Below are 122,453 nucleotides of genomic sequence, written 5' to 3'. Positions count from 1 at the left end.
GGACACACCTCTTTGCTAAACCCGGGCTGTGCTGCAGCCCCGACATGGCTGCAAGGGGCACTTCTGGCCCGAGCCGTGTCTTCTAGCTCTGCCTTCCTCTATCGTCACCAGCATAAGGCTACACCGAACAGGCAGGAGTTTATCAAGGCGGTGAACAAAATCTTCGAACTCATGTGGTAAAGAGGCGTCCCAAATGACGGTGCTAATGAGGGAACCGTCCCGGAGACCCTGGGCAGATACAAAGCTGGCTTGCCTATGAGCACCTTGGAACTCAGCCCTCCCTCAGCAGCGAAACAGTTGCTCAGCACTGCATGGAAAGCAGCTTTCTGGTCACCATTGGAGCACCACGACTGTACCCTGCAAGACCCCAAAGAGAGACACAGTGGCTGAAAGGTGCTTGGTGGAAAAGGACATAGGGGGTGTTGGATAACAGGCAGGAACATGACCTAACATGGTGCCCAGGTGACCGAGAAGGCATCCTAGCCTGGATCAGCAGTAGTATGGCAGAAGGACCAAGGCAGGGATTGTCCCTCTGTACTGGGCACCAGTGAGGCCACACCTTGAACACTGGGTTCCATTTTTGGCTCCTCAGAACAAGGAGGATGAGGTGCTGCAGGCAGTTCAAACAAGGCTAACAAAGCTGGTGAAGCATTGGGAGAGTGAGTCTTCTGAGAAGCAGCTGAGGGAGCTAGGTCTCTTTAGCCTGAGAAAAGGAGGCTAACAGGACCTTCCTGCTCTCTAACAACTCCCTGAAAGGAGATGAGTGAGGTGGGGGTCAGTGTCTGCTCCCAAGGAACAAGAGACAGAACATGAAGGCCTCAAGGTGCACCAGGAGAGGATTAGGTTGGACATTAGGAAATATATTCCCTGAAAGAGTTGCCAATGCCTGGCCCAGACTGCCCAGAGCAGTGGCGCAGTCCCCGGCCCTGGAGGGGTTTCAAAGCTGTGCAGATGTGGCACTGAGTGCCATAGTTTAGTGGAGACCTGGCAGCGCTGGGTTAAGGGTGATTTTAAAGCTCTTTTCTTCGCCTAAACCGCTCTTTCTGTGCGTGCGTCGGTGGTTGGGTCCCCTTGCAACAGGCTTCCCTTAGGCGACGGCTGCGGCTCTGGCGGCTCCTGCGGCCGCGCGTCCCGCAGCGCCTCCCGCCTGGGGGCGCCAGGTGGCGCTCGAGCCCAAGCGTGCGCCGCTGGCTGCGCGAGCCGCGCGAGGGCCCCCGCGCTACTCCCGCGTGCCGCCACCGTGGTGCTGGCAGCGCAGGGGCGCCGGGAGCCGTGGGCGTGTGCGCGGAGCGGGGCGCCGGGAGCCGTGGGCGTGTGCGCGGAGCGGGGCGCCGGGAGCCGTGGGCGTGTGCGCGGAGCGGGGCGCCGGGAGCCGTGGGCGTGTGCGCGGAGCGGGGCGCCGGGAGCCGTGGGCGTCTGCGCGGAGCGGGGCGCCGGGAGCCGTGGGCGTCTGCGCGGACCGCGCCAGGGCGTTCGTGCCCAGCAGTGCACGGAGAGGACAGGAGGAGGAGAGCCCTGCCTCCTCCACAGGCAGCTGTGCCATTCGGCAATTCTATTTGCTTTCAGGTGGTCCCATGGATGAAGGTTTCACCCCACGAATAACGTGGCAGATGCGCTCCGTGGAGGTGTGGAGCTCACCCTGGCAGCAAGGGCCCTGCAGCAGGGCAGCGAGACAGATGTTTTCAGAGGCACCCAGAAACATGATCTGCTGCCGTTTACTGTTAGGGTAGGCAGATGTCAATCACGCTGAAAGACACGCGTGAAAGCTCCCGAGGGGCCTACAGAATACAGGAGTTTCCTTCTCTTTGAATTGCCTTTTGTATTCTGAGTGTGTGTAAACATGAAACATTTAAAACGTTGCCTGTAGCACCCTTGTTTCTCGATGGGATTTGGAGACAGACGTTCCTGTCTCAGGGTCATGAGAAAGCTCTCAGGCTGAAGAGTTTTCCCTTCTCCGACCGGGCAGCTGAGACCTCCAGGAGCAGTGCCCTTCCGAAACAGGCTTAAATCGAAGCCTCGTTTAACATCAGGAAGAGCTGGAAAGGGACTTGCTCACGCCTGCGCTGTCACTCGCGGTCTGTGGGCTGCTGCTGCTTAGAATGTCTCCTGAGCCTCTCCTCGGCGTGGGGTGCAGCACCGAGCTCCCAGGCCAAAGGTCCACTTTATTACCCCGCAACACTTGCCCTAGCAATGCTTGCTGCAGTTCTCACCAGGTTTGGAGCCTCTGAGGCTTTACCTTGAACACCTGACCACATAATTTCTTTTTATTATTAAATGAAAGCCCCTCTGCTACTGAGTTCAGGTGCTGGTTACTCTTAGAAGCCACTGGTTTCACTTGTGAGACTCTTTACACAGCTTCTGAAGTAGTGATTATCTCTCCTGCTGGCAGCTGAAATCCAAAGAAATTGTAAGCCCACTTCGGGCATCTGCCCTGTTTTGGCTGTGGCCCTAGATGACTCCTCAGATCCCACTGAAATCTGTGACCATGTTGGGAGATGAAACCAGCTCTCCTGAGTTGTAGCCTACTGGTCTAATTACTCTTTCCCTAGTGTTATTTTCTGACATTTTAAAAAGTCAGAGCTGATCTACTTTTGTGACCAGCAGCAAGAGTATCTTGAGTCATTTAGGCTTAAAGATTTAAGGATATTAAGGGCAGGCTTGTTTTTCTATATCTAAATCTGTGCCATGGGGACAGAAAGGTGTTATTTACTTATGGTTTTAATGGAATAAGCCATGAGGGGGTTGCTGCACTTGTTTGCATGTGCCTGGGAGCCTGTCCCACAGCACTTTGTCATGAGGCACTAGCTCCTTTAAATGGAGCTATGAGGAGGGCATGGGAGGACAAATTTGTACTTACTCTCAAATTTTCCAGCACTGCCTCTTCTCCATGTGAAGGAAAACCTACTCATTTGAAGAGCAACAAAAGCTTGTCCTCATCCGACTGCATTTGGCTCATCTTCCTGCTGCCTCTGCACAGTAGTACATGGGTGGGCGACCTCATTTGAGAGTTGATTTCATTATAGATCGAGTGTGTTCCTCCCCTCACATATCTCAGTTATCTTCTTCCCTGATGGGGACTTCTTAATTAAAGCAGAACAATTTGTGACAGAACAGCCTCTTCCAAAGGTTTTCTTTCCCGGGTGTGCAAATGCAAGGTTCTCCAAAGGCCATCACTCAGGAAAGGTAATCTGTCAGTTTTAAATCAAGGGTTTGTTGCTGAGTCCAGTTGTTTGATGCACCAAACTGAGCCCAGGTATTACTCATATTAACAAGATTGCATATATAGGGCTAAGTGCCTACAGTTCCAAGTCATTGACATTTCTCACTTACTTCAGGGGCTCTAAAATTAGACCTTTTTGATTTGGTGCCCATTTTAGAAGAAATGGCTGTACTATGAGGGTTTTTTTCTCTCCAGTGGACATCTGTTTGCAGGTGTACAGCACCTGCATCATGGTAAAGGTGATACTGGCACAGAAAACTATACCTTTGAAGTGTAGGTGTGTTTGAGAGAGGCTGGGCTGGGGAAGCAGATGGCTGCAGTGGAAGACAAGACAGAGCTTGGCCTGTAGGAGAAATCATGTCAACAATCTAGATATGCTGAGTTTTAAAGGTGTTCTGCTTACAGAAAAGGTAAGATTAATGATCACTGCGTAGTGGGCCATCGAATTGATGCTACAGCCGTGTCCAGTGTTTCACAGAGCTAAGCCAACAGAGCCCAGTGAACGTCCTATTATGTGTGGATCTGGCTGCCATATTTTGGGGTGCAATTCAAAGTCAGCAAACACAGAAAGCTTGAGTCCTTTGCAGCTGGACCCAGGTTGTACAGTGAGCTGTGGCTGAGCATCTGCTAGTGGTGATAAGGTCAAGAGACCAGCCAAAGGTTTTCCAACTGAGCCAAAACATTTCAGTCCAAACAACTGATGTCTCCAACAATTTGAACCAAGACCTTTTGGAAACAATCACTGTTCTGCTGATGAAACAACATACTTAGAAATACCTGATGGACATTTTTTGTATGGATCCGAGCTGGTGTAGCAGGAAAGCTGGACTCTGGAAACTTGATTTTGCTGTCATTTATGTGACTGCAAATCTGGAGCAATTTCATGTGTGTCGGTGGGGTTCATATTAAGACAGCAGCAGCAGTATTTTCATGGGTTTGCAGTGCTGGTTGTTGGTGCCACACTGTCACTATCCAGGATTCATGTCTAGAGTCCCTGCAATAGCTGTGACAGCTGCACACTGTGGGGTGAGGGCTTTGAATCTGCCATTTTCAGAACATTTCACATGGGCAGGAGCACCACCTTTTAAGATTTTCATTGACCTCATCTACTACATGGGCACTAGAAAAAGACACAATTGTGCTTTGATTGCATAAAGACACAGGCAGAGTGCTTTCTAAGGTACTGGTTCTGCTTCTCCAATAACATTTGATTCAGTTTCAGTTCATGCACATTCAGATAAAGGCTGTTCACAGGCAGCTTTTCTCCTCCTGGTTTTATTCTGGGAACTGTAGGGATTTTTAAGTGTGACTTTCCACTGCAGGCAGGACTGTACTGTGTGCTGCTTGGGACCTCTCCAAGTATGGCATGATAATCACAAGTGGTGGCCAACAGTTGACCAGGTAGGGTGATGGGTTGGTAGCCCTGGTGCTGTTTGCCAGTTGGCACAGCATTTCCTCCAGATCTGGAGGGCATAGTGCAGCCATTGACATGTGGTGACCTCAGGGAGAAATAGATTAAAGGGCTCCATCTGAACATGAAATGTTGGAAAGAATCTGAGCACTTCCACAGCATCTGTCTACAGCAGGGACCACAGCTGACTCACCACACTCAGTTCTGATCTTGCAAATGTAAAGCAGAAACAAAAAGCAAAGTGGCTAAGCCCTGAAAAACATGCATAAGGCTTACCAGGAAAAATGTTACTGTCTTCGTGTGGTTCTAACAGGGCAGCTGTGAAGAACTTGGACCTTCTTCAGGTCCTGCATATGAAGGCAGGACAAACAGAGAGTCTCGCTCCAATCTCACCACACTTCCCAAAGCTAATATTGGATCATCAGGCCTTGCCAGGCCCTGGATTGCAAGAGTTCAGAGGGGGGGCAGATCATATTTGAATCCATGACTTTGACTGAAGTGCTGCTTGTGGGGAAGAGCTGCCCTTTCACCTGCACTGTATCTCCTGCAGCAGGACCAACACTGAGTTCATCCCTTTAGTCCAAAGGGTGAGTCTTGTATAGATTGGGCTGTTTCAGTCTGGCAGATGTGGGTCTGGATTAATTCAGGGCCATCAAATTTCCAGTCTTCTTTTCTGCATTTGGACAAGTGGGACTAATCTGGAAAAGCTGATGAATTTAAACGAACAAGCACCACTGTAATTCACAAGTCACTGTTAGCAGGCACTTGCCAAATAAAACAATCTAAAAGATTTTTATCAGCCTAAATATTGAAACCAAATTTTATTTTTTGAAAATGGCATTACACACATCTTGCAAATGTACATTTAGATGAGAAAACAATGAGTAACAAATATTGAGAGCAAAGCTATAAAGTGGACAGGTTCTCCGCTGCATGGCATTGCATTACAAGAATACTCAGACCTGGGATGGTTAGTACAAGTAGTAAAAACAGTTCACAACACCTCACAAAAATGGAATTTTTTAAGCTAGCAAGTCAAATCTTCTAACAAAAGGAAATTCTGCTAAGGGAGAAGAGGCATGGGGGGGGGGGGTAGATGTGGGAGTACATTTTGTGGGTTTGTAGCAGGGTTTTGTGGGGGTTTCAAAGTCCATTTCTTACAAAATCCATCTGTGTGAGTGACCCCCTATCTTGCAAGACTTCAGCTATTTTCTGTCCTCCGCTGCCACAGCTATTAAACAGTATGCCCTGCTTACTCAATTCAGGGCTTAGGAGTGTGGAGAAGGAGCTGTCTACAGAACCCCTATCAACGTAATTCCTATATACCATCCCTACCCCCTTCTGCTTCGTAGCCAGGAAAATCAAAGTGTGTGCAAACTCCGCAAGTCAGGGGCCGTGGGACTGCTCCCAGCCAGAACAACCAGGCGTGGGAGCCACAGCCAATACACCATGTGCCACGTGCCTCAGCTGCAACAGGTCAGCAAGATCTCATAGTTCCCAGTGACACAAACTTCCAAAGATTTAACTTGTTCCCCACTTCAAGCAGAAGCAACAAGTGACTGATATCTGCCTGGTTTACATTGAAAAGGTCTAATTGAAGTGCCAAGGCAAGGCACTGTGAGAAGTAAGTTCCCCAAGAGAACCTGTTGAGAACTGCTTTTCAAACCTCAGTGTAGGTCATTTTATTTATGCCCAAATCTGTACTTTACAACCATGAGAGAGACAAAGACAGAGTAAGAGAGAAGGGGAGAGAGAGAATCTTTCCAGGAGGAAAGGAAGAGCTAATTAAGAAGAGAGAGGTACAGGACCATGCATTTACTCTCAAAAGCTTGTTCACAAGCAAGCTAACATTTCTAACACTACAACCACTCATCTACATCTGTTTGCTAAGTAACTGAGTTCTACCTACAACTAGGGAGCAGAAGGGGCTTTTTTTTTTCTTTTCTTCCCCCTCCCTTTGAAACTTTAATAAAAATGTTTTCTGTACAAGGTGAATGGCACAAAAGGTGGTTAAAATGCTAAATAATTCACCACAAATGGAGAATGCAAAATTAGTTCAAAACGGCTGTGGACTGTGTACAGGTAAGCAAGGAATCATTGGCATAAAGCTGCAATATATTACAAGATGATACAGTTGGGATCTTTTGGAATAGCCTCTGCTTGTTCTGCCCCTTTAGGAGAACGTCACACAAAAATTCAGCGTAAAGGGAACTCCAGGTTGATACCCAAGCAGGAGGTTAATGATGGGCAACGTTATCTGTCTGAAGAGAAAAACATTTCCCCTCCCCTTCCACGCACTCCCCCAAGGTACAAAAATCAATCGGCATTGCTGCAGACTTGCCGAAAAGAAAGGTTAGACAGATCTGGTTTAGGAGAACAAAAGCACCACTTAAAACAATAGCTCTTTGTACAATGACGTTAATTACATACCTTCCTATTTAAACAAAAACAAGCAGATATTTACCAGTCCCTTACCACCCATGTGTCCTCCAGGGTTATGTACACAGAGTTTAAAGTATACCAGCTAAACTTTAAACCCGGCTGCCCCTCTAACACCTATCCATCGACTAGAAAATACATTGTGGCCTCTCAGTTATATTATATTGCAGCTTTGTCATTAATGATGAACTCATACGAATGCAATGAATGACCTCTGACAGTAATCCATGATCAGGTTCCAGTTCAGCTGCAGATCTCCCTCCCTCAGCACTTCGGGCAGACTTGCAGCTCAAAGCACAAAGCCACAAGTTGGGGGACCATGAGCAAAGGCAGTTGGTGCTCTTCAGAGAAGAGTGATGTAAAGAACTCAGGCTAACCCTACCATCTGTGATTAAGAAAATAGGCAAAGGCCAGTAACAGCAAACTCAGCAAGCTGGTACTCCTTTCCTGTGCTTCTACACTAGACAGTGTTAGCAAACAGAGTATCGTTGAGGAGAATGTGTCATTTCAGAGAATAGAAGGAGGCTTGGCTAAACAGGTTTCCTCTTTCTAAAAGACCCTATTTGTCTTCTGAGCTGACAAGTGCATCATTTAGGTAAGAAGCAAACTAACAACAATTTTACATGTCAGAATTCAGCATGTAATTATGACTCACAGGCTTTCCTGTTCTTACATTCAATGCCCTTATCTATAAACACTGATTAGCAGTACAAATAATTCCCTAGACATTCTTCTTTTTAAGGAGATGCCTCATTACACATCACACTAAATCTGGGAAAAGCTTTTCTGTTGTAAAGAGGTGGTGGTGGTAGGACAGGAAAAAAACCTCTCTTCTGTAACCCTTCAACCTCTCAGAGACTCTGTGGTCTGCATGAGAGTGAGACAGAATATCACTACATTTCAACTGTCACCTGCAAAGAGAAGTGAGTTAAAACCCACCCGTATCTGCTGTGCTGTGTTTGGAAGCAGGTGGAGATAAGCAGCCATGCTGGAATTAAAAGAAAATAAAACAGACCAAAAGAATGAAAAACTTACAAAATGTTTCACAGGGATTCTCTGAAGGTAAAATTCTTCAGTTCGAGAACTGGGTCTGGACCCCAACTTGAGTCCACTTCATCCAGGACAGACATTTCCCATATTTGATTCTGCACATCAGTTTCCCAGAAACTCAGAGGCTCAGAATCAGAGTTTGGGTCAGGTCCTTCCTGACCAAATGCCACCAACACATTTCACTCTGACTGTACAAGTGAGGTAAATCCCTTTGCTCTGCAACAGCCTCGCTGCTCAAATATGACTCAAATTAATCATTAATCTCTATTTCCTATATATAACTGTTGGAAATAGAGGTGGAAGAATCAGCATGGGTAACAATCAAAAGCAGACGTGAGTTGAGTCACCTAAAATGAACTGAACCTTCCTTTTTATGTTTAGAGACATTTGGTAACACTTTTTTCTAAGAACCATGCCAAACATAAATCTCAGCTCTTCTTAGGACCAGAGAAGAAACACTGGAGGAATAGAAAGTTCTGGAGTTCTGCTGGGCTCAGGGCACGTCTAGAGAAGATAAAGTGACATAAAACCAGCATTCCAGAACCAGAAAATATAGAGCAGATCCTGATCTGCTGAGATTCCTTTTGTAATTTTCAGTTCTAAAATTTTGAAGTATTTAAACAATGAAAAGTATTTCAGATTTATCTTGAACTATAGTAAAACTCTAAAAAGTATCTCCCATCCATAACTTGCTGTTTGAGGTTCATACAAGAGATCACTTTATAGCTGGGGTCAGTGAGGTTCTCTCTTCAAAGCCTGCAGCTGTCACACAGGAAACTGAATCTGCACTTAAGTAACCAGTCACACAAGAGTTATTGACAGCAATCGATCTTTGAAATAGGAGACCAGCCTTGGGCCAAATGGATTCAGCTGCCTTAATTGTAGGGGAGCTTCTGCCTGATTAAAGCAGGAGAGAATTAGGTGTACTGGGTTTTGCTCATGTTAGATTGAACATCTGAGAATCTATGGAAACAAAGAGGTGCAATCCTTATGCAAAAAAGAAAAAATACATCTGAGACTGAACAGCAAAAAGGCATTCAGGTAGTTGCCTTTTAGGATTAAGTCCACAACCACTGTTAGCCAACCGAATTTGGGAAGAAGATTTCTTGAGAAACCTGGTGTTAAACACAGACCTCCCTTGTTCACCATCAGCATGGCAAATGAAGCTGACCTCCACCAAGAGCCTGTCTTGGCAGTTAACCCTGGTGTGAGTGGTGGCTACATTTTCCACAGCTTGCTGCGCTTCGTGGGAAGGGACAGGACAGACAGAGGTGCCCTCATTATTCCCTTGCGTATGCTTTGCCATTCTCCAGTGTGCCAGGCCTGTCCTCCAGGCCAGGTCATGCTGATGAATTTCTGTTCCTGATCTGATAGGGAGGAATAGAAATAAAATTGCTCCATGTGTTGGTGCTGTCATTCAGCAAAGGGCTGGATCTTGTCTTCCCCTTCCAGGAATGACACATGCTGGCAGGAGAGTAAAACAGGAGCAGGGGAGAAACTTCAACTCATGTTCTTGTGCCTGCAGCCAAGCATGACCTTATTTCTGCCATTGGGAGCAGGAGACACACCATTGTGGCAGACGGCCTACAGCCTGGCTTAAATACCTGCAGAGCCAGGAACACCTGCAGCTCTTCTGTCCAGAACCAAGCTGTGGCTCCTCAGCTAGCCCTGGCCTCCCCTTTGGTTTGTCCCTTGGAGCTCTTGGCCTTCTGCCTTTTATTATTCTCAGACATCAATAGCACTGACATTTCCAGTCATGCTGGAAATCCTCCCCCTGCCTCATGCTTCTCCTTCCATTTCACTTTCTGTGAAGTTCAGGCTCATTCCATCATTCAGTGAATATCTCCTAACAAACGTTCCCTGCCATTCCTCTTAGAAACAAACCTTTTCCTTTGTTTCCCATGACACTGGCCATCATGGCATCTTTTTCTAATGATGCCAGCTTCCTTTTTTCAGTTGATAGACTCATTACTGCAAATATTTGTTAATTGCCTTTGGGCATCTCCTTCTTCAGTTCAGTGATAAACTGCCAGACCTAGGGAAGCTCTGAACTGGCTTGAGATTCTGGAGTTATGGTTCATTGAGGTCTAGAGCAAGAGCCAGACAAGCTTACTTCAACTAAGTGTACTAAGCAAGGAAACTGAAAGGCCACTCTGCTGTGAAGCCATTTGGTCATCAACAGTTTCTAAACAAGAAAGCTTTCAACAACAGGCCCACTGTTTTCATGGTAGAAGGCCACTGAAATCATTAGACTCATTCTTTGTTTACAAATGCAAGGGCCCACATTTTGAATGGTAGCACGAATTGTCCCTGATACATACACAAATGTGTAACAAAAAGGGGCAGAAGGGGCTTGTATTCAGGCCAGAGGTGGCACATGAACATGGCCTTGCTCTTCCTGGGTGTTGCTGGCTCCTCCATAGGTTTTGAGAGAACCAAAACAGACATGTTTTGTAAAATAATGAAGCATTTTTATAGCATAGTTTGAGAGTGTCAGAGGTCCTGAAAGGACTTGCTAAAGACAGTTAGGCCCCACTTTGTTTCTACAGGGTATTCAGACCCTCCCAAGTAAGGAATAAATCTTAAGAGCAAGCTCCTCCACAGCTCTTTTTTATCAGCTTCTCTCAAAGCACCTTACAGGTGGAGGAAGTGTTGTGATCAGCTCTTTATGCACTGGGACACCAAGACAAGAGGTGTCCCAGTGCATAAAGGCTGTCCACAGTTAGGTCAAAGACTCTAAAATCCCAATGGCCCTGAAATTCCACTGCTGAATCCACTAGGTTTGGTTTCATTTAATCAGAAGCTCATGTATTGGCCAAAAATTGGTGTCAGTGATTTTAGCCATCTCTAAACAGAGTTTCTTGAGGGGCAGACAGTGGTTTGTGACCCCAAAACTCTGCATTTTCACCTGCAGACTCATACCCTACCCTGCAACTGGGATTCTGTCAGAACATTGCTGAAAAAAGCTTTTCCGTTCAATCTCCAAACATCTCCTCTCTCCCTATTAACACATTGTGGTGACATCTTGCCCCAGAACTTCAGACAAACATTGAATGACCAAATCTGTTCCAGAGGAAACAAACCAGAACAAAGTGAGGAGTCTGTACAGATTGTTGGCCCCAGCCTTTCACCTGGAAGCAACTGGGATGAGATGCACCAGACCTCAAGCTAGAGGCAAAGAAGGAAGAATATCTGAATCAATAACTGCAGCAGAACTCAGCCCAGTTCACTCTGCAATTGCTGAGTGGTGGCTGTCCTGTGAGACAGAAGACTCAGCTTTAATGTTTCCTGAGATGTGTGTGGTTAAGTGCTCCTCTCTATAGCTTTTCTCTTGTGGTGGATTGTCTCAGCTTGAGGAGACACTTTATGGACTCATTTTATACCTACTTTATTTGACTATTTTTACTTCTAAAAATGATCCTGCCTCTACTGTAGTAAAAGACAACTCTGCATTTGTCTTGTCTAGAAGTCAGTGACAAAACACACTGGTGTGCTCTCAGTGCAATGAAAACTCTCCTACTGTGAAGTTCACACCATGCTTCTGCAAGGTGCTCCTTCCAGGGTGGCCACCTGCAGGGATTCAGCAGGGCGGTTTCACAAGGTGTTCAGTGAAGAGTCAAGAGCAGCAGCACTGACCCCAGAGGTGGGAAAAAGCAAAACCAAGGCATCCTAGAAAATGCCATCAGTATCCATATGGATAAGAACAAACTGACCCTTTTCATGCTATTATTTCCTCCCACAAAGCCCTGGATTTAACACTGGTTTGCTGTTTGCCACAATTTTTGGTCCTACTTCCCCTTTTTTTCCTTCACAGACATGGTTCAGGCAAATAAGAGAGAAACAGTGGCTAGACTGTGTACGTGATTTTTGTGTGCATGCATGAGTGTTAGCTACACAGGAGAGATGAGGAAGTTGTTTTCTAAGCAGATTTATTCTTCTGCTGTCAATGGAAATAACACATTAGTGTTTCTAGCTCCTGAGAAGATTGTGACTCGTGCAGATGTAGCAGACAATGGAGGGCAAAGCTATTTCCATCTCTCACTAAAATGGACCAAGGTAAAAATCTCATTACCAGACTCCTTCAAAATTTCTTCAAGGTATAGAGTCCTGGCTGGCTGATTAGCTGGTGGAACTGAGTGAGCTCCAAATCTTCTAACAGATAAGGCTTTAACTAGGAAATGTTAGGATTATAAATATTTTAGATGTGACAGAAATCCTAAGGCTGAAGATTTGGATACATTTCCCTGATCTCCTCCAGACAAGACCATCTCTGAAATGCAGAAACACTGAATACATCAGCCTGTGCTTGGAGGATCACACTAATTCCTTCCTAAGGACTGTCTCTGAAACAGGTATTTTTACTGTAAGGGCCACTTTGCTAAAATTGCTGGATACTGAATAAAGGCAGACTTTGAAGAAACAAAGCCCTACTACTTTAAGAGTGTCTCCAGTTTGTTTTTAAATACTGTATTGTTTTAAAACAATATAGTGTTGGTGATTCAATTAGTCCCTGAAAACACTAAAGGCAGTCTCCTGAGGCAAATTAGGGAAGAGTTTTATGGCAGAATTAATATGGCAAATACTCATATCCTGTGGAGTTTTATGTGCTTGTAAAGATAAAGGAAAAAATAGAAGAGGTAAAACTCTGGAGTATAAAGCAAAATTACTATCAACTGCTCTAGGATCTCACAGAGTCTGGAATTAACATCGTGTATTGAAAGTGACTACTAATTCATTCCAGATCAGGAACGCTTTCTGACTAAACCCAAGCTTCTATCTCATACACCATCAACAGGAGTAAAGCACATGCTAAACTTCAAGCATGGCTTTGAGAGTTCTTTCCTGAATCAAGGCTGTCCTTACATTTAAATGACTATGATCTGGTGCCTGTGCATTGTTTCTCTTTGTGTTCAAGTCTATGTTAGGGATCCTACAAAGCCAAAAGGTAATTAGTTTTGAATGGAGGTAACGTTCCACATGCATCTCTGTACAAGAACTCATGCAATACTGGCATTAATACAGACTTCATTCTATATTACAGCTGAAGTGCTTGCTGACTTCTCCTACTGCCCAGGCGTTTCTACCTAGAAAATTGCTTTCTAAAACTTGGGAGTTTGACCACATACCCTGTTTTCTTTGTGGCTTCTACTGGTTTGAATGGCTATTTTTCCCACTGAAGAATATTTCCATCCCCTGCCCCCTTTCTTTCAGGCCTTTTCAAGGTCCCTCTAGTTCCCTGAAGGAATTGGTGAGCTCAGCCCCACCCTAGGATGATCCTCAGGCAAACAAAAACTCCACTCTCAAGGGAGCACTTGTGGGATCATATTTTAGACCTGTCACAAGGTGCAGCTCAGGAAGAAGGCTTCAGTAATTCATTAGCATGTTCCACCAGGACAGGCATCTTCAAATAACAAACACAACTTGTGGCAGGAAGGAAAGAAGCCACTTTTCAACAGCCATCTCAACAACCATCCATACAAAGGTTCATTCAGCCCTTGGAATCCTGCTTTATCTTATACAAACTCACAGATACTGGATAAAAGCACATCTTGGACTCCTTTCCCACCATCAGCTCTAGCAGTTCAGTCTTCTTACAGACATCAAAGATTTAGGGTTTTCCTGGTGGCTCTATGGTGAGCGTCCCCTACTGCATAGCAAGAGAACCTAGATGTGATTTCATGGCTGGTCATTTGGTGTAGCAGTGACTCAGGGGAAAGTTGGCAGGACATGCTAATCCTGACTGTGACAGGAACAGCCTGTGTCACTGAAGTGACAGCACCTTTGACTGGACTACCAATCCATCATCTCTAACAGACAGGGCCAGGACTGCTAGTCATGGTCCCTGGAAAGGCAGAGACTTGGGCAGGGACTTGGTGATTGCCACCAACAGAACAGAGGAGAGGGTAAGAGCATGTTGAATTTTCTGTCACACTAATGCTTTTACTAAGGCAAAAGCTCTGATGAATAGTTCACATAACCACAGTCTTCGACAACCTTATGCTTAAAAGGTCACATTATCTCATGACCAGTGTCTACAGTAGCACTCACAGAAATAAACAGCCAAAAATTAGCACCCATAACCAAATCTGCACCCAGAATACTCCAGCACCTTCTGTTAGAGGATCTGAAAGCACTTTACAAATGTTAACTAACATTTGGCCTCACAACCCCCAGTGAGGTAGAACAGTGTTGTCCCTGCAGGGACAGACAGACAGATTGAGGCACAGGGTTACTAAGAGACCTGCTCCTGTTCTGACATTACAGTTAGCAAAGCCAAGGGCTGAATGAAGGTGTCCTGACCACTCCACATGACCATCCTTTCTCTCACAAACCTTCAACATGTGCCCTTAGCCTTTGAACTAAAGCCTGGGTTCTATATACAACAGGCGAAATGATCATTTAGCAGTCATGCAGTCAGAGAGTCAATTAAATGAAGTTATTTGTGGGAACAAATGATTTCTTGTGCAAAACTCTGGATATAAACGGTCATGCACTAGGACTACTGGGTGCAAATATGGTGCATAATAACTCTGACCCCTTGATAATTCCCAATCCTGGCCTCTCTCAGATAAATTTCTTAAGTTGCATTATATGTATCATCATGTGAACTTCCAGAGATGCAGCCTGCACAGATTGTTTCCTACCAGCAAGCAAAGAAAACATGGAGTGGCTTTGGGAACAACCCAGTGTTCATGTAGCATCAAACATCACAAGGTTATAATTCATTCTAATCACAAGGGATTGCAAGGCAGGAGGGAACAGATGAGTCTGTTGAAACAAAGGCAAATAGAGCAAGAAAGAAAGATTTGATTGCACAAATTTCATTTAGGTAAAGTTCTGTAATCACCAGTTTCAATGAGGAAGGGAGGCAATGCCAGTGAGCTTATGACAAAGCTTCACCAGCATCAAAACCACCAACCCTGCATGAATAGATGAAATTTGCATTCTGCAGGAGTCATTACTGACTAAAAGGTTTCTCTAAATACAGCAAGTTTGTTTTGTCAGAAGAGTTTCTTAAAATACAGGCTTCTGAACACCACAAAATTCCATTTGTAATAGAAGTAGAGAAGCTGGCCATAGTCAAGAATATTGAAGTGTAAAAAACCAAATATGTAGTCTTAAACATTACAAAAACTATCAAAACATTTAATATTTTGAATTGACCTTTTTTCCCCCGTACATGTGTCTGTTTTGGCAGTGACAAGATTTCTAAGCTGAGCTGTTGTTATTCCTGTTCTGCAATTGTCAGTTGCTGTAGGTTTTTTTGTACGTTTTTCTGAATGTGTTTTTTAAACAAAAGAAAAATCACCAGAGCTTATAAAAAAGGAGCTGGAATTCTTACTCCCAAAACACAGATACAAGGTTTTCTTTTATAAAAAATGTATTGATTTTTTTTTTTTTTTTGCTATAAAAAGTGACCTGTAGGGTGTCGAACCTGAAAACAAAAATTCACAGTGTTTTCAGTGTTGGCTGTTCAGAAGGCATTGCTGTTACAAAGAGAGATAGAGAGATACCATAGGGGAGGTGTAAAACCTGTCACCAGCTTAGCAGGATCACTGGATCACGTGGGAGACATGTTCCACTCCAGATAACTCAGCTGACTCACATTTCTTTGCTTAATCATTAAAATGTCATTAAAATACCATTTAAAAAATCCCAATATTTGAATTACTACTGTACTAACCTTACTTAGCACCTTCTGCAATCATTCTGAGTCTTGTCCGAGCTTCTGCTGGCACATCAAGCATCAAACGAGTGAATGCTTTCCCTTCCTATCCTGCAACAATGAACCCAACGCTAGTTAGGATGCAGGTGCTAAAATCAGGGCTGCAGGTGAGGAGCTGGCAAATGCTGGCAGTTTGGACAGGTGAAGATCGTTTGCTCTACTTGGGCTTGCAGACTGGTCAGAATGTGACACCTTTGCACACTTTTGGGGGAGCTACTTTACTATCACTAGGAAAATGAGAGTTGCAGCAGCAGGAGCAATAATGGAAGAAAATGGGAAATGCAGAGGATCATTGGCGTATTTGCCCCAGATTGCTCACCATGTCCATTTTGCATCCCTATAACTTAGAAGAATGGTATCCCTCTATCTCTGTAGACTGGTAGGAGTTGATTTGTGGCACGAAGGATAAATCACAGAAAAAAAAATGACATACAGCTGTGTGTCCTTGCTTTGAAAGCACCAGTCACCTATCTGCTTATTTGGGCAGAAGTACTCTACTGTATCCTAAACATAGCTTGCAATATGGACATTTAGCTTCGTGTTGCTTTACATGGAATCTCCAAGGGAATCAGAGTCATCCAAAGACAGGGGCAGATACAAGTCCTGTAGGAAGAAAGAAGAAAATGTTAACTCACTCAATCACTTTCCTCCATTGGTCATGCTTAAGGGAACAGTTCCACACATTTCAGAGGGACAGGGTAGGAGACTTGTGCCTTGGTTACTGGACGAGTGACCAGCTGCCCAGGTAGTTCAAGGCTAAATTCAAGGCAGGTCACTTGCACTGTGGAATATGGAAATCCTGATACCAGAACAAAGATGACACTTCAGTGAGAAGTTGAGAAGTACTTTGTTATCACTTCTGGATCAGTATGTCCATTATAGCACGTGTGGGACAGGTCTTGTTGAACCTAAGTCCACAATAAAGTCTGACCTTGATTTGACATCTGCCCTTAGGTAGTATCTGTAGGAGAATCACATTTTCTGTGATTTGTCCTTTGTTTTAAATAGTTTCTGCTTCATTAGATGGGTTAAGAAAAATAACCCAGTTACTATTTGGATCAAATGCTGAATGTAAAACTTTTCCAGGGTCTCTGTCTCGGGTAACCAACTTATCCCACTTCCTTAAAGTTCTGCATGGAATGAGGTGCACAGACTGGATAAAGGATTAAAGCACTCCTGGGACCTTCTAGACTTCTGACCCACACACAGATAATAACTGTGAACAAAATGAAGGAATCCCAAATACACAGAAAAGGAATTGACAATGATCTGGAGGATCAGAGGAAGTAAAGTAAGATTGTGGTGAACTCAACCTAAGCATTTACCACTTGAGCTTTAGGAGAAATAAAGAAAAGTGATTTCATCATTAGGAGGAAATTGCTCCTGGGAGAAAGACAATGATGCATGAATATTCTGGTAACCTGAAATGCTACATCCATGTTTGCTGATTGGCTTAAGTTAGTGAAGAGCTCAGAGATGGATGGGATTTGCCCTCAACAGTCACCATCTATTACAAATGTTCTGGGGGCTTCACTGGAAAGGTCATAAATCAGCCAGCTGAAAACATACATAAACCATTAAAGGTGAGTTTGACCTGTCTTTACTAGGAAGAAAGCCTGGAACACAGAGACACAATTGCTGAAGTCAGGCTATGGGCCAGATCCTGTTCTCAGTTATATACCAGTAGTAAATTTGTGCTAAAATTGGTGTTTCCTCACACACAGGCTAAGCAGCTGAGGCCAGAATGAAGTCCTGATTTCATCTGGATTCAGCTATGTCTTTAATAAAGAAAGTTTTTAAAAAAAGCTGACTGCAGCCTTTCCATACTTTGGGAATACTTTCTTATTTTTGAGAAGCCAGGAATCCGCCTCAGCTCCCCCAGTGCCATTCAACCTCACGATCCAAGGTCTGCAATCCAAAAATCTTACATGTCAGAGGTATAATCCAAAGCCCATTGGACTGTTGAGGATTCTTCCCATTGACCTCTCCATGCTCTGTTCTACCACCATAACAACTAAAGTCCAGCTACTGCTACCGCTGCTCATTTTGAGGAAGGGTATCATCCTCCAGGAAAACAACTCCAACCCACATGATGGAGACCACAGGGACTTTAATGTGGCTGGCTGACTGCAAAACCTCACCATTATGCTATCAGCACTTTTTAATTACTCTTCCAGAATTTCAAGCCAGTGCTTTCCCAGACATACTTGAGAGGGATCTTCTGATTACTAAAAAGAAATTCCACTGATCTCCTCTCACACTGATGTCCAAGTTCCCATTTCTCTATCAAGTAAGGGCACTGTGGCTGTTCCAGAAATGGGACAGCCCACAGTCATGACAGTCTGGACTCAGCACAGAATGGCACTGAGTCACAGAAACAGAAAAAGCTGTGACTGCTCCTAAAGCTTTTAAGCAAATCAATACCTGCATTACTTTTGAGCCAGCAGAGGTTTACTGATCTCTGTGAGGATACCATGCTACCTGTTAGACATCCTGTTTGTCACCAGTAATTGTACCAGAACACAATTACTGCACCAGCTGAAAAAAAATTATATCACTTGTTCCTGCAAAAGAGCATGGCCTCAATTAAGGGAAAAAACCTAACAAAACCCAACCCAAACAACAACAAAAACAAACAAACAAAGAACAAAGCAAAACGTTGAGAAGCATTATAAGTGGTGTCTTAGAGCTTCAGTAACATCTGCATGTTATTTACCAGACCAGACTTGCCATCACTTGAGGCTTTTCAGGTGAGGAGGATTTATATGCAGATCATACCCATCAATAACATGTGAGCTTTTTCAGATAGTGATACAAGCTCAGGGTTATCTCTTCTGATTCATATGGATGATTTCCAGCACACATTAATAACTCCAGTGGCAGAAACAGCCCAATGATTTGTTGCTCACCATCTTGTTAGAGCCCACAGTGGCAACCCTTTTAGATGATGGGCCAAATTCTCCCCTGTTTCAGCATAAGGAGTTGTGCTTCCAGAGAATATGGCCACATGTTAGGAGTAGGTGAAGGAAGAAACAGCTCTAGTAAGGTATAAGAAACATAATACCTTGTGCTTACGGAGGCTCCCTGGGCTGGTAGGTGTGGAGATCGGGGACTGCTTTGATTTGGGTGTAGACAGCTGACTGCTTGAGGTCCCATTTGCTGTCAGAAAACAAGACAGAAGCTAGCAATCGGACAAGCAAGAGGAAGCTTTTCTTTCTCCTTTGGAGAGATGGAAGGTATCAAATCATTTAGAACAAAACCAAGTGAACACCATGGTTATTCACCCCATTTGTTTTAGCTGTCCAGGGTAACAGACTGTAAAGCACAGTGAAATGCAAAATATACTGAAAGAGCAATTTTGCACTACAAATATTCACCCAATTGATCTAAGATATGCATCACTAGAAGAACAGAAAGACAATTTCTCTGTTCTCAAGCAGTTTAACACAGTTGAAAACAGATGGCATTTAGTGGAATCCAAAGGCTGCAGCTATCTTCGACCCTATGGAAGAAAAGTTAGATGTCAAATACGCACATTACAAATTTGACTAACAGCTGCCTGGAATATGCTGGATGTATTTAGCTGTAGCTGGAATTAAATGACCAAAAGAACCCTTCTGAAGCCCTGCAGTAAGCCCAAGGTGGCACATCCCTCTTCGCCTCTCAGGGGAGAGGCCAGAGCTGACTCTGCTGCTGCTCCACTGCCTGCACCACGTAAGTGAAGATGTTCCATCACAAGGAAGGAGAAGACAGCCATAGCAAGAAACAATCCTCTTGCAACTCAGATCTGGCCTTTTGGGTTGCTATGTTTGTTCCTGTTGCTTTGAAGAAAACAGAGTTAATCTCCGTGTTTTAAAACACGGCTTTTGGAAGGGTTGTTTCCGGAGGCCTTCACAGATCTGGCTTTTAGTTAAAGTGAAGAGCCTTAGGTCTACATCAGGCCAAGCTGTTATGTGTTTATTGGCCCAAAAAGGAAGCAAAGTACATAGCATATTTTGCAGAAAAATGAGGGGAAAGAAAATTAAATAAAGATGAATTACTTTTTTTCTACCACTGATGCTCTTTGATGTAAGCTACTGCCAGGTTGTCACTAGGTATTCCATAAGGACCTACACACAGTGAACTTGGCCATCCATAGGTTGTGTATCGCCTCCAGGGATACAGGCAGGACTGTACACACATAGCTTCATCAGCACCAGCAGCATTACTTGTGGGAAGGAAATTCCATCTCATGTTGGCTGTGTCCAAGTATATTTTCTGGCCTTTTCTTGTTGCTATCCAAGCAGCAACAGGCGGGGGGCCTTAGGAGCATTAAACAATATATCCATATCAAGTCTATAGGAAGTGACACATCCAAAACCTATTCCAGATGTGAACATGTTCAGCACAAGCCACAAACTAAATCTCAAATATTCGGATTGCCATTCATCCTTAAATGGCAATACTGCTGTCAGCCCTCCAGAAAACAACACAGACACCCACCCCTTTTAAAGACAGCATTTTTAATTGTCTCGCTTTTTCCCACAGAGACAGTGGAAAGACAATCATATAATGATCTAGGCTTGTTGTCCAGCTCTCTAAATGCCCAGTATCTCTCTATACCAAAACTCTAGCAAGTAGGTGAGTGGATGGCACCTAAGAAGTGTGGAAGGTATCACAGAGTAAGAAGTGTGCGGGTGTTGCATGTTTAGGAGCAAAACTGGCATAACTCTTGTGTTAAATTTGAGACAACCTCATTGCTTTTCTCTGTCTCCTCGTGAGGAATAGGGGATAGTTAAGTTTTTACTGGTATTGCTGTCCCAAATGTAGAGTTCACACATGTGAATTCAAGAAATTGCAAAGAAATATGCTCTAAGCCACAGGTCAAAGGAGGAGCTACCACCATGTTAAAGTAGCCAAGACCAAACAGATCCATGGTGATGTGGGTTTCCATATCTCTCATTCCCATGTAGAGAGCACTGCTTGGAGGAGGAGGCTGTTCATCACAGATGGCTTTTTTCCCATTGCAAATGCACCTTGCCAAAGAAATTGACACTTCTCAAAAGGTGCCAGAAATAATGATTTACAGATAATTGGGGAACAGTATGACCCATCACCTCCCCATTCTACTCAGACTGTTCTTTATTGGTGAAGGGGAAAAGCCTAGTTATGGAAAGCCAGGAATTGTTACACATGGTTCCCTGCACGGTGACATGACACTTGTCACTTTGCTCCAGTTCTACGAAGTGAGCTGCCCTCAGGGTTGGGGGGGGAGGTGGTGAAATCTAGAGCTTGCTTTACCATGTAGTGAAGGCAAGTCAAGAAAAAAGAACATGGATTTCTTTTGTGTTTTTCTCACCAAGTGACTTTGGGTTTTCTATTAAAAAATACATGGAGTACAATTATACTATTACCTGTATTAGCCAGAAACCATCTCTGATTTCTAAAATATCTTTCTTTATTTGTTTCCTGCTGTCACTGATCCTGAGGCAGGAAGGCATCCTTCCTAAGATGAAGAATACCACTTAGCAACTTCACAAAGAACTCAAATTTCCCTTCAACAAACAATAAGAATGCCTAACAGTCAGCGTGGAGCAAATAGATGTAATTGCTGCAGGGAAGGAGAGAAATTGCCTAATACAATGAGACTTTTAAGGGCTACAGCAGGGTTGTTAATATTTTATGAGCTTCAACAAAAAAGCAGCTGTGGCATCCAGATCAGAAATTGAATGAGACGGATGTATATCATCACAAATACAGAGAATTCTGCAGCAGGAGCAACAATTAAGAAGCCCAGTTTCATTTTCTCTATGCCTGCTAATGAAGAGTAGTGCTCGTAATCAAACTTGCACTCATTTATTTTGAACTCTAATTCAAGAAAACAACAAGAGGCCAAAAGCAGATCCCAAGTCGTGTATAACACTGCTGCTCCACTGAAACCTGCTGATGACTTAAGGATGCTAAGGATCTCATGGAAGCTCAGCTAATGGAAGCCCTCTTTACAACCAGCTTTCATGTGAATTAATTTGGTGGTTTTTTCCATCATGTTATTGCTTGTGTATTATTATGTCTTATTATTATTCATGGCATCGTGTTTGCTTTGCCTCAATTTACCTTAAAGCCCCTTTGTGCACATGACACATCCTTTAACTGCATGAACACACGCACTAATTTTTTTTCATAGGTCCTCACCTCCTTTGGTGTGCAAGACAGTTTGTCTCAGGTGATAAATCAGACTTGTCCAGCAACTGAGAGGGAGGATGGAGAACGTCATGTTTGAGGTGGCTATGAGCGAGACACATAAACTGCATTCTCTGCCTGCTTCTTCCACAGAACTTCTTATATGTGATTGTTCCATGATGGTTTCTCAGATTTGCTTCCTCAGCTGGGACTCTGGTCCTGAATTTCCAGCAATGATGAGCACCAAGACATGTATGTGAAATTAGTGAAGTCCATCTTTTGAGCTCACATTTCTCTCGAGCAGAACTGGAAAACCAGGGCCCAAGGATCACAGTGTGTGCTCAAAATGTGTGGAGAGATCTATCTGCTTGTAAAATAAGGTTAATATTCTTTGGTCCATTGAGGTTCCTGGGGTTTCTGCAGAAGAGTTCCTAGTCTGAGGAGCACATGCTTGTACCTTACAAAAGAGGAAGAACCATGAAATATGTGGATAGTTTTGTGTCCAGGTTGGAGTTTGAAACATCACCAAGAAAATAAAGAGAGGCGACTAACAGAAGAAGGACAGCATAAAGCAAATACAGGAACAACAGCTTATTTGGTAAGCACAAGCCATCCTGTCCTCTAGGACTGAGGAGCCTGTGGGAAAAATAAAGAGTCCCTTACAATATTTATTCAGGAGTGGAAGAATTGAGGTTGCACAGGCAGCCTTTGCTTAGGATCCTAACTTCCAAGCACTTGGCTCTGCAGCATTGGCACCCTTTTCCCATCACATTTTGTGAGGGGGACCTCCCTGCTGGCTGTGTGCTGTGGATTGTCAGATAGCAGAATGTAAGGAAGCACAAGAGGGCTAACAAGCTGCTCTATCTTGTGTGCAATCCAAAAGACATCTGCTGCCTTTTTAACACATTCATTTATAATGACCCTGAGCAGGCAGTTCTGTAGTCAGGACAGACTGACAGTCTGCATCTCTTTTGCTAATTGCTACTGCCTTCTGAATATGCTTTTGTCCCTCTGTCCAAGCCCTTCCATTAGAGGACTGAGAAATTCAAGTCCTGCAGCAGTGCCTCAGAGCCCTCTTCACAAGCTCCCTAAGCCAAATCAAGACAAAGCTGAGGAAAGACATTCTCACATTTTAGCTCAGGTGCTTGTGGCTCTGTGCTGCAAAGGACCAGGATCATGCTGGCTGTAAACCCCTTAAAGCCTCCTGTCATAACACAGGTATTTATACTACTGAGCCCCTCTGTTGTGTGAGTAACTGTAAGGTAAATTCATCTTTTTATAACAAAGAAGTAATGGCAAATGACATAATCATTTTCTTACTTGTATTTCAGCTTTAGGGCTGTCTTATGTTTGGTTTGATTTCTTATTGGAGTGGTCTGCTAAAGAAATTTTGCTGAACTTCATGCTGACCCTACTGCATTTAAATCTCAGAGACCATAGCAGCAGCACAGAGACATATCCTTAGGCCCAGTTTTCCTCTGTCATGTTAAGAGAAGGAATTGGATGATATACTGCAGGTGTAGTGTGGTCTGGATTCTATTGCTCTGAGCTTTGTCATTTAGCAAAGCCGATTTTACAGAAAGAAATAGTAGCTAGAAACAAGCACAGAAGTGTAGTAACTTTAGAAGTGGGATCAGATAGATTTGGGTCAATAGGGATTTTATTTGCTAAACGCACCAAGTCTGACAGGCACTCCCAGACTCCTTATGAGACCTGCCTCAGTGATTAAGATGCTTATCATTGAAAATAATAATTCCTAGACATTCCAAATATCTGATCTATACATCCTTGATTAAGGATTAAACCAGAGCACTATCCTATTCTTCACAAGCTGAATCAATCCACTGCCTTCAACCTTTCCTCCCAAAGCAGTTCCCTCATACACCTGATGTATGAGAAACTGGTTCAGCTCTGCCAGCTCATGTTTGGGAGACAGAGAAGAGAAATGCACTTGGATACTTTCTTGTAGAGGGAGAGGTAAAATCCTGCTGCACTTTACTAACCACATGTTGCTGGAAGTGGTTAGTCATGTTGGGACAGTTAGGTAGAGGATGTAGATGAAAGACTGCATCACAACTCCAGTACCAGAGATGGGAAATTAAAGGATATATTGAAAGCAGAATGGGAACTGCTGGCAAATCAGCCAGGGCCTACCTGGTAAACAGAAACAAGGGGTGCAAACAGCCCAGTGATGGAATGATCAGCACAGTCCCTGGAAGAAGAGCTGGATCAAAACAGAAATACACTGCTAGTGTTGAGAAGGTGTATATATGGATTGGAGGTTAATGTGAGAAGGAAGAAAGGATTCCCCTTGGGAATATAAAGACTGTGATCTGTTACCATCTGCTTATAGCAGGACGCTTCTTCATTCATTCATTTAATTCATTTAATTGTCCTTCATTCATTCATTTAACTGACTGTATGGTAAATGAAAAGATGAAAGCACTGTGGAAGAAAATAGTGTTTAACGTGTTTCTGTGGATAGCTGCCTCATTTTTTAAATACCCTTGGAGCTGAAGGGCTCTGGCTGCCTGGAGGGAATTGAGCTTTTCACAGTGAGGCCATGACACATCCAGGCAGGAGGCAGATTAACCTCCAGCAGACGGTAGCAGTTCAACCAGTGAACTCAGCTCACTGCAGCTGGGAGCTGGCACCCTGTGTGTGGTTGCACTTCTGTTCAAGGCCTTTTGTCCTGAGATATTTTTTAGAAAATATTTTGTGTGTGCTTTGTTGCTCCATTATAATCCTTGTTACTCTGGAATGGTAACTGACCACTTAGGTGGCTCACTGCTGCAGCTGCTTTAACAAGACAGTCGAAGAACATAATACTTTTCACGTCTTAGTGATGGGGACAGTTAAAGGGCTCAGAAGCTGCTTCCTTTTCAGTGCCAGATTTACAGGCTTCCTACATATATTTCCTTCTCTATCTTTCTGTCATTCTGACTCTGAAGTACTCCCAGAGATCACAGTCAGAGATGAAGCTTTGGGTGCCATCAGGGAAAACTAGATTTCAGTCAGCAGTACAGTCTCTCTAGCTCTCCCAGTAAGCAAGTTTCTCATAGAGGAGATCACTAAGTCCACAACTAAAGCCAGGAGGAGTAAAGAGTGGCAAAGATGAATGGAGATCATCTGTCAGAGAAAGCAGATCCCTACATAGGAGATGTCCAGGCTGACAAATCAGCTCAGATGGTGATGCACAGTCTCTGAGGATGGTTAACACAGTGTCAGGCCACACGGTTGTAGTCATTCATCTCACATAATCTGAGAGCTTACTGTGGCAGGGCTGACAGCACTAGAGTCTGCAGGCTGCTGGAGTGGTCTCAGATGTACTGTCCTTGCCTCTGTTGGAAGGTCTGGAGCACATGCTGCAGTCACTCTGCTGCTGGAGATGTCTCTTATTTCTAGGAACTTGAGAGATAATAGCTTTGGTTTCAGCAATATTATTGCCCACATAGGCCTTGAAGCTCTTCCCGGGGTAAGAATCCACAGATTGCAGAGTTCTCTATACAGAGTAGTTATCACTGGTTCGGATGATACATTGGGAAAGAAGGCATGAACAGCTTACTTAATGTACTCAGAGCCACAGAGTGAGTCAGTGGAAGAGACTGGAGGAAACCAGAAGTCCCCAGACACCCTGGTCTGTGTGGATAGCTGCTGCTGGGGCACACATTAGTTCCACAGTTTTGAATAAGAGGTGTTTTATTTGTGTTCACACATAAAAAGCAGAGGCCTACTCCCAGTGAGTGAAAGTGGATTCAGTGCTTGCATGTTTTCAGTGTTACATCCTCAGAACTAGCACTAGCAAGCTCTGTGAAGCAGGTTTTTTGTGCTCCTTCTGTGCTGTAACAGTGACATTACTTTTGGCCATGATCTGCTGGCAGCATTGAAGCTTTTGCCAAGGAGTAAGGCTCAGTTGTGCACACATAATCTGCTTTGAGCCTTAGCTGCCTCTGTGGGCAACACATGCAGACCACTGTCCACATGTCAACCCTGATAAAGCATATGGGGAAATGGTACATTATTTAACGGGGAAATGGAATAATTAGGATGAGAAATGGATAAAGGCAACGTCCTCTTCTGTAACTGTGGTGTGCTTGTAATGAGAAGGGTTCAGAGGGTTCTTTCACACAAGCAACATGGAGATTTACTTCAGAATCTGCATTTACATAAGGGCCAGATATGTCACAATGGCCTTAGAGACTGGGAGGATTGAAAAAAAGATACAGAAACCCACATGGAAAAGAACTAAAAAGAATAGAAGGTAGCAATGCAGAATCAAGGTAACTCCAAGTTCTGATAGAAGAAGCACAGCAGAGTAAAAGACAGGAATGGTGAAAGGTACAAATGTGTAAGAGGTCAAATACAATATTCAATATACTTGAAATAAAGCTTCTTTTAAATTATTTCACACGTCAAACATGAAATTTCTGGAAGAAAGTTAAAATAAGAGTCAGATAGTCTTTTATTAACCAGAGTTCATTCAAAATCCCTTGCTTTTTTAATCTGATAACTTCAAAATCCAGCTAAATACAAATCCTAGGCAATGGGTAAACCCACTTACTTTGCCACAAATTCAAAGGGTGAGAACTTAAGATGGCATTCCTTTTTTTCTCTCTGTCCTGAGAAAACAATGGTCTTTGATTACCTTTCCAGTGCTGAAAGGGCTCAGTCTTCTTCTGTTCTCATTAAGCTGCCAGTTTTTTTCTGTATTGCAATCAGAGGGAAGTATGAGAGACCCTTGTCTAGATGGATTAAAGAAACCTGATTTGGCCTTCATTACTGGCCTTAACTCCAGGAGCTGGCTATTGTTCAGCATTTCTGGTTATTTAAATCTCTTCCTGAAAGTCTCTACTAACTGTTCATTAAACTTCATCAGATGACTCACCATTTGGTTCCTATGAGTCACGCAATCAGTTTAAAATCAGGGACACAATAGTTGCCATTCTACATCAGACTATATGGCCATGCAGGGAAGTCCAGTTCTGGTGGCAATTAGCACCTGATACTTACAGAGAAGGTTTAAATGCTGTTTCATAGCTCATGTATGAGCTGACTCCCAGGTCACTGAATGGGAGTTGTTTGGGCTTTTAAAATCAACAACCTATTTTCCATCATGCCTTTCATGTACCTACACAACTTCACCATGCATTTGGCATTATAAAAGTTTTTTATATTAGAGCAGCCTGAGTTTAACCACATCCAAAACTAGAATCCCAAAGGAAAATTCTGAATGCAGAATCAGCTTAGAAGTAAATCATGTGCCAACCAATTTCATATTGTCTCTTTAAGAGGCTGAAGAACATCAAGAGACCCTCAACAGATAAACTGCTTCCCAGAGGAAGTCATTCTGAATACTGTCAGGAGCATTTTCTATCCAATAATCCATTATCTACTGTTGGGCAGATGGGGTGTGGTGTTCACTTGCAATACCATGAAGATGTAAAGCAATTTCAGTTTTCTATCATCTGCACCAGTACTGTGAGTCACTTAAATTTAAGCTATGAAGTTCTCCTTGAATCCTGAAGTGCTTATTTGGTCATTTGGCCATTTTAGTGAAAGGCCATGTCTGTCTCTTTTTTGGAAAGATACAGGCAGACAGATGACACACATAGAGATCTGCCTTCTCCATCATTACTGAAAATTATCAACTACCAGAAGTATGATATTCAGCCTGGCCTTCAATTTAGAGGTGCAGCAGCTCTCCAGGACCAACCCAGATACTACTGAAGAGGGAGGGAAGCATTTCAAATGGTGCAAGCTGCTGCAGTGAATTAGGATTCCTATTTTCCTTCTATTTCTGAAGAATAGGTTGCAGTATCATATCAATAAACCCATCACCATTTCTCCAATTGGAAGGTCACTGATCTTCTTTAAACAAGCATTAGAATAGGACATTTCTGGCCTGTCTAGTCATTAACATCTGCATTGCACAGGAGGTTATTCTAAGTCAGTCTGTATCTACAGGGAACATGCAGGTGCAATCCAGGCCTGGATTTCCTGCCTCTGAAATGGAAATTTCTTTTACAGTTTTATTAAGGCAGGAGGCTGTGAGTGTGATCCATTAGACCTCAGGGCCCCATCCAAGCTGGCCTTATAAGTGTCCCTGTACACTAGCACCAGCTTCTTGGTTTTAAGAAATACTGAAGTTTCATATGCAAACCCCCAAGGTCAGTGTATCCAAACACACACACAAAAGATGTTCAGACACCAGAAAACAATCACTCACCATCTTGATGGTTACCTGAATCGGCTGGAGACTTGCTTCGGCGCATGGGGGCTGGACTCTTTGCTGAGCTTTTCTGAGGAGTGGGAGATGACTTACTGCCCGTGGCAGTCGCAGGGCTCCCCTTCATCACCCGGCACTCTAAGGAAACAGAGAGTGATGGTGGTTATTTCCCTACTTACTCCCACTGCCTATGGACATCAGCTATCAAACACCCATGGGACACTTAGTGCTCTTTCTCCCAAGAGCTGTGGAAAACATAAAGCTGGTATCACCACATTTCCTCCAGAGTGGAAAGGAGACTTTTTAGGTGGAAGGCAAAAAGGGAACAGCTTTTCTGTTCTAGAGGACGTACTGTGAGGTTGTAAATCAAGGTTAGACTGGCTCCCTAATGAAGCCCATCTCTGTACTTGTGTCCTCCCAAAGACTTTCTGTCCTTCCCTGAGCCTTGGTTCTCACTAACTAGAGCACAATGAAAATGGCCAACAGTGACTGAGGGAAGAATCAGACCTAAAATACATCTGCTGTAATGTTCCTGCAAAGACCTAGCAGCAGGAATTATGAGTGCAATTTATGCAGGTGCAGAAAGGCAGCAAACGGCTCGTGACATGACATAAAGGTCTCCAACTGGCAGATGGGACATCTGCCCTAGGAGGCTTTCACCAAGCCTGAACCAGCCTCTTCTGTGGTTTCAACAAGCTGCAACTTCTCAGATGCAGAAAGCAGAGACGACAAAACGGTTTTACAAAACACATCCTCTGTCCTGGCTGCTCACCCCTTTCCAAAAGGTTTGCATAAACAACTCTGATAGATTTATGTACGTAAAGACTTGAGCAGATGAGAACCCCAACTGTGTTTTCTTGAAAAATAAATAGGCCAGGAAGAGTGGAAAGTGTAAACATGATCCACAGTGTCGTGCAGAAGGGAGGTGAAATGCTAACAAACCTGTGTGTCCCAGGTTTTCAGGCATGCCAGATCTTCAAACTCAGAGTTTGTTTACACTGAGAGTCAAGAGAAAAAGCACTTTCCATCCTTCAAGATATTAACTTAAACCAGTCAAGAAGGCAGCAATAAAAAGGGGATTTCCTTTTTGTCAAATGCTAACTGGTCTCACCTCATCTCCTACAACAGACTGTCACCAAGACTTGACAACCAGGCCTTTTACCAGATGTGAATTAGATGTTCCATATACAGACATTTATGGAACAGTTTGGCTCAGCATGCATGGACTGGACTGAGGACTCCCTTGACTGGATTCCTTAATGGGAATCAACTGAAGGCAGCACATAGTAGATAAAGAATTGGTCAACCAAAACCAAATGGTCTGACCTAAATGTATGTGTTACTTATTTATATATCAGCACATCTATGAAAATGTAATTGCCTTAATTTTTTCCCCAGGCTTCCCTTATTTTCAGACAGTCCATAGTCAGTCTCTTCTCTTTCCAGATGGATTGCAAGAGAGTTTGCTGCAGTATGAGAACATGAAGAGAGGCCGCCTTGTGCTCTGGGAACACTGCATGGCAATAATTAAACCTACAGTGAGTTTATTCTGTCTCCTGCTAAATGAATTTTGGAAAATGTAAATCAAGGGTAGAAAAAGTTATGTGGCTTATTTTCCAAAGGTATTTGATTTCTCCCAGATGATGCCATGGAAAGAATTGTGGGACTCCAGCACCACTATAGCCCTTTTTTTTTGTATGCAAAGAGCAGTAATGACTTTGGGGGAAGGTGCGGGAAGTAAATTGTCTACCTTGATGAAGAATCCTTTTCAATATCCCTCCTTGATAAAGAGATGATACACTGTGAGATAACCACTAGGGAGAGTGTGTAAATTGCTCCTGGTGATAACCAGCCAAGACAAAACATGGAGGCAGATCATCTCCAGTCACTGCAGAAGTAACATTTTCCAAGGCTCTTACATATAGCTGTTTAATAAAAACAGTGCAACATTTCAATCTTGGGACAGGTCACAGGCACCAAATGCTCTGTGGGATACAATAGAGTACAACCTCTTTGGAGCAGAGTGTCTCTTGCTGCTCCTATCAATCATATATCACGTGGGCATCTCAGAAGCCAAGGGAGTCTCAAGAGGTGCCACATATCTGTATTTAGTCACCTGGATTACCCTAAAAATAAACTGTGAAAGTGAAAATACATTATGCTGTGTGTTTTCAAGAGCTTTCACATTTATTTTCTTCCCAGGGGAGTAATTCCTTGAAAACAAACTCAGCTTTGCATTTTTGAGCACAGAAAGGCTGACTCTCAGCAATTCATCCAGCTCAGCCTTTGGCAAGTGTCTGTGTCCTAAAAGCAATCACTGAGCGTTTGCACATGTCAAAACAAGGTTCTGACAGTGCTGAAGGTAGTGTGAACAGGTCTCTGAACATCACAGGGGGCACAATATCACCTGGACTGATGCTGAAACCAGTGGGTAGGAATGAGATAAAGTAATCTCGTCTGGAAAGTGCTCAACAGTAGGGATTATAGGAAGGAAGCTGTGGTGGGCAGTCAGAAGGAAAAAGATGATGTAACCCTCTCGTATACTATTTCTCATTTTGTTTCCTGATGTCCTGCCAGAGTGAACATAATAACCAGCAATCCAAGTGCATGTCATCCAAACAGGCAAGAAAAAGTATCCCATGACAGAGGACATTTAAATAAGTGACATTCATCTGCTACATCTTAGGACTTAAGAGTTCTCCTTGCAGCATCTGACTCATAACAAGGAAGGATGATGGGTGTATAAAGGGAAAACACTGTTGGCTCACAACTTGTCTGTTTCTTGAGAGGTGCAGGGCATCCCTACTCTTCTCTGATACCACTGACAGCTGTGGTTATTCAGTGCCTTCCCAACAGAAGGTTGGGCTTATTTTTGTTAGAGAAATTCAAGTTGGAAAAGTAGTAGTAACCAGGAGTGTAGGCAGAGAGCTGAGCTTCCCATCAAGTTGTTCTAGGAGTGCATTCAAACTGTTCTACAGTGTAGAACTCCCCATGGAGCTGACTCAACTCCCAAGGTTACAGATTGCTTCCCCAGCCTGACACGAGCTTTATTCTCTGCCTGCAAAATTTCAGCTGAGCCTTAGAAACTTTGTTTGAATTACCCAAGACCATCAAATGGGTTCATCTGGAGTACGCAGGTCAGAAGTACCAGCATCAAATAAAATCAGGCTTGCAAAGGAGTTATAAAAATACAGTGCTAGAAGATTAGAGGCTGCTTGACTTCCTCATGTACAGCCAAAGTTTTCTATGGTCTTTGGTGCTGAGCCATTTTGTGGCATATGAGACAGCACAGGGCTCCTGTTCCTTATATAGGATACCTAGCGCTTTGGGAAATGAGCCTGAATATTAGGAGACCCCATTTGCTCTTCTGATCTGGTTGATTCTATGATTCTTCTAATTCAAATGTACATTCTTTTAACTGTGCTTGTTCTCATTTTTAATATTCACTTGTTTACATACAGACAAGAGTCCTTCTGCTGTGTAGTTCTTAAGAAAAATGTATCAATCTGACTACAACTGGATAAAACTATAAGGATACACTCCCAGATTGTGCAGGAAATGTCAAATGGTGTAGGAGTCAATTCTAACTTGGGCTATCTCAGTCAGTGTTTGCCCCACTATAATATTTGCTGACTGTACAACTATCACAAAAGGATGTTAAATTCCATGTACTGGGTCTTTAAAAAGAGAAGAAAAGCATGCAGCATTGTTATCTGATACAAGCAAGTGGAAGGAAATCAAACAAAACCACAGACTGGAGAGCAGTGTGTTTCCCTTACCGCTTTCATCCAGGGAAAAGTCATCCTGCGCATAGCGGAATTTTTCTGGACCACAGGCGATAAACACATCATCATCCCCAAAGAAATCGTGGAGACAGGTCACCTACAGAGAGAGCAAAGTCATTCAGTTTATTTTTAATTGGCAACACTCTGATGCGGCTTAGTTTTAATTTAAACAGGAGGGAGCTGACTATCTGCTCTTCCCCTGTCCCATGCTAATTCAGTCCTGCTTTCCATAAGCCTGGTGCATAATTCACAACTTCTGGGGGCAAATCAAGTGTAAAAGTGTAATTAAAAGAAGAGAAAAATCAAAATCCCAACTACCTTGCAAATTCTCTGAGGTCTGGCATTTCTGGTCCATTCAGGAGTTGACAGAATGCATCAGTCATCCTAAGGAACGGCACATGTGTTCTTGAGCTACTAAAGCAAGAAACCATGTAGCCCTCCGTGCCACATTGGAGGCAAAGCTGGGACAGCACTGCCCATGCTGATGAGTAACTTAATACCAACAGTCTAAAGGAAGATGATGCTCTTCTGTCCTCAGAAAACGTTTTGAAAACTCATATAAAGTAGAGAGTAACACTGTTATTTTGAAGAGGAGGAAAAAAAACTACAGGAAAAATGCTAGAAAGCCCAACTTTAAAGCTATTCAAGAGGCAGGTGTGCAGCACTGCACCTGCCCTCAAGGCCCAGCGGGTCACCAAAGTACCTCTCTCCAACTGACTTTGGCTAGTACTGAATTTATGGACAGTCTGAGCTCCTGACATCCATATACTGCATCAGAAGGATGAAAAAATGCTCATCTGCAAACACACCAATGTGGAACATCTCCACTATCAGCCAGCCTGGTGCAGCCCATCAGGCATACATGTGGGCACCTGGGTAAGCTCAGAATAAACACGGTTTATTTAAAGTTCTGTTTCTTCAGGACACCATCCCAAGCAACCTCAAAATTGGAACTACCACTTATAATGGAGGAATGAGGCTGACAGCTGATGCCCAGCTGATTGTCACATCTAGGCACTAGGGTCTTTACAGCAGGAAGATGCAATGCAAGGAACCAGAAAGTGCTGGCAGTATCCATGTGGAAATATACTATAGGCAGCTGAATTTTCATATCTGCTGATCTCTTTGAGCTGGACTGTGACAAGTTAATTTCAAGCTCTAATAAATCAACTATAAAGAAGGCTTTTGGCTATCTTAATAAGACTCAGCATTTCACACTGGTTAATATAATGTATAATTAAAGCACTCCCTAAGAGTGCCAGCTCTATTTATGGTGCCAAACAGTACAAAAAGCTTGCTTTTCACATTGGCATGGCTTTCAAAATGGAGCAAGCTGAAATCTGCTGTGGCTTTCAACAAAGGTAGAATTTCCTTTGCAAACGTCAATGAATTCCAATTTCTCTTTGCCTAAAATTAGGCTAAAAATAGCTGTTATCTGCAGAGAATTTTATGATGGAAGACGTGACATTTCAAACCAGCACTTGGTAATACAATCCTTCCCCTGAGGGCAGTAGCACTGATTCACAGAATCACAGAATATCAGCATGGTGGGGCTTGGAAGGGACTCCTTGCTAAACCAGGCTCACCCAGAGCAGATTTCCCAGGATCACAATGTCCAGGTGAGTCTGGAATCTCTTCAAAGAAGACTCAAGAGCCTCTCTGAGCAGCTTGCTCCAGGGCTCCAGCACCCTCACAGCAAAGTTTTTCCTCACATTCAGATGGAACCTCCTGTATTGCAGTTTGCGCCCGTTGTTCTTTGTCCTGTCACTGGGCACCACTGAGAAGCATCTGGCCCCATCCTCCTGATCCCACCTTTTAGACACTGATCAGTATTCATAAGATCCCCTCTCAGTCTGCCCTTCTCTAGGTTAAACAACCCCAGGTCTTTCAGCCTTTCCTTCTCAGAGAGATGTTTCAGTACCCTCAGCATTTCTAGCCTCTGTTTACTGTCTCCAGTAGTTCTCTGTCTCCCTTGAATTAGGTAACCCAGAACTGGAGCAAATACTCCAGATGTGGTCTCACTAGGGTGCCTGATTACATGCCAAGCAGAGATACTTGCAATTGACTTTACTGCATTCTTGTCCTTTCAGATAAAGGTTATTATGTGTATTTTATAGTTACAGACAACTGGCTGGATGAATACTAGAAGCTGGTAAAGAAATGAGATAATCTGTTTCTCAATCTTCTAATATTCAGGAAACAATAACTTCTGTATTGAATTTGTTCCTGTTTTGTTTCCTGCTGTAACTTCTAGCATTAAGAACTCACCACAACACAGTAGAGAGGAGCACCAAAACCCAACCCCACTAGCATTAAATAGCCCAACACTGCAAAGTTCAAGAAACAGCAAGTGGCACCTAGTATGCACTGCTAGCTTTGTTGCTTATGTTCACCACCTGTGTGGTATTTTTTTATTTACCTATTGTTTAGTAAACTTAAATCCTTGGTCATGACTGCATGTCCCTGAAACATGTTCCATATGTACTGCTGTCGACAGAAAGTCACTGGAATAAACTTTCTTTGGGCAAACACAAGATTTAAGAGCTGGATCTGCCAGCACAAAGACCCAGCTTGCCTAAGTGGTGCACACAAAAACACCAGGAAAAAGCCCTAGATGTGCTCATACCCTGAAGAACATGAAGCTCAGGAGGAAGCAAGCTGGGAAGTGGGACCATGAGTTGCTCTGCTGGGGAAGCTGGTTTGAGACTTTAGTAGCCAGTATGGAACACTTCAAAGTTGATCTTGACAAGCAAGGCCAAATCTCTACTCTGCATTAACTGGCTTAGGGGTTTTTAGAGACTCCTGAATAACATTCCAAGTATTCTTATCTCTATTCTTCAAAAATGTTTATTCCCTTGTTTTATCAGTAAAAAGAAAATAGTACAAGTCTCCCCCAAAGCAGTTTGGATTGTTTTGGAAGGATATATACTGCTTCAGCTTACTCTAATCTACTGATCTAATTACATTCAATAATTAGTCTGGAACACCATGAAAAGCCTGAAAGAAAGTTCACATCAACAAAACTTTACCCCAGATGATAACCTGAAAATCAATGGATTTGGTTTTAAATGCTGCATTGTGATCTTAGTTTAGAAATGTATTAAAGCACAAGACAAAGCCCAATAGCAGCCTGCTGGTACAAGGACCTGTGCTGGTGCAAGGACCTGTGCTGCTGCCTGAAAATGAGGGGGTTTGATGGTGTCCCTTATCATGCACCCTTAGCAATGACACTGGAAACCATCAAATCAGTAAGACTCTGTCTTTTTTCCACTTCTAAGTCTATGAGCTTTTTAATTTCTAATAAAAACTAAACTTGTTTATATAATGGCAGTAGAAAGGATAAACAGACTTGATTTCCAAGATACATGTGTGTGCCTTTGTTTAAAGGAGGATAATATTTAATTTGAAATTTGCAATTGAAAAAACAATATTGACTTAAAAAGGATTATACTGCACAAAATGTTTTCTCTATAGTTCCTGTAGCTTAAGCAATTCCAGTGAAGCATGTTCAGTCTTTACATCCTAGTCAATGGGTCTAATGTGATTGTTCCCCTGCACTTGGTACAGAGAAGACCACACTTTGAACACTGGCTTAAGTTTTGGGCTCCTAATGACTAGAAAGACACTGAGGTGCTGGAGCAGGTTCAGAGAAGGGCAGCAAAATTGGTGAAGCATCTAGAGAAAAAGTCCTGTGAAGAGTGGCTGAAGGAGCTGGGGTTGCTCAGCCTGGGAAGAGGAGGCTGATGGGACACCTGCTGGCCCTCTACACCTATCTGAAAGGAGGTTTGAGCAAGGTGGGGGTTGGTCCTTTCCCCCAGGCAGCAAGTTTCAGGATGAGAGGAAATAGCCTCAACTTATGCCAGGAGAGGTTTAGTTTGGACATTTGGAAAAAGTTCTTCACTGAAAAGGCTGCCAAGCCCTGGGCAGTGGTTGAATCATCATTCCTGAAGACATTTCAAAGCCATGTAGATATGGTGCCGAGGGACATGGTTTAGCACCAGACTTCGTAGTGTTGAGTTAATGGTTGGATGCAATGAACTTAAAGGTCTTTTCCAGCCTAAAGGATTTGCTGATTCTATGAGGCACAAGTTACTTTTTATAAAGTAATTATTTCTAATAGATTTGATAGTATCCATTTTCTTTGTCCTAAGGTTTGATGTTTAAAAACTTTCTCATACATATTATGGAAGAAACAGAAGTTGGTAGAGACTAGCAGAGATTTTAGGGAATACAAAACTGTGTATTTTCTTAGGTTTTCATTAATGCTAGTTTCTTTTCTGGTTAAATGAGATCCTTCTCTACTTATAGGAAAAACTCCCCCTCAGAGGACAATACAGCATGGATTTCCAAGAGGGGATTTCTGCAGTGACAGTCCATTAGTGCCTGTTGCAGCAATTTTAGTTGCAGAAAGGAAAGATAGAGCCTTCTGAGAGATGTTTTAATATGGTAATTGTAGAACTAAGCATTTTTCAGGACTTTTGACAAAATGAAGCTTGTCTCAAGCACCTCGCTGTGAACTCGGAAATATCTGTGGTGCTGTGGATTTTCTGAGATCTCCTGGGGAAGGAGCAGTAAATACACAGGATGTACCTCTCAGCTCTCAATAACTGGCTATGCCTCCCAACCTCCAGGAGGCAGCAGCAGCATTTAGAAACTATAGTTCATGAATAAATACAATAATTTTAAACAATTAAAATCAAACTCCTAAAGACTTAAGCCTTAGTCTGAATCACCTACCAGTGCAGAACCTCCTGTGCTTTAAAAAGGCTGGTATGATTAACCAGCTCCTTTTGCTCCCTTTCATAACCTGCAGAATGACAGTTTGCTGTGTCTGCGTGGCTCATGGCTTGCCCTCACTGTCACTCTCTGCAACTACAATATGAATGTTGTCACAGCAGGAACACAGCAGGCTCCAAACATTTGGGTTGCTTTTACTGCTGGATCAAGCTCTGCAGCTCCTTTGGCAGGAAGTCTCTGGCTTGGCCATCACTGTTTGCCAAGAAGATGAGAGAACACGTCTGTGAAGATGAACACATCACCAGGAGGGTTAATGGAACTGTCTTTCTCACCTTTCTGAGAAATGTCTTTATCAGAGGTTCCTATTTTTAGTGAGGCCGAATGATAAATGATCAGACTGTAGCTAGTGATTTTTCAGAACAGTGATTTATGCACACAGTCCTACTTCCAGGCATTTTGTCTCTTCCTTATGTCATGGAATGAGGAAAGACCTCTGCCTAAATGACCAGCAGAGTTCTGGCAAAGGAGATATGGAATAACACCACCACAGGTTCGACCTGGGGACCTAATGTCTTCCATATTGGAGGCTGTCATCTTTAACCAATGACTTGACTCTGCACAAATCTTGGGATAAGTGAGCACAGTGTGAGGCTTCATCCTCTGCTTGTATCTCCCTTGGTCATATGACTTTGTTAACCTTTCTCTTTGTAATAGCTCTTCTCCTTAAGAATTTAGGCAGCAGAACAGATAGTAGAAGCCACCATACTTGGAAACATCCAAGCTCAGATTGTCTTGGGCTCTGAGCAACATGCTCTAATTGTAGATGTCCCTACTTCAGCATGATTGAGCTTGACAACCTTTATAAGTCCCTCTCAACCCAGTCTAAAATACCACTGCACAGGTAGCTTCAAACTGTTCCCTATGTTTCTGCAAATCTAATTGTTATGCTCCCGCAATGTCTCAGATCATCATACTTCTTTAGCTTGTTGGCTTCCAGAGTGCAGAATAGGGGAATTTTTTTTCTTCAGAAATAGCTTCCTTTAAGGCCAAAAATATCGCAGAAGACAATTTGCATTCCATACACACATAAAGCCTAAAAAGAGCAGAACTGAATTAAGAATGTACCCTTATTTTCTAAGTTGCATTGATAAATGCTATGAAGAACAAGTCTGGCTATCTGTTAGCTAAAGACAATGTATTTCAGATGCCTCCTCATGCTCTTTCTCTTCCAGCACTAGATGCTAGATAGAGCTGAGGAAGTCAGACTAGCAGCTAGGCAAGCACTGAGAGTTAACTGAGCCAACAATGTAACGAAAGTCTGTTTAAACCCTGTTTTAACTCAAACCAGAAATCTGATGGGCTCATTTATACTCCAACACCTGTAGCTCAACTCAAACTGGCAGGGCTATGTTTATTTCAGGTCTGAGAAGCAAAAGGCCTAAATTGCAAAGGCAGTGGTGCATTACAATTCATCAGCTGGGTGTTTGCAATCAGTAAAGCATGGAACAGAAACCAACCCCACACAAAGACTCCTTAAGGTCCATGTGCCAGAGTGAGTATCAAGAATGAGTAAACATGTGGAGTAGACTTTAAGCCTTTTCTTCTCTGACAAGCTCTTCACCACATGCCCAGAAAGAACAAGATTTCAGAAGACATCAGGAGGATGGAAAATAAAGATGTTGATATTGGAATGCACAGCATTTAATGCATTATTTTTTAAGCCCAAAGTGGACACTGAATTGATTTACATTTTATTAGATTCTGGTTTCCTGCATTTAAAAAGAAGAGATGTGTGGATTCAGTTATTTCTTTAAAGCATGCACACACCCACTCAATAGATTCCACATTTGCATCACAGAAAGTGAATTACTTATCTGCCTTTATGGAAAAATACTGCTTAAAATTAATAAGCAATAGAAAGATGGGCAGAAAAAGCATGGACGTTGACACTCAAGGCTGGCTCAGGAGCACTCTTGCATGCCCCCCCTGCCCCATGCCATGGTGGTATGTGCAGTTGCACATTGGGGAGCCAGTCTCTGAGCTACTCAGTAGTAAGGGAAGGGGACTCTACCATTTGGTCTTCCATCTCTGCTCCCCTGTGCCACCAAATATCCATGTGGAAACCTGGCAAGACCAGGACCTAGCTACTATGTTTGTAGTGAGCCATCATGAAGGGTAGGAAAAAACATCTTTACCATGTAGGCTTCAGAGTTCATAACCTGACCTCTCAGCAGAAATATGGAGTAAGATTTCCATTCTTTAAAATGTTATTCAGAGATGTCAACTTTTTCTTGTATTCCTGGAGAGCCATGGCTTACTTTTAAGCCCAGATAGTTTGATTTCTCACCTTCAGAGGAGAAAAATCCAAGCAAGTCAGCATGTTTAAGAGTTTTCTGTGATGCAAGAAGGACATTTTACATTTTTTTATTGATGAAAATAGGTTGATTATGAGTGCTTTATGTGCACTTGGATTATTTTGTTATTTGACTAAACCAGAGTAGTGGCACCAGCTTCTGACCAATAATTGTTTTTTTCTGTAATAAGCATTTGTGGTGCTTATTTAAGTGGAATAAGAAATATTCATTCATGTATGTGCACAGCAGCTTGTAAGACTTCATGCATGAAGAAATGCTACTCTCACAAGGGCTGCAGCACAAGGTGCCTGTTTATTTAAGTATCTGAAATGGCTTAAGTTTGAAATAGAATAGTAAGCATGGAGGAGGAAGGTCAATAGCTAAGCTACCCAGCAGGAATGTTAATGCTGAATTTAATATATCTGATGAATCAGTGGTGCTTCCAAACTCTGTGAAATCCAATTAGCCTCTGGAATAAAGGTTAGTTTGTTATCCCCATTCTCTATACATATGGAGGGGACTATGAGACAGATATTCAGGCTGTTGATTCCTTTTACCTAGAAGAAAGCCTTGTTATTGCATTCATGAGGGTATCAGGCTGAAGATAAATGTGGTCTACAGTTTGGGGGGCATAAGGACCACAGCCATCAAAACCAATGTAGAAAAGATTAGCCTTTCTCTAGTCAGAAAAGCATAAGCCCAGAAATCCTAGATGGCTGGGTGGCAAATGGCTGGAAAGCAGCCCTGAGGAAAAGGACCTGGGGTTCTGAGTTGATGAAAAGCTCAACATGAGCTGGCAGTGTGTGTGCAGCCCAGACAGCAACTGTGTGCTGGGCTGCAGCAAGAGCAGTGTGGCCAGCAGGGCAAGGGAGGGGATTCTCACCCTTAACTCTGCTCTTGTCAGACTCCACCTGGAGTACTGTGTACAGTTCTGGAGCTCCCAACACAAGAAGGACATCAAACTGTTGGAGCAAGTCCAGAAAAGGGCTACAAAGATGATCAGAGGGCTGGAGCACCTCTGCTATGAGGACAGGCTATGAAAGTTTGGGCTCTTCAGCTTGGAGAAGAAAAGCTTTGAGGAGACTTTATAGTGGTGTTCCAGTATCTGAAGGGGGCTACAGGAAGGCTGGGGAGAGACTATTTAGGAGGTCTTGTAATGACAGGATGAGGAGTAATGGGTTTAAACTGGAACAGGGGAGATTTAGACTAGATATTAGGAAGAAGTTCTTTACAGTGAGGGTGGTGAGACACTGAAATGGGTTGCCCAGGGAGGTTGTGGATGCTCCTTCCCTGGAGGTGTTCAAGACCAGGTTGGATGAGGCCTTGAGCGACCTGTTCTAGTAGGAGGTGTCCCTTCCTATGGCAGGGTTTTGGAACTGGATGATATTTGAGGTCACTTCCAAGCTAAACCACTCTATGACACAGTCACGGACTTTGACCTACCACAGTGGTGGCTATAGATGAGCCCTCACGAGAGGACAAACCCAATTTATTAATGTATTTCCATTTCCCAGGGATGAGTCCACTACCTTACAATCTACCCTTTCTGCCTAACTACTGCCCAGTATGGAGCCATGAAGTAGAGGGCAGAATTTCTGTGCAATGCTTTTGGGCACAGTAAAGTTCTGGCCAATTGCAGATGATTGCCAATTGTACAGGATTTGTTCCTACAACTTATTTGTAATGTGTTGTGAATAGATCTAAGAGAGGAAATTCTGTCTTCGATAATCAGCCAGAGTGAGAAACAACATTACATTAAATAGGAACAGATCTGGTTTCCATGGAGCAAGTGGATATGTTTTACTCACTGAGGCAGCCTCTCTAAGAATTGCAATTATTTGACATTGTCATGAGTCCTGCTGACATCAGTGGCTTCCTTCCAAATGAAGTGCTAGGGAAAAATCAGTGTCAGGTTTGTTGTTATTATTAGTGCATCAGGAGAGCTTGAGGACACTTCAGGTTAAGTCAGGCATGGGTGCTGGCTTTGAAGGCAGCATGGTTGAAGTAGCTATGTCTTCCCTAGCATAGCAGCACACTAACACATGTCAGTATGGATAACCTTGTCTTCCCTGGTATTCGTGGTAGGCAGCATATGGTAATTAGGATCATTGCAATGTATTATCACATTTTTTCCTAAGAAAGATGCACTCTAAATCAGTTGTAATTAAAAACCTTTTCTGACCAGAAAAGGCTGGTCTGTCAATTCAGCTTACATATTTGTATCTCATCCTGGTTTTGTTCTCTAGGTTTCTACCTACCTAGACTTTCAAATGTCTCTGCCAGTTTTACAATATCTACAAATGCTTCTTCTATTAATTAATTTTTGGATGTGATTCAGGGAACTACTGGAGAGAGTAAACAGAGGCTTGAAAGATGCTGAGGGGACTGAAGCATGTCTCTAAGGAGGAAAGACTGAGAAACCTGGGGCTGTTTAGCCTGGAGAAGAGCAGCCTGAAAGGGGATATTCTTAATGCTTAGCAAGAACTAAAGGGTGGGGGGCAAGATGATGAAGCCAGACTCTTTTAAATAGTGCATAGTAACAAGACAAGGAGCATGGGTGCAAACTGGAACACAGAAGGTTCCTTCTGAACATGAGGAAGAATTTCACTGTGAGGGTCCTGAAGCCCTGGAGCTGGCTGCCCAGAGAGGCCATGTAGTCCCCTTTTCCAGGGAGACTGCAAAGTTACCTGGACATTTTGACCCTGGGCAAGCTGCTATGGGTGGTCCTGCTTTAGCCAGGATATTGGCCTAAGTGATCTCCAGAAATCCCTGCTAACCCCCACTATGCTGGGATTCTGTGTCACTGTGCTCATGTTTTGTACAGGTTCTCCTTTGTTTCATTCAATATCTGCAAAATCCAAGCCACTTTCTCATCAAATGGGATGGTGAAACACATTTCTACTTTGTGCCATCAGCTTCAGTGGAAAAAAGACACAAGTATGAAGTGCTAAACCTTCAAGTCATCCTTCCTAACACACACCATCCAACCTGATAATAAACAAGCCATTCTGTCTCTGAACAGTGCACCTCCATTTTCAGTCCATAGGTCCTAGGCAGCCTCATTCTTGAAGAAGATGCAACCATTTCTGTATCTAATTAGCACTGTCTTTGCATTTCACCCTACTCATGGCATCAAAGCTGTAAAGGCTCCTGGAGGCATTTTGGCTAGTTCACTTCCACTGTTTGCAAGGATCTTTATTACACTGTTAATTCTGGAGATTAATGGGAATTAAAAATGGTGTCATTTAAAAATTAAATTGTAACAGATGCTACATTAAACCTAAAGGAATGTAACAATTGCCATCAAGCTGTTCTTCCAGGGAGTGAAAATTTCTTCCTTAATTATAATTCTGAACACGTTCTTTGTGCTTTGGGAGATTTCTTGAATTTACAGCAAATGCATATCCCCTCCCTATCAGAACAATTTTGTTTTCACCCTAATTTCTGTTAATCTTTGAATAAAGCTATTAATTTTTTGTAATTAACAGGTCCTTTCAATTCAGCTGACAGCTAACAAAGCAATGGAAAATGCAGCATTATGTCCTGAGCTAAACCATATTAGGGTAGGAATTAACAATGGTAAGCCCTGGGAGATAAAAATACTTTGCACAGAAAATGCAGCGAGGCTGCAGAAATGAATGTACCAAATGTCCTTTTCTCCCCACCTTTATTTCATTTAGTTTAAAATCTATCCCATCCCTTCCATGTCCACAGGACCAATGGCAGGTTCTAGCTTAGTATGCAGTAATGTTAATGGAATAATTGATGCAGGAATACTGAAATAGATGATGTGTAAAATGGCAGGCTGCATAATTGTCTGGAGTGAGTTCAAGCATTTCTGCAGTGAAAAATAGTGCTGTTTTACAGTCCTATCACGTCTCCTCGATGCTGCGTAGCAAGCAAATTTCATTTGGAGATGATCCCGAGGTGCAGTTGATTTACTAGGGAGATTCCAAAAGGCAGAAGGTTAAAGCCTCCTTGCCTCAGCTAAATAGCACCTGGGAGAGGTATTAAAGGGCCCACACTAATTTTGGGAGTATCATTTAAATTATATCATTATAATAAATCTGTCAAGGTAGATCTTTGCTGCTGAGTAGTGGCAGGAGAGAACTTGATAGAAAAAAGGAAACATTCCTATTTAATATTTTATCTATTTTGAAATATAAAGTATTCTGTGATGGAAGAGGAGGGTAGAGAAAGAAGAGGTTTTAAAATTACGATGCAATTAATTTTTGCCTCTGTGAAACATGTACGAAGCATTATATTTGGATGGCTTTTCTTATAAAATGAGTAGATTACTGAAGTAATTAGAAGTTAATTGCTACAAGATTCCCCCAAGAGGTATAGGATAAGTGAAACATGACACAACCAGAGACTTACAAGAACTGCGTCTGTTTCTTTCCCAGTTTCTAAGAAACAGCAAATTCCACTTCTACAGGTGTAGAGCTGCCTAAATGAGCTCACCAGTCAGCCAGCTGCAGTGGCTGACACATTTACACCATTCCCTTTATTCACTGTCTCTGGGATATTTGTACCACAGAAATAACACAACCTGGATTTTCTCCCCCTTTCTCCAAAGCTGCATGAATTCATCAGCTCTTCACCTGCCCTTCACTCTCCATTTCTTCCTTATGTGTCACCTCTCTAGATTATGTCATTGCCATGATAAATGAATACTTCTTCTGGTGTGAAGAACACGAGCCTGGCACCTGCCCACACAAGGCTTCTCTCTGCTGCTGTTGACACTAACAGGAACTGGACCAGGCTGTTCATCTGCAGTGATATGCTGGTGTGAGAAAATAATGAGCACAGACAGCACATTACAATAGTCTCCACCTTTCCAGGGGTAGATATTGTAGATTCTTTCCTCCATTAACCCTTTCTACTGATCCTCACATCAGAAAAGGAAGTGTTTCTTGCAATTTTTGAGTCAGCTTCTGATCCCATTTATGCAGTCAACAGCCCTGGGTCAAAAAGACCACTGAGGAGTTCAGTAACTTTGCAACTACAGTTAAAACATAAATGTCAAAGAATCCTTGGTTGGGTTCAGCAAAGATGATACATGACTATCAGTTAAAAGATGCAGGTGTTTTTGGTTGGCTGGTTTGTTGTTGTGCTTGTGATTTTTTTAATATTGTTGTGGGTGCCAAGAAAGAGCAATGCTTGCTGTCTACTCAGGATGGAAATACTGCTTGCACTTAAATTCATATGTAGACACTGTATAAAGATTGAACATATTTATGAAAAGCAGTGTAAACCTATGGGCCACATCTGCCCTGGCATACAAGCCCCCAGTACACACCTACTGAAGTCACAAGAATTAGATAAAGCATCAATCCAACTTTGCTCCCTGATTATACTGACAGCACTCCTCAACTTTATATTTTTATTTTTTCCCCTCAGATATTTTCTAGCTTTCTGTTGCTCCCTTTCCCTTTCATCTCCAATCATTTTTGACAGCTAATCCAGCACTATCAGCCTCTCCTGTGGAGATCCTCTCTAGACCCACAGCAATGTGCTCCCAGTTTGCTCCAGCACTCATAAACTAGTGCAGACAGAGTGGGCTCAGTAACAACTTGAGAGACACAGCTCCTCTCAAGCATGGAGTAGTAGGAGGAAGTAGAGAGGGGTAATTGTAACAAAACCAGTGTCATATTTTCATTGATGTCTCTGAAGAAATACTTTTCAATCCAGAATATCTCTTTCCCCAGGGAGCATGGTGCTAGAATTCACTAAAATAGCGCTGTACTACAAAGAGTGTTGCTCCTACCGTTGTTTTTCTTTGTACCAAGAAAAATCTGTGTCCAAAAAAGACAACACATGAACACCTTTACAAATAAAATTAAAAATCATATCCTAGCAATTGGCCTGCTGCTGCAGTCAGTTTTTGGAATGTCAAATCTACCATGCTACAGGCACATTAGACCCTCTTAACAAGCATTTTGCTTTTGCTGTGCTGTCTTGAACTCCAACATACTGAAGTAATTTTAAAAAATGGACACTGTTTTTCCTTTGCAGACCAGGCCAAGTATTTTGTTTCTTTCCCGGGCTAAATACTTTGTTTCTTTCCTCCAGCGAATACCTGATCTACGCCATTGTACAGGGTTTGTTCCAAGCCATTTTGCCCATGTTTTCTTGGATAAAAATCTAGCTCTGGCTGCCTAGAAGAATAAAATTAACCTTAGCTAACAAATTATATATATTTGTCTGCAACTGCTTTTCACTTCTTGGTAATACCTAGGCAAGTATTAAACTCTTTTATCCAAGCTGACTCATATGCTAGAAGTTTCACTGAGAAGTACACTGTCCATTTTCCTAGTAACTGACCTGGTTCTACATATCCAGCCACTCTCCCCCTAGTGAGTTGCATTAAGTCACAGTTTTCATTTGGTTGAGTTCTGACCTGCTTTGGTACACACATGTGTTTCATATGGGGCTCTTGCTGAGCACAGGACCATGCCTCCCATGAGTCAGAGGAGAGCTTCTGGTTACTAGTAGTTTAGTGAGATTCTCCTTTGCATTCAAACTTGCTTCACTGGAAGCAAACCCAAACTGTTTCACTATATAATTACTTAAGGACTACCAGGTTACCATCTAATCAAGCACTGCATCACAATAAGACATTAACTTTTAAGGAGAAGATTTTATTGCTATTCTGGCTACTAAATGTAAAATTTAGGCCACTGCTTGTCAGATAGTTTCCAGTCTTCCTGAACAGATTTTTCTTCTCTACAGGATATAAATGGAAATCTGGGAAGTCTTATCTTACAGCTTGAGTCTTTGTTTTTGTCATCCTCTTTAAGATGCCCAACTCACCTATAATGACTTAAAGCATCTTTGCACTGTGCTCTAGGGGTACACTCCAATTCTACCTTAAACATACACATCTAAAGAGACCCTAGAAGTGTTTGCTCAGTCCTTGGCATTTCCTCTAACACTGATAAAGGACGTCTGATCCATTGTAAGACCAGAATTTGGTCTGTGAATTCACCCTGGTTATCAATATACCAGTGAGACACATGGGCAGGCTGGAGCCCTAGACGAGTGCTCAGTAGCTGCTCTGATAACTGCATGTGGTCCAGAACTCTAACAATATGAAATATGTAATTTTAAATGAATAAGACAACAAGCTACAAAGAGCAGTAATATTACATAATGTAGTGTCTGGGGTATAGTAGTAGTAAGCCACATGAAAAATAATGCCATTCAATATAGAATCTCCTTGTACTAGATTTAATTTTGCGTGTGCTGATGAGAACCTACTCATTCTTTTAGCCTCATACCAACACAGAAGGAAAGACAACTGGGTATGTATTCATGCTGCTGTCATCTCCCACTCACAGTTACAGGCACTAATAAGATGACTGTTTCTCCCTTGTTTGTGCACACAAACTGGCTTGTTTGGGGGTTAATGAATGATAGCAAGTGAAAGCATGAAAATAAAATTAGCAATGCCCAGAGCCACCTACTTTATCAAACTCACCAGTTTATAGGATTAGCAATGGATTCGGTGCAAATCTCTGCTATGGGTATTATGAGCAAGATTTATGCCAATTAGCAGGAACAGTGCAGATTATTTGGGAAGAGCAGTGACAACAGTTAAAAGTTCCTCCTACTTCTAAGCTGTGTTGTTAGGACATCCATGTCAATCATTCATGTCCACTTACGAGACTGTTTTTACCTGTCTCCCAAATGCTATATAATTTCTCACCTGCACTCAATGGCATTGTTTCTTGAGGTGGTGAAGAAGACTGCATCATTCCTGTTCTAAAGGCAAGTCTTGCATTAGCTACTCTCAATCTCATTGGATTCAGGTCAGGTTTATCTCTATAGAATCAAACATGTATTACATTCTTCACTCCATTATTCTGATCACACAGAGGGAAACTTCCCTGTTGACTGCAACATGCATTAGATTAGGGCTTAAACCCCTGAGCAATCAAGAGACCTGAAGGAAAGAATTACAGTAATCTGTGATGGTAGTTGCCATTTGACCAGTGAAAGACTTTGGCCTGTTTCCACCAGAGAAACATTGCAGACTGCATATTGTTTCAGGCTTCTGCAATGTGTAATTCTCCCATAGGTATCAGGACAGCTAGGTCCCCATATAAATTTACTTTTAATGTTATTAGAAAGTGACAACTTTATGGAAGGTCAACATGTCCCATGTAGGCTCATGCCTATAAGACAGAGACAAGGCTAAAGCCAGTGCTATTGCAGAGTAAAACATCCCTTAGAAATTCAAGTGTGACCCATTTTACAAGTACTTCAACTGTCCCAACTTTTTTCAGAAGCAGAGAGAATGTTGCTTATTTCAGTAGAAGCAAGTGGAGGACTACATATCTGTACAGTCTGCCTAAGTCCCTTCTTCTCTCTGTTAAATCAGGAGAAAAACAACTCTGGGAGCCCAGCTTACATATTAGATCCAAATTTGAAAACATTAATTCCAAAGGATCCTTAGAGGCAGCATCTTCATTATTCAGAAAATCTTGGCATGTAAACTCCACCTACCAGCATTCAAAAGGAATGAGTGATCAAAGCCAGATTACAAATTCATTAGTGATTAATCTGTCTGGAAAATCTTCCCTGATGCTTTGCAGGAATATGATAGTAATATGATTAATAGCAGTAGTTACAATAGCATTATGGCCAAACTCATAAACAGCTACTACAAATCATGACCATAGGTGCCTTGGACTTGCATTCTCAAAGAGATCTTGTTTGGTGGAGATATATTGAGGGCTCTGTGTCCTCTGAATCACTCTGGCCACTATGCTAGAAACTTTTGGAAGCCTTACTGCTGCAATTAAGAGTTAGAACTAAGAGGTCTTAGCTCTGGAGTTGCACTGCACTCCCAGAATTGCAGTGTCTTAAGTCCTAAGTTACTGTCTCTGTTATGCCCTGTACAATTCTAATATCTTTGGTAAAACTGAAGATAATATAAGGCAGTGTGGAACTGGGCCCAGGGCTTCTCCTTTGGGGTCTGCCTCACTCTTTCTGTGGTGTTCTCCCAATGTGTCAGAATGGGAATGAGTTACAGAAATGTTTCATCTCCCTTCTTTCTGTAACAGACTGCCCCAGAAAAGACTGTCACTGTGTATGTGCATGCAATGTACTTCACCTCCGGACTGAAGATCTCTGTGGCTTGAAGTCCAGCATTTTGTCCTTCCCTGGGAGGCTGTGGTAGCTCCCTGTCTGCCCTCCTCTTGAAAGGGAAGTAAAAAAGTGCTGATTTTGCCTTTCAAGTGTAGTCTCAACCTAGAGAAGGGCTGTTTTGTGCAGTAAGTCATATCATGGAGGCTCTCCAACATCTGCACTGGCCTAACATGCAATGGGGCTTCTCTGTAAGCCAGAGTTACAGCCTGCCAGATTTGTTTTGGTTGAGAGTCACGCTTATCCCACTTAGTAGTCATTCCAATATGTATTTCATCATGTTAATACCTATTTTATTGCACTTCTGGTACCAGTTCCTCTAGCATGTTACTTTTGCAATGGTGCCTAATAATGCATGATTGCATATAGCCCTGCATGCATGTTTGAGACTTCTGTGATTCTCTCCTGTCTCTAGGAGGGACTGGTCTTTCCTGACTCCTGGTTTTGCTTTTGTCCTGCTTCCAGTTTAGTTCTATCTTCTGGTGTTGCTCAGCCCATGTGTTCTCCATCAGAATAACAGTGTCTACACACAACATCTTCCCAGCTCCACTCAACTCTACAAACTTAGAAAATCCATGTCCACTCTACCTTTATAAACTAGGTCTTGAAACTTTACTTTCACCCACAGTCATCCTTGCTGGGATAAGTTTTATTCATATAAATATAGGTTATTTGGTAAAATATTAAGAAAAATGCACATCTGCACAAAAGATAAACCAAAATTCACCATCAGTCTTTTTCTGAGCTGTGCTTTCTGACATAAGAGACTGGCTCATGGGCTGGCCATCGCCAGCAGTGCCCCATGCTCTGAAATACCATGAACATTTGTGAAGCATCTTATTTCCAAAATGTTATTTAACACACCAAAGAAGACTCCTGGCTTTTGAGAGCTGTGCAAGGGAATATATAGCATAGTCTGATGACTCAGCCATCTGATTCCATAGCCCAAACTAATCATATAAAGAGTTCTCTGAAAATACATAAATATGCAGGTCTGCAGAGCTGTAGAGGTATGTGTACGTTTATGCACTTATGTACACATACACAAAGAAATTTTGACATCTTGAAAGAGCATTTGATGTAATATTTTACAATATTAGAGAGGCAGTGAGGAAATGGTTTCACCATCAGCTCTTCAAGGACAAGAGGTTAAAGCAGCTATTTAGTTCCTACCCTCTCAAATTAGATCCTTTAAGAAAGTGCTGTGTTGTTTATGGAATTCACTAGTGGCCTTAATCACCCATGTTAAGATTTAAAGCATCTGGAAAAAAAAAGCTCCATGAATGTATCAAAATCATTAAAGGCAGTGATACATTCACAGCTGTGAGGTTTTTAATCAAATTCTATTTATCTTTTTGCACTCAAATTTAATACAGGAATTTTAGCCAGTTCCCCTCAGAGAAATCTAGTATACAAATTTCATATGTATTTATTTTTAGCAGGACAAAATGCATCCTCTTCCCAACACACTTCAGAGCAGATTTCTACTAAGTAATTAAAACCCTTCACACATACACACACACACACATGTACTCTGCTTCTATGTAAGAGTTAAAGTTACCATCTTTGTGGTCACCCAACTATGGCCTGGGAGACACAAGAGGGAACAGCACTACTGACATTTTGTCAGCATCGAGTGATCCAGGCTTGCTGGGGCCATTGGAGAAGGCAGCTTCCAACTGTGGGGGCCCTCACTGGAAAGTTATCACTGAGGTTTTAGATCTAGAAAGCATTCAAGGCACTCAGCTGATTATAGCTGGAGCCTCAATGTTTGAGGTAAAAAGTGCCTTCTCAGAAACTCATGCCCCAAACTATCTGCAGTTTTGTAAACCCCAGTCAATAGCCTGAATTTGGTTTCCAAACATAGTGGGAAGAAATCTAGAAAAGAAGAAAGACTCATTCAAACAAACAAACAAATCCAAAGAAAAGGTGTACTAAGGAGCCACAAGTTTATGCTTTCCTTTCTCTCCTCTAGATGTTCCCTGCACAGAACACAAGACAACAAAGACCAAATTCAGAGGTTACAAAGGGATGGATTAACGTGCTGAGACCCAGTTCCCCAGAAGCAGATGGCCACAGAAGCCCCTTGGGAGTACATATCACAGCCACTGAAACTCTTGGGCAATTCAAGGAACAAAGCCTGTCCTGCTGTGACAAGAGCACAGGGAGAACAAGTTGAGATCGCTTCCATGACTGTACTACAGGCCTGAATCTTGTCTGGATGGGCTTCAGCCAGTTTGCTTTTTGGCCAGCAAACACAACTGCTAAACTGATTAACTTCAGCTAGAATTAGGCAGTTCACTGTCTCAGTGCAAGTAACACAACCTGGCTTGCCTCCTCAATCCAGTGCTAGATCCTACACAGCACTAAGGAAAACTGACATGAAGTTCCAGAGATCTAAAAGGAAAATGCAAGGATGATGACGTGATGGTGGGGTGAGGACACTGAGCAGGCAGTGCCTCAGTGAAAGCCAGACTGAGGCAGATGGAATGCAGACAGCCAACCTCTTCCTGCTGCCAGCAGACTTGACCAGGTGGGCCTGGATATTCCCTGTGCACCCAAGTGCTCCCAGGAACAGGTAAGGCCATCTGTCTGATCAGCAGAAAACTCAAACAGCATCTTCTAGTGCTCTGCTACAATAAAATAAATAGTTAGCTCCAGTGTCTGCAAAGGATGCTGAAAAAGTACTACTGACTCCATTTTAGCTAATTCCCTTCTCTTTTCATCTGCTTTTTCAGATTGTGATTCTTGTGATACACTAATGATGTGGCAAAGAGAGTCTTCTACCAAGCAATTCTCAGGGCAACTAATAAACCCAAGCCTTAGGTCACCAGCCTGTTTGCTGCCCTCTTCTTTCATCTTGCATCACTTTCCATGCACACCTCTTTCCCACAAGGAATTCTTTGTTCATTTGGAGGCTATGGAAAAAAAAAAACCAAGTTTTTTAGCTGTTCACACCTACATTTCCACCATTGCCACCTCACGGTTCTCCAGTGATAAGTGCAAATCAATTACACTCCTCCCAAAGTCCTTACTTGGATAAATGAACGCTACCTAGTTGCTTTCTTTGCCAAGGAAGGAGAATTCTGAGCAAGTATGGAGTGCACGTGGCATAGAAGTTATGCACGGTGCAGTTGGGAGTTCAGTTCAATTGACAAGGCAAAATAGAAATAAACCTTCCAAGTGCTGTGGGCAACAAGGCTACGTTACTGGGGGAAGGTGTGGGAAAGGATCACTCAGCTGACGGGAAGGGAAAGGGGAATACTGAAGTCTCTTAAATATCGTACCTCTGGGTGACCTTGCCAAGCCAAGCAGACTGAGAACGTAAGGCAAAGACAGATGGAGGGAGGGGCACGTGGAGGATCAGTGTGAGCACTTCCTAACTGTTAAAATAAGGACAGTAGCACAAACTTCCTTTGTAACGTAACATACTTCTAGAGGATGCAGCATCATCTCCAGCATCCAGCACCAAGATCCCTTTGACCCTTTTTTTCTAAATTACCTTAATTTCCTAGGCTTTTGGTCTCACTCTTGAATAACATAACCAAGCATGAAGTATTCTTAAGCTTGGCTAATTGGTTCTTTTGGAAGGCCCTCTTTTTTTCCTCAAAATTAACAGGTATGTTTAGCCAAAGTAATCCTATTTTGTTAAGGTGTAAATCCATTTATGCAAATCACCACCCAGCTTTGGAGCACTGGGAAACCTAAAAGTGTCTTTCACTGGACTGTGTCACAAGTATTTCTCCATTTCATCAACATTCCCTGAACTTGCCACTCTAAATCCCTGCAGCACAGAGTCTCTCTTTTTCTGCCTTAAATTTTTTTATCTTACATACTGCCTGCTAGGATGATCTGAAAAATCAACCCAGAAAAACTATAGTAGTCACAACAGTTCTAAACTTTAAACTTAAAGGCATCCATTTGGCACCTCTGATTACTGAAGTTGATCCCAGTTTGACACCACCCTTACTTTGATGCAAATTTGCCATAACACTTCTTCTGCCATGTGCCAGTTCAATTACAAATACTTTTTCTCTGCACTTCTGCCTTCCAGATGCATTGAATTTCCCTCCCGCAGACTACAGGAAAATTACTTAGCTCCTTTTCCATCACTTTCTTTTTATTCCACTAAATCAGGCAATTAAGATTATTTTGCATTAAGTTAGAATATCACTTTCACATACACACCTCCATCCCTTTCTTTCTGCTCATGCACTAGTAACTTGCATGCTTTAGTATCCATATCCTTCCTTATTCTAGGAGAGAAAGAGTGGGATAGAAAGCAAGAATTATTCTATGTCCCCATGAGGCAAAGAATGCTTATCCTATGTAACTGAATTATATTACTGGCATTCAAGGGCCAAATCCTGCCTGAGCTTACTTTTTAGTCCACCCATTTTATATAAATGTAGCACAGACTCACAGATACAGATGCCAAGCAAAAAGCACTGCTCACTTTCCTTACTCCTCAGTGAAAAAACTCCTGGCAGATCAAGTGCAGGTTACTTTAAGTCCTTTCAGACTTGAGATCAACAATAACAAGCAAATGCAGACAACCTATTTGATAAGGCTGAAATGATAACCAAACTGGATACCACTTCTAACCAACTTTTGAACCTTTATGATGTTCAACCTGTGCAAAAAAAAATACAAAAATGTCTCTAGTTTAGCACTGTTTCACTCTCCTGTGCTGGAAGATGTTGCTCCTCATCTATCAGCCAACCATGCTAATAGGAACTGGTGAAGCATCTTGGCAATGACCTGTGTGAACCAAGGATGTCTCCAGAGTGATGCTAGCACAACAAGGTAAAAGAGCACTGCTTTCACTTCACTTATGATTTGCTGTAGCTCTTGGGAACCCACACTACCAATGCCATTCTCAGGCCACATTACCTACAGCCCCCAGCTTTGTTCAGTTATTTACCCCAGCCTAGAGGGAGTGCAGGCTGCAAAGGCAGACAGAAACTCGGGGTCTTTATGGCCAGTTGAGCAATAAACAAACACTTCTGCTAATAAGATTCATGGAGTCATTCTCTTGCTAGATTACAAGTGTGTCGAGTTAACAGATCATCAGACTGGGGCCAAGCCCTCAATTTGCAGTGCTTGATGCTGCAAGTGACAGCTTGCTCTGAATGAGCACATTGAGCCTTTTGGTACATACGTATTTGCATTCAGAAGTTCAAAAAACCACCCTCACCCTCTCAGGCCATCCATTTCCCTACTTTCAGCACATAAGTGGATTTCTACCTCATCACTCTCTGACCAGGTTCAGTTCACTTGTCACTTGCTGCTGTGCTGATGACCTGTGCTTGTTAAAAGGCCTCTGCACAGAGGACAAGCCAAGTGCAACCTAAAGCAGATGTTTTCTCAGTAAGTGAAAGTTTGCAAATCACCTCCATAGGAATGGAGGAAACCCGAAATCATAAGTCTCTTTTGTCTTCTCTGGTGTAAACACAGAAATTGTTGGATTGACCAAGTCCAGTTGTACTTATCAGAGCCTCTGATGAGATTTGGACACTGATTCTGCCTTGCTGGTCCAGTCTGTCTTCTTACTACAGTTCTTGTACACACTCTGTAAATCACCGAGACAAAATAGAATCTTAAGCTACTTCTCTTACCCCCTGCTGATGTAGCAGAGGAAAATAGGCTGTATCCTGGGCTAGGGAAAGCTTTGAACACCAAGAGGTTGGACGGCTAGTTTCCACCTCTGACAAACAGAAAAAACCCAATGTAATTAGGAAAGCACTTCTGAGAAAAAATTTCCTTCTAAGGCGAACAGGACAAGTTATTTCTTGGAGCTCCTATCTTTCCTGTTAAATGCAGCTCATCTGCCACAGCCCAGCCGGCTCAGCTTTTCCACTGAGCTGCAGCAATCGCTTAAACAAAGGATTTGCTCGGAGCTTGGTTACGTCATTGCTGCTGCCCCTGGCAGGCTGCTGAAGAGGAGGAGGAGGAGGAGGAGGTGTGATTTACATATCAACGGAGATGCTGAATGGTCAGTACCAGGCAGGCTGACTACACCAAGCTCCTATTCTGCTAGGAAAGTGCTACAAGGCTGCAGTTGTTCAGAAATTACTCTGACCTGCTCAGATCAGATAAATTAGAAGAGATTTTTCTTCTGCTTATATAAAGATGTATATAGATATTACACACACACACACCCTTCTCCAGCAATGAAGAGGACAAACACCAAACCTTCTGCTTGGAGCTGCCTCAAATGCTGGGTTTTACTTGGCAGGGAGAAAACAAGGTGATAAACTGGTAGCTAGGTGGATAAAATGGCAGATTTGCCCTTAAAGAAAATTGAGTAATTGCTGCGACAGGTAGAACAGCACTTTCATTACCAGTATCATGTTCCAAATCCTCTGAATGCCCTTTCTAAATACATTTTTAAACTGTCAGCACTTATGCAAGGGATAGAATTAACAGCGTTAGGAAAGAGAGGCAAGCAATAAGAACTACATTACTTTGATTTTAAAAGCAGCTTTAGCAGCAGATTACCAACTAGTGTAAATCGATGAGTCTGCAGTAGGTTTAATAGTGCTTTCCCCTAATAGTGCTTATAGCAATTTTCACTCTGCAAATGGTACCTCAGACTTTCCCATTCGTGGTACCTCAAAATCTTGATTTGAGGATACTCTATTGTCAAGAAAGATCTATTTTTCTAACAGGTTTCTTGCAAACACAGCCCAAAATGTGATAGCCAGGCAACTCCCATGCCAGCCCTGTTAATGGATATCTGTACATTCAGGACCTGCATGTAGTGTGCTTTGGGAATATGTTTGTTTTTAATGCCCTCAGAAATAGCATCTCTACCACTCTGCCAAATCAGGGGAATTATTTGGGTGCTGTCCACTGAGAGTTCAGCGTCTTTCTCCCAACTATCCAGCTAAAAGTAGAAAATGGGGTAAAAATCTAAGAGTATCATGTTTAGTTGTTGTAATTCCATTTATCAGGTAATTGATGGTAGCTCAGGATGCAGCTCACAATGAGTCTAGCTATGACAGCAGCACAGAAATGGCCTTCTTAGCAAGTAGTTCCAATATTGAGGTGAGGTACCCAAATGACACCAATAAGAGTGAATGTGACCTGACACCAGCATTAACTGATGTGCAAGGACCAAGGGAATCCAGCATCTCCAGGTCAGCAGGAGACAGGATGGTGATGGCAAGGTGAAGCAGAGTGGGGACTCTGCGCTATCTGGCAGAGAGGATGCACTCTAGGTCCCACAAAATTGTGCAGCAATAGCTGTTTGAAATATCTGCTGCTCCAATGACCCCAGAAACCTGGCACCTGCCTCAGGTTTAACACCCCTGGGAGCTGTTGTCAGTGCACACACCAACCTCTATTGATCCCTTAGTGAGGACGGTGCCTCAAACAGTTTTGTCCTGAGAGCAAGGCCAATGTGCCTAGGCTGAGAATCTGGCTCACGACTCCTCTTTGCTCTTACTAATGCATTGTAGTGTAATGGAAACAATAAAAAACCCTTGAGGCTATTTGTGTTTATTGTGTTGATTTTCTACATTTCTGTTCAAAGAAGCAACGTGAGGCAGTACTGACCAGCTGCTGCCATTTGATCTCTGCCAGTACACCCACAAACACCCACCTACAATTATGCATTACCTGCAGTCTCCTCTGTATTAGTCAGCACTTGCTACTGGTGTAACTTTACATTTGGCAGACAAAGTGGGAAGTTTTAGCCTGCCTGCAGCAGGTTACATCTATCCATTACATGATTCCATGAAGAAAACCTGGCTGGTGGCTAAATAAAGATGCTACCCTTGTGAATAGAGAAGCTATTACAGCTGCAGCAATATGGATGTTCACAATCTGGGGTCAAGGTTTTGGCTTGCAATGTGTCATGGAGCTTAGCCTCTCCCTGAGCTTACAGCCTCTGTAGGATATTTTCTATCTTGTGATACCATTTCAAATGTGGTACAACGACATAGGGAAGAGACGACAGCCATGTACTGTTCTGCAATCAACAGGATACATTTTTTTTTATGTGAGAACAAGTAGAAAGTGCTCAGACAGAGACAGCACAGAATTATATGGGTGAAGTGCTTAGTGGAGCACGAGAGCTGGAAAAGCAGGGAGTAGTAAACATTGCCCCTCTTCCTCCAGGTGCTGGCCAGTGAGGCTGGTTTGATACAACTGAAGCTCTTCTAAAGACAGGATCCAGCGAGCCTGGAAGAAACCTCTTGGATTTGTCATTTCTCTTTGATCTATAATGAGATAATTTTCCTTCCTTATAATCTTTACAATAATTTATTTCAAACACTTGGCTTAGCTACATGGTAAAGATGTAAAAGGGTGAGTGTGGAGATAAACACAGTCTGCTTAGGCACCTTTTGTGCAAGAAAATTCTGCTTCAGGGCATCAGGGAATCAGAGAATGTTAGAGGTTGCAAGGCATCTCCAGAGATCAGCCAGTCCAACCTCCCCGCAAAAACAGGATCACCTAGGGCAGGTCACAAAGGAGCAGTCCCAGGAAATAGCAGAATTGATTTAGCTAGCCTGCATAAATGACATGCAATTATCAAAACCATTAGAACAACCTAGAAAAGTGCTGCATTTGCAGAAGATCCATACAGAGATTTGACTATTGTCACAGCTTCCTCTAGACTGATTTCTGAGGGGTTCTTCAATGTCCCTGCCTGGACAAAGAGATCTGCACTAGCGAACAGCCCTTCTGTGGGGTCAAATGCACAGAGGTCACTAACTTCATGTTAGAGATGAGTAAAGAAATAAATTAAAAAGTAGCTCTTGGGGATACTCTGACCTTTGCTGTTAGAGATGGGATCATTCTAAATGACAGAAGTATTTAATAACTGAGTAACAATTTCCCCTCCAAAACAGCATTTCTTGCTACATCAGACATTGCTGACTTGAATTATAGATTGTCATAAAGTAGATTTTCCAGTCCTTGCTCTACAGGAGCTAGCTGGGACAGTGATATCACTCCTAGGGAAAAAGTCACAAACACTCAAGTAAGCTACAGTGAATTTTGATTAAAAATCACACAAGTATTTAGAGATACAAAGAAGAAAAGTTTCCACAGCCAGCTGGCCTGGGAGAAAAAAAAAAAGTCAAGGCTTAGTTTGTGTAGACTCTCTTGTGTAGTAGCAGATTTGACTCAGTGCATAGGTATTTTGGATGTAAATGAGAGAATAGATATAAAGCCCTGACTGTTGAACAGCCTCATTTGTGCATTGGTAAGAAGCAAGTCCAAAATGAAACATCTAGCAACAACAGGGCAAACAAAGACCAACTAAGTGGGACTGGAGCTGCAACAAGAGAGCAGGGCATGGAACAATAAGCTTCTGCAGTACAAAATAAATTAAAGCAAAAGGCTGGTTGGGAAAGCTTTGGCAGTAGAAGTAACAGAACTCATGTACAGATTTCTTCCAAATGTCCAACTAGCCAGCACTGCTGGAAACTGTGCACATCGTAGAATCATAGAATGAATCATAGAATGATTTAGGTTGGAAGAGACCTCAAAGATTATCTAGTTCAAACCCCCTGCCATAGGCAGGGACACCTCCCACTAGAACAGGTCGCTCGAGGTTTCACCCAGCCTGGCCTTGAACACCTCCAGGAGGGAGCATCCACAACCTCCCTAAGCAACCTGTTTCAGTATTTCACCACCCTCGCTGTAAAGAAGTGAAGAGTCCTCTGTACAGTATTAATAGTTAATCCACAGACTATCAAGATCAACCCTGCATATGTGTGCTTGAAGAGGAATCCAGCAGACAGACTGGGGGAAGGATGCTTAATGACAGCACACACAGTTGTGTGGTTTGCACTCGGTTCTCTTCCTAAGCAGGAGCACCAGAGATACAAATGCATTGCTTCTGAGATCGAGAAAAGGAGTCTTCATGTGTGCAATTGCATCTCAGCTGTGATGTGAAACATACTGGTGTATCCTCCTTTTCAGAGGTGGCAATTCAGGAACGGTTCTGTTCTTCTCCTTTAGGAAGTCCCCGAATACACTGGACCATCAGACTGAGGATGTGGCCCATGGAAGTCTTCCACAGACTTCAGTGAGGCTTGGATGAGGCTCTGCAGCTGGGTAAGAAATAAGTATCTGTAACTAAGCACTTCACATCTATCAATATAGAAAAGGATGAGTTTGGGGCAATGCCCAGGTTTCCCTGTGTGCCATGCTTCACCCTGTTTAATACTTCTGTGATGTTACACAATGTAAATCACAGGTTATTCAGAGTGACACAGCATGCACTGACTGACACTTCTTCCAACTCAAGTCTTGGAAGGTCAGCACACAGGGAACGCTGACAAGCTGAAAGGCATAACCTGGGTAGCTGCAGGGTCAGCGGGGAATCCTTTTCCTGCTAGAGATTCAACTGTGTTACCCAGGAGCATTTCCAGCTGAAGCAAAAAGAGCTGGCCAGGGACAAAACAGAAGACTTGGTAAGCTAATGGTCTCATTTGGTGTGGCAAATGTTCCAAAATCCACTCACAATTTAGGAACATAAACCCCACACTTATTAGTGACATATTTCAATCTTCCTTACAAATTGAAGACTACAAACTTATATACAGTGATTTTTCCCAAAATAGGGAGCATTTATCAGACTGCCTAGTGGGAATGTCTTCGCTCCAGAACACAGCAGGGATTAAGGTGTGAAATTCCTATTAGGGCAAGGGGATTAGGCTGTTGCATTTCCATAAGGATTTGACACAGAAGATCAGTTCACTGGGACAGATGCACAGCCTCCGTGAAGTTCTAATAAGCTGATGGTTCAGAAGAAAAAGAAGCTCCTCCTTCACAAATGCACTTACATCTTTTTGCATGATGCTGCTTGGAGAGGCCAATTCTTTCTTGATCCCTTCAGGGATCACCCTAAACCCTACAGCATGAGCTATGGGATTGCCCTGATTGCTGCCTTGGCACGTTTACATCTGAAGTAGTAAATCAGAAAGTAATTGATGAGAACAGCTCTTAGATTTAGATTTTTGTTGATTCCATGTAACTACCATGCACATAAAAATGTCTGACAGGCACTGCTTCAGGGGTGAAAATGACGTCACAAGCACGTGGACTATGGTGACAAAATATTTTCAGACCAGAAAAGACACTAGCTCAAAAGCACATGCATTTCAGCAGAGAAATACCACCTGGGCTATTGTGTCTTCTCTGAAAAGGTTCATGTTACAAGGCCTTGTGCAGGCATATAGGCATGAAAAAGAGACCCAAAGTCCCATAACATCCACACTTACACCTGCTATTACAGCTCATTAAAGTGAAGCACTAGAATTTAGAGCCCTCAGTTTCATCCTTAGATCAGAAGATGACACCAACTTAGTTCATTCCCACAGCAGTTCTGCATGCTAGATTTAGCACTGTGTTAGGCAGGTACATTTCCACTTCAGTTCATGTTCTTCAGCCTGCCTTGACTTTAGCCCTAGGAAGAGAGTGGCCCAAACTGGGAGTTTTATTTCTTGGCACTTCAGAGCTTTTGATCAGGGAAGAAAAATGCACAAACGAATAACACTTTCTGGACTTATCCTGTAGTATATTCATATATCAGTTTATCCACATTAGAATTAGGATTTACTTGCTTGGTTACTGCTTAGCACCTTGCATAATTAAACCACCCAAAATCACAGAAGTAACAACGGACTAGAATTATTATGTTATGGTTTATGCCTGAAGTAAGAAAAAAGTGCTGCAAAAGCAGAGTTTAGCGCAGGAGCAGTTTAGGAATATAGTCACTGAATACTTTTTATTATATTTAATAGGGACCAGGTTCAGGCACAGACAATTTCCTTGCATTTGCCTGTTTCTTAACACTGCCCCTCAGACCTCGTGGAGCACCTCCACATGCACTGCCTTGCAGGGAGCTATTAATGTGCTTAAATGCTTTAGTGCATCTAAGCTGGCTTGTTCAGCAAGGAGTGACCTGGCACTGACTTCAGAAGTCCAGGTACTCCAAAAGCACAAACCCTGTAACACTGATGTCCTCTGTCACCTTTTCCTCTATATCTTCTTGTATCTACATCCAGACAGTCTAATCATAAGCAGAAATCAGCTAAAGTACCAAAAAACTTGGGATGATATAGTCTATAGAAGAGTAGAAATGAGAAATCAGGAGTTCCTGAAACCAAGGTATGTGCCCAGATCATTAAATCATAACCTCTAGAAGTTACTCCCTTTTATCTCACACAAAATCCAAGTACTGGTGCATCCCTCTGAGGTAAAGTCATTCACAGCTATTTCATAGACATGACCTGCACAGCATATGAGTACTAGAAGAAGTGAGCATCCATGCATGGATTGAGGAATATCAGTTCATAAATCCAAGCCACAGCCTCACACATAGCTTTTATATGGGACCTGGTAAGAGCCTGCCTCAACCAGAAGTGGAAATTGTGTATTTTAATTGTATTCTTTCATTTCTGAAATAACAGGGCACCACTGGCACGTGCTGCCACTCCCCTGACAAGGGAAGAAAAAGGTGGATGTTAAAGAAGCCATAAATAGTATCTGCTTGTACTCATTTTTCTATTCTGTTGACTGATTCAACTCCCTGCAATTAAAGAGAATAAGAGAAAGACAAATAAAATTGTCCCAGCTGTTTGTGGCCGACAGACCTGGCCTCCCAGCTAAGAGCTCTTTGTGCTGCAGAGAGTGTCACCAAGCAACCAGTCCTTGCAGCTGCCAGACTACAAAAAAAGAAACGAAAGCATGACTTATGGAGAGGAAGCACATGTGAAGGTTGAGACTGAATCAATCTCTGCTTTGTATCCTGCCTAAATACGGCACCAGATACAAGAGGAGATCACCCTCAGTGGATCTCACCCGCTGAGGAGGCAGAACCTAGGCACTTATTTTGTTTTAGAGGCCAGACCCTTAGAGAGCTAAACCAAGGTATCCTGGACATGGTATCTGGAGGCAATGAAAAGAGGAGGGATTTGGTCTGTTATGATGCTATCAAAACTTATCATTCTTCATTAATCTTTGCTGGTGGTCCAAAAAGCAACAGAAGGTGGCCCCCAGTACAGTTGTCAGAATAACTGTATTGCCTCAGCTGTAAGTTAAATCCACATATAAGTCAAGTGGAGGTGAAAAAAGATTGTCTGATAATTGAAACAATATGGCAAAGAGAGCAAAGCAAACAGGCAAATCCCCATGGACTCAAGCAGAGAATGAATAATGGGAGGGGAAAAAGTAGAGAGATAAATGAACATTCAAACTGTGCTCTGTTTTACTGACCAGTACAGCAATGTTAGCTGTCAGGAAATAGTTAGAAGTAGTAAAAACTCTTCCATAGAATCCCAGGAGCGATTTGAAATCAGAAGGGATGGGAAACCCTTACCTATATCATCCCTCCAGGTGTCAGCAGTATGCCTTACAAATGACTCATCTTCTGTTTTACAACCAACCAATTCCCGCCCCCCCCCCCCCCAACACTACAACAGAGTTGTGTGAAAAACTTTTCAGACTGGAACATTAAAGACAAGTTGTCCAACTTGTGCAGCCTCCCTATGAGTTTAAATGTGTCAAAGCATGCCTGTCTGGAAACACCAAATTAAATGCTTTAACCTAGCTCATACACTGCAGCTGAAGCTAGGACTGATGCCAACAATCCCCAGACCCTCTCAGGCTGCTCGAATACCTGAAGCACACTGAGGCCTCTCATTTGTGACTAAGCTATTTCCTGTAGCAACTACCTTCTGCTTTTGAGAGAGTCTTTGGTGAGCTATGCTTAGAAGACACCCCAAACAGTTGGTGTTCACCAGTACTAGATAGCGTGAGATCTATACATTAGTGCTCAGTCTATCCAATTCTGGCCCAACTTTATTTTTCCTTGCTTACTGTACATTTTATACTGGATCCAACACTTCCCAAATGCAACTGGAAACAGCCCAAACAATCAGTGTCAGGATCAGATAACATTTTAACCAGCATCTGTTATCTGGAAAAAGAATTATGCAGAAACAGTGTAAAACAGCAAAGTTCTGCAATCTTTGACATCAAATCACTACCTGCTGCCAAGAGCAGTGAAAAAACTTTAAGCAGAAGCTCATGATATGGATAGAAATCCAAGGAAGAGCAGACATTTCAAAAGCTGCTCTCCATTTTAAAACAGCAAGAAATGCCAACATTGTAAAGATCTCTGCAGCTTTACAGGGCTAAAAATAACATTTGCCATCAACTCTATTGAGACCCTTATACAAAATTCAGCCAGCCTTATGGCTTTCATTTTGATTGTGAAACACACACAACATTTTGCAACCCTCTGTGACTGAGGTTTTCTAAAATTAAGGAAATCCCCAGTACCGTTGACTCTCAAAGTATTAAAATTCACTAGAAGCAAATAGATGCCTCCATTTTCAGCTGACATTAAGAGATGCAAGTTCTTCTTTCTAATCCATTAGGAAGGGTTTTCAAGTAGGCAAAAATAACATTCTTAGCTCTTAATGTTGGCTCTCTAACTAGACTCTGATATACTCCATTTACATGTAATCCTGCAGCCTGCCAGCGGTTGATAAGGTTCCTGATATGTGCACATTTGAGAGAGGGAAGTTTAGTCCTTCTACTGCCTTTCTGGGGAACTAAGCTCCATGATAGAAGACTGCTCAGGTTTAAGGTTTCAAAAAGATTTTTGCTTCTCTTCACAGCATTTGTTCCTAAATAATGTATCTGCTAGGTATAAAATTCTTGACAAAGCTGAGGTTGCTGTATGTATTTTTACTTGTTTCTGTTATTAAAATACTTCACAAGTTGTTTTGCATACTAAATAGCATGGGAAAGGGGTGAAGAGCAAGACTTTTACAAGCAGAACGTTTTGTGATGATAACTTAAAAGGTAGGACCACTCTATACAGTTTTGACAAACTCATTTCAAATGTTCCATTGTGCTGATGGTGGTATGATGACATATGTCAACCATCCATAGAAAGTTAAGGTATTCCCCAACTGGAGAGCCTACAGCTTCTTTCAACACCTTTGCATAGCTAGATACTTCAGACCTCTGAAGAGAGTTAATTTACTGAGTGCAAGGTCACCTCAATATCCCAGCCACAGGTAAAAATCCTAGTTTTATACTTGCAGGCACAAAATCATACCAAGAATTAGCAGCTTTAGAGAGCCTGGTTATCTAGCACTGAACTCTCCCTAATATACATACTGACCATTTGTAACCTACTTATAAAGTAGATCTAACATACTTTGCTAATAAAAGTGTTACCAAGCACCTGCATGAGCTACCACCACCTTTCTAGATGCTTCAAGATGGGACAGTTGCAGAGGGCTATAATGCAGCACAGTCACTGAGAAACTTCTAATTTACATTCTGTACTTTGAGACATATCTCAGAACGTGGAGAGGTGAAGTGGAAGAGTAAATGGAACACAGCAATATTTTAAAAGGCTGTTCCTTTCTGCCCAATTTTTGAATGCACACCATATGCTTTAACATGTTGTTTCAATTTTGTGATATTCCTTACTAGCCTGTCTCAAGACCAGTCCTCTCTGCAGGATAGTTATTTTTAATTTAAAAGATAAGAGTAATTTCTATCAGTGTGTGCTGCTTTGCACTTATGATCATTCATTATACTGCCTGTTCATCTCAGTAGGTATCTCATTTGTCTCCCAACTTTATTACAATCATTCTTTCATCATCTTCAAGTATTTAATATCCAGATCACTAAAGGTGACACAATAAATACACACTTGTATTTTGATACTTATTTTTCACTTTGATAAAAATTATTTCTATCCTGTCTGTGATATTTTCCTTCCTTATCACTTCTTCAGGTTCCTTAATAGGTTCTTGAAGGAGCCTTTCCTCATGATTTTTTGAAATCCAAACAGCAACTCCTTATGCATGATGTTATTTGTTCTATTCTGTACTAATATTTCATCAAAGTAAAACTTTCTTGCAGAAGTTGTTTATTCACACCCTGTTATGCCATGTCGTGCACTGCACAATTTTAACTTCCATTTCAGTTGATTTATCTAGTACAGAAGCTGTATTTCCTACTGTATTTTCATCACCAAATGGAGAGAACAGTACACCCATCAGTCACCATTCCTGTCCTCTCTCATTCTCTTCTAGCAACATTGTAGGCATGAGGGGGTGAGGAAAGGCACAGGAGAATATGTCACAAGCACAGGGGTACAGCATTAGCTTGAAGAAATGCTTCTTTTACAGAAGCATGTACGCACCACAAAATGCTTTCCTAACCCCATTACTCTTTCCTGTTCAGAGAACCCAATGAAAGACAGATCTGTAGCCAGAGGCTGTTCTCTCAGTAGCAGTAGCAGTTAGGTGTTTCATGTGGTGACTTGAACTGATCCCTTGCAACCAGGGAGTGATGTCCACAGTGAAGTAGTAGCAGAACCAGAGATGTGGGCCCAGGTAGCCGCAAGGGACTGACTGCCAGACAAGCAGCACAGAGCAGATGGTGCGGGCAGGGGTGTGGGGAAGGAGCCCAGAGCCCTGCTCCCCCTGGCTGCCCTGCAGGCTCCCTGGCTGCATAATTATTCCTGTGGAGCAAATAAAGCTCCTTGTGTTCATTGTCCTCCAGATAACAGAGGTCAGACGTGGAGGACCAAACTCTCACACCAATTCCAACTGAAGCAAAATCCCCAGGAAAAATCCTTCTAATGAGTAGTGCATATTCTCTCATCTTCCCCATATCTGGTTTTTGTCCATATTGTTCATAACTAAGTTCCCCATTCGGGGGAAAAAAACAAGAATTAGTGAACAGCAGGACACCCAATCCCCACTCCAGCTCACATATCCTTGATCCGAAGTAGCTTTCAAGATAAAACATGAGAAAGCATCATAGGCCAATGCATACAGATTTCCTATTTATTTTAGATTACATGGCTAATTTAAAAATTTTTAATGGCAATAACATTTGCACTTATCTTAAAGAATAACTTAAAAGTAAGCAAACATTTTCAAAGTTAAAGACTCCAGTAGAACACCTTTAGGTTACGAAAGTAAGAGAAGATAACATGAGACTATCACTGCTGGAGCACAACAGTTCCTGAGATCCTTCAACTAAGAGGATAGGCAGCTGAGCTGCAGAGTTGTGCTTTGCAGTACTTAGTAAAATATATTTATAGACATATCCATGTGCATGTACTTGCTGCTAACCAGGGAAATAGCACTACAGACATTAACTCAGACAGGACTGGCTGCATGTTCACAGGGGAGAGGGTTTGTTTCATGGCTTGGAGCAGTGAATGCTTAGGTTATTAGCCTCCCTTGTTTTTCCCTATTTAGCCTGAATTCAGAGCTAAGCACATCTCCAGAAGCAGGCCTTCAGTCCCTGCTCTGTATGCTAATCAATTTGCTGCAGCCTGAGAAGCCCTGACACAAGCTGGAATGGTCCTCAGCTTTCACAGCTTGTCTCCACACTTCCCACATGTGCAGCCCTACCTTGGCCAATTCTGAAAATCTGGATGGATTTAAGCCAACTTTGTTTCTCCTTAACTCCTTTAGACATGCTTGTTTATTACACACATTTCTGCACCAATATCCTTGTCACCCCTGGCAGAACTGAGGGTGGATGGAAGCTGTTATCCTCTCCACATGAGCAAAACCATGGCTTCTCCCCTTACTGTCCCACACACAGACCCCTGAACAACGCTGGCAACACATTCAAAAGGTGGGATAAGGAGACTTTTGACAATCTGTCACACTCAGTCTGGGCCTTTTGCAGTACAGATTCATTTCCTTAATGCATAAGGCTCCACCAAGATGCACACACTACATATGAAAAAGAATAACCTCCGGTGCACTTCTGTGTGTGCAATTTCAAGGACAAGGAGCTACTGTCATACTGGATGACAGCTCTGTCACACTACTACTCATCTCTGTTATTAGGCTGTGTGCCTTTACCCACATTTAAGTGCAAGCTCTTCCAAAATAAAACCGATATACATTAGAACTAAGGAAGAAATCTTTCAAAAGGAGGGTGGCAAAACACTGACCAAGGTTGCCCAGAGAGGTGGTAGATGCCTGAAACCTTTTCAGGTCAGGATGGACAGAGCTCCAAGCAACCTGATCTATCTTCAGATGTCTCTGCTTAATGCAGGGAGGTTAGACTAGATGGTCACTTCCAACCCAAACCATTCCATAATTCTATGAAAAGCCTCAGTATGAGTTTTGTCATAAGTCACCTGCTACAGATTGACAACAACCTTTTGATCAAAGGCCAGTTAGATCCAAGAAGGGAAGAAGTGTTTTCAGGCAAATGAGGTAGAATTTACAAGATGTGGAATACAGCACCAATCACTCCCAGAGTCTCAGAGTGTCTTGCACTGGGTGAGCTCAGGGGAGTATTCACACTCTGAGCTACTGCAGGTAGGAAGAAGTGAGCAAATATACTGTACATGATGCCACTCAATGCCTAAGACTAAGGACTCAAGCAAGACATCTCCCCATTACAAACGGGGAGACAACGCACATATTTCTTTAGATCATGTAGAAAAATCAAATAAGATATTTGCTAAAGTCCACACAGTGAGGTGGGTGCTTCTCAGAATTCATTCAGTGCAACCTGCTTCCTGTCAGAGCAGGAGAGACTCCTACTCACACTGGTGGGATTTCTGTTTCAGCACCAAAAAGGAACTAGAAACTTAGTTTCATGTGATGATAAAAACCACCAGTGGGAAAAAGTTCAGAGCTTTCTTGGATATAGTCTCGATATTCAGCCTAATTTCCCTTGCTCGTTTTCAGCCCATTTATTCCCAGATAAACCCTCTGACTCTGCAGTGAATAATCCTCTTCTCTCCTGGGATTCAGAGCAAAAAAAAGAATATGTCACTCTGTATGATAGGAAGAACAGCCAAAATAAAGATGCTAGTGAGGATTGAATTTTTAGCATACATCTCTTTTGGGGTGTGAATAGCACCAGGATTCAGTAATAGAGACCGTGCACTTCTAGGTCAGGAGGTCAGATCTGAGTGCATCTTTCAATAATTCTGACAGGCTGCCATCTGTGACACAAGTAGCAGGTGTTTGTGTGCATCTTGGTCAGTATGTATCTACTGGCAAGACTTGTCTGTCCAGAAAAGCAACCATTTTCAGCAAGCAGCAGTGCAACTCTGGAACTGCTGCTGGACTTGGAGCCTCGCTGTCTTAAGAGGACAATAGAGTCACTGCAGGTTTAGCCCATACTTACATAAAATGCCAAAAAAACCCACAGCATTGTGCCTTGCTGGATAGCTGGGAGCAGGACACCTCCAGAACCTGAGGCTGAAGCAAAGTGATAGCAAAATATCCACAGAAATTTGGAAGCTGGTGGTCTCCTCTGCTGTCTCCCCATGCTCCATGTGTGCCTTAGGGAACTGGTTGGAGCAACTAGGTCAGTCTCAGTGCTCGCAGAAGAACAGATTTGATCAAGACTTTAGCTGCTGGGATCAGACTGTTTCCACTTTAAAAAGCAGAGGAACTAAGATTCCAGACAGGCATTTCTCACGCAAACTCTCTGACCCACAGGCCTAAGTAAACATAAATTAATAAGCATAAAATTTCTGAATAACATATCATAAGGTCTCCTGAATTTTTTATTCTAAGTACTTAGATACACATTCCTGGAAGCTTGGCTTGTTCATTCTAGTGAATGATGAAATCCTTAAGGGATACCTGAGGACTAATTGGTTTTGTCTGTGTTGGTGTCTAGTCGTATCATGAATCAGGCAATGCTGAATCCCCAGCACAGACTAAGAGCTCCCTAAAGATAAAGAACTAGGTTGTGTTGTCTGGCACTCTAAGTGACTTGGGTTCAGAAGTTCTTCAGCCCATACATTATTACTAACCTTCCTTGCATGACACATAGTTGTTAAGAATGATCTCATGCAAACACCCAAAGTCAGAGTAATCTGCAAAAGCAATAAGGAGCAAGCCTCAGAGTCCATCCTCACTCTGACTAATCATAAGATCATTTGGGTTGGAGAAGACCTTTAAGATTGAGTCCAACTATTGACTCTACCATATCTGGTTATAAACCAGCGTCTTTTAAACACCTCAAAGGATGGAGACTCAACCATCTCCCTGGGGAGCTGACTCCAGTGTTTGAGAACCCTTTCCATGAAGAAGTTTCTTCTAATATCCATCCTAAACCTCCTATAGTACAACTTGAAGCTATTGTCTCCCTTGTCCCATCACTTCATACTAGGGAGAAGAGACCAAAACCCACTTCACTCTGATCTTTCAGGAAGTTGAGAGCGAGGCCTCCTGTAAGCCTGCATTTCTTCAGCCTAAACAATTCCAGTTCCTTCAGCTGCTCCTCATCAGACCCTTTCTCCAGATCTACCCCAGTATATTTGAGAGATGTACCCTACTAAGGGCAAAGATCCTGCCTGCAAAATTCCTCTGCAAGGGTTTGCAAACCAGATCTGTCTGCTTGGTATCAAAATGGGAAATTTATGCAAGGTCTGCCAAATCTCAGCAGTTAACGAGCACTGAGAAGAAAAGATTAAGAAGAAGATGCAAAACAGATACAGTTTTGTTGTTACAGCTTTATGCAAGAGGAAAGGAAATGGGCCTCACCTCTCCTTTGTTAGCTCCGGCTGACACAGAGCCTTTTTCAGAAGGTAGAATACAAAACGCACTTACGCCCAGCTCCTGCTGTTCCCCCTCATTTGCTTTGGGGATAGATCCCAGCTTTACGTGATTTGTTCTGGGGTTACCTCAGTGCAGTTTTCCAGTATCCAAAAGGGCAAATCAATTACAAAGTCTCAGAAGGGTGAGAAGTTTTTGACATCCCACCTCTTGACATATGTTAAAACACAGCCCAATTTGCTTGCTTTGTAACCTTGAACCTCATGCCTCAGGGTGTAAGTTAACTACCTTTAGGGCTCTAGAGGGAATATTTTCCCTCTGATCTTTCAGCAGTGCAGATGTTACTAGGTATATCATGGAGGTGTTCTCCTTCTTTCTGAACATCAATTACAGTTTGCAGCTGTTAGAGGTATTTATATGATCTGGTACAAACCTTGTTCTATTAAATCACCAATATGATTTAATTAGTAAAATAGAGCAGCTGCAAAGTTTGATTGGTTTCTCCAGTGCAACTTGTATGGATGCATTTAAGGTAGCTTTTTACTAGTAGTGCCACACTAGGAGATGATTTATCAACGACTTGGTTGGCCCTGATCCTAAAGTCCCAACCTTTACTGTCATGAGCTTAGTCATCCAGCTTCTTCCTGTGACTGCTGCCTTTGCTCAGTGCAAGTCATCTAAAACAGCAACTTCTACTCTGGATAGGAGAGGTGGGCTGTGACATGTGCATCAGCTTTGCAAACACAAGGATGAACTTCACACATCACCCGCCACATGAAATCCTTATCAAAGCAAAGACTGCTGGAGGGGACCATTTTATTAAGACTAGAAATTCTTTCAGGAGCCCAAATATCCTGGTTTATGAAGAATGTATGTAATTTCATCTGATGAGACAGCTAACACTCAGTTGAAATGGAAGCACTTTGTCTGGGCTAGGTAAAAGCCAGTGAATAGCACATGTGTGACTTCTCACTGTGCTGGAAGATTTTGAAGTCCAGAAGAGACCATTGCAAATCATTATAGCTAAAATGACAGTTATTTCCCTGCTTGTTGACCAGAACTGAAGTATAGAAGCTTTCCATCAGGAACAGCCCCTTATTCTGCTCAATTGGTGATACTAATTGATGGGTCATGGAATGGGGTATTTAGTTAAGACATAGCAATACATCAGCAAGAGGAGCAGTAGAAGGAATTTCATACCACAGACAGTACCTATGCTCAAGCACAGCTGAATATGCCTGATGAATTTCTGGATGCTGCACTGTATCACTCAGCCAAACAACACCAACAAAAACCACCCCAAAACCCCCATATTTTTGGTGTTACATCTCTTGCTGAACAACTTGTAGACTTTCAAATACAAGGTAGTTCAGGAAAAGAGAAGTTCAGCAGCTACAGAAGACCTTAGCTTTTACAGGTCAGTTCTTAAAAGCAGGAATGAATGCAGACTGACATCACCTGCAGAGCAGGGTGCTGAAAGCAGATGACAGGCACTGGGCTGTCAGTGGCAGAACAGTCTCCTCCTTTCCAAAAAAAACCACCTCCTTACTGCACACCATGGCATAGAGAAGTTCAAGCACAAACAGGGCATTAAATCTCTATAACACTGACAGTCGAAACTAGGCTATTGCATCCAAATATCTGAGTGCAACTTCATCCACAGTCTTCAGACTTTTGTTTTCTAATTTTATTAATGACATGAGGCAGAAACTGCTGTCATGTGCTTATAAAGTAACCAGTGCTCACAGGAACCCAGGCTTATTTTGGACACTGGATATAACTAGGGGTTTAAAAAAAAAAAAAAAAAAGAGAAAGAATCTATCAACACAACTGGTTTTCAACATAGAATTACACAGAATCCCAGCATGGTAGCGGTTGGAAGTGACCTCTGGAGATCATCTAGTCCAACACCCCTGCTAAAGCACCTATAGCAGGTTGCCCAGGGTCACAATGTCAATGTGGGTCTGGAATCTCTCCAGAAAAGGAGACCTCACAACCTCTCTGGGCAGCCTGCTCCAGGGCTCCAGCACCCTCACAGCAAGTAAGTTTTTCCTCATGTTCAGGTGGAACCTCCTGGGTTCCAGTTTGTGTCTGTTGCCCCATGTTCTGTCACTGGGTACCACTGAGAAGAATCTCTTGCCCCCTGCTCTTTAGATATCGATAAGTATTGATCCATATCATCCACAGCTCAGGCAAAATTCAATCCTGCATGTGTATGTATTAGTTATATACATTACACATCTCAATACAACAGTAATTGTAGTCAAGAAGCCAAGTACTGAATTCCACCCAGCACAGTATTTAACATACAGAATTCCCTAACATATATCACTTCCTTTATGGCTGGGAAAGTTCAGAAGTTAAATGTCTTTTGTGATTTCCTGTCACAAATCATTTTGGTCAACAATTTGAAATCCCTTTTGAGTTCTAGTGTGTCCATCAAGAGGTGATGATATGCACCAAGGAGGGAAGGAGCTTGAGTACAGACAAACAAAGCACAAGGCATTAGAAATATGTGTAAGATCAAGTGAAATAAATTACTTATAGTTTATGAAATGTGATAGTTGTGCATAGTTTTATGAAATGCAAATCCTTTTCATGTTAAGGAGATGCTAATATAGGACTTTGCAAAAGGGTCACATTTCTGCAGGCAACCAAAGGCAGAAAAAAAGAAACAAAATTTCTTTAAATCCCTCCCCTTCACCTAGCTGTTGTTTCATTCAAACACAGACCATCCAGCTCTCAATTAACTGCTTTCTCACTCCAAATGCAGCAGCTCTGCAGCACATAGAAATGTAATTATTTACACACCACTCCATCATTGCCCCTACTGCCTGTGCTTCTAAAGCATCTTGATTACTCTACTGATGAGCACCATGGAAATGTCTATAAATAAAATAATCATCTCTCCTCATTAAGTTACAGCTCATGGACTGAGAAAGAATGATTTCCCTTTGTACATTCCCTTTGTAAATTTTATCATCTCACAACAGAGGGAGTAACTTGCCTCTGCTGACATTCACAGAGACAGACTGTCAGGATGCTTGTCAGTATTTCAGCTTTGAGCAGCTTGTGGTTTTGCATGAATATTTTCTTCTGAAAATAAAGTGCTGTTTGTCAGAATTAGGCATTCTCTTTCCAAAGAGAAAGAATCTCTTTCTAATGTCAGAATCAGACATGCAAACCCCCCTAATATTGTGTCAAAGGTCAGATTTTTATGGAGCAATGTGTCATGGAAACCCTAACAACAAACAATGCACACACAGCAGAAGCTTCTATCTCTAATTTCAACACTAAAAACACACAAATGTGGAAAATATAAAATAAAAATATATTAAAAATCCCAAACATTGAAGGAAACCTTCTAATAAAAAAGCCTGTGTGAAATAGGTTTGCTCTTCAGGAAGCTTCAGGGGCAATGATGCCACAAAGAAATATCAAACATTCTGGTTTTGTAAAATCAAGGTCTCCCTCTTTTCAATGCCTGCAAAAACACATGTACGTTTGCTTATACTGAACTGCCCTTGGGGTCTCTAACCTGCCATGAAATACCACATTTCATTAAATGATGAATTGTACAACCAGCAAAACAAGTTAAATGTGATATCTGTACTCTAACTTTACTGAAATTACATTTCTGCAACAAAAACTGGTGGTGAAGTTGTCAGTTATGGACTGATTTCATTTTGCTCTCCAGTCAGAGGTGGAGGGGGGAAACACCACTTACTTCTGTACCTACCTAAAAGGTGGAGGCAGTTTGATGGAAGCTCATGGGGCAGCCCTATTTCTGCATGCCATCCAAAGCAACATCTCACCTCCAAAATGTTGGCTGTTCTCAAACAACTGAGGCAATAGTGACAGGACAAAGGGTAATGGTCGTAAACTGGAAGAAGCTGCATTTAGATCAGACATTAGGAAGAAATTTTTACCCATGAGGGTGCTGAGGCACTGGAACAGGCTGCCCAGAGAAGTTGTGAAGGCTCCAACTCTGGATGTGTTCAAGACCAGGTTGGATGGGGCCTTTAGGTTTAGTAGACATGTCCCTACCCATGGCAGGAGATTTGAACTAGGTATTTTTAAGGTCCCTTACAACTCAATTCACTCTATAATTCTGTAAATGTACAGGTTCAGACTAAGATCTTCATTCACAATTGAGAGCAGCAAGAGTCTGTGCCCCATGAGCAGGTAGCTGCTTTTGGGTCAGATCCATCTATTAAACCCTTTGTAAAGTTGTGATTCAGAACCACATGATCCTGTGCCCATGTGTTATTTCCTCAGTGAGGAGAGACTATTTGGCACTCTCTTTCCTCTTCTCCCACCTACTTTCATTCGTTCCCTGTGTCACTGCTTAATTACATCATGATACTGTACCTATGGACAGTCTAGATGGAAAGTCAGCCATTCATCTATAAACTACACAGCTTACAAATAAAATGTGCTGGGCTGAGACAAGTAGGAAGAGCAGCATTGATAGGCAGATGAGATTTCTGCATATCTGAAGCCAGCAGCAGCCACCAACTAGTGTGCAGGGTACAGAGGTTGGGACAAAGCAAGTATATCAGGCAGGTTAGAGTGATGTGCTACTTCCAGCTCCCAGACACTGCACCTGGACCGTGCAGGACACACTATGAAGCTATATTTGGGGTTGGAAAGATGAACATTTTCATACATAAAATGTACATGTTAGTTGGACATGTTGCCTAGGGTTGAAATTGCATTTCAAGACTCAGTATTTTAATAATTTTCTCCAGAGACAGGGATTTGAAGTAATAGCATCAGTTCCTAGAATAGCCAGTGTTCAACTCCCACACAAGAGCTTTGCTGCCTCACTCCAGAATCTGAAGCAAGAAAAATAGTAAAAAAATAAGAACATCCGTTAAATCAGGCTCAGAATTGTCCTTGAATTGAGCTCTTTCCAGTCCCAAAAGTTATCCCCCAATGTTCCTTTAAGGGTTTTCATAGACACAGCAATATGAAATGGCTTATTGCTGTGTAGCTGCTAACAGGAGACAGATGTTCCTTACAGTTTCAGGAAAATGTAGACATGAAGCACATTATGATGACCCACTAAATATTTTAGACCTAAATCCCTTTCTGCACATTATCTCTTTGTGCATTTAGTCAAAACCTCACAACACCGTTCCATGCTTTCCCTGCTAATTATGAAGTTAGCCAGAAAAGCACATTTGGATCAGTTAGTTTATCTTCACAAGCCTTCATCTTAGAATGACGAAAGTCAAGCAACGCATTTTCACTTAGCAAATCCAAAGCTAGAGAGTTCTTGCAATTGCTTCAGAGCCAGATCAACCGGTGGCTGTGAGCCGAACTCCCCATGTTATTTATTTAGCTAGGCTGGAAGACACGCACTGCACGCTGGCGCGCAGGATGGCGCATCTGTCTCAGATGGTTGGCTACATTCTTTACTTGATATTAATATCAGCAAAAATTTAGTAACCTAACCACTGGCATGAGAAGCCTGACTTCTAAAGGAACAGATGGTAGTGATCATCCCGGGTTAATTTTAGGCTTCAAAAATCGTTCTGAGTCAGCAAAGCCTCAAGATAAGAGAAAGGAAAAGATGTAACATCTGCAAAATCTCCTACCTGTTTCCCATCCAGGGTGTACAGCTTTTTGACCACTCCCGTCTCCAGTTTTATCGCTTCGGTGATGTCAGTGAGAACCTGCTCAAAGGAATGGGCAGTCTTCTTGTTCAGGAGCACACGGACTGCCTTCCGGGGCTTCACCCCACTGCGGATAATGGTTACCAGCTTGGGACGCACAAAATCTTTGTTTTCCTTTGCCTGGGCACTGTTGCTACTGGCCAGAGACTGAGGTGCTTTCTGGTTGGCAGATGTCTTCACATTGACAGACCAGTTGGGATTGACGTTCTTGGTGTATTCCACTTTCTTGAAGAAGTTGTCAGATGAGCAGACATAACTCTCCCCTTTAGAAAGAAATGAACACCAGCCTGACTCTACAGTTATTACTGTAAGACTGCTAAAGCCCCCACACACCACATTTCTCCCCATTAATCATGTCAATTGTTAATAATTGTTTTCCTGAGCACTTCCTCAACAGCTTATTAAAACACTTTGTATTAATTTTATATTTATGGTTCTTTAAACTGTGACTTATTTCCCCAAAGTACATAAGTCAGCCATAGTTTGCATCAGCAAATCCACACTACTACTCAATCCGTGTGAACCAGGGTTTTAAAGGTTGAGAGTTAATAAAAGGTATTTAAGTGTCTGAAGATGTAAATAAATTGTATAGAAGTTCCTAAATATCAAATTACTTTTATTGCCTAAATTATTTTCACATTTGACTACTTCCTCCCCACCTTTACAGTCCCAACTACTACTTCAATCTCTCATCTCCTGCCAAAAAGATAAAGTAATCCACAAAGTATCTTTTGTGCCATGCCTGAAAAAGAATCAAAACCCTGGTACTTGAACAGTCTCTGCCAAAAGCAGCTTTGATAAATTTAGCAGGCATAACAAACATGCTTCATTATAGTGTCAGTGGTTTATTACAGGACAGACCTAATGACAACCAAGATAAAACACTACACCAAATGCCACTGCTTTGTTTTATATGGCTGGTAATAACCAAAAATACATTCAGTCCCCATTTGGACATGGTAGAGAAGGGTTACAGAGTCTTGTTAGTAAGTCACAATAAAGCCCTTCTCCATCCCATCCAAAATTAGTTTCAAGCTTTGCCTGCAACTTAGGAGACCCTATCTAAGGCTTTAGAAGCACCTTAAAGGATTTGCAGGATCTTCTTTTGTGTCTGCAAATCTGATGGATGCTAGAAGAGTTACTACTAGACTAAGACTGTAAACCAGTATCCCTAAGGGAATGTAGCTGTCTAGTCTGAAATGACTCAGGCTGCTGAGCACTGAGGACATGGAAAAAAAGTCAGGCGCTGCTAGAGGAAGAAACTTTTGTCTCGCCATTAGATAAAATTTTAATAGGAGCTGAAGGCATGACATGGGTTACTAAGATCTTACTGAGTTTCTTTTGGTGTTTCATTGGGCTGGCATTACAGAATGAAGGTCTTCAAATATTATGATAGGTTTGAAATAAAAAATAGATTAAATTCTTTTCAAGAAGAAAAAAATCCCTCTTCATATAAACAAACTGGCTGCATTTCCTCATCTGGTCTCTCCTGCAAATTCGAGGGCCTGGACATGTTTGAAAAGCCACCCAACATCTGAATCTTGCTTTCCACTATAGGGTCTCTAGGGCAGGATTTGACATCCAATTGGCAAAGGTGTAAATGTGGATTTTGATACAGCCCACTGATTTCCACACGTAAGACATCCAGTATCATGTCTGTAGTCTTCCTTATAGTGCTGCATTTGTGATGAAGACACTGACACAATGCCTTCAAAGAACACATAGTGAGACCACAAACATGTACACAATAAACAGGCTTTAATAGACTTAAGGTCTGCATAGTATTTGTGTTCTTATTACTGCTTAATCTTTGATGACACAAGCAGCCATAGAAAAGATGCAGGATAACATATTTTTCACTCCAACTTTGTACCCAGCTTGCCATAAACTGATGTGTACTCACGCTGCTTGCATCAACTGCAGCTTCTCTCCATCTTCTCCATTGCATAAAATGATCAAAATAATTTTCAGCAGGAAGCAGATGGAACAGAAACATAGAAAACACACAAAAGCTAACAACGTTCATGCAGAACACTGCTGGTTGGGCATTTTATCAACCAGTGTACTCCAGACTAACACAATAATCCCACCAGGAGGTTCTGTTGTCTTGAGCAACCAATAAAGTTCTAAATTTAAGGCACACATGCTGTCAGCAGAAGTCCTCAAACTGACCCATAGCTGATTCTCCTTCATTTCTTTCATATCATGAATTTGCTTCAGTAGAAGCATAAAGAGAGCCCAGAGTACCATACATTAAAAACAATTCCCACTGGAGATATTGTTTTCCAGAAGCATTGAGTACTTTAAATCTTTCTGATTAATAAGTGATAAGTTGTGGTTTATTCATCTACTTCTGCCAAGCAGCACCTGGTGCAGAGAGGCCCACGCTCCTCTCCAGTGTCACAACTAGAGTTTGAAATGCTCACAGGGAATAAGCCCTCCCGTGAACCTGACACCAGCCCCCAAGCACATAATCCCTGGGGCTCAAAGCCTTTGAAAGCATGCTCAGCAGAACTGTAGCATTATCCTTTGGAGAAAAGGGATTTCTATGTTTAAATGCAACTCTAAGAACAAGTGATTTGAATCCCATTCTCATCCCTGCTTCTATGAAAGCTGCTCACTTCACCCACACCTCTGCTTCGCTGCCTGTGAAATCTGCTACTGAAGGGCTCAACTTTCATCTGTGTTTATGTAATATTTTGGGAGAGAAAATGCACAATGAAACAATCTGTGCTATGTTCAGCAGACATGAGGTGTTGGAGGATACCTCCCATTAATATATTCCATGCTTTAAAGTAAGCAAAGAAGATTATTGGTCAGTTTGGTAGAGTACTACTACTTACTTCCAGGCGAATCATTCAAAATCCATCACTGCACACCACAGCTGTCTGATGTGTTTACCAGAGTGTACCCTGAAGGTAATAGTGCCACTAGGACAATACTCTTCTAGGCTTTGTTTCCACCAATGTGGTATTAGTTGTGCATTTATAGACATTGGCCATTCAAATTATGCTTACGGTCATAAGTGGAAAATGTAACTTGCTCTTTCTTCCTTTGTTGCATTTAACCCAAACCCTAGCAAATACTGAATTCTAGAGCTGGACAGAAGTTTGCTTGGAATGACACTTAAAAGTAGCAGCTCTTCTCAGCATAATTTTTGCTGTTGTAGCAGCACAGCTTCAAGGAAAATGAGTTTTTCTTTCCTCCTTCCCTCACCTAGATGTAACCTGGAGTTTCAACTTCAACTGATGTCCTCCCAAACTTGGTTTATCACTCTCAAATAATAGCAAAGTTGTCATTCAGTTTCCTCAGTAAGGAACATCCTTTTTACCATCTGCCAGCCAGGAACATGTGCTGTTTCACTTCTCACAGCTGAATTTTACCCATGCCTTACCAGTAGGTCACAACAATTCGCACAAGCACGGGCTGAAGACCTTTAGATTTGCCACCTTTAAACATAGATGATCACAAAAGAGAAATCTTAAGGTCAGTAGTGGTGCCACAGAAAGATGAGAAGTTTCGTGGTTTCTATCAAGGTGTACAACCATGCCAGTCAAAGAAACAGAACCAACAGACACAACATGGTTGCATAAGATGAGCACAACATAGCAGAGGGAAAGGGAAGAAGGTGGATATGAAATTGTCCAAAGCAAAAGAAATAGCTCCAAGATGTATACTGCTCCCAGCCCAAAGTGTAACAATCTGTCTGTGCACGAATGCTTTTGGGAACACATCTTTAGACAGTGAGCAGCTGTGTAGCTATGCAGTAATCCAGCTACAGGCAGTGAGGGGGTATGAAGAACAGACAAGTCATTATTTTCAAACAAAACCCCAAATGGAAGCTTCATGCCTATGTATCATGAGTGGGAAGCTTTTCCAAGAGTGAAAAGTGCCACCGCAACAAGACCAAACCTGCAGTGAACACCACCACACCATAGGCATTTCCATAGTGCAGTGCCAGGTCAGTGCAAGATGCCCTTTCTGCACTGTGAAGCCAAAGCCCTGCAGGATGATGTGCACTTGTCATCAAGACAGTGCGCTCCAGAGGTGCCACAATTTCCATCATGCCACCAGACAGACAAGATATTTATTTATTCTGGCCATCCTGCCCTCAGCAATGGAGGGACTGACTGTAGACTTTTGACCTTAGTCATCATCACCATATTTGCCATTTGAAGCCCCAGCTTGCATCACATTGAATTACTCTGGCTACAAGTGCATTACACAGACTGTGCTACCAAATTGATAGAAGCACAAGGCGATTATTCAGCTCCTAAAGAAGGGATGATCTCAGCAAAGATAAAGTATGCCTTAGAGAAGGTTTCTTAGAGAAACTCTAAGCTCAAGATGAGCGCTAATCCTTCAACCCTCTTACAGCAGCTCCTTGTGACAATACTAAAAATGACAGGCTGTGCTTTCAAAAAAGTTATCTTTTCTCAGCATGCACCAGCAAATTCTCAAGTATAATGAAATGCAGGCAGAAGTCTTGCAAGAAAAATCAGGAAAGCTGGATTGAGGCCATTTTGAAAGTGTAACTGCTCACAGTTAGGCCAAAAACAGCCTCTGTGGGCTGCAGTCAATTATTTTGGTTGTTAGCTCTGCTGTTGTGAAGTTGAGATTGTGCTGCTGTGCCCAGCTTCCATGTTTCAGGGGATTTACTATGACTTCAATATAAATTAAGTGGATTAAACACCTCGCAGAGTTCATTACATATGGTGTTAAAGTAGGCCTTTAGTTTTAAATGCATGAACTTCCTGCTACTTTATATATTAAAAGGATCTTCCGCTGCCTCAAGACCTACCCACACCACATCAAAATGGACTCTGGAAGAGCTTCCTTCCTTTGGCTTTTCCACGGGGAGCTCTCTCATGAGAGAGAAGCACCTCTTGTTCTGTTGAAAAAGTGAAAGAAATGCACAATTACCAAATCACCTTCAAAACCACACAATACCATAAAGAACTTATGGGACCACACTAGTCTTGGTATGACAGCCAGGATGTGCAAGAAAATAAAGCAGAATCACAAGGATAAGTTTATTATATATTATCCTATAGGATGTAATTAGCCAAGCTGTCAGGACAAGCAGCCATAGAAAACAATGCCACAGGTTCCCAAGACCTCATTATTGGACTACATGGATTTCAGTTTTCCAGGCAAAATGGAACACACATGCGTTGGGTGGAGTTTTCAATATTGTTCCTACAAACCACTCAGTCCCAGCACACACCAGGCTCTGTACACTCCAGGGTGGAGACTCTCATATGATTACTTTAAACACTCCTGGACAAGATTTTGGAAGATTCCCCAGGGCATGACAGAATTAAAAAAAAAAAAAAACCCACAACACACCAGCTTGGAAAGACTTTCTGGAGTATCTCACACAGTCCAAGAACTTCAATGAGAAAAAAATAATCTTGTTCAGCTTTTTCTAGTGTTTAATCTGAGGCAAGAACACATACCAGACAAATAGCCCAGCACAGGACAAGGACATAAATCCACCCTCACATAGGCCCTCTAACCACTACAAAAGAGTAGCTATGCCCTGCCCAACAGCCTGAGCATCCCAGGAGCTCAGAAGGGAGGAGCTCTAGAGCTTCAAATAAATACTGAGCCTTTAGAGTTTGAGTTTTAATCTATGCCTGCATTTCTCTCTTTACTGACCACATCTAATCCATTCTGCATTTGATGGGTTTGTTTTCATGTTTATTTCTGACCATGACCATACACAGCATAGGACACTTAAGTCACACGAAATCAGCAAGTAACTAGAAGCAGGTCCAAAGTTCACTTACAATAAAACACCTCAAAGATGCAAGTACCTCCAAACCACTGACCAGAGCCTGAAAAAGGCTCAGGAAGGGAATGAAAGCTCTTGAATGAGAAGAGTAGAGGTCTGACTTCCATCTTTGTCTCATGCACAGACTGAACAACCAAGTGAGACTGCTTTTTTGCATCTCGGTTGCTCACTGGCAGTAACACTTTCTTCCACCTTGAACATAATCTCCCTAGGCAGGAGCTCTCTCTTCTTACACGTTTAAATAGTGCCTTGCACATAGGATGCCCCATCTGGTCAGCATCTCTACATATATTGAGACAAGTGGCTCATTTTACAAGTGGGAAATTTGGCTTCTGGGGAAGTGTTAGTCTCATCCTCCAGAGCAAACAAACCAGTCTGCACCGGTATGAGGTTAACTCAGAGCTGCAATGGCTTCAGCAAGCAGGAGTCTGTCTTGTGCCTTTCCCTCACTTTCAAGTTGTGTGCCCTATGTCACCTGGTATAGGTGACCCTGCTCTGGCAGGAGGGTTGATGATCTTTCAAGGCCCCTTCCAGCCACTGACATTCTGTGATGCTGTGTCACTGTTCCTTTCATTATATCTAGGAGCTGCTGGTGGGGTCATATGGAAAGCAGCAAAAATGTGAAGAGGACTAAAACAAATTTTTTGTTTAATCTTTCATCACACAGGTAGCTCATTTGTGGGACGATGGACACAGCAAGTTGCACCCTGAGTTTGGAACACACAGCTATAAGAACACAGAGGCTCAAAATAGACCAAGGAATAAGCCACCCTGTCCAGATGTCAAAGACAACTAGACCATCAGAAACCTGTGTGATGATGTGAGTTGTTCTACTACTAGCTTGTGTTGGAGGATGCAGAGGTGGACACAGTACTCCAGGTAGGATCTCAAGTGAGCAGAGTAGGGAGAATCACCTCCCTCAGCAGTTACCAGACAGGTGGATCTGAGAGAAGGTCATAGGCAGACAGACATCTCCCTGGTTCAGGAGGCAGTATGAAGAAAGCAGCCAGTGACAGGCGAGGAAGAACTCAGCAGGAAGCAAAACCCATCTGTGTGACAGAGTCCTGATGGGCTTCCAAAACAGGAGACTCTAAAGTTACAGGAAAGGACCAAGAGGAACACCCTCTCTGGCAGGTAGGAGGGATGTGTTCAAGAAGTAAGAACATACTTCACTTGACACCTCTTGGACAGACTGTGAAGTAAAATACCCATGCAGAACCTAATGAGAGCAACTCCAAATGTCAAGCAGGGAAAGATTATCAAGTCTGGGTCTGGAGAACAAAAGGGTTATTTCCAAGTCTCATTTATTTAACAGTACATCAAGTAGTTTTCATTCACCTAAAATGTTCCAAGGATATTGCTGTTGTGCAATATCATTCTCTATCCTCCAAAAGTACATTCAGACTACGCCATACATTTTCAAATCGTGCAGAAGTAATCAGGCACTTGGAACATGATATGAAAATTCTCAGTAACTCTCCAGCTTTTGCAGCCAAAATACTGAGGCAAGCCTCTCTGATGACTTCTTTTCCTGAGTTTTACTTCTTTAATGGGAACTACAGTAATAAATTGGTCACATTATAGAAGCTAAAAGTGTTTTTTCTACCCTCAATCTCCAACCAGAAAGTTAATTTATACACAAACAGTATACCTTTACTGTATGTACTGGTTTTGTATGCCACAGCACAATTACTCTGAAGTTCTTTTTTGCCCTGTATGTACCTAGTACACAATTACACAAACATCCAAGCTAACCACATAGCTTACACAAGGTTGGTTACAACCATGACATTATAAATCCAAAGTAATGTCTTTTCCAGATTGCTTGTCTACAACAGATGTGAAGAAATATGGAAATAATGTTATGGCTAAACTGTCAGTAATAGCACACAGATCCTACTTCTGTGTTTTCAAGCACTGGATTCCTTTGTTTTCTCTCTGCTCTGATTGTATTTTCTAGCTGATGCTCTGCCGAGGACACAGCGACACAAAGAATACTAATTTTGTTTTAGTGCCACTTCCTCAGTGCTGTTCTCATATACCATTTTGGCAGAACAAAGCCAGAATCCAAATATCAGCACCTCCTGTTTGCATCTTAACCAGTAAAAAATATTTTCAGAAGCTAGGTACCTTCTTATCTGCAGCAAAACCCTGTGTAAAGCATGCGTAAAACCCAAAAGGATTCTTAACTTCACTGACACAAAACAGGGGTGTAAAAACTAAAAAAGGACTCTGTTTTTCTCCTGTGGAATTATTCCTGGAGATTTACACAAAACCTAGGAGAAGCAGGACTGAGAGCTGCCATTAGAGAAAGAGTGTGGCCATATTAAGAGATTAGAATGAAACATGGCAGAATCTCTAAAATTAAGGGAGGCCACACCCCCATTTGACAGCTGTAACTGGGCTGAGAATAACTCCACTAGGGCTGCATCATCTCTCTGAAAAGCAGCAATTTCTTTCCAGCAAAACTCCTTTATGGGAAGCAATATTTATTCTCTATGCTTGTTCCCATTAAATATTTTGAGGGAACTGGTACTCTTGCTGACAGATGAAGAATTATAGGGAAGAGATGCTTCAGTCAAGGTCACACAATGACTCGCTGCTGAGTCTGCCCCTGCAGTTCAGTGCCTCACACACTCACATCCATTGTCCTTTATTAAAAGCGAGAAACTCGTGGATTTGCTGTAGTTACCAAATCAGCCAGGTCATCTACTTGGGGAAAAAAAAAATAATGAAGGAGCAGGGAAGAGCAACTCCCATCTTGCAACAGTTTAATTGGCATATTCCAGGTCCAAACAAAGAATGAACTATCTGAATTGCTTAGAAAGAAGGAAAGCTGGGTGGGGTGTGGGTGTCCTCCGTGCACCCCACTTCGCACCCTTATCAGAGCTTGCCCATGACCATGCCTCGGGCAAGGAGACAGGACTGGCCATGTAACAACAGTTTCATCCTGACGGTTCCAGAGACATGCAGCCCCCGTGGCCACAGCCTACTGCTGCAAAGGCAGCTCCCCAGGCACAGACGAGGCTGGCAGCTGAGCTTCATAGGAGCAAGTCAGTCCTCAGGCCACCTACTCTGGACAGGACTGATTTTTGATTTCATCCTTCAATGCACAGGCCAAGTGACAGCAACAGGCAAACTGACACCCTCCCTAGATAGAGGGACACACTCAGACCTGTCTGACAAGGGATGCCATCCCACACTCTCCCACAGACCTAACACAGCAACTCACCCCACCACACTCCCTACAGAAATATCCTCCAAATTCACCCCCATTACATATTCCCCCTTGTGAACATCTCAATACATTTCCCTTCCCTACAGACCCTATATGAACCATACTCAGATGCAGCACATGAACTCCCAACACCCTCTCCACACACATCACTATGCAAGAATCCTGTCAGCTCTCCCTCTTACACCCACACAGCCCAAGACACCTCTACACACTCCCTCAACACAAACGAGCACACCCTGTACAAGAGCCCTCTCAAGGAAAGGCAGCATCTCTACACACAAACCCCCAAATTTCATCAAGCACAAACTCCCCAAGACATCCTTCTCCATACACACACCTTGTTAAGCCCCCCTCTAAAGTGTGGCCTGACAGCCCCCTCCACACACGCCCCAAACACCCCATCTTCCACACATCCACCTTCCAACACCCTGCTCCACACATGCAAATCCCTGCACAGCCCTGACCACGCCCCTACATGCATTGTGCGAAACCTTCCAAACACCCCCATACACAAATCCCTCCCACTCCCATTACACACACACTGCATGGAACCCTTGCTTTTCCTTTCACACCCATTCACCCCAGTGCAAAACCCACATCACTTCTCAGCCACCACCTGCATCCGTTTGAGTTGCCCCCCTCCCACCTCCGCCTGGACAGACTTGGGGACATCCTCAGGCAAGCCCCCCGAGCAGCCATGTCTAGGCAAGAGTATGACACACCCCCCTGGCTGCACATATGCACCCGAGGGAGCGTGCCGGGAGACGCCTCGGGGGTGTCAGCCTTTGAACTGCCACCCTAGCCTGCACCTCTCCAGGGGGGGAAGATGAAAGGTTTAGCACAGAGGGGTTAAAACATCCCCACGCCGGAGAAAATGTGACCTCAACAGCAGCCCCAAATGGTGCAGCCCCCTTCCCACCCCGCCTCCTCACTGCACCAGCCAGCGATGCCAATTACCTTCCTCCAGCTCATCCATGCTCCCGATCTTCCGCGAGCCATCGATGGTGTAAATGTAACGGACCCCCTGAGGCAGGTTGATGTTGTCGGACAGGGATCGGGTCAGGTCAGCCAGGAGAGCATCAAAACTTCGGAAGCGGTCAGAGGACACGGCATATACAATCCCCTTGAAGTAGCGGTCCCCGTTGCGATAGAAACGCACCTTCTTGGCTTTCTTCTCGTTACTCAGTGCCTGTAAGGTCCTGGTTCTGTAGAAGCTACAGTGAGCACTGTGAGTGGGGCTAGGCAACCCGTTCATCCGTGAGCCTCGCATGTTTCTGGACGCCTTGTCTCTTTCGTCAAAGTGTCCAAAATCAAGTTCCATAGTTTGGTGAACCCTAAAGATCTGAAGCTGAGCAGGAAGGAGATGGGGGAAGAGGAAGTGCAAAGGGGCTGGTTAGAGCTAAGTAGAGCTATAACCGAGAGAACAAAACGACACTAACGCTGGAGCTGTGTCTGGAGCAGGACAGATGCATTTGGGAAGAGCCCCCTCCCCTGACCCAGATTTGTATCGATTCTGGGGACTGAGGGTAGGAGGGGTCCTCGCATTTTGAAAAGGATCCAAGTATTGGGGGAAGGGAACACGTTTCCAGAGAGCTGTCTCCTCCTGCACCTGGGAGTTTTCAAAGTGCAGTAAACTGGGATACGGGGCCAAAGTGATACATAACAATCACAACTCAATCCCCAAAAACTCGGCCAAACACCAGTTGGCAATGAATTAGACCTCTGAGCCCTGTGAGGTTTCCTTTAGCAACAGAAAACAAGGAGATCCCAGTAAGTCAGTCCTTCAATCTGTCGAATCAAGGAAGGAACCAGAGCATCTGAATGTTTAACATTAGAATAAACTGGCATTTATGAAAGAATGGTCAGAGGGGAATAAGCAGTTTCTTTGTGACAGCCTGTTCAATAAGGGTTAGCAATGAGATCCAGCCCACCCTTCCCCCTATCCGCAGCCCCCTCCTAGCCCATCAATCAATTCCCAGGACCAGCCTACATCTCCAAGAAGAAATGACTGGAAAGAAAAAAAAAAAATCCGTCATTGAAACAAGGCTGCGATAAGCTCTTTTCAGCCTGAATCTCCTCTGAATTGCATTTCTGCTCCCCTTTAATGAGGAGAAAAGAAAGGGGCTATTTTCACCTCCCTTCCAACCGTAAAGTGATTTAATTGCTCGAAGTGCCCCTTCCCAAGGGACACGCCGCCTCTGCTCGCTCACCTTTCATTGTTCTGAGCACGGGGGGCTCCCAGTGCCAGCCACTAGCACAGAAAAAGCTGAGGCGATCTGGTACTCAGCAAGCAGGAATTTCTGCACCATCTCTAGTTTATGCTCAAAACAACCTACCTCCTGCACCAAACCCCGACACAAAAGAAGGAAGAAGCCCCAACCCTGCAACAGAAAGACCCTTCCACTCCCCCAGCACAGCTAGCAAGATACAGCTCACGTCTGTTGCTTATATGTTAGCACAGGGCAAAAGAGGGATTTACACCAGCACTTGGCAGCCAGGTATAAATCTGGGAAAAGCTGTTGCTATGTCTTCCCCGCCCCTTACATCTGCCAGAGCACAGCTTCTTCCCTCTATTTTACAATGTCAGCATGACCTGTGTAAGAAAAATCATTGTTTCCAGTCTGCAGTACAACAGAAGGTGACAATACAGGCAATCTGCACAGAAAACCCAAAGTTTGGAACCTTTTCCCCATGATACTGCTTGGGGTAGATTGAGGCTGGTGTCATGCACTGAACAATGAAACATCCAAGCAACTTCGGGAATGGATCAGAGGATGCAAGGCATTTTGATTTTAAAATGAACTGCAGATGCTGTAAGGTACTGAGAGAGATTCCTCCTCTCTATCTGACATCTGTTACTTTTCTGCATGCAAGTCACTAAAAAAAAAACAAACCAAACGCTACTCACCGGTTTTCAGCGCGCAGGGTGGAGATGCTGAGAGAAAGAAAACCAGGCTCACTCTGCCTTTGTTGTCTGAGCTCCAAGCAAGAAATTCCTGCCAGGGTGGATGAGACGCCTCCTAGGTCCTAGTGCCTTGTTCAATCCCTTCACGGTAACTTTGCCTCACTGGTTTTTACTCTCATCATCAGTCAGCTGCTTGTAGTCTTCTCCGTTTGAGAATAAAAAGATCTGTTCATGACAGTTCTGGATCTGCTAATGTATAGGTAAACAAAAAGTTCAAAGGGGCAAGTTTTGGGGTGATGTTCCGAAGGGTGCAAATTTCCCCTTGGCTCTATCTTCACTGAGAAACCACCTGGCTTTCAACAACAACAGGGAAGGAAAAGGAAAAAAGTGTCAGGCTGATGAGCAATATTATAGGATTACCAGTACGTGGAGGGGATGGCTGCAGTCCTGCAGCATGCTACAACACTGGCACAAGTCTCCTGTGCCTTGGAAGATCAGCTAAGAAAAGGTTGCCCCGTGGAACGGGGCATGATCCTGCTGCTGTACTGGTTTTACACAGGCTTCATGGTTTACACTGGCAAGCAGAAAGGGAGAATTCACTTGGTTGTTCTGCATGTGTTGCCCCCGAGTAATTTTTCTTTGTTAAGATTGGACATGAGCCAAAACCAGAACTCTGAATCCCAGTTCATTCAAATCCCCAAGGAGTTCAGGATGGAGTAATTCAACACAAGCTTAACCCAACAGATTCAAACTGGCTCATGTCCCAAACGAAGAGGAGAAGCTTATTTTCTGATCCCACTCTAGGAGGACTCAGCTGTTACAAAGTTGCACTGGGTTCTTTCACTCCGACAGCAAAATCTTTCAGCTGCTTTCTGGGTAGAGATTTCTACCCTGCGGTTAGCAGAGCCGCACCACTAACCTCATTCCTAACCCCACTGCTGCTGGTCCCAATCTTTATTTGGAAATGGGACAGTCTTTCTATCTGTAGAAGAGAATCTTTCCTAACATTGCTGTCTGTTCTGAATGAAAATATCAGATTTTGTCATTCTGGCACACCACAGCAGTATCACATTTACATAGAGAAAGTCAGTATTTATCCCAGATTTGTCTGTCCTGTCCCTGACAGCCCAGGCAACACTGACACAAACACACTGAAAGTTCACCTCTATTTCCCAGCAACTTTCACACATGACATTTGTAAAAAAGTTTCTTATTCCCTGAAGCCATCCTTTTGTTCCAAGGCTTCTCTGCAGCAGTTGGCTGCTTCCTTATGTGCTTGGTGGGATCACTACAGAAGACACCGCAGATTTGTTCTCCTCCCTCAGGAATCAGCAGTTGAGAGACCTATGGAAAAGAGCAGGTTCTGTGCTCTCTCCAGGGTGTATTTAAGCAAGTCTCTGGCTGAAGATGCAAGAGGTAGGTGGGACTTCAAGCCTTCTCCTTCCCACGAGATCCCATTCCAAGTTAGGTAATATCTGGTAATAACTACATGCTTAATCTGCCCAGGATCAGCAATTCTCCCCTGGGCCACAATACTGCTGTAAATATAAATTTATTAATACTTTAAAAATTTGCCAAAGACACAAACCATTGCATGTGTGCTCAGTACAGTAACAGTATGAATAGAGAAAAAGGAACCAAATTCAGTCTTTCTGCTGCACAGAACTCTGACAGAGAAGGGCAGATTGTTTGGGATGACATCTAAGGATCTGGATACTGCCCCAGTGTAGCACATACTCTGACAGGATGATGTAAACCCATGCAGTGCAATTGTACAACTTCACCACTTCACCTCCCAAGTTTGACTTTTATGAAGAGTTCTGAGGACAAAAAAGAACCTTAAACAGCATTATCAGATGGCTCTCGACTTCTTTCCACATCTGCGACCACACCTGCTGGTGAGAAGGTGAAGCACGACTACATGGATCTGTCTGATCAGGACACTGCCAGCAGCTTTTTGAAGCATGGGTACTCCCTTTTAAAAGCAGAATTACTTCAGCAAGAGAAGCAATGTTTGCTCCTGACTGAAAGATAAGGTTTCTACAGCAAACGATGGCAATGCTCATCTTTGGTAACATCAAGTTATTCCTAAAAGGTGCCCAAATCACCTTCAGTACAGTTATCCCCATTTAATCCTGCCATGAGACAAGAAGGATCTCAGCAGCTGGAGCAGCATCGGAAGTGAAGAGCCCTGGAGCCAGACTGATGTCACATATTCTCAGTGGAATTGCACCATATTTGCTTCTCTTCACATGAGAGCAGGACTACCTCACACAAGAGACACTGGCTGAGCTATACAGTAAGTCACAGCAATAAATAGTTCTTTCTTGATAAATACAAGGGCCTGCTCCTTACTTCATTGCTGTTGGTAAGGCATATGAGCTTCTTCACTGGCCTTAAGGAGTTAATGCTAGTCAAAACCTATTTACATCAGAAGAGACTCAGCCCCTGAGACATCATAATCTGAACCATTTTTGGCAGCATGAGTGATTAAGAATTGGAAAGAAAATTCTTCCCATCAATAATTTCACCTAGCTAAAAAGGAAAGATAAACTCAGCTCTTCAAATGACATTATCTGCTTTAAATCAGGTGAATAATTTTTTCCTCCAGGAAGCCAACAGACTTTGGCTTGTTTAACTAAATCTGTATAAAGACTTGTTTGTTGACATTGCTGGGCAACTGTTATAATCTGGAAAGGGATGGAGCGCATGTAAAATGGATTTTGAGACTGGTTTACGCTCACTTCCTCACATACCCCTGGAAAATCCAGTTTCTAGCATCATTAGGAGTTGCAGTGTTAAGTGGTCTGTCAATGTCCAGTTGTTTCACTATACATCATCCTGACTTGCACCAAAAATGGCATCAGATAGCACAGCATGCAAATTCAGGTGATAAGCAGCTGAGGTCTGGCTACACCACAACTGAGAATTCTGGAAAAAAAATTAATCAAGTGATGACTACTTCTAAAAGAAGTCTTGGTTCATCATTTTTGAATCAGTCTACTTAGATGCACATGTTTAATTGCATTTAACTTCTCTTCTTCTGGTCTACTTTGAAAATGTCATCATGTCATTCCTGATCAGTGTTTTCAAAACTTTTTTTTGCTGTCAATTTATACACCAAAATCCTCTCAAATGGCAAATTACTATCTCAGGGGTCTGCTAAATCAAGGCACTCAAAACTGAAAGCCTATAAAGCCAGTGGCTCAATCTTGAGCCCACAGAGCAACAGACTTTAAACCTAAATCTTCAGAGGAGGTGACAGTTCAGAGAATCACCCTATATCAAACCACAGAGTTATGCCTCTCCTACATAATACTATGAGCTAATAAGCAATGGGGACTTGGCAGACTTTCACTACATAACATTTGTTTCCTTTAGAGATTTGTTTTTACAGGGACCACACACATCTGAAGGTCTTTTAAATACTAATGCTAGTGAGCCAAAGTCAGCTCAGCTGCTGGGGAAAGAAAGGTGGAGGGACACCTCCAATAGCACAGATTCACCACTTCAGGTCTTGCAACCATCTGCACAGGCTGTTCAGATCTTGAAGTCAGAGGGATGGACCCTTCTACAGCCTAAATTACTGGAAACCCCAGGGAATATCAGGGAAAAAGTTCTGAGGAAGGAGGAGAGGGTGGAAGCAGAAGCTGGGCTCCAAGGGCACATCTAGCAGCCCAAAAACATGGAGCCCCTTATCAGTGCTCCACATCACTAGCATCTCTTGGGTGAGACCTGCAGTTCCTCCACACCCCAGAGGATGTGCTGAGTCAATGCTGCAGGCCCACACCCTTGGCAGATGCCCTCAATCTGAACAGATTACTTTGATTTCAGACAAACTCCTGTTGAAAATTGGGCAAAAGAGGCACTTGTGTCCTCTGAATTATAAGCAAGCAGCAGACTAAGTGAAAAGGCCATTTCCTGTTCCAATAAGCCCTTTGCAGTATCTGGAAATGATGTAACTCATAATGAGTTATTGAATGAACTCACTCCAGAGATTCCCAATGCATCCCAATACAAGAAAGCATTAACATGCACAACAGTCATCCAAGAGAAAATACCTTCTGCATTAGATTTATTCTGGTTCCATCTCCTCCCTACTACAAGAAAAAAATCACCACAATCATTAAATCTTTTGCAGCTGAAAACAAATTCCGTGATAGCAGAAAATGAAGCACTCCACTTCAGCACACACCCCACAATATCTCAAATCCTGCCAGATCCATCAAGTTCCACAAGCCAGGTTCTGGTGGCAGTTCAGCAGCACCATTTTCCCTCAGCAGCAATTTGCAAAGCTTGCAGAACGCCATGGAAACGTCTGCCATGTGCCTGTACCCTAGGGAACATGCAGAGCTTCACTGAGGTTGTCAGTACATTTTTGCTGACCAAATTATGTATGATATATGGTCTGCAAGGCCCAGCCATGGTCATAACAATTGTAACCACAAGAAATCCAGATGTCTCCTTTCTCTGAAGCTGTCCATGGGCTTCATCATAGTTGTTAGGAGACTCATGGCCAAGAATTTAATAACTTCTCAGTAATTTCATGTTATACAGTAATTCTAACTGAATAGAACTGATTGTCAGCCCCTCTCGAAATGGCTGCTAGCTATCATTGGTTTGAAGGATGTTCCTGATGGAATTTTCAGTGATGGAATATAGAAATCCCAAAGCCATCACAAGGGCTTTGGGATTTCACATCACATTCAAGTTGGAAATGCAAGATAATTCCTTTCAAGCATAGATCCTGTTTGTCACACTTCTCAAACTGGAGAAGCATTTGTATAAAAGCATTCTTATAAAAGTAGAAATCACAACAGAGCATTACAGAAGCTCTTTTCTGCACAAGACCTTCACTCAATACACACTGTGAATGTCATCCCAGTTCAAACCCAAAGGCTGCAGGACTAGCCCATGTAAGTGCAGGCAAATGCCTTCTCACTGTTAAATAGTGACTACACATGATCTATAGAACTAGCACTTTCAATTGAAGACAAGATGCCTTCGGTGCCCTTAGGAGGCATTTGAGATATGATATTCAACATGATATAGGTTACAAGAGAGCAAACCACACCAGCCCAGAGTTCCCATAGCCAATTCAGTCTCATCACAAACTTTAATATTACAAGCATTTATAGTCTATTTATATTTAGTATTACAAGTTCCCACACCACCTTTGGAGCACACACCCCCTTACTGGTAGAAGGCTCAGACTCTGGCACAGCCTCTGTTTATGTCAACGCATCTGGCCCCTGGCAGCAGAGCACGGGTGCTGGAAAACTCCCAAGGTAGCTCTAAGGAAACCTGTCCCTTGGCAGGAGATGAGTAATCAGTATTTAAAGTGTGGATTCTGGGTGAGCTCTGCTGTTGTGTAGAAGGTTTGAGCCGCCAGCGACATAGGAGTAATTGTCATTCAGCTTGCTTAACTCCAGCGGCGTCAGCGGAGAGACACAGGCAGCGCAAAGGTTTTCTGCTCTCCAGGAAGAGTAGAGCAGAATAGGAAAGTGCTTTGTGCTGGCGTTTTATTGTTTTCAGGGGATGGTTCCAATCTGTTTGATCCTAAAACCTCACAGCGGAAAAAAAATATGATTTTTCATGGCTGCTGATAGGGCTTAACTACTTTGCTACTGTTATTCAGTATTCATTTATCGCTAATAAAATATGGATAATCATTGCTTTACATCTGAAAAAACTCATTTAGCCACATTAAAGCAAACCTTATCTGCTTAAAGTCTCATGCAAATTAGAATACAGAGCACACTGAAAGACCATTGTTTAAACATCAACGAGGGGAGATTTCTCACTTTATTGCAGACACTCATTCTGGAAAGAGGCAGAACGGAAAAACAATAAACCACACTAACATACAAGGTCAGCGCTCACACCCTCGGACTCCTTTCTCCAGCAACTAGAGCCCACACGGCAAATCTTGTCCTAAACTAACCCATCTGATTCTTAATCTCTCAGAAACACTGCCAGGCTTTGAGCAGCTGGGTCTTGCATGCAGAAGCCAGCAATAACCTGTTTGTTTCTAGCACAAGGCACCCTTGATCACTGTGATGGGAAAGTAGGTTCCAAATACGTGTTGACATGTAAAGCCCTGTCCCTAGCAGCTATTGATGTATCCAGAGATTTAAGGTGCCTTCTGAGAGCCTACATAGAGCTACATGTATGCTCTATCTTTAAAGCAGAAGTTTCAGTGTAGAAACACTTAAGACACTCTGCTTTACAAATAGCTTCACCTGAAGTACTGAAACTAGCCTGAACTTCTGCACTTATTCCCCCTTTCCCTCCCTGCATACTAGAGTTATGCTGACAAGTGAGAAAGGGCTTCACACAAAAGTTCTCCTTGTCTACAGTGTGGCAATAGAGGCAAGCATGGAGCATCTTCCTACTCCCTTAATAGCCCTGATGAGACTTACTGAGAAGCATCCCATCCAACATGGAGACAATGACTATTATTGCTTTGGTGCTGCCTTTCCTGGGCAAATCCCCAATCCTGCCCCCACCCCCCAAAAAAAAAAAAAAAGGTAGCACCCTTCTTTTTAAAATCTGTAGCTTTATAACTGGTTTATTGTTTAACATCACACATAAAGACTTGATTATTTGGGAGCTACTGGACTAGAACCTGACACCAGAAACTTCCCAGTTCTGATCTTATTTTACATTCACATTATGCAGCTTCTGTTCACCAAGAAACTCTCCCAAAGCAGGATAAAAAGTTATGACACTATTCACAGATTATCTATTCTTCCTCAGATGATATTCCCAGCCTGGAAGACTCTTCAAACCACAGTATTATTGAACAGGAGAATAAGAACCATGCCAGAACACCAGGACTAGTATTTTGAAGTTGGGAACAAGATCCAGATCAGAAACTGAGCCTCATTTGAAGGTGCTGTCAACTACACTTCTGATTCAATGAGCTCTCCCAATAGAAGCTACGTAAACACTCAAATTGAGCAAGGCTAATAACAGCTCAGGAGCCAGATAAAGGTTTCCATTTTGGACTGAATATTAAGCAGAGAGCTAGAGCCAAAGACTGCTACTTGCAAGCCACTAGAAAAACTGCATATTTCCTGCCACCTCAGTCTCCAGAGAAACAAGTCCTAGACCCACTTATTGTTGAGTGTCAATGGGACCTGCTCTCCTTTCTTTGTGAATTTGAACATCATTTGAAGATGAGCTGCATCAGGGCAAGTCACTCAAATCAGAAAGTCAGCTGAAGAAATTATGTGCCAGTGTGAACAAAAAAAACCCACAAACACAAAAAAGCCCCCTCCAAACCAACCCAGGTTTAGTCTTTGCTAACTACAAGAAAAGAGCATCATGAGCAGACTGGCTTTAACCAAGGGTCTTGTGAGGTATAACCACAGTGCTCTCCTCCATTAGCATCAGTTAAACTACAACAGCAAGTACCCTCCTACAGCAGCAGCCACACAGCCCCAGTGCTGTTTGTGCACTGCTAAGTCCCAGCAGAACATCGCCATCCAACCTGTATACTATGAGGTGAGGGTATATTATAATTGCTACAGCCTCTGATTTTGTCTATTGCTCAATTTCTTCTAACTGCCAAAGAAAGGCAGATCAGTTGAGTGCAGCCCCATGACAGAAACAGGATAGAGCCATAGAATTGTTTAGGCTGGAAGATCTTTGAGATCCAGTTCAACCATTAACCTAACACTATGAAGGCTGCTGCTAAACCACATCCCTCAGCAATATGTCCACCTGTTTTTTACATAGTAACAGGTCATTGTTTCATCCTTTGTACCCAACTAAGTGCTTTGCTGGTCCAAGTTACATTTTTATTCTGTTTTCAGTTAGAAATCTCAACTGCTTTTTGGTTTCTGTGACTTCCACTAAGCAACCCAACAAATATTTTCAGTTTGCTCTTACAGTTATTAACCCTGAAACACATGGAGTACTGTGCTCAAATGCCTCTTATTCAAGATTACTTCAAGGCCCACACAACATGAATAGCCTTTGCATGGCTTCTGGGCATGGTCATAACTTGTTTCATTGCGGTCACCCTGCAGTGATCCATCCCTCAGCACTGCTGACTGCCCCAAGTCTCCAGTTTGTAGGTTAAGGCTGCAGAAAGACAATTGTGAAAGGCAGTGTTTGTCTCTCTTCTAGCCCACACAAACCCAGCCATCTCCAGGCTGGTCATACCTGACAATCTCTCACGCTCCATAACACTTTTCACTCTGTTTACTTAGGAACTTTTAGGCCTTCTTCCTTGCCTCTTCCCCTGATCTGCAGAGAGGGCTGTCCTTCCTGCAATGCTAATCACAACCCACACTGCACACAGACCACCGACAAATGTAGTAACATTAGCACGCACTGGTTCTGTGAGGCTGGTAGATGCCATAGGAAATATCTGAGAGGCACAGATAAGTTTAGTGCACAGAGGGTACCTCCACTGTGCCTTACAAGCAGCACAGACTGGAGAACGCCCATGGGAGCTCGCTTACGTGCTGGCCAGCAATGACACTCTAAGGATTGTCTTGTGCCATCTGTCTATAAGGCAGCAACGACGCCACCCTGTGGCAAAGCTAAGAATCAGGAGTGGAATCGGGACTCCTGATCAGGTGCTGATCAGTTTGGAGCGATTGCTGTTCACGACCAGGCTGCTGGGTAGCTAGAAAGGAGAGGAAGGGCACAGAGGGATGAACAGCAGCCACCACGCTCTACAGCAGTAGCAGTGCAGTGACTGAGTTACGAAATCCCCAGGAAGCACTTGCAATTGGTCCAGGTTTTGTATGACCTGCCATGGCTAGAAGGAAATTAATTATATCTACCTTCTGGCATGACAGAAAGCAGCTAGAAAAGGAGAGCTTTTTGGCTTGGTGGTATGGAAAGATAAGCAAGCTCTGAAGTATGCCTTCTGTCCCCCAACCCCAGCACACGGTAGCATAGGTCTCATCCTGCCAGAGTGTTGCAAACTGCCTGATGGCTCTTCATCTTTGTAACGTGCAGTGTCTGTTCAGCATCATGATGCACTGTCTCAATCCACTTCTGCAAAGAGATGGATCCCTCAAATGGAACCAAGGAACAGAGTGACTGGTTGGGAAAAGCACCTGAATTTTATTTTACTTACATGTGCAGGGGGAAGTTAGAAATATAGAAAAGGAAGAAAAAAACTCAGAAGATTGTCAAAAGCAGTGACAGCTACACCAACAATCCAATGACATGTCACAATCCTGAAGGCTTCAGTGAGGGAATTCCAAACTTCCCTGTTACCATCAAGGATTTATACCTTTTCCAAACTCACATGGTCACAGTTCCTCATTTGTTGCCACAGTTATAGCACATTCAACTGGTGTCAGCACCAATCCCATGGTTAGTTAGGTGTGTCAGTGCCAGTCTCATACGTTGTGTACCTTTTTGGCTCTAAACTGCTACATCAGTCATCTATTCATCTATGAGGGTCCTCTCCATCAAAAGGCCCATAAAACTCAGTGAACCCAGCTTGCATTGCAACTGTAACTCTTGGACATGGAGCCTGTAACCTTGTCTGGTTACCAGCTGCTATGATCACAGAGCTTGTGGTCATATAAACAAGCCTCTACCTTCCTGGGACAATGATGTGAAAACATCTAAGGACAACGTTGAGAGAGTAAACCAACTCCTTACATACATCCTGCTAGAAATGATCACTTGTGATCAAGAACTCAGGCAAAGCAGAACACGACATTTAGTATTTAATAGTAATGCATTTAATTCCAAGGGAGATGACAGCCTTGTGCTTCAGCTTCCCTTTGCAATCGATCACCTACAAACTGGTTATACTTCTACAAATTTCAGCACACAGGTATTGTGTTTGCATGACAAGGAACAGGCTCCCCTCAGGCTTTCTTCTTTTTAAGGCAAGATCTGCTAAGGGAGTGCAGGCAATTGGTTAAAGGACTTCAAAAGCACTTGAAGAAAAGATGATATTGGACATTTTCACTTCAGGCTTGCTTGACCCGGTTTTATAGGTGTCCTCTTAGCTACCTCTAGTAGGGAGTAGTTAAATGCAGTGCCAGCAGATGGCAACCCAAGAAGAGTTTGAGCCGTGCAAGCCAGCAGCTTGGGCAGCCAAAAGCATTTGCTTTCCTCCCTCAGAAAAGCAGCAAGACGATGAGAAACCGTATGCTATCCCAGTTAAATCTTTGAAGGAGCTCAAAGACTAAAGAGAATATCTGGTGTGGACTCTAGCTGACCACTCTGCAACAGAGATATCCCTGTGGTATTATCTGACCAACTTATTTCAGTGGCTTTTAATTAATTCCATAAAATTCTTACTAGCTGCAATGCTAAGACATGCATGTGGTCACTGACTGCTGCATCTTAGGGTCAGAGTCTCCCTTTTCACTTCAGCACCCCTTATGCTTCACCAACACAGGTTTTCTTCAGAAGGGATTTTTAAAAATGAAGGAAATTACAGCAACATCTAGCTATTTAGTAGACTACTATATAGGGGGTTACATTCATTAAACTACAGATGAGGTTAGTGCTTTAATTAGGATCGGGAGATACTGTGTTGGAGGACTGCTTACCCAGGACAGATATTAGCAGCAGATTTTTGTTAGATTTGCTAGCTTTTCAGCCAAAACAAGTTAGGAGACATTTATATTTCAGAGAAGGACTGCCAATCAGTATTCTTCTCAGCTCCTATATTTCTAATCCACTGCAGGATTTAGCAGGTTGTGTATGTCAGTTGCATTACTATGCACATTGGATTGTCACAGTATGGGGGTCATGGGGGCCTCAGAGCAAACAGAGATGGGTGCTAGCTCACTGGCTATATAATGTGGAAGGTAGCATTTATGTGGTTCTGCTACAGTGACAAGAACTGGACAAGTCCCAAGACAAGCACACATGGTGTTGCCTTATAAACAGCTGCCACAAGCAGCAGTTCTATCTCTTGGGCTTCCCATATTTCCGGCTTCTAATACTAACTTCAAGGTTCTTCTGCTTAAAGGCAGAAGGTATCAGTTTTTCCTTACAGTTCTTCAGGGGCTCTCACATGAAAACTGCTTCAGAGGCTCTCATTTGCATAAAACTTCCTTCAGATTTGTGTTTTTCAGATGCTCCCGTGCATCCCATTTCCCCAAAGGGAAATAGCACTAAACCAGACTATATTTGTTAACTCAAAGCAACTACTCCATTTCAACTCTGCTACTCCTCACCAAGACTCCCCTGTCCAGTTTAGCCACAATCCAGCTGAATAGACATCCCAGAAGAAGTGCATTTTTCTGGACTCTCCCAATGAACTGACCTTTCCACATGTTTCCATTCACTTCCCCCTCGAGAAGACATAGTTTCAGGATAGAACAGCTTCTTCCCTGTGACTGATCCAAACACATTTCAGCTACAGCAGAAGCAGAGCAATATTGGCCTGGCCAGTACTAGAGACTCTAGTGTTTGCAAAACATGCAAGAGGCATAAAATGAGATAAACGAACAAAATCATAACCTATAGAACCCAAAGCAACAAGATTGCTAGTACACTGAAACAAAGAACATAGTACGAGTAAAGTTGTGCCACTCCGAATGATGAGTAAGTTACTCACAAGTTGGGCGAACCTGTGTCACACAGGCTGGCAAAAACCCCCTTTTGATTCCTTTATGTTCTGTACACCAGCTAGAAGAAAAACAGCCATCGGTTGGATACCACTGAAGTGATAGTCATCAGCAGACTAACACGACCAAGGAGGAAAGGTGCTACTACAGTTAAAAATCAGCCTAAGTAAGGAAGTCCTTAAGTAAATTCAGAGTGACATTACAGAAGAATGTCTTAACTAAGAGAGAACACATCCTTCAGAAATGAAGCAAGCAGTAATTCATTCTAGTGTAACTATTCCCTGAAGAAAATAGCTTTGGATTTGTTTCTAGAGTAACTATCTCTTTACTTCAGCCTGTGGCAGAAGTAGCAAGTGCCAGCCATATGGAGTGCTAGATGGCCCCTTGCCAGCACTGCTCTGATACTGTGGAAGAGATAGAGAGGAGGGGTGAGTTAGAGTAGTGAGCATATGTACTGCACAGGCAGAAGGGACAGCAAAGGAGCAAACACATAAGAAAACACTAAGGAAGAGAGAGCTAGTCATAAAGAGCCTGTGATTGATGTTTAAGAGCAAGCAGATGTTGAAAACAACTATTTCCAGTCTGTTTGCTAGGATAGAACATATGATGAAAGGTGACCAACTAGAGAGCAATATTAGCCAAGAGAAAGAACCATTCAGGAAAATGCTTAATTCACTGCACTGAGCCAGTAGGTCCCCAGTCAGTGAAAACACTTAGACCTGAACTCCAAAACAACAACAGAGACATCACAATAGAGTTCTGTGCAATACTTGCAGATACAGCAAATGATTACAGTATCACTGTTAAAGCATACACAGGTGCTTTCTAGGAACATAGGCGCACTTAAAAAAAAACCCAAACACCTAAACCCAGCTTACAATACCCTCCCCCTCCCTCCCCCCTCAAAAAAAAAAAAAAAAAAACAACCAAACAAATACATCTCAGAGCTGCTATTTATCACGTACAGAAAGAGATCTCACAGTACCGAATTCTGATAACGTTACAGAGCAGAAAACAACAACCACAACTTACCAAGCACCTTACCACCTTACCCCCCTTCTTTTTCTTTTGTGTTTCCGTACCTTTTTAATAGAGGCTTGCTGACAGGGATTGGTTCAAAGTAAAGGCCAGGTGTGGCCATTCAGAGTACTTAAAGGAAATAAAGAGGGCCAGAATAATCTCTTGTTCTTTCCCTGATATTTCCTAATGCTAGATAGATCAGTTTTTTTATATAGTAGAGGAAAATATAGCGCTTAAATAGTACTTAAGTTTTGTAGTAATCTGGTAAATAAGAAGCTTATTTCCCTCTTCTGCCATTATGTACTCTTATATTCTGAGCTCTATGTGCTGCAAGGGGTTACAACCAAAATCTGAATATGGAAATCATGGCAGCTGAGTTTGCCTTCTGTTGATGTGAGGATATCCATCAGCCTGTGGTACACCCCTTTCGAAGTCAGAGCGTCTAGTGACTGCCTCCTCTGTTTTTCCTGCCTTGTTCCCGCAGGGTCCTTAAAGAAAATTGTTTCACTGTTTAGCAAACTGCATGTGAGAGTCACGCCTAGAGAAAGCTAGCGTGATATTGCTGGGCTGTGGAGCTGGGAGCTCTCTGGAAATGAGGGAGAACAAAGCTCTTCCTGTAAAGGATAGGCGAGCTGATTTTCAGGTGACATATGACAATGAATTTTTACTTTTCCCCGAAAATTAAAATGTGCTATTTGGGGCTGATTCTAGGGAGGAAATGTCACACTGTTGGATGATCTGGAGGCCAGTGTCTAATGGCGGTTTAGTCAGCCACAAAGTGGGAAACTACATCACATCAGAGTTCATCTGGTTGGTCATCACAGACAAAGCAAGAGAGCTGCTTCTAGTGCTGCTGCAAAACCTGACTAGTAACACTTGGACAATAACCTAACCCCAGACGGTGATTGCACTGTGCTGTAAAGTTTTTGGTAGTTGCTGATGCTGCAGCAGAACATTTTTATGTTAGCTACCAGCTTTTGAGGTCTTAATTTTATCTGCGCTGTCTTCTGAGGAACATTGTGGCACTATTGGCTACAATCCCCGCCCCCCCCCCTCCCGCCCCGCACACAAAAAAGGTGCCAAAACCCCACAAACGAACAAAACCAACAAAGCACACACAAAAAAGGAGAAAGAACTACACCCAATCAAACGTTTTTCTAACCTTTTACAAATGTATTTTTTGTCCACATACCTTGCTAAACATCCTGAAGCCCGGAGATTCTTGACTGTACCCAGAAACAATGACCTGTAAGGGTTACTTAGAAGCCTCTAGCTAGCATCCATTATACAAAATGCTTGACACTGGATACTTCTGTTTCTTCCTGCTTATTGATGCCTCTACAATTGAATAAAAAGGTTATCCCATTCCAGATTCAAAAGAAAGCACAGTCCTGTCTCCTCTAAGACACAGACCGGATATTCCAGATAAGGAAAATTCTTCTTCAAATATTTTGGTAGTTCATGAAAGACAAAAGGAACTCTTAAATCCTGGAGTCCACAATTGGATCTTAGATGTAACATTTCAGTAAGGATATAGAGCCAATGACCATTACACCACCACAATTTCTAAAGGAAAAACATTTAAGTTTGATTTGAGGACATCAACAACAGAAAGTATCTTGTCCATGGGATCTGTTTCAAGTGGCACCCTGCCTGCAGTCACTGCATCCCTCTGGAGTAGTCAGGCTATGCAATAGGAGAAAGTGTCTACTGGCACTTACAGAACAACTCTACTAGCTGCCACGGGAAAGGCTCTGCTTTCCAAGGCAAGCCTGGATGCTCTTCTTTTTCAAGAAGACATTTGTAAGAGTTTCATCCAGTTCTTTCAGGTAAAATCCACTTAAGCAAAAGGAAGCATAGCTGAGTGACAGGAAAAGAATGTAAGAAACTAGGATAAGGGGTCCACAATGTAACAGCTGAGCCCCTTTTCCTCTGTTCCTTCTGTTTCTGCTTAGAAGAGGAGATACTGCCTACAGTAAGTGACCAAAGAGTTACTGGACCTTTCTATCTTCTTCCAGAACTGAATATATCTTATTTATGGCAAGGTCTCCAGTAACTTTCTAATGAAATGTACCTTTTTTGTTTCCCTAAGGTCATCTGTGCTGGGAAAAGACCATGCTTTGCAGCTTTCAGCCATCTAATTAGGAAAGGGGTTATGTGAGTAAGGAGATAGCTCAGGAGCCAATCCTCACTGAGCAGAGCAAATTTCATTTGTGCAAAGAGAAACGTGGGGCATGGGTTCAATTATCAAATGAATTATACCAACAGATCACTTGCCTTTGCAGTGATTTCATTATCAAAGATTTTCCAAATGAAAGGGATGTGTGTGTGAACCAGAAGAGGGACTGAGCATTTCCTGAGGGAAATGTCAGCTTGCCATGCGTTCTTTACCTGAAGATGTCAGGCCAAGGTCGTTAAGGGAAGGAAAAGCCCATTAAAAGCATTAAGTCCAACCATTAACCCAGCATTTCCAGGTCACTCAGCACCACATCTACACAGCTTTTAAACACCTCCAGGGATGATGGTTCAACCACTTCCCTGGGCAGCCTGTTCCAGAGCCTGACAACCCTTCCAGGGTATAATTTTATTCTAATGTCCAACGTAAATCTCTCCTGGCACAAACTGAGGGTGTTCCCTCTCATCCTGATACTTGGCAAACTAACCCCCACCTTCCTACAGCCTCTTTGCAGGTAGTTGAAGAGAGTGAGAAGGTATAGGAACAATTTCTAGCATGATTAGCTAGAAGCTCTTTTTTCCCATTGCTATTAATTGCTCATTAAATTAGCTCCAGGCCTGGCATCCATATCTGGCAGTCAAACCTGGCAGCACCCATCTCCCCCATCATTAGCTTTAGGGGACAATAATCAACATTGGGTCATTTTGAAGTATTGAGTCCTAAGCAAGATCAGACCAGGGCAACTGAAATGCTGCTCTTGCTGCTTGGATGGGTGGCACTGGAATTTTGTACATGTGCACTCTCTTCTGCTGTCTCTACATAGCTCTTTCTGCCAGGCTAGCATGTTTCCTGTGCAAGGAACTCAGCCTCTTGCCCAGATGAATTACCCAAAGCACCTCAGACACTTTAAGATTTCTTGTCAGATTCATAAAACAAGTCTCACCTCAGCTGGCAATGAATCTGATGTACTGTGACAGTCACAAGCAGGGCAACAAAGAGAATCATTATGTATCAGTAAATCTGAGGGAGACTTCACTGTCCCACTACTAGAAGGAAGAGGATGTGTCTCCAGAAGTGACGGTTATGATTCTGCACAAAGGAAAGTGTGTGTAGAGCCTGGTGTGCCAAGTTCTATTTAACACAGGTTTCCTTTGAAAAGAGCAATTAATTTGTGGACCTTGTCTTACCATTAGGTCTAAGACTGTGCTTTTCTGTGACAAAGAATAGGAAAGAAATCTCTCTCATCTTCATCTCCTTTTAAAAGTGTTTTCCTGCCCACAGGAAATATTTGGTAGGAGAAGACAGCTTCTGCATCACAGGTCATGCATTGCAGACCATGTATACATTTTACATAACATGAAAGGTAGCTTCTGGAATTATAGACACTGAAAATGAAATATCTCAAAATATGACAGAGTAAGAGAAATGTTATGGCTAGAAAAAGCAGTGGTACACATTTTCCTCCTACTTTAAAGGAGCTCAGCTGGTTCAGGAAGATTTAGAGATTTAAATGCCCTTCAGAGAATGAGCACAATTGATTACAGTGCACAGTGTACAGATGTTCTTTGGTGGCTGGACTTTACTCACCCCCACTAGAGTTTCAGCTATGTCACTGAAATGGACAGCAAGACTGATCAGAGGAATCTTCCAAGGCAAAACCACTGCCAGCACAGAAACTATACTTAATTTTTGCTAATTCCTCTCAACTGGTACAAGTGAATTATTTAAAAGTAGACTTGGTGAAGCACTTGTAAATGTGCTTCAGAGAAGAGCTTTCACTGTGACAGGGAGAAGAGATACTTCCTTTCCTAACAACTCTGCTTTTGGCGACAAGGGAGTATGTTCATCCATGTCTCTGCTGAGTGGACACACAACCAGGTGCAGAGAGAAGGTGCCAATTTAATCATGAGACTTGCAAGATGGCATCTTTCCCCCATTTTTCCATCTGCATTTCCTTCCTGACAGCTAAAGTCTTGGAACAGTTTCTGTGCACCAGAACACTGGGTGAGAGAGCTGAGAATGAACTGACTGATGTGAGGAAGCTTCAAGGAGCTGAAGCCCATCACAATGGGACATCATAGGATGTCACAGAATCACAGGATTGTTAGGCTGGAAAAGAGCTTTAAGATATTTGAGTCCAACTGTTAATCTAACACTATGAACTCCAGTGCTAAACTGTTTCTCAGCACCACCTCTACAAGGCTTTTAAATACTTCCAGGGATGATGATTCAATCAATTCCCTGGGCAGCTTGTTTCAGGGCTTGACAAGCCTTTCAGGGAAGAAGTTTTTCCTAATGTCCAACTCAAACCTCCCCTGGTAAAACCTGAGGGTGCTTCCTCTCATCCTGTCACTTGTCACTAGGGAGAACAGACCAATACCACCTGGCTCCAATCTTGCTTCAATAAATTCCTGTACTGTCCTAAGTTCTGTACTGTGATTTAAAACCTAGCAGAGAGGCAAGCTACAGATTTTTAAAATATACTATTTTTTCCACCAGAGAAAAAGCATATTCATTTTCCTGGTGGTGACCATCTCTTTTCAGCCTAGTACAGCCTGGAGCTTTCCTGCAGTCCTATGCAACAGGAGAGTCCCTGTGTCTTAGCAATGGAAGTCACTTGCAGACAACAATTATGTTCTGCGAAGGAGCTAAGAACTGCTGAGGTTTTGCTGTGGCAGTGAGGGATAAAGATTAACTAACCACACTAATGAGATATACAGACACTTAGTGAATCTCAGAATTCAGAAGCAGTTCACTAATACCCAACCAACCAAAAGTAGCAGATGCTAAAACCTTGTTTAATATTCTGCTGACAGTGCTGTGGAGGTTACATGTGAATAAATGGGAAACAGCTGTCCACTGTGGCATTTTTCACTGCAGCCCTGTCCAATGTGACCCACTCTCTGAAATATGAACATTGCAATGAAATGGCTTTGCTCCTGCAAGCTTTCTGTGAGCCTGAGGAGAGCTGGGAGTGGGGAAGGATGGCTTGGGAAAGACAAAGATGGACATTGTACAGGAAGAGTTATAAGGAATAGGAAAGAAACTGAAGTGGGTGGGGGACTGTGTTTGCAGAAATGAATATTACTAAAGCAGGGAGGGATAGCTCAGATTTCAGGAACTACCTGAATTCAAGGATCTTGTGAAAGGCGTCTCCATTCTTGTACAAGCATTTCTCTTGACTGCCAGCAGGTGTTGAACAAGGATTCTCCAGTCACAGGCTACAAAGCCAGGTCCTATGAAATACATCAGGCCAATTTCTGCTCCGTGCTGAGCAAGAAAAACTTGTCAGTGGGTTACACCAACCTGCTCCTGACTGCAGGTTCAGATCTGTGGCAGTGGTAAAATCCAACACTGACATGGTGAATTCCATGACATTAGACCAAATAATCCAGCCCCTAAGGGAACAGAGCACCTCTAGATGCTGAGAGCCATCTGTTAGCTTTCAGTAGCTGAGACATTAAGCTTTTGACAACAGCCAAGGGACAAGGAGTACATCAAATCACACTCTGCTCAGCACTTGTCAGGCCAGATCTGGATACCATGTTCTGTTTTGGTTCCCATTATACAAAAAAGATGAAGACAGGCTGGAGTGGGTCCAGAGAGGGGCCAACAAAATGAAATTAGGCAGACCACTCACTGCAGTCTGGTGGGGTCCATGTACAGAAACTGCTACAGAGTGGTGTACAGATATTATAGATGGTGATTCTGAGTCTGCTCCAAGCTCATAGAAATTGAGATCTCCTCATTTTGAAACAGAGGTCCTTAAAGGTCTAATCTTTTAAATTGTCATCCCATTTAAATGCAAACACTCACAGAATAAATTTTGCAGGACTGACCCCTGCTGAGAGTCCCAGGACATCACCTACACACTGTACCTGCTCCCATTACAGCTTAAGAACAAGACCAGCAGCTCATTGCATCATTCCTACACTTGCTACTCTTTCTTGATTATTTTGAGCTCATCATTAAAAGCAGAGCTGAAGCAGGAAGAAATGCTGATAACAAATTGTATGCAGAAGCATATAATGTGCCTTCTCCTCCCTATCACAAAGGACTTAAATCCTAGAGAACGGAAACAGGGATTCTGTTGGCATTAGCAGGCTAGATAGCAAATTCCTATCTCTTCCAGAAGTGGAAGTAGAACACTTGACAGCTTTACAGAGAGCAGTACAAGCAATGAACAGACACTGACAGAGGCTTAACATTTCCTAAACCTATTGCCAGGGAAGGGTTGAATGCTTTTGCATCTCCAGTGGGAGTCATACGGGTGTATGGGGAGTAGACCTCATCCAGAATGTTTAAATTCCTTTAATCTGGGTACACAAAACTGCTGTTTAAGTAGCAACAGAAACCTGCCAGAGAAAAACCTTCAGTAATAGCATAGCATCTATAAAGTGTCTCTTTCCAATATCTTCTTTTGTAGCAATGCACAGGTCATTTGGCCATTACTGCTGAAAAGGCTTCCTGCTACTTCACAGGACAAGAAGGCTCTATTTTCAAAAAAGCTCCACCTGATTTCAGTACCAGTGGCAAAATGGTCAGTGTCTGGAGCTGATGCCTAAGAACTAGAAAAGTCTGGGGCTTAACAAGCTAGGAGAAGCTGTCAAAGTTATCTAGGGCAAGGATAAACTCTCCTGCTTTCATACAGAACTAACCAAGGTTGTGTAGCACAAGGCAGGGTGCGGCCTGAGAAATAAAAAAAGACCCGATGACCATGCAGTGGACTTCATGTGTGTCATGCAGGAGAACCATGTGGTGAATTTTTCTGGGTCAAGCTCTTTGTCTGTATTGAAAATATTTCTTCATCTATGAAAAGTGAAGCAACAAAGCAACTTTTGTGGGTAACATTCTAAAAATAAAAAGAGACATCAGTCTTCTGATAAAAAAGGGAGGGATATTCAATAAGCTTTTTGTTCAGTCTCTTCACAGAACAGTTTCTTCCCAGTCAATTTCATCCTTGAGATACATAGGCACATAGTTTGGAAGGGGAACCAAAAGTGGCTATTAATAACAAGGCACATTAGTTAAGCACAGACACACAGTGACATTTATTCTTCGCTTCACCAAAACTGAACAATAATTAAGTGGAACTGGCCAGTGAGCTTGTTCTGTTACTGACCCAAAGGTCAGGGAAGAGGGAACTTGTGACTGCTATTAGACAAACAAAGTCATCACATGGAAATAAACCTGGCTTTACCATGAATGTATAGCATTGCCTGTCACCACTGAGACTCTATCTAGGCTGACATCTTGTCTCCACTGTCAGAGGGAAGCAGAGGACACCAGTTAACGCATAAAGAAGCCATCGGTGAAACAGAGTGGGAACTCAGACACTATGAAACGGTTCTTCATTTGCATTCCCTCCTCCTCTTCAGCACTCTAAAAATGCCTGCTGTGAAATAAAGTTTGGAACTAAGTCTCGGGGCCCATCTGCTCTGAATTCACTGGCTCCTGTGATTGCACCTGAGATGCTATAGTGTGGTAGTGTACACAAGTGTGTAACAGTTCTTCACTGAATGAATCACAATAGATTTCAAAATTGGTTTACACAGCAGCTCTCTTCCTGCTCCCTCATTGTAGCAGAATGAAGTTAGATAACCACTGCATAGGGTCAGGGCAATGTATGGAGTCTATGGCACAGCACAGAGCTAGGAGGCACTTTGGAAGCAAATGGCAGATACTAAGCCACAAATACTTGGAGTAGGAGAAAGAGCAGTGCATGGCAAGAGAGGGGTCTCAGCTGTTGGGAAGGGTTGCTCCCGGGAAAGGGGTTACCCAAATGGCTGGTTTATAGTGCAAAGGAAGAAAGTGCATCTGGTTTTCTCACTAATGTCCCACTATTTCAGTGACAAGCACCAGTGGCTTCTCATACCACTCACAGTAAGAACAAGTGAAGCTTATTCCCAGACACATCTGAGGTGTTGATATTTCTCCTGGGAGGAATCGTGTCACTCTGTTTATGAACCCCAATGCAGACAGAGGTTGTCAGGAGCATTTTGGCAGTAAGATGAGTTTTCCTGTGTTGTAACCACAGGTAACCACAACCAGCCACCCAGGGACAACAGGGCTGAGCAGCACTGATTCTAAAAGGTCTTTCTTTCAGACTCATTAAGTACATTGCTTAAGCAAGGTCATATTGAGGAAGGTGTCAGTGGCTCTGAAGCAGATGGATGTGGAATAATCCAAACCCTTGAAAGACTTAATGGAATGCCATGCTAGTCAGGTACACTATCATGGGCTCTTGTATCACTTGAAGAATTTTTTTAGTTTGAGCTATGGTCTTTTAGTACACTTGGCAATAGCTCAGGATTCGTGTGCTGTGCTCTGCTGTATAGAATAGAGACATCCAGAGGGAGGGTTTCTTCAAAATTGCAGTGAACACTGGTGGCAGAGTTTGCATCTCTGTTTTTCATTCTCTTACTGTAAAGATTTCAAGCATGTTTTCTCCAAATGGGTTTAGAAAGAGTTCATCCAACTCTGGTTGGAAATGCTGATATCTGAAATGTCGAAGTATGTGGGTGGGCAGAGTTTTCTCAGCTGCATATTTTGCAAATGAGAACTGTGAACAGGAATTTTCTTCCTTAAGACTGGAATTAAAACAAACAAACCAAAGAAATAAAAAATTATATGATGGGGTCATCACAAAATTGTTTTCCTTTTAGTATAAATGGTCATAATTGATATTTAATTATAGCAATTGAAGAACTGATCTCCCCTCAATATAGGCATAAAGCCATCTGTTAACTGTGAATCATGCAAATAACAACACTGGAGACTTCAGAGAAGGGTCTGTTTTGCAGCTAGCAGTCCCCATAATCTACCCACTGTGCATTCAGCTTTATGGTCTGGCTTAGAGGACTTGGTTAGAATTCAAGGAATATCTGCTCATATTTTAGAGATTCTGGAAGTTACACCTCATGGGTTACTGCCAGCAGTGAGTTAGTGAATACTTGAGTCTATGAGCTTTGGGCTCATACCAAATTTCCATCCTGCATAACAGCTTTAGGATGCTTCTGCTCAGGATTTGAACTCTGCAGAAAAAAAACCTTTTACTGATCAGCATTGTAACTGCAGTGCTGTATGGTGAGTTGAGGTGGCACCTTTGACTGTGACATGAGGAGAGGCACATGTTTTAACACGTGTGATTGCACCTGAGACTTTCTCAGATCATCTGTGATGTGAAGAGCACCTTTCTAGGAATCACATCTAAGCCTTAACCCTACAAGCTGTTTCTCTGCAGGCAGAAATCAGTGTGAATCCACAGAAGTCCAGGGACTGTGAACAAACAGGACCAGCTCTGGACGTGCTGAGATGGGCTTTGTAGTGACAGCATGTCCAGTGGCTGAGGAGTGACTCTCACTCAACCTTGAATCAATATTAAGTAATACAGAAGGCAATGCTGTCCACAGCCAGAGCATGGAGCCAGGCAGTGGAGAAATGATGTGGAAATAAAAAGTGATCAATTTTCAGGCTCCATCAAGAATATCCAGAGTTTCAGAAAAAAATAACCCAGAACACCAAAGCATTAAATATGCATAGTTCACACAGACACACACTTCAGGTGTTGGTTTTGATACTGGGGTCCATGCTGGATCTCTTCTGGGGCAACAGCTCTCTCATACAGACAGGAAGAAGAAAATTCCAAGAATGACCTAATTCCCAGCAAATTGTGCACGTACACATGGAGTATTTGTCCATCATGCAGAGAAACAATATCACCTCTTGTTAGCCAGTCTGCTGTCTTATTGCTAAAGTAAGGCCCTGATGATAGTTTTTACTGTGCATTGTCCTCAGCCATGTTGAGATCATCTGATAAGCAGTGCAGATGGGCAGACAAGCTTGACTGTGAGTGCTAAAAACAAGCACCAAAGTGACAAAGGGTGCCTCACTGTCAGGGGAGCACCTCTCAGGTTGTATCTTAGCAACTGGCCATCCAAAACCAGCTGATCAGCACATCTGAAAGCTTCTCCAGACCTACCCAAAGCTCTTGTGTCTAGGCACTCTGCTGAATTCCGTAAAAATCAGGCACTGCTAGAAGAATTACCCTACTTCAGAAGAAAGACTAACATTCCAAACTGTGGGCTGAAGAACACAGGATCTGTTTTAAGTTGTATCTTTGACTTATTGTTCAACTAATTTTTGCAAAGGACCTGTGTAGGACCTTGGTGAATTGTGGCTGAGCTGTACTTGCAGAACCTGTTCTGTAGACACCCCTTGCTCCAGCAGTTGTTCAGATGACCCTGCTCACTGCCACCTGGCCCTGTGCAGTGCCCTCTTCATAAGCTCACTCTCGAAAATGAAGCTTAAGACTGTTTCAGACAGAATTCTGTGCAGGACAATGTAGCCATTCACTAACAGCAGTAAATCACATTAGAAATGTTCCTAAAAATTAGCAGTTACATCAAACTAGGCTGAATTTTTTAATTTGTCTATGGGATACTGAGTTTCTATCAATAAACTGAAGCACTGCAATATTTTTGACAAAGGAAGTGCAAAACAAAGCCAAATTGTCAAAACAGCCCAAAGCAGTCCAAACAGATGAGCATTTTCAGACACACTGTACTGGACAAAACAGGACTGTGTGGGAATGCACAAAGGAAAAGGCAGCGGGCTCTGCTGGGGCAATAGGCACATGACCACATGCATTTGCACAGCACTTAGTACTGACAGACTCTTTAGGGAAGTAGAGTACTAATAATTTTTCCCTTTTCATCAAGAAGAAACGAGACACAGAGAAGTCCACACATTTTCTTAGAGCCCTTTGTGATTTAAGCATGAAACAAGCCACAGACAACTTTCTTTGCTCTCAGGTTGCCATCTCATGGACTGTGGTATTTCTACCTTCAAGCTGGTGGCAGGTAGACCTATTTCACACAAAACTGAATGAGCAGTAAATAGTTCAAAGTCCAAACATTTGTTAGAGACTCCTGGTTCAAAATCTACTGAAAGATGATATTTATGTGTTCCATAAGGCTGTTTGTGGTATAGATCATCTGCCACTCAGTGCCATGGCTGTAAAGACGTAACATGTTAAAACAAAACCATATTTGCAACAGTTTCCACTAAGTGCTGTCACTTGCTTCAGCATCTCTTCCATGGTGACTTACCCTCTTGTTCATGGCACTTGTAGAGTTCTAGGTGGAGACTAGGAATCATCCTGACCTTTGGAAGGAACCCTCGGGCAGTTCCAGTTATCTAACTTTCCTTGTGGCAGCAAGGGGCCGAACCATTCTGAATGGAAGGTAAGACAGTTAAATTTCCATATAAGATGTCTAATATCTGCTTGGGAGTTGGATCTTGTGGCTTCTAAGGCTAGAAATGGGCTGGGCACCTCATCAAGGAGGTGTCTTATGGGTAGCTACACTACAAAGCCTCTAACAGCCACAAAAGCCATTAAAATGAGACATTTGGCTGTTCTCTTCAGTACTGACTGTACCTCACTGAGGGAATCTGTAACTATGAAGTGTCTTGAAAATGCAGAAGTGTATGATTCTTACTGCCATGAGCAATGAATACTACTAGAAGTTCACAGTGCTGAGCTGATTTCTAAGCCATCTGGTGCAGGTTTCTATCACTGCTCTCAAGGGAGAAGTGGGTGCACTCTCCCTAAGAGCACTGAAAGCAAGGGAAACTCCAGGCAAGCCAAGATGCCTCAGCTCAGCACGGCTCAGTCAAACTCTCACCCAGGCAGGGATTAACCATGTAGGTGAAGGAGAGAAACTGTATTAACAGGAGAAAAGGGAAGGACAATAATGGAGAAATTATGACTCGTTACTCACTGTAACCTGTAAAAAACAAGTGGAAAATATATCCAAACACAGAGCATGCTTCAGACATAACATCTCTGAGTCTGATCTAGTTTAACACACACTGCCCTTACTACTGAAAACTCAGTCACACTGCTTCTGTTTTCTCTATCATATTTGACATGTGCACAGACATCTACCAAGTTGTGGTTTCCTCCTGAGTTGAATATACAGCATCCATATGGGCAAAAGAGACCTCTGCTTGGCCCTGGCCCTCCCACACACAAACAACCCCAAATGATGTCCTTCCTTCACAGGCAATAAGAGAAGGGGGCAAGAAGCCCCTTCATGAGCTTCAGTGCTCATCCATTCCTTCAGCAGTGGCAGGTAGCATCTTCTGCCTTCAAAGGACTTACGAATCTGTGTAATGGAAGAATCTCTATAGGAACATACAGATTATGCTCACTAACAATCATTCTGAGATCTTATTTGCTTTTTGTTAAATCCAAAATTCACTCTAACACTGGTGTGGGACCAACATAAGAAAGATGTGTAAAATTACCTGATACAAAGATTGAGGCACAGTTCAACTAATGCAAAGGAAAGAACCTAACAAACTCCCTGGTTGGTCTTCTGCCCCCAGATTCCTAATGGCTGCTTGAAAAATTACTTCCACTGGGTTCATATCTCTGTGTTTTTCCAAGGGAATTTGTATGCACAAATTTCTCATTGATTGGCCCTAAAATTAACATAGAGAGAAAGCCCTACATGCTTCTCAACAATTCAGGAACTCAGCAATCAGTCAAGCACTCGTCAGCCTCAGCTGGCATAAACTGTGGCATTATCTCAAATTCATCTCTTTATTATACCCTGCTACAAAGGAAACAATAAATCTCAGTGTAGCCTTCCAGCAAACAGCAGCTTGGTCCTACAAAAGGGAGAGATAATTTACTGCAAATCAACAAAGGGGAAAAAAAAAACAAACTGCTGAGCAGAGATGCTGGTTTGCATGGACAGGGAGAGGGAGCCATTCATTTCAGCACTGCTCATTAGCATTATATAGAAAGCAGGGTTTGCAGGAGTTCAACACGTTTGTCTGTTCTGACTCCCATAACCAGCAACATAATTACTGGGTAAAGAGAGCTCTCTCTTAAATAAGAGGAAATGCACCCAGGCTTTGGAGGTGCTGTCAGATAGGTTGTTGGTAATAGAGCAATTGCACAGATTCCAGGGGAAAATACACATAGTCTTCTGCCTGGTTTATCTTTGTACTTTCATTCCTGAGTGCCTAGCAGGGAATCATGAAACAGACTGCAATACTGGGCACTGCACGCACTACAACAAAGGAAATGTGCAATGAAATCAGCAGACAAAGATGCCTTGTAAGTCTTGGGTTTTGGAGAGTTCATCTCACCACAGAAGTGTGGAGGAATTGTGTTTTTTCCAGGCACTATGTTTTATTTACGTAAATAGTGCTGCACTGCAATAATACACTGTGCTTGTAAGCTCCAGAGACTGAAGAGCCCCTTAGAGAGATGGATTTATAACAGCCTTCCACCCCAGGAGGATGAAAGAGTTGTGCAGCTCTGGGTTTCATTACCCTTTTGCCCCTTTGCTCAGGCTACGGCCGAGGGGGATAAGAGAGGAAAAGCTATTCTGAGGAGACACTTTGGAGTTTAAATGTCTCTCTTTTGTCACACAAAAAGCTGCAGAGAGGGAATGGACTTGTCTTTCACAAATCCCTGTGCAGGACCCACTTTTCAGAGGGGAACTTGGCTTCCAGTGCCCCAAACACAGTCCATGAAAGATGACTTGTAGGCACAGGGAATTACCACAAGTCAAATGGCCACTGTGGGTCAGGTTCACACCATGAGATTCCTCCAGCCAACTCACCTGCTATAGCACAAGGGACATGGATATTGCAAAATACAGCTGCACACAGCCAGACACAACTCAGTGTTTAAAGCTGCAAACAGCAGCTACTCTGTCTATATGCTGGTCACCTCCAGCTCTGCTCCACTGCTAGTGAGGCTTGCTGCAATGCATCCCAAACCGACATCTGTCCCCAACAGACTGAGCCACTCTGCATAAAGCAAAGGAAATTTTTGTCTAAATCACCTTCTGAAATACACACACAACTAAAATTACAGTGATTCATTGCTATAGTTTAACCTAATTTGTGTCATTACTGGAACAGGATCATAGAATCATTTCATCTGGAAAAGCATTCTAAGGTCATTGAGTCCAGCCATCAACCCAGCACCATCATAGCCATTAAACCATGTCCTGAAGTGCCACGTCTACACACGTTTTTGACACCTTCAGAGACAGTAACTCCATCACAACCTTGGGCAGCCTGTTCCAATGCCTTTCACTCTTCCAGTAAAGATTTTTTTTCCTAACATCCAACATAAACATCCCTTGGCATATTTTGAGACCATTTCCCTTTCATTTTATCACTTGATAATAGGAAGAAGAAACCAACCCCAACCTCATTACAGCCTCCTTTCATGGAGTTGTAGAGAACAAGAAGGTCTCCTATCAGTCTCCTGTTCTCAGTACTAAACAAGCACAATTCCTTCAACAGCTCCTCATAGTCCTTGTTCTCCGGATCCTTCACCAGCTTTTTTTCCCTTCTCTGGATGTGTTCCAGCACTTCAGTGTTCTTCTTGTAGAGAGGGACCCAAAACTGAACGCAATATTGAGGTGCAGCCTCACCAGTTCTGAGTACGGGGGGACCATCCAGCCCAGGATGCTGTTGGCCTTCTTGGCCACCTGAGCACATGCTGGCACATGTTCAACTGGTTGTCAATCAGCACTCCCAGGTCCTTTTCTGCTAGGTAGTTTCCAGCCACTCTGCCTTAATCCTGGAGCATTCATAGGGTTGTTAAAACTGAAGTGTAGGACGCAGCACTAGGCCTTATTACAAACCTCACACAACTGACTTCAGCCCATTGACCCAGTCTGGCCAGCAATCTCTGCAGTCTACCTACCTTTGAGCAGGTCAATATTCCCACACGACTTGGTGTCATCTGCAAAACTCTGTCAGCCAAGGGTGAGCAAAGAAATGCAGGTTAAAAGGTGTGGTAATCAGAGGGACCAGGACGGCTTGGGTTCTCACCCCAACCCGGGTTTCTGCCACATTTCTGTGTCTCCTTGTGGCCAGATTTGCTTCACACTTCATAAATTGATTAATATACTTTTTGCCCACAGTGCTGCAAAGTTGGGGTTACACTTATTCATGCAGAGTTTCAGACTACTCAAGGGAGAGAGGACCCGTAAATCACACCAGCCACACAGCCCCTCCCAAACTCCCACAGTCAGCACAGGGACAAAGATACATCAGAAACTCCAGTGTTGAAGAGCAATGCTTGGGGACTATCCTGATGTTTTCAGCTGAAAAGGGACACCTGTCCATGGCTCCAGACAGGAACCTAGATGGGAGCCCTCACCATGTAACCCTTCCCAAGAGGTTCAAAACAAAAAACCTTTGCACTTTCTAGAAAATGAGAGAACTAAAAACTTGTCCTCCTACCTACTCCCCAGTTAGCAGGCAGCTCACTTGTTTACCACTCACAAGCAGGAAAGGGTTAAGACGAACCTTGCACAAAGTTTGCATCGAGCTGAGCTCACAGCCTCCCTCCCTTCCCTCCTTGGCTGCTACCGAGATGCAGCAGCACTACTGATTATCCTCTCTGCTCGTCTGCCACTGCTAAGGGAGGGGACAGGCTGTTTCCATTCAAGCACTGAAGCTCATGAAGAGAAGGTTCCTTGCCATTCCTGCCAGCAAACCATGTGAACTCAGGAGCAGAGAAGAAAGTGTACTTGGCATGTCTGTTGCTGAAAAACACTGTCCTGAATCCAGCAGTAAAACAGCAAATCTTTCCTGCACAAATTCTACTACCTGGGAGGAGATGTTCCTAGATAAATTACCAGCGAGCCCATGGTATGAAACAGCTGCTCCAATACCCAGCCCCAACACTCCTGCGTGCTGTGAAAGGTAATTATGCTTTATTTATTCTCTTCCTATGTCAGCTCTAACCTTTGACACCCACTGCCTTGCACTTCAGCGTGAGAACAAAACAAACCGTCCACCACTGAAAGTAAAGACACCTCTCTCTCCTCTCCCTGGAGAAAACGCAGCCATGGATGGAACTGATACTTCAATGCTTTGTTTCCATTTTTAACCCTGGTTTTTTTTTTCTCTAAAGGTCACCTAGACTTGAATACACCTAGTACTGTCTGTGCTAAACCCAAACCTTTCTGTGCTTGCCAGCCAGTTCAGTGCCGTTTAAACTAACATCCACAGAGATCTATGTGATTAATCGTTCTGGCTTCTCCCAGTTAGCTCTTTGTAGTAGTTAGAGTATTGGGTGGAAAAGCAAAAGAGAACTCAGAAAAGTTGCTTGCACTTTCATAGATGCCTTGCTGGCATTTGGCATTTAAACCAAATATGACAGTGAAAGTCAGCAAGTAGGCAAAATAAGACATTTATTGCAGCTGCAAGATCCATGTGTACTGTCTGCTTGCACTCTTGGGAGGAGAATCTTTCTTTCTCTCTGCTCCTCTGAAGCCTATAAAGGTGCAGTGCAGTCATACAAGCTTCATGAAAACTCCCCAAAACCTGACAGCTGCAGTGGGAAGGTTGTAATTTCAGTGCCCAGGAAGTTTTGACTCATGAATTTCCTGTTTCAGTGACACACTCTGAGAAGAAACCTTTCAGTTGTTTTGTATGAGGTTTCTGTTCTAATTACTGATATTTAGTAAATTAAATATGTTGGTTTGGGTGGGTTTGGTGGTTTTTTTTTTCAGTCCTCGCTTAAAACAAACTGACAAAAAAGAGGTCTGCTTGCAATAAATCTGTACCCACTGAGTACACACTGATTGTGCTTGGCACCTCTCATAAACGGGAGTACTGGCCAGACAGAGATCAATGAATAAGACTTGAGTGACAACTTAGATGACTGGGAATGCAGGCTCTAGTTATGCTGTTCTGCTCTGTAAGAAATTTCTGCTTGCTACCTCTGTACTTGGGTTTGAGGGCATCTCAAGGTAACCACTGAGGTTCTGCCTCCCATCATTTAAGTTGCACAAAGTTGTGGTGCTGGCCTGCTTTATATGTAGCTTTTTCAGAAGCTTTGTGTATCATTTATTTTCACATGAGCTTGGCCTCTACAGTCTTTAACCTTCTCTTCCTTAAAGGGGAGTGTTCAGAGCTAAACCTGCTAATATCCATAAAGATGTGCTCAATGAGATAACTGGTAGACTGAAAAGCTAAAGTCTTTGGGGTAACCTGGAGCTACTGAATTATTTCTAGTTCATTTCTGGAAAAGATGTATTTAATTTCATAGCTTTCAATAGTCTGAATAGTTGATTGCTCCTGACAGTGCTACAGTCAAGACTGAAAACAAAAAACAAACCTGTGCCAGCTCCTCATTGCTAATACTTTTTCTATTAACCTGTTCCTTTTATCAATAAATGCCCAGCTGAGCTTTGTTAATTTGTCACTTTGGTTTGTAGTTAATTATTGGACTTCAGACTAACATCCTTAGCATTCTGCACTCTAATTTGATGAACTATCTAAAGCTCCTCAAGGAGGTAAGCTAGCTCGGGCTTTCACTCGCAGTAAGACAGCAGATGAGATGGGCAAACACATCACTCTGTACTTCAACTCACCCACACGTTAGATTCCAGACTGACTGTATTTCATTATCAGCAGAGAAATTCTGCTGTAATAGCAGAGGTTTAATACGGCCTGTAGCCCTCACCCCCTCTATTTCTCACCTGCTGTGAAGCATAAGAATATTCTTCATGGGGGAAGGATTTCCCTTTATAGGTTCAAAGTGTGAAAATCACACTTACTGCCCTATAATTGAGACCAGGAGTGCCTGGTTGCAGCACACTTTTGCTTTCATGTCCCAGGCCTCTGCATCTGCACCAAACCTGCTGCAAGATTAACCGGCTCCAGAGGGGTTGGGTCAGCCCTCATTAAAATACTTAGCAACCTTTTCTACTGTGCTTGCCTACACCCTCCTACGGGAAGCACAGCATAAAATCCACTACCCACATAGGGAGCACATAAATCAAATCCCCAGAAAATTTTTAAAGCAGCAGTTTGTCCCTGCTTAGCCAGCCTGTTACTAAGCAGGATTTGGTTCTGTATTCTCTAAGGTTGCTGTTTTCTCAAATGTTTTGATGCTGAAGAAAAGTATTGCAGGTACTGAGAGGCAAAGCATAGAAAATGCCCAGCATCCCCTCTCCAAAAACTCAGTGTATCAGATGTTTTTTCCATCATCTGAGCCACAGTAGGTCTGTCTTGCTTGTAATGAAAGCCTGAGTAACAGCTCCTTGATGATTCAGGCCTGCAGATTTCAACCACCTCTTTCTAAAGAATAGCAAGGTGCTGTTCCCATTGGTGCATGAGGAGAAACTAACCAGACTGTCAATAAACCAGCTACACTTTAGAAACTGAAGGCCTGGGAAAGTCAAAATATTTTGCAGCAATATGTCTTTTAGGTGAAATCTTTATCTAAAAGCATCAGAGCTTTTTTATAATTTTTGCCTCATGTTTCATTTTCATCTGACTACCACAGTGTATTAACATATTAACATTACTCTGTTTGCTTCTCCTGTATGTCTACATGTAGTGAACACGGCTGCAACACTTTGTTCCACTGCTATCATTTTTGCTTCAGCTAAAAACACCATTCTGGTCTTACCAAGGCAGAATATGATGCTTTTGGATGCATCATTTACAGTGAGATGTTGGCATTTACATTTTGTATTTCCAGCTGGAAGAACTGCAAATGCTAAAATGCTAAGGCTCCCCCCCATTTCTATTAAGTTCTGCTCCCAGGAGGTGAGGGACGTATCATATCTCATGCACAATTGTCCCAGTGGGACAGTAAGGCTCTGGACATCTGTCAGATGGATCCTTCCTCAGAAACAGAGTCCTGATAAACAATAAATGACAGCCACATGGTCTTATCTTACTTTCTCTATGATATCTAATTCTATAGACCTTGGGACCTTCTCTTTCCTGTAAGTAGGGAGTGTTGTCAGAGGAGATCTTAACAATTAGATTTGCATGGTCTTTCTCTAAAGTTTAATACTCAGTGCTTCTGCTGAGCTGAAGGTATCCCACAGGAGCACGACAAGAGTTTTCTTATCTATTTGTTCTAAATACATCACATACAGACCAGGATATTTTGGTACCTGATGTCTTTCTTCTAAGTAACTATTTTTTTCTTTTTAGAAAGTGGTCTTTTGACTGTTCCTAAGGAGAAACTTGAAAATCCATATTCTTTAAGCAAGCAACACTAGCCCTGGATAAGGAGAGAAGAGATCTACCAGCAGTCTGGCAAAACAGAAAAGAACCTTCTCCAGCTCATACAAGGATAAACCACCTGCTGTGGGAGAAGCTGGCAGAAAGCTGACTCACTCTGTTTGGAAAACACCACTTGCAAAGACCAAAACTGTGTGAACCTTTGCAGCTGAGTTTGAGAGAAGTTTGTAGCAGTTTTCATCTGCTACAGCAACTGACCTACCAAAAGAAGAACCAAAGCATTTTCTGGACAAAAGAAAGGGTGACTGCCAATGTAAAACACAAGTCTAATGCTTGTGTCATTGTAGCAGCAACTAGCAAAACTATTTGCAAAGGCCTTTCTGACGCAATCTGCTTAAATGTGTGAAGCAGCATTTTAGTTCCAGATTCAGTAGTGTTAAATAATGGTTGGACTCAATGATCTTAAAGGTCTTTTCCAACCATAGTGTTTCTATGGTTCTGTGATTCTTGAGACCAAGAGGATGGATCATATCTTGCTGAGGCCATTGTGCCATCTTGCCTAAGTTTCCTCTCTTGACCTCTTTTGTGACTACTGAGGCAAGATAGGAAATCTGAAGGTAAATAGAGAAAATGGACCAAAGCTGACAGAGAGCAATGACTGAGATTTATTTTAAATTTGGTGGAAACCTGACTGGCCGTGTCCACTTTCCAACTCTGGCAACAGAAGTAGATGTGACAGTAGATAAATACTCTGGCCTCTACGTGTATGTGGGACTGTTCCTAACACTTCTGGCTATCCTTCTCATATTGCTTTTCTCCATGCTCTTGCGCTTGAAGCATGTTATTTCCCCAGTCACCACCTCTCCAGAAAGCACTGAGAATGTCCAACAGTTCACAGATGTGGAAATGCACAGCAGGATTCCTACCACTTAGAGATCCCAAAGCAAAGAGGACATTGTGCTTGTGAAACATGCTTTGGTTAGCAAAATGGTGGTGGAAAGAATCTCTGCCCGCCTAGTGGCTGCTACATTTTACTGCACAACAATCAACAGCAGCACAAAGCATCTGGAAAGTGTCACACAACTCAGACTGACTGGATGGGACTTGCTGGCTTTTGACACTATAGGCAACATGTGTGCAACACACTCAGCAAAATTTACTTTACAGAAACCTACTGCTGTCAGGAAAGACTCATAGTCCTCTAAAAGCCCTTGCAGTAAATGGTAAAAGCCACAATAATGAGAGCCAAAATCCCAGAGAGACACATAGCAGAATGTGCCCTGGAAACTTCTATTTGATGACCTATCTCACTGCCCTTAAGTTCCTTGCTTGTGAAGAGAGTTGAATCAACAAAATTAAGTGGCATATGTGGGAAGAGCCTGTGAGGCACATACAGAAACTACCAGTGGTGTGGAAATTCTCAGGCATTTCTGCCATTCAAGAAGGAAAACCTTGAACTGCTTTTTTTCCACTTGAATGACAGATGTACACAATGGAGTTTCAGAAGTATCAAACATTTTAACACCTGCTGGAAGTACTGGTTTCTGACACTAAAAATTATACAGGGGATAGTTGCATTCCACATATCAGAATGAGACAGAACTTTGAGAAAAGGAAAGAAAAACAGATAAAATTTAACAATGGATTAAAATAAAAAGAAAGCAGCAGGAGGAAATGAGCAGCAGGAGAGAAAAAATATTAAAACTCTATATCTCTTTCTTTGTTGTTCACTACAATAACTGAGCTGAATACAAACGTGTTCATGCCTTGCACCCTTCCCAGTATCACTCAGTAATTAAAATGTAGTGTAAAGTTTGTGAGACACTGTTCTCCTACCAGATTTGAATTCATAATAACATTTAATTTCATTGCCATGTTGGCTTTTCTTTCTTTAAAAACAGACCAGTTCTTCCAAAGCTTTGGGCCTCAAGTTGCATTGTTTAAATTGGATATTGGAAGAAACTTCTTCACTGAAAGAGTTGTCAGGCTGCTTTTAAACATCCCTGGAGATGTTTAAAAGATGCAGAGATGTGACGCTGAAGGACACAGTTTAAGTTCCAGACTTAGTAGAGTTAGATAATGGTTGGATTTGATAATTTAAAAGGTCTTTTCCAACCAAAACAATTCTATGACCCAGTCCTCCAGTCCTCTTAGCTATGATGTACAGAGTCAGACTTTGCTTCTGTGGATGGGAAAGATAGAATATAGATCACTGCTGGGAGAGCCACTGCCTCTCACAGGAACATCTTGAGAGAGATTGTTTCAGCTTCATCTCTGAAGGGCATGAATTTTATCCAGTTTTTCTTCATTATTATGCTTTAGTTCTTGATAAGTGATAAAATTCCCTGGTGCTTTCCATACTTATACATATTTATTTGCCAGTTATCCTTTCTCCAAGGGCTAAGAAAGTGTGAACACCCCCTACAAAACCAGTGCTAAGATTAGACAAGATGCTAACTTCATGGACTTGTCATACTAACAAGAAACTGTTCCTCAGAGGCTTTGAGTTCAACACCTTCTCTATTTACTGCTAATGGTCTGTGTATGGGTGAGCAGTTTGGACTAGAAATACATCATCTACAGCTGATGCTAGCTGTGAGTGGAGCAGGAGGATAAGTAACATCCACACTGGCTACAGCTGGTACGAAAGCAAGGGTAGTTTTTCTCACTGATAATTTAGTATGAATCTACTGAAAAATTATTTCCTTATATTGAAAAGCACCTTTGATACCCCATGAGTCCCCACATAAGCGGGTTTAATCTGTGAAATAGCACAGTGACTATGTAAGGGAACACAGCAAATAATACATACTCAGAAGTGTCTCCTCATGCAAACTTGGCTGTGTTTACATCAAAAAGAAGGAAGGAGGCAGGCTGCCCTCAAACTTTCTGTCACGGGGACAACACAGATACCACCAGGCAGAATGGTGACTTCATAACGCATCTAAAGATTGGCTCCTCAAGGAGAGCCACTCAGTACTGGACAATTTCTGGCCCAAATTCTGTGTGAAGATTTGGATGTTAATTCAGCTAAGACAGAGGGCTACTGAGCTAGTCAATGACATTTCAACTGAATAAAAAATCTCTGCAGATTGAGCTGGCTTGATGTGTCATTCATTCAGCCATCATGAGACAGACTAGCCCAGGCTCAACTTCTGACCTGCCCTCTCAATTTTCTTGATGTGTCATTTGAAAGATACAATTTACTTAGACTATAAATATTCTAACATACTAAATCAGCAACTATCTGCGAAAAGCCTTAATTCCAAGAAGCTGCAGGACAGGTCCCAGTACTGACAAATATCAGACCTAATAATGGAAAATTAGAGTATCATGGACTGAGTTGGGACCCAAATTCTGATTGCTCTGATCTCAGCTGTAAAGTCCCCCAAAGGTAGGTCAAGACTGTGTTTCTTTTCTTCATGCTAACAAATTTTATGTCATGAGGGTCTCATGACCCTTCAAAACCTATTCAGTAATCACACTGTAAACAAAAGGGCAACCACTTTATATATCATCGCATTGTATCACATCGTATTTCTGGGCAGGCTGTATTTCTATGCAACACCATTAAAGAGGACAGCCTTACCTTCTAACACAAAAATGACAAGTTTTCTCTTCTAAGGTTCTATTTCACATGAAGTTATCTCTCCCACTTGATTTGTCTAGTCTCAGAGAAAGCTAGAGTGCCCCATTTCTGTACAAACCCAGCAAATTCTAAAGCTTTTCCCACAGAGAAGCAGACAAATCTCTTCCCCCCCCCCTTTGCATTTTCATTTGTAATGTCCAAGACTTGTTGTCACTGAGAAAAGAGGCTGTGGGGAGGCATTGACCTGTGTCTGCTGAGTGGGCTTTGGTGGATTTTGGCATTCTTCTGCTACAAGGAGTGGTTATTGGATTTTTTGCATGGATTTACCAGATCTTGGAGAACTGCAAGTGACACATCCATTACCTTCCCCTCCAGCAGTCTGTTCCCTTCCCACTTGTCCATCTGCTAGAGCAAATTGAATTTTTACAAAAATAAAGAGACATACTACTACCAATGGTGAGTCATTGACTGCTCTATGCTGTTCCCATGTGTGGATCTGAGAGACTATCTCATGTGCAGAAACAGGCTCAAGAGGTGACACTCATTTCAAATTGCTGGCCTCAAGGGGCATCTCTGCAAGAAGGTCCTCTACCAGTTTAAGTAAATATTACTTAAATGGGACAGTTTACTCCCATTTAAG

General features: G+C 42.7%; 2 protein-coding genes across 5 annotated transcripts; one reads left to right on the top strand and one right to left on the bottom strand.

Moving 5' to 3' along the window:
* Positions 1-5,421: 5,421 nt before the first annotated feature.
* On the bottom strand, positions 5,422-98,059 carry DCX (doublecortin). Of its 4 annotated transcripts, none has more exons than XM_064159404.1 (8): positions 97,985-98,059; positions 86,431-86,776; positions 84,480-84,870; positions 74,410-74,750; positions 32,011-32,113; positions 28,232-28,369; positions 18,911-19,005; positions 5,422-16,449 (listed from the first exon to the last, which is right to left on the bottom strand). In XM_064159404.1, the coding sequence occupies exons 3-8, from the start codon at positions 84,841-84,843 to the stop codon at positions 16,393-16,395; spliced, it is 1,098 nt and encodes a 365-aa protein (XP_064015474.1). In that variant the 5' UTR covers positions 84,844-84,870; positions 86,431-86,776; positions 97,985-98,059; the 3' UTR covers positions 5,422-16,392. The 4 variants fall into 4 exon arrangements, with proteins under 4 accessions (XP_064015474.1, XP_064015476.1, XP_064015475.1 ...); XM_064159406.1 differs by having other exon boundaries at positions 28,247-28,369; XM_064159405.1 differs by having other exon boundaries at positions 86,431-86,780; positions 97,985-98,048.
* A 16,612-nt stretch (positions 98,060-114,671) lies between these two features.
* Positions 114,672-121,320, top strand: SERTM2 (serine rich and transmembrane domain containing 2). Its single transcript, XM_064159403.1, has 2 exons — positions 114,672-114,939; positions 118,195-121,320. The coding sequence occupies exon 2, from the start codon at positions 118,879-118,881 to the stop codon at positions 119,155-119,157; it is 279 nt and encodes a 92-aa protein (XP_064015473.1). The 5' UTR covers positions 114,672-114,939; positions 118,195-118,878; the 3' UTR covers positions 119,158-121,320.
* Positions 121,321-122,453: the final 1,133 nt, after the last annotated feature.

This window comes from Pogoniulus pusillus, chromosome 19, assembly GCF_015220805.1.
Source record: "Pogoniulus pusillus isolate bPogPus1 chromosome 19, bPogPus1.pri, whole genome shotgun sequence".
In the NCBI taxonomy this organism is placed as follows: Eukaryota; Metazoa; Chordata; class Aves; order Piciformes; family Lybiidae; genus Pogoniulus; species Pogoniulus pusillus.
The sequence above is the reverse complement of the archived record's forward strand: the minus strand, read 5'-3'. Positions and strand labels throughout refer to the sequence as shown.

What these genes read in the sequence shown, in the direction of transcription:
- DCX (XM_064159404.1), bottom strand. Translation starts at nt 84,843, where the DNA reads ATGGAACTTGATTTTGGACACTTTGACGAAAGAGACAAGGCGTCCAGA. An exon ending in CATGGATGAGCTGGAGGAAG is followed by an intron (nt 74,751 to 84,479) that starts GTAATTGGCATC and finishes TTCTTTCTAAAG; the next exon opens with GGGAGAGTTATGTCTGCTCA. An exon ending in GGAGCCTCCGTAAGCACAAG is followed by an intron (nt 16,450 to 18,910) that starts GTATTATGTTTC and finishes TTCTTCCTACAG; the next exon opens with GACTTGTATCTGCCCCTGTC.
- SERTM2 (XM_064159403.1), top strand. Translation starts at nt 118,879, where the DNA reads ATGACTGAGATTTATTTTAAATTTGGTGGAAACCTGACTGGCCGTGTC.